This window comes from Episyrphus balteatus, chromosome 1 (assembly GCF_945859705.1).
Source record: "Episyrphus balteatus chromosome 1, idEpiBalt1.1, whole genome shotgun sequence".
Classification (NCBI taxonomy): domain Eukaryota; kingdom Metazoa; phylum Arthropoda; class Insecta; order Diptera; family Syrphidae; genus Episyrphus; species Episyrphus balteatus.
The window spans coordinates 26,965,691-27,082,325 of record NC_079134.1 but is presented as its reverse complement, the minus strand read 5'-3'; the positions used below and the strand labels follow the sequence as shown (position 1 = coordinate 27,082,325).

General features: G+C 30.1%; 1 protein-coding gene across 2 annotated transcripts; it reads left to right on the top strand.

Moving 5' to 3' along the window:
- Positions 1–22,350: 22,350 nt before the first annotated feature.
- On the top strand, positions 22,351–114,310 carry LOC129907595 (gamma-aminobutyric acid type B receptor subunit 2). 2 transcript variants are annotated; one of them, XM_055983874.1, is made up of 12 exons: positions 22,351–23,044; positions 74,893–76,279; positions 83,397–83,540; positions 84,022–84,297; positions 89,148–89,402; positions 89,481–89,720; positions 95,286–95,587; positions 95,789–95,927; positions 105,928–106,203; positions 111,865–112,183; positions 112,276–112,508; positions 113,020–114,310. In XM_055983874.1, the coding sequence occupies exons 2-12, from the start codon at positions 75,470–75,472 to the stop codon at positions 113,929–113,931; spliced, it is 3,906 nt and encodes a 1,301-aa protein (XP_055839849.1). In that variant the 5' UTR covers positions 22,351–23,044; positions 74,893–75,469; the 3' UTR covers positions 113,932–114,310. The 2 variants fall into 2 exon arrangements, with proteins under 2 accessions (XP_055839849.1, XP_055839848.1); XM_055983873.1 differs by having other exon boundaries at positions 112,276–112,517.
- The last annotated feature ends 2,325 nt before the right edge of the window (positions 114,311–116,635 follow it).

Genomic DNA, 116,635 nt, shown 5'->3' with positions numbered 1-116,635 from the left:
CACTAAAAGGTCCAATAACAAAACTTATGGTCTGCTGACCTTGCTCTGCTTAATTGAGGGACATGTTTTAATGTAGAGATTCAAAATTAAAGAATTTTTAAAAGCAGAATAATGGATTTGCAGAATTTTGGAAAACAGAATTTTGGATTTACAGAATTTTGGAATACAGAATAAAAGAAAAGCAGAATAATGGAATACAGAATTATGTTCATACAGAATTTTTTCTTCAGATACAGAATTTTGGTCATACAGAATTTTGGAATACAGAATAACGACCCGTTCCCACGTGTGACTCAGTAAGGTATTTTATTGGATCTAAATGGCTCCTCAACTCGTGATCGTTTTACGTTCTATTGAAATAGCTATTTTTTTTTTACTTCAGGATGGCAACCTACATATCCTTCCATTATGGTGATTTTAGCAAACTGAAGATACCTGTTTTAAATTACTCTTCTTTGATGGTAAAACAAATAGTGCCATTAAATATGTACAAATTGATTCTCTGAATTTTTCCAATCCTTAAATCGTTTATATTTGTATGTTAATATTTCTAAAAAAAAAAAAATAGTAGAACAATAATATTTTCTTATTCTAATATAAATTTATTTAAATAAACGTTTTCGAGAACTTTTCCCATCTTCAGATTTAAAGCATATGAAAAATATTATTTTAAGTTTAAATTAACACAAAATTAAATCTATATACAAATTTTTGAAATTTTAAATTTTTAAAATTAAAAGTTTTTTTTTTGAAAAATATGAAAAAAATTATGAATGTTGGTTTAAACTAGTTTTAATACAAAATAAGATAGGTGAAAAAATGTGTGTTAGAATTTTGTCTCAATTATCTAATTTCTTCGTATGCATTTAAAAACTTTGAGTTATTTATTCACCTACTAATCTTGTGATTTGAAATATAATTTATAGTATTGACATCAATCTAAAAGTCTTGAAAATATTACACATTTCTAAAATGGTAAAAATAATGGTGTGTTTTTATAAACCTTCTTTATTTTACTTTAGAAACAGCTTCACAAAAGGGATACAAAACTTGAAAAGTGCATGGAGTACAGTTTTTTGTTCTTTATTAACTGCCAGTTAATCATTCCAAAGTCGCAATTAATTATATAAACTTTTATCATAATTGGTCACTGAGGTGTATGCGTAATATTTTTTTCTAAGGAAAAACTAAAACTATTGAATAAAAATCATTCTCTGACGATCTAACCTTACCATTAATTTATTAAGAAGATTATTTAGAAGATTGGAATACATTCTATCTTCATAACGGGTAGGTCTGAGAATCGGCCAACATCTATTTTTCATACCTCTAAGTTGTTAGGGTGGTGCAGCCAAATTTTTTTATATCTTCTTCGAACGATCTTTTCAAAATTGTTTGTGTAAGAGGCGAGAAGTCTGAGAATCGGCCATTCGACCAACATGAATTTTCATATGATAAAATGGTTAGAGTGGTCCAACCAAAAAAATTTTTATATTTTTTTGGAATGATTTTTATTAAATTTTGTAGGGTTATCGGGTAAGACTAAAAATCGTCCAAAATCTATTTTCATACCACTAAATGGTTAGGGTGGTCCAACCAAAATTTTTTTTTATGTATTTTTGGAACGATTTTCATGAAATTTTGTGGGTACATCGGGTAAGTTAAGAATCGGCCAACATCTATTTTCATACCACTAAATGGTTAGGGTGGTCCACTCCAATTGTTTTGTACGATTTTTTTCAAGTCCTGGCTATTGTTTTCAAGGGGTTCAAAAAAGATAGTTTTCCAACTCATATGAATAGCCTAAATTTGTAATATATTAATTTCATATTCTAAATACAGAAACTTTAAGCCTACATACATCATACAATGCGATCAATAGAACTCAAAAAACACATTCTTTTATTTATAAAGACCTATGTGTGATGTTGTGATGGCGATTCCGCCGGGTCAGCTAGTACAAATAAAAATAATCTAATAAAAAAAGCCAGAAATATAATATCATATTTCTGGCTTTTTTTTATTAGAAAATAAATATGAATATTGAAGCTATATGGACTTAATTATAGATCAAAAAAAGCAACACTTATTTTTTGTTTATTTAATTGAAATCATAATTTGTTGATGAATTTTACTAGTGCCTAACTAGATTCTGTAAGTTAAAATCTTACTGTGGATTGTTTCTGTAAATCTTCTTTAAAGTTTCCTTTTTTAGAAGTTAAAGACTTTTTTAAGAAAATTCTTTGACAACTGAAGTCCTTTGGCAAAAAAACGGATTTTACTGAGAAAATTGTCTAAAGGCTGAAAATTTTTGTTAAAGTCCAGTTTTTTTTTTTTAAGGAAATATTTAATTCGCGAAACAAATAAAATAAATAACAAATACTTTTTAGACTTTTGTTTTCCGTTTAAAGTTTACAGTTTCGTGATCCTTATATTCCTTTGTGTGTACCAATTTTAAATATTTTTTCTTTGAACATATACAATTTTTCCAAATTTTTATGTAAGTAAGTCATTCATGCTTTTATATACTTATTTGTGTTTTTTTTTACAACGAAATATCTTATGAAATTGAGAACCTGACTTCGATTTAAATGCTATATAATGTATAAGGGTGCTAACGTTTAAGAGCTCAATTATATCAAGTACAAAATTAAAACAGGAAGTAATTATTCTTCATTAAAATCAATTTTACATCAACATGTTGTTAACATCATGATAAATCAAAAGCTTTAGATCCAAATTTAAAAAAAAAATTTCATAAATTCATTTTACCATTATAATATAATAGCAACACAAATTTTTTTTCCCTCAATTGGCAAAATGCACCCTCTGTTGACAAGAAAGGTCGCTTCAATACAAAAAGTGCAAATGAATTGCCAGGAAACCGTTAAACCGTTCTTTTTCTTTAAGGACAACACACTACCAATTTGCCACTTGTAAACATTTATTTTGTTGAATCTATTCCTGGATGGCCCAATGTCTCACCTACTCTATTTGAGCTTTTTTTTTTTGGGGTACACTCATTCAAAATGATTTCATAAAATAATATCACCCTAAATACACTAATTTACACACATTTTATTGGACTTTGTCATACCAATATTTATACAAGCTTTCTAATTTGGCAAAATGGCCAACAAGAAAAAAACATCAAAGAGATGTGATATTGCGCGATCGTTATTACATTAATAAATCTTTGCGTGCCGAGACTCGGGTCTTTCCTCATTCGTTCCGTTTGCTCTGCATAAATACGTATTTGTTGTTTTTTGGCCAATTTGGCCACATTGATTTTGCTGACGAATGTTAAATGTTTTTAATATTTTGTTTTTATGCCATTCACTCTATGTGGATTGTGTTGATGTTAAAGTGCAATAAATTTATTGATGTCGCATCAAAAAAATTTGTTTCAATTTAAAAATATTATATTGGGCGCCTTATGCACTCAACAACAAGCTGGTAATTTTTTTTTTTTTTTATTCAACTTGCAGTAGGTATAGACCCGATGACGGAAGATGATTTGAATATTAGATTTAAAGCTAAAAATATTTGCAAGAAACAATCAGAAATAAACTGATGAATTAAAAAATAAAGAAACACATGCGAAGCAATTAGCTTGTGCAAAATGTGTTAGGGAGATGTCAAAAAAAAAATTGAAAATGCGTCTTGTTTATATTTATATGACAGGGGATGGGGAGGAAAAGCTTTGATAATTTTTGTTTTCTTTTAATTCCAAATTTACAAATATATATAAGGTAAACAAATAGATTTTGATAAGACCTTGTAGAAGGTTTTTTGAGGTGTCAAAAACTTATTTAAATTATAATAAAAGTAGTTTTAGACTTTTTGAAGCGTTAATGTCCAATTTTATTACTATAACACTTTATTAATTTGGTTGCACGCTAGCACAAGGAATGAATAACAATTAAAAAAAAATGGGTTGTAAAAAATCATTGTTTTTTTTATTGCATTTGCTTTGCATTAAAAATAAAAAAAAAAATTATGCAAACAACAAAAAATTAAATTAAAAAGAAATAAATATTAAAACTGAAAAAAATTAGATTAAAAAAATTGTATTGCAACTGAAACTTATTTGCATTACAAAAAAATATTTATTGCAACAAATAAAAAAATTTCTGCATTTCAAAAAATCAATGCAAAATAATGTGTGCATTAAATATTTTTCTTAATATTGCTACAATTTTGGCTAATTAACCAAACATTAGATATTTCATCTAAATTATTGAAATGTTTGGCCAAAAAGTCAAAATTGTAAGAAATGCGACGATGATTAAAAAAAAATATTCAATGTCCCTACACATTTTGCATTGATTATTTTTAATGCAGACATTTTTTAATTTGGAAACATTTTTTTTATTGCAAAATATTTTGATTTGCAATACAAATTTTTTCTTCCATGCAAATATTTTTCAGTTGCAATAACATTGTTTTTTCGATGCAAAATATTTTTAGTTCAAATATTTTTTAGTTTCAATATATTTTTTTTTAATGAAATTTTTTTCAGTTGCAATAAATATTTTTTTTAATGCAAGTTTTTTTTTTTTTGAATAAATATATAAGTTTTATCCGATATCACTTGTGCGCCTCCACAATAAATTAAAACAAAACAGCGAGACCTAAACAAATAAACAATACAACATTGTATCGATCTACAATGTTGAATCATAGCATATACCCTTCTGGTGTATTCTAATATTTATCTTGTAATAATAAACTGCGACATCCAAGCATCCACTGTTAGATGCTGTGTCATCATTTTAAGTAGTAATAAACTTCGACACCCAAGCATCCGCTAGAGCAACTGTAAGATGCTGTGTCATCATTTTTAAACAAAGAACATTGTAACGATCCCCAGTTGGATCATTCCAAATATCAAAATTATAATTTAATCTTAAGTTGGCTTTCGGGCAAGATACATCAAATCTTAAATTAACCATTGGACAAGACACATCCAATCTTAAGTTGACCATCGAACAAGATACTTCGTATCTTAAGAAAACCTTTGAGATTCAAATTAATAAATTTATTTCTTTTTTAAAAAATATTTTAAAGAAGTTTAATTTAAAATTTATACATATATTTTTTTTTTCAAATTAATTTTTTTTAATTGATATTTTTACAACTCTGCCTAGTGCAATGGTTAATACGATGGATTGTTGCAGAGTTGGTGGCTTGTGCTCAGGATTGGACTGGGGCATAGGGGCCCAGGTGGCAAAATGATAAAAGGGGCCCGCCGCCGCCGCGCCACAGCTCCGCGGAACTATAAAAAAAAGTTACCTACAATAGATACCACATACCAACAAAATTTTAATTTTTGTTTTGGCTCGGAAAAGGAGAGTATACTTTATACAAATTTTTGGTGCTTGTAAACCTATTTTTTGCATATATTTTTCCAACACATCTTTCTTTTGACGTTTCTAATTTTAAAATTTACATCTTAAAATTTAATAAATAGAGTACGGGAACAGAGCAAGACTTTAGTTGAGGGCCTTTCTTGTCTTTATTTTTCCTTCTTAGAAAATGTATGGAATTTATTTATTTTTAATTTTTAATAGCTGAAAATTCTTCACAGAGAGTTGAAAATTTTATTAAAAAGCGGAATAACTTCCTGTATAATGATTTTCAAATTTTTGAACTTGCAACTGCAAATAGGCAATAGCCCTGAGTGATAGACCCGAATTTAACGACAACTTTATTTTAACAAAAATTAAATATACATAATACATCTCACTTCCAAATTTAAAAAAACGTTATGATTTTAAAATCGACTTAGTTACAGGTGAACTGTTTCTTATCCAATTCCAAGTTAAGAAGTAAGATGTATGTTTTATTACTACATATTATTATTTTTTTTCTAAAATCGACTTTTGCTAGATTCGAGTCTATTACTAAGGGCCCGTGAGTTTTAGGCTTATAGTCAAAAGAATTAATTAAAATAATCCTGTATTAATTTTAGAAAAAAAAAGGCTTACTTGTTCTTTCTTTTTAAAAACTTTTTTTTTTATTTCCAAAAGTTCTGAATTTTAGCTCAGATTGTTTGCATTCATTCAGAAATTCAGAGTTTTTTTTTTGAAACTAAAAACATTTGCTCTCATTTTCCTTATGAATATTATTGGTGAAAAAAAAACATGTTGTAGACATCCAAAAGGATACCCTTTTATTTATTTTGAGGCACCTGTGTGCAAAAGGTCACAAAAGATGGCATGTGATGGCAAATAATTTAAGTTTGTATTTGGAATTAAAAAAACCCATTTAATTTGTACAAGGGCCCAATAATGCTAGGTACAAGCAAGACCCGAGGATAAGTACGGTACGCGAAAAACCCTTTAATTTGTATCCTGTTTCTGTTGATTCAAGTCTTTAAGATAGATATCTTAGGTGAAAATAAGGAAACTGAGCTGAGGGCCCAGGTGGCAATCGCCAAGTCAGTTATATGGCCAGTCCGACCCTGCTTGTGCTTGCTCTTATAGTAAAAAAAACAGCTAAAAATGTTATAACTTGATGAATCATCAATTAGAAGATATTCGTATCCAAAACAATGTCCACTGATTTCAACAGTTTTCTTATGCAATTTGGATACGAATATCTTCTAAACGGTTAAAGCAATCAATTTGATGTGATGTACTTTTTTGTAGAAAGTTTATACATCTTGCTAATGTGATAATAATGACTTTATCGTAAATTAGAAAATTTTAAAAAGTTGAAAACATTTTTATATTTTTTTTTAAGTTTGACCTCGAATATCTTTCAAATGGTAAGATTAATAAAAAAAAAAGTTAGTAAAACTTTTTTTTGAGGAAAAATCTGTTTCCTACAACAATATGTAGTGTCCGACCGAGGGTCGATTTTTAGCCGAAGCCGAAGCCTAAGCCGAATTATTAGGCTGAAGGAAAATCGTCGGCCGATGCCGAAGCCGAAGCCTAAGGTTAAAAAAGTCAAAAATTCTCCTTTCCAATTGGATAAAAATATTATTTTTATTTATTTATTTATGCTGACACACATGTGTTTTGAAATTTTTGAATACCTACCGAAGAAAAGATTGTAATCTTTTCCACCAAAGAAAAGAATGTAATCTTTTCTTCGGTATTCAAAAATTGAAATTTTTTCGGGCGCCTAGTACGTACGACGCTCGATACAATAAACAGATTCTTCGGCTTCGGCCAAAACTTCGGTCTAAAATGGCAGAAGCCGAAGGTTTGGCCGAATGTTGTTTTTTTTGGCCGAATCTGGCCGAAGCCGAATGCCGAAGCCGAAGCTTCGGTCGGACACTAACAATATGTCTTGCCCTTGATTATTATAATGTTTAAATCTGTTAAAAAAAATAAAACAAAAAACGAATTTTTAAAGATTTTCTTGATTTGTGGACCCCAAATATCTATTAAACGATTAGATAAACATACAAAAGTGTAGAAGGTCTTTTTTATAGAGCGTTCAATTTTATACAAGATTATGTAAAGAAATTTGATTTATAAAAGATGTTTTTTTTAGTAGAGGTTTAATGTAAAAATGGAAAATTGCGAAGCGGAGGACCTTTTCACTAATAAAAAGAGTTCATATTTGGTGATCATATTCTAGAGGTGTCTAGCAATCAATTTTTCGGAGTATAAAATCAAAAGAAGGATTTTGATTTTTTTTGACCCACCATATTGATGATGCTTTGACTAGGTACTTCAGAAGTAAGGTTGACCGAGGTTTTATCTCTAAACATGTTAAAAAGATGTATTGTATCGATTAAAAGGATCAATATATTTTTTTGAAACCCATAATATAGAGCCCTTTAGTATTACAAAATTTACAAGGAATTCAAATATTCATTTTATGGCGTATTTGTTTAAACACAAACAATAACAAATCACTTGAAAGTGAAAACAAGATAATTATCAAATTAAGGTCTTTTGAAAACAATAAACAAAAACAAGTATAAGTCATATTTTATATTCAAGTTAAAATCTTCCACCGATTTAAAAAGAGAAATAAACTTTGAGCCATCAATTTATTGTTCGCAAATCGTTGATATATTAAGTAGATTTCCGAGCGCAATCACTTCATTTAAAAATTGTGAATTGTCACTCTGCTAGTGATTGCCGTCCGCCGCCGCCGACCATCCACCGTTACTGTAGTCTCCGAGTACTATCATACCTACCAAAGTATAGCCTTTAGTTATTATCCGCTCGCATGTATCATTTGCCGGCGCAGATAGGGTGAAATGAATAAGTGGTTTCAACTATATACAATCCCATTCATATCAGAGAGTTCATTTATGCATAAAGTATCAAGCAAAGTACCTACTTAAAAATAATGTACACTCTGTCTATAGGAATATTTACAAAATCCATTTGTTCAATTTGTGTTTGGCGAAATTATGTGCGGTCGTGTAATATTAACGAATGGAGGTCAAATATTATTATAGAAACGAGGATACTAATATGATGTAATTTTATTAAATTCACGCCTTACTATGTTAATGAAGAAGAAAAGGCGTGATAAATATTAGAAATATCTTCAAAAGCAAAGAGTTTTAATTGGGCAAAATATAATTTGCATGGAATAAAAGGCAAGTTTGCCCTGCCTTATGGATTTAGAAATTTTTTTTTCGAGGTATTACAGTTTTCTCGAAAATAACAAAATTTTTACAAGCATTTTTAGTTTTTCTTTATTAAAATCAAGTAGGTGCCTAAAAATTGCGTTTTCGTACAAAAAGACCAGCCTGTTATGTGAGTTAACTAATAAAAAAGAACTTTGAACTAAAATAGCTAAGTAGGACTTGCAAACCCGTCATGCATTTAATTTTAATAAAACAAAATGTTACTCATACACCACAGTGACCCATAATAAATAATTCATTGTTAAAACAGTGTAAACACTTGTTTAAGAACGTATATTTTAGAGTTTGTCGGGTTTTAGCTTGTTTATTTAAAAAAAAAATATGTGTTGCGTGTTGAAAAAATTAGAAAATGAGAAGTTTAGCGCTGAAGTATTATTATAAGTGTTAACATTTTGTCAGTTGGGTGAACTGATATTTAACCATCATCATCCAAAAACATAGAATGAAATATTCTGCCCTTCAGTGGATGGTTGTCTGTCTTCGCTCATATCATTAATTCAACACCGATTACGAGATTTTCGGCAAAAGTATCGGATTCAGAATGTGGGAAAAGAAAGAAAAATGTTTGGTTAGAAATATCTCAAGAACCAGAAATCCAAGAAACTTTTGGTTTGCAGTAAGGAATAGAGCTTAAAGATACCTTTCTTTTGATGTCTTTGTGGGTGAATTTGAAGAAATTTTTTAAATTGTATTTTTTTTTTGACAAGGGGTACCCCTTGGGTTTTTTTTTGGAAAAAAAATTAATTTGTAAATTTTGTACCTGAATGCATAGGCCTTTGAATTATGAAATCATACACAGAGAAGAAAGACCACATAAAATTAAGCGGATTCAACCTTAAAATAAGCGGATTTCTGCATGGTTTTTTGCTAAGATGACTTTCGTCTTAAATTAATTTCTTGAATGCGCAAATAAGATGATCTCACACTAAATTTAAGCGTTATATCATCTTATTTGTATGTGGAAACACTTATTAAAAAAAAGAACTGGCAGCCACTGCCTACAACTGTTGGGTCACTAGGCGAGTGCCTTACCATCGTGCTATCTCACTGTTGGAAATAAGCATGATTGCAACTGCAACTTAAGCTAAAGTGTGACTTTTATTTAAAAATTTTTATTTTTGATCGTTTTTTTTTTTTAAGATGAACATTCAAATTAAAATAAGATGTAGTTCACATTAAATTTAACTGAGTTTAAGTGAAATCACCTTATTTAAAGCGGACATCACCTTATTTTAAGGGGGTAAAATTTAATGTGCGCATCATCTTATTTTAAGGTGTCCTTTTTTTTCCGTGTACCTACATACAAAAATTTTAATCAAAATCGTTAGAGCCGTTTTCAAAAAAATTTAACTTTTCTATTTCCGTTATATGTATGACAGGTACCGTTAGTTTTGGTTAAAAAAAAATCAACTTCTTCTTTAGGGAATTACGCAAAACTGTGTAATACCATATTTGAAAAAAAATCGCTCAAAAACATCGGCCCGTTTTCAAAAAAAAAAAAATATTTTTAAAAAGCTTACAACTATTCTTTTTAAATATTTTCTAATTCAGCTACTCAAACGCGTCTGTAGCGGTGTTTTATTGGCAACTCAGTACTAAGCTCAGTAAATTTTTGCACAGGAAATAACAACAAATGATTGCTAAGGATAAAAATAGAGGATTATTAATAATAAATTCAGGTCAAGCATTGGTTCCGTGTCAAACAAAATCTTCAAGGTTTTAATCAAAACCAACATTACGTTGATGGAGAAGATCAAATGACTCTAACAAAACTACGGTTTTAGTTTTTCTCCAATAATTTGGAGAATGGAAATATAGCGTCGCCGTTTTTGTTTTTAATTGACATACAAGTACGTGCGACCTAGTCATACATTTAATTACTTTAAAAGTATGGCCTTATTTGCAAAATTCTACAGATTTTTTTTAATTCAAAATTTGTACAACCCTTTTTGAGTTTTGGTTTTAAGGTCAAAAAATAGAGTGTGGTTTCAGACCAAAATACATGAGAGGCGTACAAAATAATTTAGATCCATTTTAAAATTGACAAAAAAAAAAATTAAAGTCAAGTTGCTGAAATAAAACATAAAAAAAATCATTTGTGCAATTCACACGTGGTTGAAACCTTAAAAATCATTTAAAAAAAATCGAAAAAATATAACTTTTTTTTATTCCATCACTTTTTTTTATATGACAACCTACAATAAATTTTATACCATATGAAAGCTTATTGTTTCAGTTCAAAATATTTATATCGACCATGTCTATACAACATCACCAAAAAGAGTTAGAATTTTTTTAACCCAATTAGTTTTCATAAAAAAAAGCAAAACAATCAATCTCTTTTCTCTTCTAACGCCATTAAATCCATTTTTTAAAAGACAACCTATAATAAATTTTCCATCATTATTATTTCACCTTTTATATGACGCTTCAATCATATTTCTACCACGCCTACAAAAAAAGTAAGAATTTTTTAAAGCCAACCATGTCGAAATTTCAAACTGAGATTACGGTACTTCCTCTACTGCTGGCTGTACATCAGCAACAAATCTTCACAGATGTTTTGAGGTATTTTTCAAGTTTTTCAATTAAAGATTTTATAACTTGTAGAACATGTACCGTTATGTGTGATAAATAAATTTGTTATGTGCTCTAGATCAAAAGATATAACGTGTTAAGAAAAGGAACATCTTTTCACTGTTATCTCAGAATTTTGAATATGAAATTAATTGAAATTTTGCACAATAATAATTTATTCAATTACCTATCTACTGTATAAATTTCATTCATCTATCTATTAAAACAAAAAAGTTATGATCAATTGATTTTTCGTGTCGCTTTTTCGTTTCATCTTGTTTCAAATCACTACGATACTAAAGAAGTTTTCACTTCAAAAGAATGTATTTTTTTTTTGACGTGATAACGTTTTATAAATCTAGGAACACTAGCTGGATGCACGAAAAAGTGAAACTCATGTTGACGTTCCAAGATATACATATGAAGCCCAAGTCCAACTTTATACAGTCCAATGTAAATAGTCCGCTGATCAATTTGTCTTTTGCACCAGAGTTCTGGGGTTCGAGTCCAAAGACAGACCAATACTTTTTTTTTTCTTATGTACAAATAAATTTAAAATAATTTTCTAAAGCACAGAACCTATTTTCTTATGAGGTTATTACGTAAAATATTCGTCCGTTAGGCGAATTTACAGACATCCAATCCAATCTTTTGTTATGTTACATATAATGTAACATGTTAATATTGTATAGATTCAGACATGTCCTGAAAAAACGTAGTTCTGCATTTAGTTCAGACGTTTGAAAAATATGTTAGTTTCTTGACCTTTGAGACTTGACCTTTTTCATCATAACTATTCTAATAAAATTCTTTTGAAAGGTGCATAAGGATTTATTTTTTCAATAAATATCCACGTGTAGAACAAAAGAATGGAAATATACAAAGGCTAAAGAAAACCTACATATTACAAAAAGAAAAGTTTTCTTCACGAGGACATAAAAATGCCTTTTGTTATTTTCTTTTTTATAAATCAACTATTGAAAATATTGAACAGTAATATTTGCCCCCCCAATCACTTTATTTACCTTCTAAATCTGAAATACATTCCTTCGTCATACCAAAAGAGGTCATTTACCTACACACACTTTCGATAAAAAAAAAAAAAAAACAAAATTTGAAGTACTATGACGTAAACAGGTCAACATGCCCATAACTTAATTTCTTTCCTCACAAGAGGTAAGTAAATAGTTGAACTAAAAATATACATCTTCGTTGTGAAAATTCAATCAGAGCCCATAATTTGAATTCCATCTAGAACATTCCCACAAATTTAAATGATAAATTCAATTTCATATTTTTAAGTGCGTCACTTATGCAATTAAATGCACTTTTTTGCAAGGAAATCAGACTTTCATGTCAACCACAATTTCAATACAAACAAAAAAGCTCATATTTGCCATCCATAGACCATTCTGTATTTCTTTTACCTGCACACACACACACACACACACTAATATATTCTCCAACCCAGCTGGCTGAGCGGTTTCACTTTGAAAATTCGGGGTAGGTCATTTGAGGTATTTTCCATTTCTAGAAAAATAGAAAAGCTTTTTTTTCGATGCAAAACTGTTTGAATGTTTATTTTGTGCTTTTTGTGTGTGTGTCTGTGTGGCATACAAGAAAAAATGTGCAATGGAGGGACACGTTTGGCGGACGACAACCTTTTTATAGGCTGCGCAAGAATGCATCCGGCCGGCATTTTTTCTCCTTCGTGCACCTGACCTACTCGCTCTTTTATATGCGTTTGCTTTTTATAGAGCGCAAAAGCTCTTTGTCTATACTCAAATAGAAAAAAAAAATCTACCAGACATGACGAAGAAAAACATCAACTGAGAGCAGCTGTACGATTTGTTTACGACCCATCCTTGTCTAACGGCGACGGAAGATACGGCAATGACACATTGACATCGTGCAAAGTGAATGCACAATTTTTGTTTACGGTCCATCCCGTTCTGGCATAAGTTTTTTGTTTCATTCGGCGCGACGAAAAATGACGTAGATTGGATGGTGTTCCGGACATGCGCTTTATTTATTTCTTATTTTCAAAATTACAGAAATGCAAGTAAAGTTCATAGAGAAAAGTTTTTTTTTCTTCTTAATGACACTGGTTTGTGTATTTGATAATTCTATGCTTTCATAGATGTCTTCAAACTGTTAAAGAGGTTTGGATATTAGCGTTTGGGGTAGAGTATAAACAATGGCCGTATTTTATTCAACAATGAAAAACGCTACTGGGAACATACTTTAGATGATAACTTAATTTATAAAGCTTAATATTAAAAATAAAAAATTAATTATAAATTTAATGTCAAAAGTATCAAAACTAGATTCGTTATTAAAATTTTAAAACCCTAATTAAAAAAAATCAATAGAATCATTAAATTTTGTTAGATAAACAAAAAAAAATAACAACATTATAAAATTATTAGTAGTTTAAGTATGTATTAGTGGAGTAACTAAAGCTAATTACACTGGTCAACAAGGTTTTTGCCACAACAACCAAAATATACTTTTTTAGTAGTTTTTGATGTGCTGATCTCGAATCTAAAGTTTATGAAATATTACCGTTAGAAAATGTCAAAAAAAAACGTCATTTTGGCTGTATTCGAGGTTATGTTTTTGTGTTTGGTAATTCATTATGAATTAATTTGTAACGGTGCTGGTTTTATTCTTAAGCGATAAATGCAATTTTCTCACAAACTGACTTCAAACACAAAAAAAAAAAATATTTTGAACACAACGGCAACACGTACAATATTAAAAAATACATTTTAAAAAATCCAAAAGCTCCTTCCTATCTAAAAAATTTAATTCCACAAAATTTAATGCATAGTTTTTGAAAAAAAATGGTCCTTAAACTCTGAATTAAAAAAAAAATGTTATTAAACAAATTTAAATGACTTTTTTCAAACTTTTTCGTAATAAAATATGATTACTTAAATTCCGAAGAAGAAGAGGTACTATATATGATAGTTTTGAAAAAAAAAAAAAAAAAATTAAAATTACTCCAATTTCATTGGATTTTTTGATAAAAACTGAATTTTTGTTAAACTTTTGCTATTTTACTTTCAACAATAAGGGCTATTGAATGAAGAAAAAATAACTTTATATTTAAATGTTGAACTTAAAAAAAAAATTAGTTAATTTTTTTTTTCAAAACTTCTATTACAAAAGTTCTTCGAAAATGAAATACTTTTGAATTTTGTCCATAAATTGTAATACACATTGACATTTTTTTTATAATTTCAAATAATAATAAATGTGGCCTAAAAAAATTGAAAAATAAATGCATTTTATGTTACGAAAAAGTTTTAAAAGATCATATTAAAATTTGTTCAATAATTTTTTTTTCAAAAATCTGAGTTTAATTACCATTTTTTCAAAAACCCTTTCCTGAATTTACTTAATTTTAATTTTACAAATATGAATAAGCTTCTAGCTTTGCATAAATGTATATTTAAATATTGTAGGTGTTGCCGTTGTGTTCAAATATTTTTTTTTGTGTTTGAAGTCAAGTTGTGAGAAAATTGCATTTATCGCCTAAATCTTTTGGCATTAATAAATCTATGAAATTTAAGCAAATTTTTTTTGTTCACAAAAATCTTCAATTAAACTTAAAAATTCAAAACGGTTACATTTTAATCTATAGACTTTAAAGTATTTTAAATTACCGACATTTGAAAAATAAGATCATCAAAATCAGAGCTCTTCGGCCGGGTTTCCTAGTATTGTCATATATCAAATATCAAAAATATTTTTATAGTTTAAATTAAGAAAAAAAAAAAAAAAATGATATATAAAAAAATCAATTTTTGAAAAACGAATTGATAATTTTTGTTTAAATTTGGATTTGATGTGTTAATTTATAATTTCTTAAGAATAGCATACCTACTTATTTATATTTTTGAAAATTTTTATTGAATAAAAACTAAATAAAAGCGGTTCTTACAATTTTCTGAAAAAAAGTCTAAAACAAAGTTTAAACAATCTAAAAACAAAAAAAATTACTGAAACATGCCATGAATAAATTTTGTTTATAATGATGTCGCTCAAATTATCCAATTCCTGAACCAGAGCAGAATTTAGGTTACTGAAAGTCTCTTCATGTCTGAAAATGCTTGGGCTCATCGTTGGCCAAGCCATAGCATATTTTCCACTTTTTACAAGAATTCAGAAATGCACCTGCAAAAAGTTTTCCTGTTAAATGGTGGGAGCAAATTCGGCACGAGTACGATAACTTAGGCGACAAGAATTGATAACTGTATTTTGTTCAATACAATCATTTTTTACTATGGGAGGGGGGTCTATCTCCCCCCGTTTAGGCGGGATTGACAATTTTCTAAAATATCACGGAAAATACAAAAAAAAAATTATTAAAAAACAACGGCAACACTTACGGTTATGAATGATACCTTTCTCAAAAACCGGAATTACTGAGAATTCAAATATGAAATTAATCAATGAAATAAACTGCCTCAATTAATTTCTTATCAAATATGACTTATAGTTTCCGAGAAAATTGAAAATAAAGAAATTACATTTTTGTTTGGTATTTTACGTGATATTTTAGAAAATTGAACCTCCCGCCTAAACGGGGAGAGATAGATCCCCCCTCCCATAGTAAAAAATGATTTTATTGAACTCCTCTAAAAAATACTGTTATCAATTCTTGTAGCCTAAGTTATCGTACTCTCCCCACAAATTCACATATTATGTACTTTTGCAGATTGTTGCTGATGAAAAAGATATACTTGTTCGATTTTTCCACAATTCTACATATATTTAAGTATTCACAATAATATATTTACAGATTTTTGAGACGCTCAACATCGTTTGGTGCCATTGTGAATCGGACCTATGTTGGTAAAGCGAGCAAATTCGAGGATATTGTTGAGCGGAAAAGCCGAGCTTTCCATCGTGAAGGACCTTAAAAAATTTATGAAGTTAAAAAAAATGTTAAAAGAAATAATTTGCTTGTTTTACTATACTAAGTTTTTACCAATTCATTGTTATCGTATTATATAGTAAAATCTAAATGAATAAAAATGTATTTTTTATGTGAAAAATATTTCGAGATTTTTTAAAAATAATTTTTCTTAAATTCATAAAAAGACAACGTGCCAGAAGAAGACATTATTTTAGGTGCCGTGTTAAGGGTAAGAAAAAACATCAATCAACTTTATATTGGCATCAAGAGACAGTTACCAGGAGAGGCTTGTTAGCTGGGATTGATATTAACCGTTGACTATGAGCGCAACCTTAATTAAGTATGTAAGTAAATAATCCTGTTCCAGAAAATATAATTTTTTAAACTTTTGTAAGTAATTTTGAAGAGTCATTGTGATAAAATTCATATAACTCGAGTTGACGTTCACATGCTCATTCGAGTAGAGGCCAGATCTTTCATTTCATTGCAAGTACCTACTTTTATCAAAGATTTAATTCCAAACTACCTTTCCCTGATTTCCTATAAGTTCGATTCAAAATTTCGTTTTCCAACACTTTTTAGGCATTTATTGAAAACACAAATTTAACGCATGAAAAGAAAAATTTCCAATTCCAGAGCATCTGGGATAAAAACAGGTGAGCATATTTCCCTGTTGATTTCACACACACTCACCTGGTTTTGACACTAAAAATAATTGCTTACTGAAAAACTAAGTCTCATCACGTGCAGAGAGAGAGACAGACACAGTGCGGAGAAAGTCAATTAAAATTCCGAGTCTCATACTATCACCCATATAGCTACTATACAATTGCTGGCTTTTGAAGTGCGAAAATTTGCGTTAATTGCAAAATATCGATCGGCATTGAGTCACTGAGTCACAATATATAATCGTTTGCTCCAACTCCTTAATGTTGTATAGGTTTTTACCATAAAGTGTACCAGAGCCCAAAAGAAACTAACAATTTCGTCGTGCTTGCTTGCCGTTACCATTTGCCATCATGTTCATGTGAACTAAAAAGGGTAATTAAAGACACCTTGCCATGATGGATAAAGTTTTTGTTGAAATCTATTACCACAAGGACTTAAGCATATTCTACAAAGGAGATGCCAAGTGAAGGTTTTGATGTTGAGTTGAATTTAGGAAGCAAAATCATTAGAGAATGAAGGCGATGTAGGAGGAGGAGGCAGTGGCGGTGGCAGCAGGCGGCGGCGTTAAATGGAATCTTAAGAAGTATTAAATGAGGATTTGGGTAGTAAAATGGGGGGAAACAATTTGTTTGTTGGAATGTGCGAAGGGGGGAAAGCAAGCTAATGAGATGATATGAGTTTGTGTATGTAGTTTTTATTAGACTCGGAATGAGCATGTGAACGTTAATCACTTTTATGAGACGATAAAAGGACGAAAAATGAACAAGAACGAAGAACGAGAACGGAAGGAACCACACAGTGATCAGTATAATCACATTAACTATAGGACTATGAATGTTTATGGGTATAATGGACGCAAATCTGTATACTTAACATGCGGTTCAAGTATCAAAGGGAATGTATTAAAACATAATAAAATAGAGGCTCAGAGGCTAAGTTAATTCAACTTGAACCATATATACATTTTCTTGTGATACGACACTGAAAGGCAACATTAGAACTATCAACTATAAGGAGATATAATATTTAGAAACATACAGGAGAGTTACTTAAATAAGGTAAAGGCTTATATATGGCGTACGAAACTTGAAAACTGTAATCAAATAAACTATAAACTAATACTTTTTCTTAGGAAGAGTAAGTCGCTGAAAACATAACTAGATCGGATTTTATTAATTAACATAATTTTTTAATTTGGAAATTTAGACTGTGTTCAGTAACAGGAAAATACAAATTATTACTTCATAATGATTAATTAAAAATCTACCAACTACTTTTTTGATCATTTCCAATACGGTGAAACCGAACTTCATAAAAATTCGTGACCCCGTTTACAAAAATAACATTTCAAAAAAAAAAAAAATAAACAAATCCGAAAACACCTTTTACGAAAAAGTCAGGAATTAATAAAACTTGCTTAAAACACAAAAGATTTGTAAAAATTCAAAAAAATATTTTAGTTTAATTTTATACAAAAAAAAATCTATTTAAAAAGTTCTGACCAGAAATGTTAAAATCTGTTTAAATTTGAATTTTAATTTTTTAATAATTGCCTATGTACGTATATTAGTTCGTTCGTTATTTAAGGGTTTTTCGAGAATCAAGTTCCTAAGTGGAAAAACTATTTCAAATAATAATAAAAAAAAATCCCCCAATTTTTGCAGATTTTAAATTTTTTTCTCATTTAAAATAGGTATATGTTGACTTATGAGGCCATTTTTCCAGATATAGCCTTATGTTTGATGAGGTACTTGTCTACATTAAACACCGCTTTCAAAAAGGTATATTTATACCATTTTTCTAGGACTAAGGGTTTAGTCAGGACATGTATGTTTTTTTTGGTTTAACCCTCTGTCGGCCCGCGGCGCGGTTGCGAATTTGGCACGACAAAAATGAAAAAATTACAATTTTTCAAAAAAGTGGGTGCAAAAAAGTCTCTTTATAATGGTGTAAATACATTTTTTTTTTATTGTGAAAACAATATTCGAATTCCTCGTAAAATTCTACATCAATTTCATATATGTTTTCTCCATAAAATATGAGACATAAAAAAGTTCTAGCGACATGAAAAAGTAGAAGCCAAATTCGCACCCATGTGCCTATCACGTCACAAAAACGAGGTGTGCCTACAGAGGGTTAAAGCATATGTTTTATTAAAATAAGCATATGAAATAGCATGAAAGAATTTATCTAACAAATGGGCTCATAAGTCAACATATCTCTATTTCAAATGAGAAAAAACTTAAACATTCTTGGGGCGCCATCTAGCGTCAAAATTAAAATCTGCAATAATTAGGGTTTTTTTTTTATTATTTTGAAATAGTTTTCTAATTAGGAACTTGATTCTTAAATACATACATAATGTATCTACATTAGTGTGATTTTTTTTTGAGGCGACCATCGATTTTTGTCAAAATTTTATTGAATATGTCCAACATAAAATTCCCTAAAAATGTGAGCCCTTAAAACGGTAGTTATGAACGAATCTTAGTTTATTATCTCGATAAATATCAATAATACAGAATCAATTTTGAGATTTTTTGTAGGAAATTGGATAAAAAAAATCATGAAAAAATGGCTTTCGTGGCCTGTCCTATCTTACTGTTACGTAATGGCACCTATAACAGATCGTTCAATTCTGAGTAATTTGCTTTTTGACTCTTTGAAATAGCATAAAATTCAGCTGAGCTGTACAAGTTTTGAAAAAATTCACTCAAATCTATATATACAGGGTGTCCCAAAAGTAATGGATCAAACGAAATATGCTGATAGGAGAACTTAAGGGCTCTCAGAATTTGGTAACTTGTTCATCCCAAATCCTTACGGTTTTCGATTTAATGCAATTCTTGTGAAATTTCGAAATATCCCTACTTTGCAACAGTGTTTTGCTTCATGCACCCATTATTGATTTTTGTTTTTTAAAATTCTTTTACAAAAACATTGCCAAATAATAAGGAACAAATAAATAATCAAAATATTTTTTATTCCATACGCCATTTCCCTGCAAATTGACTAACAGTTTCAAGTTTTATAAAAAATCAATTTCTAACTTTTATTTGAGAGCAACACTGCAAAAAAAAATTGTACGGTGTGAGATTGGTTTATTATTTTAAAAAGTTGCCCTGTTATTCTAGTTTTCAAAAATGTATAAAAGCTCCCAAAGTTGCAGTTATATCGCATAGTATTACAATTTGAATTCAACAAAACAGGGTTTTTCAGAACAAAAAACAACCAAAAATAAACACATTTTCTCGAACTGTTATTTGTTTATTTTTCTTTGAACAAAAGCCTATAGTTTTGTTTGTATTTTTGCTCTGAAAAACCTTGTTTTCTTGAATTCAAATTGTAATATTATGCGATATAACTGCAACTTTGGGAGCTTTTATACATTTTTGAAAACTAGAATAACAGGGCAACTTTTTAAAATAATAAACCAATCTCACACCGTACAATTTTTTTTGCAGTGTTGCTCTCAAATAAAAGTTAGAAATTGATTTTTTATAAAACTTGAAACTGTTAGTCAATTTGCAGGGAAATGGCGTATGGAATAAAAAATATTTTGATTATTTATTTGTTCCTTATTATTTGGCAATGTTTTTGTAAAAGAATTTTAAAAAACAAAAATCAATAATGGGTGCATGAAGCAAAACACTGTTGCAAAGTAGGGATATTTCGAAATTTCACAAGAATTGCATTAAATCGAAAACCGTAAGGATTTGGGATGAACAAGTTACCAAATTCTGAGAGCCCTTAAGTTGCCCTACCAGCATATTTCGTTTGATCCATTACTTTTGGGACACCCTGTATATTTTATATGGAAAATCTTCTTAATTTAAGGGATAAAATTTCAAGGTAATTTTTAGTTGGGTATTTCCAACAAAATTTTGAAATAAAAGTGACAAAAATCGATGTAATTTTCCATACATTTTCTAAAATATATTGGTATGCCAGCAAAAAAGGAATACAAATCGACATATAAAATTCATTCATCCGTTTTCAAATACCTAATTGATTTTTCAAAAAAAATATTTTTTTAAATTTTTTTCAAAATTTTGAAACAGTACTCTACCTCTTCGAATATCCCAAACCTGCCCGCCATATGTTACGATAGCCTTAGATAACTCTGTTTATGGTGTTTTTTTTTTGAGTGTTTTTTGATCTCCACGAGCTTACTTGATGACTTCTTTGGAGTAGGAAAAACACCAAAGTATGTAATTAGAAAGAATTCTTACTCTACTTTTCTTTCCTAATTCAGAATTCCATTCACTCTAATATTTCATTTCAAAAATGTAATGTTTAAAAATGTATTTGTTCATTACTCAGTACATTTATTTTTATGAATATTAGTCCTTAAAGTAATGTATCCTCGTCAAATAAATAACCAACCCTATCTACTCTAAAAGCTCATACCAACATCAAAAACCCTCATTGTATGGTTGGTAACACATAATTTGTTTAAATAGTTTTTTTCACTTCATTAACTCTCAAAATCATCTTTCCATGGACATCCTCTTTCTTACATCCACCCTATCAACTTTGTAGTCAACACGTATTAGAGAACAAAGAAAAATCTTCTTATTTACCATCGTCATCCAGAGTAGAGTGAGAATGATAAAAACAAAAGAGTTAAATTCCACACAAAAACGGTTAACCACAGTATTTACTTGCATGCAAATTTCTCTACAAAAAATGAATCCTTATCCTACTCTCCAAGAAATAAAATAAATAAAAAAAAAACAAAAACTAATAATGAACACCCATCAATCTCACATCACAAAACTCCTCTTCCTCTCACTCCACAATCCAACTTTCAATTAATCAATTTCCTTATTTTGAAAATATTTCAATTTACACAAATATTTCTTATAAAGAAAAACCCCCATCATCATCACAGTCAATAATGAAGTAATGAATTTTCATTTCCAAGACATACAAAGTCCTTTAAGATACAACTTATCATAGTATCATCGAGATAAAAGATAAAACCTTTAAATGAGATGATAAAGAGAAGCTCTCTACACATTGTAAATATTTTATATATAAAAAAGGACGAATATAAAATATCTTTGTCAAAATCAAGTGACAGATGTAAGAAGGATAATGGTTTTGTTTTTTGTGTCTTGAAAGTGTCCATGAAAAATAGCCAAATGTCCTTTTACTCAAAATAATAAATCATCGATTAAATAGATTTTCTAACCATAACTCAAGTTCAATGACTTAAAATACCTACCAGCTGACCCAAAGTCGAAAAACATATATAAATATACATTCTCACTTAATGTACACACATAGAAGCCAATATGAGTCCTTTGAAAAATTTTATTTTCTCTCAGAAATTTATATCGGCCGGGAAAGTGAAATTTTATCAAAACAATAACAGAGCCACGTGTTGATGCCCACCTTACCGCCCACTAAAAAGAATTTTCCAAGTGAGCAGGACTAAATCTCTCTCAAATGAGATAAATCTCTCACAGAATCCTTACACGCAGGATCAAAAATCAGCCGGACCGATTGAATCAAATTGAATGGCAGTATTTAAACGCCCGTGATCCTGTTGCAGGACCTCAGTTCAGCATCTTTCTTCGGTCGGTTCGGTTGGAAAATACAAAAGACCCAAAAAGGATACCACGGCCTATAATCTCTCAGCATCCTTGAAGAAGTTAAACATCAATTTTCTGACACCCTGAAAAAATAAACAAGTGTAGTGTGGGCGGAAGCTTAGATGAAGATTTAAGAGTGTTTTATATGTCACATTTTGTGGTAGCCGCTTAATGTTGATTCCTTGAGACCGTACTCATAGCACGTATAACACGCAGCAATCCTGCCGTGACATAGCAATTACTGATAAATTATTTAACAAATAAAAAAAAAAATTATTCTACCACGTTTCTTTTTGGTGTTTTGTGTAATTTTGCAATATATTCTTTTGTAATATTAAACAAAAAGGAAGAAAAAAAGATTAAAAAAAAAAGTAAAAATATTGTTTCCTTTTCTCCACCCAAAAATTCATAGGAGATTGCCAGAAAAAATGTTGGGTCAAAATTAGTTTTTAAATATTTATAATCAAATGTGAGTGATATGCAGTGCGTATGAGTGTTATTTTCTTTTCTGTTTTTTTGTTTTTTTCATCTGTGTTGTTTTTGTATAATGGAAATGGTGATTTGAAAATTTTCAAGGATACACACGCAAAAAAGCAGTTTGACTTTTGACTTGGTCTTTTTTTTGGATTACGGGCCATGGAAACTGGGGTACGTTCGTGAAGTTATTTTTTTATTCATTTATTCTTATTTTTTTTTTACTGAAAAAAGAAAAAAAAAAAAATTATACCAAAATAAGTTTGAAAATTTGATTTGTTTTGTCGATGTATATTCATGAGCTCATCCTCGGAGGGTTTTTTTTTTCAAGTTGTTATATATGAAATGGTAAAAGTTACAAGGGTATTTTTTGGTTGATCTCGGATTTCATTTTTCCATCAACAAATAAAAAAGTAGGTACAGATTGCTTGAGAAGTGATGTGTTTTAGATTCAATCAATTGAGTGTTGACTTTCATATTTTTTTTCTGAATTAAATTGAAAGAATTTTTCTTTTGCACATTTAGATAGTAAGTTTTTCTGTACACAAAATAATACACAATTTTATAAAGTGACAGCACTTTGTTTTTATCACCTTTAGTGGTGAAAAAGGTTATCTTCTGTACAGAAAAAGGTTAAAAATGAGGATTTTCATGAAGATTATTTAATATTAAAAACATTTTATGGTATTATGGAAATAAAAAAGATATAATAAAGACCCTGAAAGGGTTTGCCAACAACAAACTTTCACCAAAAAAAAAAAAACAAAGGTTTTTATTCAACAAAAAAATGTATTTTTGTCGTGATAATGTTGGGTTATGGAAATCTTTTAGCTTGAGACTGCTAGTAAATTTATGACAACATAGATACATAGAAACTTCTTTAATATTTGAAGACCTGAAAGTAGAGTAGAAATATGGAAGTTGGCTTGCTATGTAATAGTAACAGCTCATGTGTGCCTTTAGAATGAAGAAATATAAACCTTAACTAAAAGGTCAAAAGTATATATAGAATAAAAACTCATAACATTTACATTTTTTTAACTGTTTGAAAACTAAAAAAAAGTTACTCATACACCACAGTGTCCACATCGATATTTTTTTTAATTCCTTTTTTTTAGTTTCTTGAGAAAATAGTATTGAATGTATTTCTGACAGTTTCTATATGTATTTTCAATTTAAATGCAGTTTTGAAAATAAAAAAAAATAACAAACTATTGTTACAATCGTACAAATATAATTAAGTTTTATATCGAAAAAGAGACATTTGCTGACCTTTAAACAAATGCCGGTACAGCTTTAAGTTAAATTTGTTATATTGAGTGTGACTTTTCACATTTTTTGGTTTCGAAACATTTCATGACTATGATAACGAAAAAAGAAAATAACAAGATTTAAAATGATTAAACAAATTTTCTGAGACTTGAATAACAATTTTATTCTTAACCGTGTGTCAGCACACGGGTGTGAATTTGGCAGGACAAAAATAAAAAAATTACGATTTTTCAAAAAAGTGGTCACAAAAAAGTCTCTTTATAAGGGTGAAAATATTTTTTTTTCGGAATTGTGAATGCAGAATTCGAATTCCTCGGAATATTCTACATCAATTTCATACTTGATTCTCTATAAAATATTGTGACCGAAAAAAGTTCTAGCGACATGAAAAAGTATAAACCAAATTCGCACCCGTGTGCCTATCACGTCACAAAAAAGAGGTGTGCCTACAGAGGGTTAAATGCAAAAAAAAAAAATAAATTGCACTACTGGATCGCACAAATTTGCTCTTAGTAAAATGAACTTCGAATATTCAAGCATTTTACGTAAACATCATAAAAGATTAATTTAAAATAAAAGCAAATTAACAACCCGTTAAAATAAATGATTTACCAGTAAGCCATAAATAAAAAACGGTTGCGTTATTTCCAACATTAAATTTCTATCCCATATTTTTTTCCAAAATATTTGATTTTTGACTTATTTCTTTGGCTGTAAAATATTTATAATTAAATTGGACACTATGGTGTATGAGTAACTTTTTTTTCATTAAAAATGTTCATAAATTGTGAGTGCAACAATTGTACAACATTTTAACCTGATTTTCTTTGTAAAAAACAGTTATTCATTTTGTTAATTTGCTTACATTACCAAATGATGACAAACTGAGTGAAGAAATTTTGGGAATTTACCGATGATACGACCCAGTTCTATTATAATAGTTTAGCTGACACATATTGGAATGCAGAGAAAAGTTATTGGACTGAGACTGCGAATCTTTGGCCTCTTTTTATTTAAAGTTATATTATTATAATTTTTTGTCTACATCAAAGGGTTCTTTTACTTTATTTTAAATTTATTTAAAAAAAAAATCTATTTTCTTGGAGCGAAAATAAAACTAAAAAAAAATAGGTTTCAATTAGAGTTTAACTCTAATCTCTGACTGAAAGACGTTTTATTTGTACTGTTCTTTTAATTTTTTTATTTACCTAAATATTTTATTTAAAATCACCAGTATTAAGAGATTTCACTAACTTGGTTAAAGCAATGATAGATATTAAGAATATATGAAAGTTCTTAAAAAAGAGCCAAAATTAACTTATGTTAAAAAAAACTAAATTCTAGTCTTACTATATTTTTCTTCAACTTAAATTTTTCCCATTCATATTAAATTTTTTTTCTAATTTTAACGAGAATCGAGTTATAAAAAAAATCCGACAAAAATTCTAAAAATATTTATAGACAAACGATTTGCTTTTAACTGGACTATAAAAAAAGTAATGTCATTATATTTCTTTCAAGTTTTCCGATCCGAATTGAAATGTTTTTGTTAAATATATTTCTTTAGTTATTTTTAGGTATAAGCGGATATTAATTCGAACTTATATTCTTCACTTTTGCAGAAGTTTTATTTTCTCAAAAACTGTTCCAACGGTTAAAAAAAAAAATTGAAAAGATAGTTTTTCACAAAGATCTTTTAGTGAACTTTTTTTGGAAAATCATGTAGTTACTAGCCATAAAACTAATTTTGTTTATTTGAATTACACCCACGCAAATAATTCAATATGAACAAATAAAAAAAAAATAAAACAAATTTTATGCACAAGCACTTATATAATTTTAATATAAACTTAAAATAATATTTTGAAAAAAATTATTTATGAATTACTAGCTGACCCGGCGGACTTCGTTCCGCCATTTCTTGTATTTATTTCCAATTTTCGACTTTGTAATGAACAAAAAAAAAGGGGATTAAAACTTTAAAAGTTTGTAAGATGAGTCTAAAAATATTCACTTTTAAACTTTTAGCAAAAAGTAGCCTAAGTAAAATGCTCACTACATGCACTACAATGCTGCACCACACAAAATTTCACAATGCAAAGTTATTAACTCTTTCAAACGTTTTTTCCATAAATATTTCAATACGGCTTGTTACGGCACTTTAAAAAATCAGCGTTTTGCAAATACACCCTATTATCAATATCGCACTTTAACGGCTCTTTATAAATTTGAATAATATGTATGCTATTTAGCCTGCCCTTTCTTACGCCCATTTTTACTCGACTTTAGAAAATATTTTGATCTCTCTTTTTGGTACCTACATATAGTTAAATTTTTTCGTAAAGCATGTGCGAGTCAGCGGAAATATGCTAACCCATAATGTGCATGAGCGTGGTTCGCTCAACTGGTTCGCTCGGCAAGCTATTCCTACGCTATGAAAAGCATGGCGTTATGTGAATTTCTCAAAATTGATTGTAAGCAACATGGATGCAATGGAGAGAATCAATTTAATTGTCTCTTAATAAAAACAAAAAAAACATATACTTTATTTTCTCATGCTATAAATCAATTTTTTCGATGACAACCTATAATAAATTTTAGATCATGTGAAAGCCTATTATTTCACCTTTCACATGACGTTTTAATGATATTTCTACGATGCCTACAAAAAAAGTAAGAATTTTTTAAAGCCAACCATATCAAAAGTTCAAACTGAGATTACGGTACTTCCCACACTGGTCACCACCACTGGTGGCTGGTCATGATCAACCGATCTCCACAGGTGTTTTTAGGTATTTCTCAAGTTTTTAATTTAACATTATGTAGCTTGTAGTTGATGTACGGCTATGTGCGATATCTGCGATCAAATGAAAGGTAATATCATCAAGATGCTCAATAAAGTTAAATACAATTTTAATGTGCTCTCAATCAAAAGATGTGACGTGTTGAAAAATAGAACTTTATTTTACCGTTATTCAAGATTGTGTTTACATTTTGATACAAATATACAATTATAGTCTTGCTTATTATCTATCTACACAGTAAATTTCATTCATTTATATGTTGAAGAAAAAGAGATAAAAATAAAAAACAGTTAAAAACGGCCAAAAAAATTGGAACAAAAAAACTTGTTTTTCCCGTTATTCGGTCAAAAATCATTTTAAAAATTCAATTATTTGCACATGCATGCGCATAATTAAAACCCATATGTCCTATTAATTTAAAATTTTTCGCAGTTTTTTACAAATTCCTTGTTTTTTTCAAAAATTCATATTTAAAAGTACAGGGTCTATGAAAAAAATCCGTATGAGACGCCTATTTTTTTTTTAGTATCTTTCTAATGGTGTAATTCAAATTTCTGTACAAAATTGTGCCTATCTGTAATTAATCTTTTGTCGAAGGTATATCACATGTTTTGACTGCAAAAAACCCTGAACAACTTAATTTTGAAATTTTTTAGAATTTTTTCATTACCTTTTCCAAACTAACAATAAATGTATCTATCAATTTAAAAAAAATCAGATCTCTAAAACTTACCGTTTAGAAAATAGCCTCTTTTTTCAATGTACTGTTACTCCTATTTACCCTATAAAATCATCAGTTTTTTTTGTAATAAACTTTCTACTCTTATTCCTCTTTTATTAAAAAAAAATTAAAGAAAATCAGACAACCGGTTTGGCCGGTTAGCGAACGTACACAAAACCAAACTTTAATTTACTATATATAAGAATATCACATCAGCCACCCATACAGTAGGCCCCAGTGTGCACCAGTGTATGAAGTTAGCAAAATAGTGAACTGACCAATATCATTAACATTACCATCATTAATGGCATCACGAAGTTGAAAGTAGGTACTCCTCAGAATTGAACTTCTTTTAATCAAAAAAAATAGAATTTAATCGTTCTTTTTTTGCATACATACCTAAATACATATCCACAGCATGACACAACAAAATCTGAATAAATTCATGTTTGTGAACTATTAACATGTACGCAAATGTTGTCAAAATCAGGCCTTAAACGATAATAATTATTTTGAAAGCCTGTCTAATAAATTTATTTACAAATTAAGCTAAGTTTTTTTTTTTTTTTAAGTGAGAGTGTTTTTTTACTCGTACAAATTGACAGCTATGTAAAGATGCGAGAAAAGTTATTATTTTTTTTGTATACAAACCATCTACACATTAATACCTTTCAAACAAACAAAAAATTACCAAAATCGGACCAGCCAAACGCGAGTTTATCGGCCACACACACTAAATGAACTCATTTTTATATATAAGATAAGAAAATTGATTTTATTTAATCAAATTTTCAAAATCGCAGCATTGAATGTTTTTAAATTTTGGTTTATTGTAGTAATAAATAATTGCTAAAAAATGGAATACCAACTTTATTTTAAATAATTTTTTTTTTCAAACACGACTCAAACGTTTTTGAATTTTTTTTTCGAAAGTGCATCTTGATAACAAGAAAAATTATACTGAATTTTTATTTTTATACATAAAGTTCATCAATTTTTTTTTAAATTTTTAGCAACTTGAATTCTTTCGTGTGACCCAGTCGTGCATTTTATTTTCATACCTTGTGGTACGGTTGGTACATTTTATTTACCTTCTTGTTTCATAGAGTAATCGAACCCAGGCAAAAAATGTACCATTTAGGTCAAAATTGGATTCTCAAAAAAAAATAAGAAAAAACATTTTTTTTTTTCAAAACTATGCAGATAATTGTTTTTTTTTTTTAAATGTCACTGATAGACCCATAAGATCCTATTGATTTGACTAACTGATTTTTCCGAATATACAAAAAGTATGAGAATTATTTTTCTTTAGTTATTATATATAAAACAAAACAAAAAAAACAACAAAAACATTAAAAACTGTTCAACCAAATAAAGTGCATAAAAGAATCAACCAACCATCGACTGATTAACTTTCCAATTTCTCAATCGAATTCAATATCTTATTTTTTTTTGTCCTTCGTTACATTTTTTTGCATTATATGTATAAAAATATATAAAACAATAAGAATTGTAACACTCATTTGATTCCATTCAACAAAAATAGCAAAAAAAAAAACAACAAAATTTCTGAGAAAAGACAGAAAATATTTCAGAAGTTAGTCCCCAAACGGATTTACCTAATTCAATTTGGGCCAAAAAAAACAATTGCTTTTTTTCCTTTCATCGCTCTCAATATTGTCTCTGGTATTGTCAGCTTGATAGAATCCTCCACAATATGCATTCCATTGAGATTGTCATTTGAGTAGATTTCCAATTTAAATACAAAATAACAAAAAAACAAATATCAAATTGAAAGGAAGAAAAAAAAATAGGAGGACAAATAAATTAATTCTGTTGCATGATGCATTGAAGCGTTACTATCATTCACCCCAGTCAGGATTTCCGTCAGAAACCATATATGAAAAGCATTCATATTCCATATGGTGAGCATTTGAGAAAAATCCTTTTTCATATAAGGATTTTCATCATACACAAACACACATTACAATGGGAAATAACTGAAGTTTAGATAGCGAAAATGAAATATTGCTGCCGCAAAACAGCCCGTGTGTACGTTTGTGTGTGTTCAAACGTGTCCTTAAAATAGTGCAATAAATATAAATAGAAAATTTGTTCTTTGACATTTTTTTTTATATTTATGCGGTTTGGAATGCGAGAGTGTGGATGGATATAGACAAATATGAATGTGGTTGTTTTTTTTTTTTTTTTAAGTTTTATCTCTCATCATCATCGCACATATGAAACGGAAACGGAAACAGAAGAAGCATCACAATCACAAATGGAAATACCAGAAGGAGAGAAAAAAATATGGCTGTGGGAATAATTCAAATATAAAAAACATTGCAATTTCATATTTAGATACATTTTCCTATTTTTCATATGATATTTTTTTATAGTTTGGAATTTTCTCTTGACTATTTTATTTTATCTTTGTGGGAAAAGTCACAGAGATTCTTTTTCCCCTGAGAGAATTTTAATTAGAGGCTATTTTATAAATTTTTTCCCACAAAGAAGTTAGAAAATATTATAACTCAAAGCATTTTTAATACAAAAATTAGATTGATGTCCTTTCAAACAGATTTGATTTCCTCGGAACTACGTGTGTTCAGAATAATTCTTTAATGTTCAGATTTAAAGTCGAAAGTTTAAATTAAGAATGAGATCAAAGAGGAATTGATTTTTTTTAACTTCAAATACACCCTAAGCCCTAAGGATAAGGACTTATGTATTTTAATGCGTTTTTCGGAACTTGATTCGTAAGAAATCATGTCATGACAATTTTACGAGTAAATCAATATTACTAGCTGTTGAAAAAGAATATAATATATCTATTGGAGTCAGTAGTACGAGTATCTTCTTTAACTTAAAACAAAATTCTAGGAAAAGATAGGAATTACAAAGAAAATAAAGAGTATTACATTCTTACTTATGTGTGTAATACTGAAATTCGAGATGGTACCAAATCGTCTTCTTATATTTTTTTCCCCCTTTTTTTTTTGGTTAACTTGAATATCAAAGGAATTTGTCAACCGTTTAAGAAAAAGGATAAAATTCAATTCATCTTATTTCCCTAAAGTATAAAAATAACAACGACATAAAAATAGCACAAGTGTTGTCTTTTAATATGTTAAATCATTATGTGTTTTCTTTTCAAATATATACCTTTTTGACAAAATTGAAATAAAAAAAGGATATCATCATAAAAAAACATCATTGTGAAGATATAACACGATTGTCGCGAGATGAAACAAAATTAAAAGATGAAAGGAAAAGAAGGAAGAGAAGAGAAAGATAAAATATATTTTTTTTTTCTAATTCTATCAATAAGCCTTCACTATGCAAATGATGTAGATTTAGTACATAAAACAAGTGTTTTTCCTAGTTAAAGGCTTATGCCTATAAGAAAAACGTGACTTTGTCTTGTAATTGAAAATACTTTGAATAGAAGTAAAAAGCAGCCAAAACATTATTCCATTACAATTGGCTTTTAAATATCTTTTAAATTTTTTTCTTTATTTTATAAAAATTGCTGCTATTTTACTAGAAAATTTCATACTTTCGTTACTATCGTTAAATACAGCTTTAAACAATTTGTTGAATGATTTTAAAGTTAAGAAAATTAAACTATTTGATGCTCTAATCACAAGTGAGATTTTCAGAGGCATATTTTTAATGTAAGAAAACTTTTAATCCTACGAATAAGTCATAACTGAAACTTAACTTCTCGTGTATATTAGGTAAATGTTGCTTTTAAAAATTAAGAAAACTGCTTTTTAAATGTTTTTTGACGTGATAACGTCTTATAAATCGATAAACCATGGCAGCCACCACTAAAAAGTGACGCCATTTTCTAACCTTACACTCTCGCACTTTCGCAGTGCTGCAAAAAATTTCAATTAAAAATTAAAAATAAACTATTAGAGACACAAAAATCTTCTATAGTTTATTTGGAAGATAATAACCTAAAGCTTTATCCAAATGAAGGATTTTTAAAAATTCCGTCATTTAATAGGGTAAACAGGGGTAAAACGGAAATATGAAATTTGGGCTAAAATCTAAACGCGAAGTTGCAGAGAGTTGATTTTTTTTGCTATAGATAGATGAAACTAATTTAAGAATAACTGCATTTAAGAAAAAATTCTTAAAAATTTTGAAACTAAGCTATAACGTTTTGTTTGAACGTTGTACACGTGTTGGGGCTATGACAAAATGATGATTTTGAGTAAATAAAATTTTTTTTGGCAATTCTAAAAATGCCAAATTTGATACGGATTTTTTTCCAACACTATGCGTTTCGAAATATGAATTTTTGAAAAACACCTTGTTTTTAAGGGGTATTTTTGGGTAATTTTTGATTTTTAGCTTTTTTTCTGAGAGTTCAAAAAATCTCAAACTTATAGGACATGTAGGTTTTGGCCTTATATACATACATACATGTAAAAAAATCGTTTAGTGAGTTTTGACTGAATAACGGAAGAAACAAGTTTTAAAAAAACACGTTCTTTGACCGTTTTTAACCGATTTTCATCGTTTTTTATTTTTATCTTTTTTTCTTTAATAGATAGAGGAATAAAGTATGTGGAGTAATGATAGACCATGACTACGACTGTATGTGTGCGAAGTTTCAATCATTTTCGTAAACACAATTTTGAGATAACGGTAAAATAAATTTTTCGAATTCAACAGGTTATAACTTTTGACCAAGGGTAGATAGAAATTTTGTTAAACTTTTATGAGCATTCTGATACAATTACCTTTCATTTGGTATATCACACATTACGGTAGAATAAAAACAAAACCTGAAAAACCTCAAAACACCAGTGGAGATCTGTTGCCCCCCGAACAGCCACCAGTGTGGGAAGTACCGTAATCTCAGTCTGGAAATTCGACATGGTTGACTTTTTCTAACCTCTCTTGTAGGCATCTTTGAAATGAGATTAATACGTCATATGGAAGGTGAAATAATAAGCTTTCACATGGTATACATGCTTTTTTTTAATGAAATTTGTTCAGACAATTCTAGCTCTTTTTGTAGATGTCTCATAGACCTGATCAATATATATTAGAGACAATAATATTTCAGATGGTATAAAATTTTTTATAGGTTGTTATGGAAAAAAATGGAATTAATGAAGTGAGAAGATAAAAATTCATGTTTTCTTTGCTTTTTTTTTTTTGATGAAAATGATTGTTTTCAATAAATTATTTTTATACTTTTTGCGCATTGTAAAAATTTAAAAATGGTTTTGTTCTTAAGAAAAAATACTTGGCTTTGAAATTGCATAATTTTTTTTGTAAGCTTTTAAAAATAAAAAAGGTATTTTTTTTAGCTTTTTCTTGTAAATTATGATTGTTTGAAAAAAGTAAACGCTTCAATTGACTCATTTTAAACAAAAGCACACAACCTGTTTTCTGACGACGTTATCACGTAAAATCATCGTCCGTAAACCGGCTTTACAGACAACCTCTTTTTTTTGTATTTAATTACCAAAGAATTTTTATTTATTTATTTATTTATTTTTTTTGATAGTGTTAAATAAATGTGTTTTTTTTTTATATTCAAAATTATGAAAAAAAAAGTTATTAGTCCACATATTTAAACAAAATTTTAAAACATTTAAATAAACAAAAAATTTATGTTTCAAAAAATTTGTTTTTTTTTTATAATTCATTTGATATGTTATAACCTTTTTCTTCATTTTTAAAAGAAGTTTTCTAAAAACGTAACTATTGAAAAAATATTTTTTGAATGTCAAAAATAGGAAATTATGTGCGACAGGTGCACGTATTTTCTTAAATCAAAATCGTTTGAGCCATTTTTGAGAAAAACAAACTTTTCATTTTGGTCATAATGACTGTTAGAATTAACATTAATCTAAGGAATCCCCAAAACCCATAACTACCAAATTTTAAGCAAATCGTATTGTGGTTTTGGCTGTAGCCTGAGATAGAGACAGACCGACAGACAGAATAGCGAGACCCACTTTTTTGGCATTCTCCATCATCGTATTGTCATCTCTCATAGTCATGGATTTCAAAAAAATTTGCTAGGACAAAAAAAGTTATTTTTTTTTTCAGAACAGTCACCTACTACGTACTTCAGACCGTGCGTTTCTGATTTTTTGCTGAATTGTTTATAGTTTAGGCCCTATAAACATTAAAAATGTGAAACGCATCATTGTCAAAAATTTATCTATAAAATGTCAAAAAATACCCGAACTTTATTTTGTTGATATTAGCCCTTAAGATTAAATCCACCACCATTTTTAATCAAAGATTTACAAAAAAAAAAACATTTTATCAAAAACTCGGTGACAAAAACAGCAATCAGCAGCCCAACAATTTACAACGAATTTTTTCATCAAAAATTAGAGATTCGTTTTAAATTTTCGGTTTGTTTTTAAATGCCTTCTAAAATTTTCTAATCAAATTTTTATTTTACATATATTTATATTAGCTCAGTCATTTATTTTCATATTTTTTTTTGTTGAAATTTCACACTTTATCAGTTAATTATTCAATGAACAATTACGGTCAGTCTGATTTTTTTTTTTGCCTACTAATGAATGCCACACACGAACTCCATTATTTACCTTAATATCAAATAAAATCTGAAATATTATTTGAAAAAGTGACAAAAAAAAAATAAAACAAATTTGTTCCGTATAATCTGGTTCATCCATTTACTCTCTTGATTAAACAAAGGCAACTGAATTTGTACAAATTTCCAAAAAAAAAGGTTTACAAAATTAAAAAAAACCGACAATGCAAAGTTATCTCATAAATATTATTCCAACTTATGTAGATTTTATACAAACTCATACCTTTGCTTTTTTTTTGCATTTTTTTTTTTTGTTAAATTAATGCAAATAAATTTTATTTGCTGTCACACTTTTTTGTAAAAAAAAAAAAAAATAAAAAAAAAAAAATATTCTCATGTTCTACATTTTGCCCTTCAATTTATTTTAAAATCATTTCTAAACCTAACAAAAAAAAAAAAAACAGTTACATCCTCTTTACCCTCATCAATATTAATGCGTAAAAAACTTTTGGGGATGCCGCACAAACACAAAATTAAAAAAAAAAAAGTGAAAAAAAAAACTCTATAAGTACATTCCCCGGAGAAAATCTGATTGCATTCAACAATTCCTGCATATAATTCGTGTTGTTCATGAATTTTAATTGCTATGCATACGAAACAGGAAAAAAAAACAAAATTTTTCATTCGAGAGTGTTTGTGTGTGTTTTGTGCTTAATTGCTTGTAAGCGTTCTACCAACAGTTGAACGCCCATCGAGTTTCCAACAAAAAAAAAGGGAAAAAACTAGGAGGATCTCATAATTGCACACGCGTTTTCGCTTTTAAAATCAGGTGAACAATTTAAATTCCTCTGACGCGCGCGTTCAAACTTAAGTATGCGAATAATGCTCAGAGCTTTTGCGAAAGTAATTAACTTGTTTTATATGCTGCGAAAGTTACTCGTAGTCTTTTTGGTGAAGTATAAACTTTCTCCCAGAGCAGGTGTTGTGATGGCTTTGGCTTCGGTCCGTGTGCGGGTGATTGAACCCCAATATTAATATTCATTTTTCACAAAAAGACTGTATAAGGCTAAGGGGGTGTTGTTGTTCATTTATATTAAGTAGCCAACACGTAGCAGTCGTCGACATTTTTGTTGTTGTTGGGGTTAAGGGAGATAGTAAAAGGAATAAAAATCCCAAAACCATCATAAAATTTAACGCACGTAACAAAAATGAAAATTTTTCTTTCAGGCGTTTTAATGGCCCATCGCAGGCTTTTAAAGCTGCCAAAAAGGATTCACAATTCAAATGAAAGAAAGAAGAAGTGATTATGGGTATAAATTCTTGGAATTTTTGTGGATTTCATGGGATTAAGGGTGAAGGATTCTTTTTGAGAAAATATTGCACACACCGCATTCGTTTATATAGGGAAACTGAATGAAGTTTTAAAGGAAGTAGATATACAAATTGCTCTTTGGAAGGAGAAAGAAAAGAATGAATGCACTATAAACATTTTAAGAGCCCTAATAAAAAATGATAGCTTTTGTGTTTGAAAAATGGTTAAAGTTGTGCAGGATTTATGTTGAAGATGGTTTTTTTTTGTTCCAAAGCAGAGGAGAAGACTTTGGGTGTCGCTTTAACTGCGTTTTTGTTTTAAAAATTTAACTTGAATGCATTTTTATCGTATAATTTTTTTTTTTTTAAATGAAATAAAACTTTTTATGACCGTTGGGTTAATTTTATGTGATTCTCTTTTATTAATATCCAAACAGTTCCGGTAGGCTTATAAATCCAGTATTACATATTGCCCATCTCATAATATGGCTATTTGTGCAACGTAAGTTTTTATCAAATTCTGTAAACAAGAATTTTGTAATATTTAAAAAAATAGAAAATTCTTATGGCTGCACATAAATTAAAACATGACAAATTTTCTTGCATTAGTAAAAGGCCTTCAAAAGTTCTTACCTTAATATATAAAAGTGATATTTTTGGTATTTTAATCAAAATCCTACCATAATTTTAAGAAAAATTCAATTCGGTTATACATATTTACAATTTTTAACTGATTTGTACTATAGGTTTCTGTGTCATAAACTTTTCGTACCCGATTTCACGAAATTTTTTGTACAAAAATGTTTAGTTTTCAAAAAAAAAAACAATATTTATTTGTGGCTAAAATAATTTTTGAAAACGGATAATGAATTTTTTTAAACTTTAGTTTTTTCTTGTGCCTATATTTATCCTTTTAATTCGCATACCATTTTTTTCGAGAATTTTTATATTTTTTTTTGCGAATTAGAAAAAACTGACTTTTCGACTTTTTGACTTTTATTTTAGTTTTTTTTTTTTAATAAACTTATGTAGATTAAAAGCGGGTGAGATGGCATACCTTTTTTGTTTTTGTCATATCTTACAAAGTAAACCACATTTCATATTTCTAACAATGCAAAAATGTTCTATATTCTATTTTAAATTTATATTTTTAAATTAATATAGAAAAAAAGTTTTAAAAAAACCATCTCCCCCTATAGGGTGGGTGAAATGGCGCATGAGTTTGTTTTAGGTTTCTATTGCCAAATTCATAGCACAAATGGTTGAACGATGTGAAGGAGTCAAGCATCAATGCATGTAATATAACACAGGTCAACACGAAATTTGTGCTTGGGTTGTGACTATGAAATTATGATAGATATATTGATACTCATCTGGAAAACATTTTTCTTTTTATTTTTAATTTGCTTTTGAGGTCAGCAGAGCAATTTCCAGTATTCAAGAAAATCTGTCTTTTACAAAAATTGTCGGACGTAATTTTGGCAAAAACTCGAGAACGTCTTTACCGATTTGGCTGATTTTTGTTTTATTTTCTTCATTTTAATGCTGTTTTCATATTCATATTCAGAAAAATTAAAAAAAGAAGAAAATTAAGAAGAAAAAAGAAAAATTATATCGAAATTTTCGTTTTGTTCGAATTTTTGTCAAATGGGAGCTTGAGGCATTATTTGATACCTTCTATTTTCAATATTTATGGTAAAAGTAAATCACTCTGATGGTATTTTTAATCTACAAAAATAACTGTATCCAAACTGAAGCAAAACTAATTCATATTGAAATTCTTTATTTATTGAAACATTAAATTAATTTGTTTGCATAGTATTTTTATTATTTTTTTGCATATACAGGGTGTCTAGAAAATAATGGATCAAACGAAACTTAATATCTCTCAGAATTTGGTAGCTTTTTCAGCCCAAATCCTTACGGTTTTCGATTAAATATGCAGTTCTTGTGAAATTTCCCTACTTTGCAACAGTATTCTGCTTCCTCTGCCCATAATTGATTTTTGTTTTTTACAATTCCTTCAATAAAACGTTGCTTAATAATAAGAAACAATTAATTAATAAAAATATTTTTTATTTCATAAGCCATTTAAAAACTCAATTTCTTACTTTTATTTCAGAGCAACAAGACGAAAAAAATTTGTTTTGTTTGACTCTGGTTTATTATTTTTAAAACTTATCACGGTATTGCAGTTTTTAAAAAAGTATAAAAGTTTCCAAAGTTGAAGTTAGATCCAAAAATATTACAGTTTGAACTAAAAAACAGGGTTTTTCAGAGCAAAAAACCCTTGTATTCATCATAACTTTTTTTCATAATTTAAGTTGAATAAAGTGCTTTAGCAAAAATTTAGACCTTTCAATTATCTACATTTTATAGCTTAACAGTTTTTTTGTACAATGCACGGTTCTTGCACTATAGCTCATAAAACTCGAGTTAGACTCACAGGTTATGAAAATTGTATTTTTGCTCCCAACACTACAAAAGCAAATCTTAGGAGGGGAAAGGGTGATTATCTATTGTTTTGGTTTACCATGAACCCAAAAAGTGTAAATTAAACCCAAGCACAAAAAATATTTTTATTTTTGTCGACCTGTGTAATAGATTGCACAACTAGTCGTCTTTTTTATAAAATTTAAACTTGGCTGAATTACTTAAAAAAAATATTTTGAGGGTGATATGGCACATGCTAACACTATACTCAATTGAAAAATTCTGGTACGGAATGTGCCATTTCACCCGCAAAAACCTGCGCCATCTCACCTTTTTTCGCATAATTCCTATTCGAAGCACCCATAAAAAGCAGATAGAACTAGAGCTCAGATTTGACACGCAATTAATAACTTATACTCTCTTGTTTGTAGTGGTGTATCAACTGCATCTAAGATCCCAACGACTCACAAAATATCGGAACAAAAAAAAAGAGCTAAAAAAAATTCGAAAAAAAAACATTACATGATTTGCTTTGAAATTTGTTTTTATTTTTTGTATCAAAGACAAAGAAACGAATACTGGCTACTTCGATTTCAAATATTTAAAGAAAGCTAAAAAAAAGATATTTAAAGTGCGCCATTTCCCCCGCCGCGTTTTTGTAAATTAAAAAAAAAAAATTATAAACAAAAAATAATTTTCGTTTGTTTAAACAGGTCCAACAATTAAAAAAAATATTGTTAAACAATAAATCATTTCATTTGGGGATTAAAAAAGGTGTTTTTATAATTCTAATAATTTTTTCAGGGTAACTATGTATATTCCTTGCAAAATTCATGATACTGTACGATTTTCAAAAAAACATTTTAATTCTTTGTTACGCGAGAAATTAAATGTTTAATTCATGTTTTTCTTAATTCAATTGAGAGACTGAGATATAAAAGTGTACCAAGTTCTAATGTTTTTCGTTCGTTCGTTTTTTGGGTCCCAAGAAGTTATATATTTTCAGCAATAGTTTCCCACTTACCACATTATTCAACCATAATGTTTATTCTCTACCGTTTTCGGTTCAAATGTTTTTTCAATTTTCGTTTGAACAGTTCAAAAATACTAGTTTTTACATTAAGTCTTTGTATGGGAGCTACAAAATTATCAAAAAAGTTTAGCCGATTTTTCGATAAATTTGTATTAGCTTGATCTAAGTAGGTACTAGGTTTTAGAAATAATTCATGACGCAATTTAAAGTAGTATGGGCTTGATTTTTGTTGTGATTTTTTAATAATTCTAGTAAGTCTCCAATAATTTAATAATTACCAAAATTTGTAACATATTTCAGATTACAACTTCCAAACTCGTAATCTTCTTATATATGTGTTTCCATTTTCTCTAACTACCTACTGAAAATAATTTAATGTGATTTTCTTTTGTTTCATATGGATAATACCATTTTAACCTTTGTTTAAGACTCAATTAGTTGCCCAGAACCTACTTCAACTGCATCTATCAGCTCTATCAAATCCAAACCACGCAGCTTTCTACTTGATTAGCTCCTTTACGTACATACGCCATTTGGAAAATGTTCAACATAAAAGCCAAAAGCAAATACATACCAATCAATTCAAATGCGCGTCAAAAACGTCTAACATTTACGCAAGAAAGGATTTACCTTTCCCTCTACATTTTACCGCTCTTGAATTTTTTTCTACACAAGCGGCAAACGGCAAACCGATGCTCTTCATCAATGATGTTTTCTGGCTTTGAGAGCTCTCTGATCCAAAAGTTTGGAATACTTTGGTTCACAAAGGTAAACTTCTATAATAAACTTCGTCCTGTTAGAGACCTAATTTGTGAAGGTATCTCTTGCACACTTCCTTGTGCGCTGTTTTTGTGGCCTAAGGTTGTTAGTCGTGCTGCTTCGTGGCTCGTGACTCATTCCTCTTCCTCATTCCTATAATAGAAATGTGAAAGTGTAACATACTTTGTTGGCGGCATTATTCAAATTTTTTCTTTCGTTTTTTTTTCTTCCTTTTTTCATGATATTCAAGTTTGGAAAGTTTTTCTTGTGAAAAAAAAAACTTTTTCCTTTAATCCTCGTTTTTTGAACTTTTAGGTACTTTTTTTCTGAGTATCTATTTGTAAAGTGCATTTAATTATTTTGTTCTCTAAGATAAATTTCCCTGTCGATTTCTTCAGAGCAATTTCATGAAAAGTTGAAAAATATTCATGACAAGAACACAGCGAGTACATCAATTTTTTAGTTTGCGAAGTATATACCTGGTACTGGCATTGACATATACATTTGCCTGCAGGCACTTTGTGATTTATAAAAGTGTTTCTCCTTGTTAGAAGGAAAAAAAAGCTATACAAACATAATCCGAGACAATAAGATGAGAAACTTTTGCTTTATTGTGTATTCTGTGGACCCAGCGAACTACAAAGGATATAACTTTTTTCACAAAACACAATCAAAAAGTCACAAAGATTTCTATGTGTCATTTAGCTTCAGGTGAATTTGAATTGGTTTGGTGACGATGGCGGTGGGGTTGGCAATATCCTTGCACACAGAATCCAAAGCCAAATCCGAACCCCAGACAGATTGAATTTGACTAAAACTAAGACCCATCAAGGATCTTATACTGAGCTGACATAACATAATATTTAAAGTTTTCTTTTCTTGTGTTTTTCTTCTTCAACTCTTGTCAAGAAAAAAAAAAAATACAAAAAAAAAAAACTTAAAGCAAAAATTTGTTTATATTTTTCTTTGTTTTCATATTTTTTTTTCTTTTTGTTATTTTTATTAAGAAGAGAGACTGGATGTCATGGTCGAAAGGTAGAGAAGGATCATTTATCATTTGGTTTATATGGAATAAGAAATTGTTGCAAAAGCAATATTAATTTTAGTTTAAACTTTCCAAAAAGGGGTCCTCGGAGATTTGAAGATTCGAGAAGTTTTTCGATAGAAAAAAAGTGTATAACATACATTAAACTTGAATGAATATTAAATTTGATTTGAAAAGTTTTAAAAAAATATTTGAAATTTTAATGCAATTCACTTGGTGCTTTTGTTTTGAAGTTGTATGATTGTTTCAACTTTTTTGTTTTTTAATACCTTCTATTTGTAGTGCTTTTAGGAAGATTGGCATTCTTGTTATTACGATATTTTTTGAAGTGAAAACTTCTTTAGTATCGTAGTGATTTGAAACACGATGAAACGAAAAAGCGACTTTCCTGTCGCTGATTATAACTTTTTTGTTTTAATAGATAGATCAATGAAATTTGTACTGCAGATAGGTAATAAAATAAAATATAACTGTACAAAATTTCAATTAATTTCAGATTCAAAATTCTGAGACAACGGTGAAAAGATGTTCTTTTTCCAAACACGTTATTTCCTTTGATCTAGAGCACATACTTCTTCTTCCTTTTTTCTCGGCGCTGTTATGATCTCGATGTCGAGGGGATCATAACCTTCCCACGTTACTGCTTCACACTAGTGATCCGCCTGTGGGGTTCGCCGGGTTGACCTCAGAAATCGGCGGCAAGCCTCCCGGTTTTGTATTGTTCCGTTTCTGAGGCCAACTGAATGCTGGTGTTTTTGCATTTGCTTGTACCAGGAGTTTTTAGGCCTACCTTTCTTTTTATTTCGTGTTGGAACGTTATATGATATTGCTTTTTTGACGGGGTTCTCAGGAGATCTAGAGCACATACAAATTTTATTTAACTTTAATACGCATGCTGATAATAATAGTTCCTACAAGTTACACAATCTTAAATTGAAAAACTTGAAAAATACCTCAAAACACATGTGGAGATCTGTTGTCGATGACCAGCCACCAGTGTAGGAAGTATCGTAATCTCATTTTGAAATTTCGACATGGTTAGCTTTATAAAAATTCTTACTTTTTTCGTAGAAGTATGATTGAAAAGTCAAATAAAAGGTGAAATAATGAGGTTTCTTATTATATACAAATTATTATAAGTTGTCATAAAAAAATGGATTTAATGGTATTAGAAGAAAAATTTTTTTTTTATTTTTGCTTTTTTCATTTGTTGAATTATCATTGTTTTGAATAAATTACACGGTGTAACACTCAAAATATACGCGGGCGGAGACCTATCAGGTTTTGTAGAGCTAGTCGCACTGAATACGAATCGGTATTTGAAAATCCCCTAACACCCCCAAAATCTAGAGTTACGGGCAAAAAACGGTTTTTTGGACCTTCACCCATTGAAAAAATTCTAGCTTCGACAATTTTCTTTTTTTACAGTTTCTGATAGAAGATAAATATACCGTTTCATCAATGTTTAAAACATGTAACTCGGTTAAACCACTTATCATTTATAAGCAGTCAAAATTCAAAAATTCCATTTTTTCGTCATTTGCCCAACTTCGGCATCAATTTAAAGTATATGTTTTCAAAACAACATGCTATTTAAATAAAATGCACGACTGGGGTCGCACGTACTTGCTCTTGCAGTTCAAAGTATCGTTATCTTAAATAGCTATTGGAAATTTAAGATTTTGTTTAGTCGAGAAAAAAAAATCAAAAAATAAAGTTGCAAGTTAAAAAAATTAAAATTAAATTTTTTTTTTCAAAAACTTAAAAAAAAAAATTTTTCAAAAACTTTTTTAATTTTTGACACTTCAAAATTATGTCTGTAAATTTTGAATAAAATTAACTCATGTTTTGATGAAATATATGAACTTAAAAAATATGTTAATTTTTGAAAAACGGCAACGCCATATTTCCGTTCTCCGAATTTTTTGAGAAAAACTAAAAACGCAGTTTTGTTAGAATCAATAAGAGTATTGCGCACACCAAATTTAATCGAAATCGTTAGAGCCGTTTTCGAAAAATTTGCAATACCTCGAAAACGTTATATGGGAGATATGCGTTAAAATGGAGATATTAAAAAAATAAAAAAAACGGGTCTAGGGAATTATGAAAAAATCATCTGTACCAAGTTTCAAGCAAATCCATCCATCTGTTTAGGCCCTAGCTCGATGTACAGATGGACGTACAGACGCACAGACGCACAGACCGACGGACGGCATGACGAAAACCACTTTTTTGATCTTCTGCATAATCGTAATGTTGGTTTTGATTAAAACCTCGATTTTTTTTTTCTACACGAAACCAATACTTGCCCTATAGAGCAAGTAAAAATGTATTCTAAAACTACATCTATTTCTCAATCAATCGAGGTATTTTTTATGAAAATCACTTCAAAATTGGCTTAGAAAAAAAAAATTTTCGATTTCAACCCAGATACAGAAATTCGAACTTTTAGGTCCCGAGTCGAACTTTATGTAGGGTAAAGTCGGGTGATATGGCACCACGGGTGATATGGCACCCTTTCAATATCTCCCACTTAATGACTTCTTTTCAAAGCAAAAAGAGCAAAATAGAATTCAGTCTGACGTAAGCTTTCAGTGGATGCATTCGGATCCACAGTAACCATTGCCACTTAAATTTAAAAAATGGACAGACAAAAAAGTGAGTTCAATTTGAGCGAACATTTTTTTTGTGTAAAATTGTTGTACGTGTGGTTCCAAAAGTATTTGACGCCGAGGGTTCATTTTAACACAAAAAAAACGGTAACGGTTGTATTTTTATGTTTCCTCATTGCAATAACTAAGCAAACGTGATTATTCGTGTCATTTGAAGAAAACAGAAGTGTAGTCAAATGGGGGATATGGCACCCAAAAACCTCGGGATATATGGCACCGGTGCCATTTCCCCCGCATCTACTTTTCAAAATATTTATTTTTGAACTGACAATTGTATTTACAAAAAACTTCAGTAAACCAGGCCAAGTGGGCTAAAACCCAGCTCACAGCAGCCGTTGGAGCTGCTGAATGTCAAAAAAAGCAGGACCTAAGCATTTTGCGATTCCCCTCACACTTAACTACATTAAAAAGCCTTCTTAAATGATTAGAACATAAAAGTTTGCCAAATATCTTTCAGATTGGCTGAAAAGTGCGGAATAAGGCAGTAATTATAATGTCACTTTTGGTCTCATGATTCGAGTACGTCTTTCAACAACACATGCAACAAGTGTCACAAAAAAATATCAAGAAGACATAGGGTGCCATATCACCCTCGATTAGGTGCCATATCACCCTCCATTTTTTCAATCATGTTTTTTTTTAATGTTTTTTATTTTTGCAAAAAATAACAAGAAATTTTCTTTCAATTAAACGTATGTAACTATTTTGTATTTAAGAAATAGTTTTAAAATAAATCTGCTTTTGTTTGAAATAGAAATCTTCTTTATTTCTCAAGTAATAACGAAAAACGAAAATGGGTGCCATATCCCCCGACTTTACCCTACGAATTTAGAACTCAAACTGCTTAATAGAATCTATTTAGGTAGTTTTCATCTTAAAATAAACCTAAATACGAACTTTGTATACTTAGCTATCTTAGTATCTCCTGAGAATCCTTCACGACCCATATATAACGCCTTTTAAAACTGAAAACACTAGTTTAATCCTAAATATTCTGTTTGTGTCCAGAAATTTTAGACCTTACTATGTACTTTTAAAGCTCTTTAAGCTTGGTAGATACTAGTAATACTATATGAGATAGGTTGACACTATTAAAACACCAAACACTTTTTTAGTCCTAAATGTTCTTTTACTTTTCAAACTCTTGAGACTCCAAATACTAGTTAAGTCCTTAAAGAACAAGTTCAGACCTACCTTGGCCAATGACTTGACATTTCAAAGGGCATTCGGCGAGTGCGGATCGGTGTCCGTAATTTTTTTTTTATTTAAGCTAAGTATACAAAAAAAAAAACCATGCATTTCTCAGGGGAGAGATTTTTTGATTTTTTCCAAAAAAAAATATTTTTTATTTATTTTAATAATAAATATTAATATTTTTTTCTTCACCACTTATTTTTTTTTTTAATAAAAAGAACTGTATACTAGGCTCAAGTGAAAAAAGAACAGTGTTCGCTATGTATACGTAAAATGATACTTGACATTTTAAAGCCATTTGGCAAGTGCGGATCGGTAATTTTTTTTTAATTAGTGAAAAAAAAAACAATGTGTACGTAAAATAAAAGAAACGGGGAAAATGTGAAAAAAAAATCTAAAATTTGTGAAATAAATGCAAAGAAAAAAAGTGCAAGTGAAAGTGAATAAAAATACAAATTTATATTTTTGTACAAAAAAAAAAAATACGAAAGTAAACGTGAGTCTTTTTTTTTAATTTGAACTAATTTTTTTCAAAATTTTATTTTATTTTTAAATGTCATGTCGTTGTCGAGATTAAAAAAAAAATAAATTTTTCTGAGAAATTTTTTTTTTACGTGTATGAATTTGTTGGTAAATAAATTTAAGAAACATTAATCTTGCTTCTATTATTTATTAAACCTTCAGAGTTGTAGAGGCATACAATAAAGTGGCACAGTATTTGATTATCCTGAACAAATTCTTTTTTTTCATTGATAACGCCTGAAAACTGACCTGTCAATTTTTCTTACTGTACCTATGTCTGGAGCACCCGGCGCTGCGCAGCCGATGGATTCTACCTGAAGAGGTCATTAGGCAATAAAACTGCACTTTTTTAATGAAAAACAATTAAAAAATTATTGGTATTAACAAATTAACTTCTTAAATCATTTTCTGATTTTCAAAATAATTCTTTATTGAATATTTAATATTCATTTTATTTAACCTGAACATTGATTATGGTTTAATTAGAATTTGTAGGACCTATTTAGAATATGTAGAGCTTATTGAGGGTCTAAAAGGTTTTTATTCGATTTTTTTTTTTTTTTGGTCCTAAATAACTACCCAAAATGGGATTTTTTCCGATAACCGACTATTTGCGGTCTTAAGTAGAGGTTATTTCCTTTAGGAATCTAGTGATATTTATGACCTATTGAATCTAAACAAAGAATGTTTAGGTAATATTTAGGTTTTAAATAGTGCCAAATGTTCGACTCGAGTAGGTATAGAACAAAAATGTTGTTTCGGCACGTAGTAGGATAACTTGGGCGCCAGGATTTGATAACTGGTTTTTGTAGAGGAGCTCAACACAAACATTTTTTTCTTTGGCAGGGGGGTCTATCTCTCCCCGTTTAGGTGGGAGGGGCATTTTTCAAAAAAAAAAAAAAATAATCAAAATAAAAAAAAATTATTAAAAAACAACGGCAACACTTACAGTAATAAATTATACCATTTCTTAAAGGAAAAATTGTACATTTGATTCTAAATTTTAAATCAATATAATATAACCAATAGTTTTTGAAATAATCGATTTCAAAGTTAAAAATAGGCGAACAAAAATTTTTTTAAACTCATTTTATACTATTTTCGTCCAGACTGTGAATTTTAGTAAAAAAAAATACTCACACAGAAAACTGCCTCAACTGATTCCTTATCGTACAGTGAAAACTATATGTTTCTATGACTTCTAGTTTATGAGAAAATCTACTGCCACTATGCTAAAAAATCTCCATATTAAGAATAAAAAAAAAAAATAATTGAGTTGCAAAAGTCAGAAAAAAATCTAATCAGAGGACAAAATAGTAGTTTTCAATTTCTATTAAGTCATTAGAGTTGTAAAAGTAATGACAAAATGCGCATGTATGCGTTACTTTTGGTTCTAGTACCCAAATCAATGATTACTAGACACTTTCGTACATATCTTCTGCACAAAGCCAAAAGCACGAATCTGCATTTTTTTGACGTTTTCACTTTAATCGCGTCATTTAACTTGTTATCGGTCCCTCTATTCACTGCGTCGACCCCAATTCTCCATCTATTGCACGAGTTTCCATGAGTTTACTTTGAAGTCGTTTTTCTCAAAACTAAAATTTTGTCAGATTCGAGGTTTTGGCGAAAATAAATTTGGAAAATTATAAAAAATTTTTTTCAAAGGAAGAACAACATCTTAAAAAAATTATAGCTCCAAAAATGGACGCCATTTTCTTTCATTTTTGCGTTTTAGATAAAAAAAAAAAAAAGTATTAAAACCAAAATAATTTTTTATAAAAAAAAATTTTTCAATTTTTTTAATAAAGTAGTAATGACACTTTGTAGCAAAATATGAATTATTCACACAAAATATTTGTAATACAATTTTATAAGAAATTTAATAAAAAAATTTTAAAAATAATATAATATTTGTTTTTAAACTTTAAGTTTTTAAATGGTTTTGACATTCAACGAAGTATCTACGCCATTTAGTTATATCTCATATCCTCCCGAGTCGAACATTTGGCACTATTTAAAACCTAAATATTATCTCAACATTCTCTGTTTAGATTTAATACTCCTTAAATATCACTTAATTTGTAAAGGAAATAACCTCTACTTAAGACCGCAAATAGTCGGTTATCGGAAAAAATCCCATTTTGGGTAGTTATTTAGGAGCTATTTTAAAGCCTTAATATACTACAAGAACTCCTTAAGTCCTATTCAATCTACTTATATCCGAAAAATCTATTGGCCTTTTTCTTGTTCTCGTTGGGGTCTAAATATTATTCCTAGGTCCTACAAATTCTAAATAAACCTGCCTTGTTATTGAACAAGTGATGACTAAATCTCCATCTCTACAATTGTCGATCAAGTGTGTACACTGTACATTCCTAAAAATATTTTTAGAACCATCATTGCACTTTATTTTGTTGAAATAGGTACCTATTTACTATATGAAACAAAGAACACATTACACGAAAATATTATTTCGAACAGTTAATTTATACTATTTGACAAATAATGTCACACAAAAAGATCAAATACCTAGTGATTTTAATATGGACGACATGGTGCTTATTATAAGAATAATGTCGCCATTTTGAACAAAAGACGCAATCATCAACTCTGAGATAGACGAACTAAACGTCTAATTTTACCATACTTTCAAAAAGTAATAATTTTTTTCCTCCAGAAGCAGTTTTATTTTGTTTGCAAAAAAATCTGCTTCAACGAAATAAATTTTGCCAAAAATTTTGTCTGGTCTTGTATTTTTTTTTTTAATTTGACAGAAACAATTTGTCGGAGAGGCAAGATAGCTGCGATTCATTGATTTATACTTTTCACTTTTCACAAATAAACAACTCGGTGCCATTTTTAATCTCCTAAGATCACGAAAATGACGTTTTGTATAGTAAATAGACATAGAAAACTTTGCGGTACCACTTAAATCGTTTTGAAATAAAAGAAACTGCTGAGCTGGACCACTTTAGTATTCCGAATACAATTTTTTTTTGTTTTTTCTTAACACTTTTATGTTTCACAATATATTTTTTATTATTTTCAATTTAATTTGCACTACTTCACTTGGTTAAAACAAAATTACAAGTTTTTTATTAAGTTTACCGCGGGTGACTTTTAAAAATTTGTTTAAGATTTTGAATTTTTCTTTATTGTTCACATTTTTTTTTTCGCGTTTTCAACAAAAACTATAAACAAACACTTACACTTTTCACAATATATGCATTATATTTTTCAAAAAAAAAAAAATAACCCGCACGAGTTTTTTTATCGAAAGATTTGTTCTTATGTGTTGATAAGTTGATATGTTTCAGACAGGATTGAACAAGTTAAAGAAGTTTTTTAATTTGATATTAAAATTTGGGTTGAATATTCTACCTTAGTTAAAATAATATACAGGTCCACGGCAAAATAAATTTTAACTCACTTTATTCACCACCACACAAGTGCCAACATTTAACGAAGGTGAAAAGTTTAACCCACTTCACGCACGACCTTTCAGTGATATCAAGTCCACCAGACAATGGTCAAGTTTGTTGCCTGTCTGAACTTGTACTTTTAGGACTAAACTAGTATTTGGAGTTTTTATAGTCTCAACCTAGATCAAAAGAGTTTTAGGTGTTTTAATAGTCTAAATCTAGCTTAAATAGAGTTAAAAGTATCTACCAAGCTTAATGAGCTTTATTAGTACATAATAAGGTCTAATAAATTCTGGAATACGTAGAATGTTTAGGACTAAAAGTTTTAAAAGTCGTTAATTATCAGTTGTGAAGGTTTCTCAGGAGATACTGAGTTTAGTAAGTGTGCAAAGTTCAAACTTAGGTTTATTTGAAAATGAAAAGAACTTAAATAGATTCTTTTAAGTATTTAGAGTTCTAAATTCATACATAAAGTTCGACTCGGGCTAACAAACATCTAATAAAAATTAAAATTGTTGGATCCGTTTTATTTTTTTTTTTTCAAGAAAATTAAAAAACAAAAAAATTTTTTTACGCTGTCCTTAAAAAATTATTAACTGACAACTTAAAAAGGATCGTTTTGAAAATATTGATTTTTCAAAAAAAAAAAAAATGATGTTTTTTAAATGAGTTTTGTTGGCCATGGCCAACAATTTTAAACTTTTAAAATTTTCCAGAAATACGTATATCAAATTTTATGGATATGGGTTCAGTTAGCTCAAAAATTATATTGGTTTCTTTTTAACAGCTCTAGTTTTTGAAATATAGAATTTCATATTTAGGGGAATGTTCATATACTAATATTTAAGTTTCCCTTATTTTGAGCGTTTATTCAAATTTTCCAGAAAAATTTATATTCAACTTAATGTATTTAGGGTCAGTACCTAAGCGTTAAAGTTACATGATGGTCACCTTACTTATAATGGACATGGACATACACATATAAATATCAGGGAGATTAATTTTTGAAGAAAATAACTCAGGATACTGGAATCCCTACAAAAAGCCATTTTGCAAAAACTGAAAACTAAGGCTTCACAAAAAAATGTCTTTTTACAATAAAATATGTATTTGAAATTCCCATTGGAAACATGAATAACTATAAATAATGAAGACATCATACTGTTATGAACATTTTAAGAAAACTGAAGTACATTTTTAAAGCTGAACATTTCTTAAAGTTTTATTTTGTTTTGAAGTAAAAATAAAATTTTAAATTCCACTAAAGTTAGGAACTGTTACAAGAAAAATAAGAAAAAAATTCTAAAGGACAAGTTGAAACCCATTGGGCTTACCACCAAAAGCATTAACTACAGCAACAATAATAGCAGGTATGGAGAACAAATGATTTACTTTTAGCTTGAAGCGTTTTTCCTTTCTTGTAAATAAAATAAAACAACAACAACAGTAGCAGCTCAGTAAAAATATATATTATACTGAACTCATAAGTTTTTTAAGTTTTTCATCCTGCTGAAAAAATAGGGTAAATTAAACGTGAATTGTCAAATGTTAAAACATACAGCAAATATAGGATTAATTTTTGAGTGAGCATAAAAAGCTGAACTTTCATCAACTTTTAAATGTAAACTCCTAAAAGATTTGTTATTAAACTCTTAAATTGGCTTGCAAATCACTTTTTGTATGAAAAAATTCCTACCGATTTTTCTTATCCCTTTTCATTTTTGAAATGTCAAAATCCGACACAATAGGGTATTGCACATTTCAAAAAAAAAACTTCCACATGTTTTTTTGTTATTTTATTTGCTCTTTGTTTCTTAATGACTTCATCTGTTTGCCTGTAGGCGAAATAAAGAACAAGAAAAAAAACAAAAAAACAAAATGAAGGTATAAGGATGGTGGTGACAGCTTCTATAGGCACACAGTTTTCTACTCTTGACACAAATTGCTTCTGTGTTGTTGAAACTATATATTCTATGTGAGCTTTAAAAGCGCAAAATCTTGCTTGGCTGCATAAATTTAGGTTAACAGAAAAATATGAAGAAATAAATAAAAAAAAAAAAAACAAATATAAAATCTGATACAAAATATAACAAGGACAATGTCCCCATGTTTTATATTTTTTCTTTAAATAAAAATGAAAAGTAAAAATGAAAGAAGAAAAAAATCATAAAAGAAAAAGAAATATAGAATAAACTCTTAGCATTATTATGTTGCATAAATAAGCCTTTGCTTGAGCGGTGTCCTTAATTAAAGAATTCACTCTACAATACTATAGCCAGCTATTCTTCATTTTTACATCCTGGCTTAGGATACAGAAGGAGGATGCTGGAAAAGGATGGCATCAGTCAGCGCATCACTGACTCGTTCACCATGACATCTATTCATGGGCATAAAAGGAGATTAGCCTGTGGAATATTATGTTGTTGGGTGGGTTTTTCACTCATTTTTTAAGGTTTGCTTGCACAAAGTGCAGCTTGCACAGAGCACACAGGATATAACTATCAACTTCCGCTGTGAGTGTGGAAATAAAACATGCTGACTGGGCTGACTCTTGAGAGAGTAAACACTCAAAGTCACGTCAGGATGTTCATTGTATTGTTATGTGACATTGTGATGTGATGCGATGTGATGTGATATATCATGCAATTTTAATTTGTTTGCTTTTTCTACTATATAGGTACGTGATTAAGTTGGATGATATGAAAATAGAAGTCCATTTAAATGCAGAGCATTTTTCTTGTTTTATAGAAATGTGTTTTGTTTAAATATTGGCTTAATATTGACGAACATTTGTATTCAAATGAATGCAATTTATTTCATTTAATGTTTCCCATGGTGCATGTCCTTAAATGTATAGAACCTGTTTGTACTTTTCATAGAAAATATTTTATTTTATTTATTTTTTTATCTGTTTTTTGGTAAAAGGAAAACCAAATTTTTGATGCCAGGTACAAAGGGGTTAAGTCAAAAAAATCGATTTTTGGATTTTTATTGGACTTTAATCAGTTTTTTTTTCTCTTTCGTTTGGTCCTATCGCCATAGCTCTAGCGTAGGTATATCCTTCCGTTAGAAATGATTCGGTACAAAGGGTTTAAGTCAAAAATTTTTTAAATTGTATAGTACTACCTAAGGGCGAAGTTGACTTAACTCCTTTGTTTTTGCATTCATTTTTAATTTTTAAATACAAAAATTGATCCTAAAGCGTTAAGTCAAGAGGAAGGAAAAAAAAACGAAAAGCGATTTTTCTACAGTATTATATTATTTCAAAAAGAATTTTCACATTTGGTAATTAATCACATTAATATTTCCAACTTTATTTTATAAATTAAACCTTGTTATCAATGTAAATTTTTGGAAAAAGATCTCAGTTGTTGTTGTCCATTAGTCATCAAGAGCTGGGAGGAGATTTCTTGCGTGAGATGTAACCAAATTGTGAGAATGCCAAAAAAGTGGGTCTCGCGATTCTGTCCGTCTGCATGTACCTCGATCTACAGCTTAAACTAGTATAGCGATTTTCTTGAAACTTGTTAGTTAAAAGGGGAAATTGAAAATTTTTTAGGACCAAAACTAACGGTGCCTGCCATACAACTAGAATAGAAAAGTACATTTTTTCAAAAACGACTCTAACAATTTTGATTTAAATTTGTGTGTGTAATTTTACAGATAAGACTCAACTTTTAAAATAAAAATATATATTTTGAACTGTTACCTACTAATGGTACCTACCTCATTGGATTTATAAAAAATATTTCAAAATATTTGATTGTTTTTTTTTTAATCAATTTTTTGAAAACGGAAGAGTGAAATACATTTTTCACAATTTTTAAGTGTAGAAAAATTATTATTTCAAAATATTATTATATTGCAAAATTTAAAAAACCACTCTAAGCATTTTCATGGCATGATGGCATAGCTCGTTTTCCATTAACTTGTTTAAATTATGAGAAATATGCTTTAATATATTTAAATTATAATTTTCCCCAATTTTTTTCTATAAAAACCTTTAAGATAAGAGCTACTTTTACCATAAGAGCAAGTACGTAAAACCCAGTGGTGTATTTTATTTCTTTTGCTATGAAATTTTGAATAACCCTACTAACAATTCATTCATCAATTTTAAGGAAAATATCACTTGTTTTTACCAACCAAGTACTCGAAAAAAGTGTAACAAAAGTACTCGACGGTATTGTAAAAAAGAATTAACTACTACCAAATTTTTAGGAGTTTCCTTACCTCAAAAGCTAAAGTGTTTAGTTAAACTGTCATTTACGATAATAAAAAAAGTTTTTCTCAAAAAAATCTGATTTTTTATTATTATTATGGTATTTTATTTATGTAACCTTTCAGAACTGAACTAAGTAAAAAAGTCGGATTTTTCAAGAATAACATTTTCACTGTTTTTGTGGAAATGAAGATTACCATATTAAATGGAACACCAGTTTTTGAAATAATTAAAGGCTCAAATAAAGTGTTTTTAATATAAATACGTGAAGAATTGCAACACAAAATTTTTGAACAGGGCTAAAAACATTTGTTTGTTGATGTTTGCTTACCAAAAATGTTCCTTTGTTCATCCTTCAATCAAATTTTACACAACATTATATTTCTTATTGAAATGGGTCACTACGGCGTATGCGTTACTTTTTAATTTCAAAGTTGTTTGTAGCTGAACAATAAGTCAAACTATTTGATTTCCATTTGAGTTGTTTCACTTTTTTGTTTTAACTGACGATTGAAGAATCAGGGCTAAGTATTCTAAGGCTCTAATTGATGAATATTTCTATCTCCTAAACATTTCAACACTCGTATCTTTTTAAAGATTTAAATTTATAAAGAATATAATTTTTTTTTCTATTTCATAGAAAATGGTTAGAAAATTGGGTTTGGTTATATATTACTAGCTGACCAGGCGGACTTCGTTCCGCCATTTCTTGTATTTATTTCTCATTTTCGATTCTGTAATTAGTTAATTTTCAAAGGAAAAAGATGATCAAAACTTGAAAAGTTCATAAAATGAGTTTAAAAATGTTAACTTTTAAATTTTTAGCAAAAGTGGCCTATGCAAAATACTCATGCATGCGCATGATTAAAACCTATATTTTTTATAAATTTGAGATTTTTTGCAGATTTTTAAAAATTCCAAAAAAAATGAAAGACTACTCAAAAATGTATCTAAAAATTAGGTTGTTTTTCAAAAATTTTTATTTCAAAATACAGGGCCTATGAAAAAAATCCGTTTTAGACCCCTAATTTTTTTTTAAATATCTTTCTCATGGTGTAACTCAAATTTCTGTGCAAAATTTTGCGTACCTTTAATTAGTGTTTTGTCGAAGGTCTATGACTGCAAAAAAACCCTCACAACTTGGTTTTGAAATTTTTTTGAATTTTTTTCAATACCTTTTTTAACTATTGAATAAATTTGTCTATCATTTAAAAAAAAGTCAACTCTTTACGACTTACCGTTTAGAAAATAGCCTCTTTTTTCAATGTCGTGTTACCCCTATTTACCCTATAAAATCTTGAATTTTTTTTTGCCTTAAACCTTCTCCTCTTATGCCTCTTTGATTTAAAAAAAAATTAAGAAAATGAGTCAGTCTGTGTGGCCGGTTAGCGAACGTACACAAAACCAAACTTTAATATATATAATAGAATAACATTTTTCTCATAGATCTTATCCTATTATAATTTAACACAAATTTTTACGACTTCAAATAAAACCAACCATATTTTATTAGCAATAAAAAAAGGAAAAAGTAATAAAAACAAAGAAGAAAGAACTTATCCTAAAACCACAATCAAAACATCTTGTCAAACTTCAAATTGTTTGTCATCAAAAAGCTATCTGTTTATTAAATATGCCCATGAGGCTAATGTGACAGTAAAAATAAAATGAGAAATAAGTCTATCAGACTCTAAAGTAATTTCATTCTTTGTGTCTACTGAAAAAGTGAGTGACAAAGTTAAATAAAAAAAAAACCTTAAGTCGTTATTTCGAATGAATTTTCAAAAGGATTAGGTATGTTTTAGTGTTAATTTATTATGGAAAATAATTTATAGTAAGGAGTTATCTACTGTCCTCCTGTAAGGAATAATTATGATTCTTCTAAGCACCACAGAGATATTTGGTAAACCTACTAACAATTTCTTAATAAAACCATGTTTCAGTAAAATTATTGAAGTCTCTGTCAAAAACAAAATTGCCCACCATTATTTCTATCATTTTTTTCTTGCAGTTAATTTAGAGAGTTTGGTATTTTTTTATAAGACTCCTAAGTGTTCTTTAAGAGCTTTCAAGACAAAAAAAAAAACACAAAAAAAAAAAATAAAAATAAATAACAAACCAGAAAATATATTTCACATAACTAAGTTAGAAGAAAAATGTGCACAAATGAATTTGTTTGTGGCTCATTCAATTTCAGGATCCATCAACGAAAGTAACAAATTGTTGCTTCATTGCGGGTGAAGTATATACAACATGCGTCAAGTTGAAAAGGTTATCTACTTTATACCATCATGATAATATATATATACAAGGTTGAGAGGGCTCTTCAACTTAAACCCTCAGTTCGTAGAATAGAGTAGAGAATGGAGGCTTCTTTTGTTATATTATAAGGAAATAAAATACCGAATGAGATGCAGAACATCCTTCTGTTTTCTGACGATGGTAGAATATACTCACAGTTATTGTGCAAAAAGTTGTTTTTCTTTTTTTTTTTGGTTTTGATGTAGTGTTTTTACTTATTTTTATATATATATTTTTTTATTACAAACATACGAGATCATTTATGCATTTTATTTGGCCAAGAAGCTAAAGATAGAACTTTATATAGAATTAGTGACAGTGCTGAATGTTGTATGTGTTGTTATCCTGGATGTAACTATAGATACACCTGATGAAGTAGTTCTTCTCTTTGGATAAGTGCATAGATATTTTTTTTTCTGACAATTTTTTTTCCTTTTTTTGTTATTGGTATTTGTTAAGATCTTGAGAATCTTTTCGTGTTTCTTGGAGAATGTCTTCCAGGCATTGCATGCATGAAGACTTTTCTGATAGATTTTGGTTTATTTATTATTTCAATGAGAATCTATTTTTGTGGTTGTGCGGTTTTATTTTTTTTTTGTTCTTACATCTTATTCGAATCCTTGGAATCCTTTACAAGGTTCATGTAGTTCTTTTTCGAGGAGCTACATATAGTTTCAGTATTATGTCTGTGTTCATACTGTTTGTAGGTAGAAAAAGAAAAACAAAAAGTGTTAATGGAAAAGGCAATGACTAGGTGTATTATACGGATAGAAAAGGAAAAGTAGACAACTTGTTCGAGCTTATATCCATAAATGTAATAAATATAAGTAAAGTATAAACCTAGATTAAGACAAATGTTATTAAAAAGATGCCTTCAGTTGTGAAAAATAAATTGTCTTTCTACATAAATTGGGATTTGAATGAGATGAAGAAGATTTATATAAACTATGAAAGACAATAAGAAATTCCTTAAGGGACATAACTTTCTATTAAGTTCCTTAAAGGTATAGTCTTTTTGGAATTGATAAAATTGCTCAAACGTGATATTTACCAAATTGGTCTTCTTTTGACTTAAAGTTATTTTATTTTTAGGTACATGCATATATTTGCTTATAAAAGAGAGTTAAGTGTTTGTAGTAGAAATTGAACTCAATATAATAATCAAAGAAGAAATTTCTTAGCTATATGATTTATCTTGTAAATAAAATATCGATTTGGTTTGTAATGAAATTTATTTGTTTTCAAAGTTTGTCAGGCCAAGAATGATGTCCCGCCTTTACTTATTATTTAATTTTTTATTCATGTTTAAATTTAATACATATTTGTAATTCATCAATATAAGTCTGAAAATTTTTAAAAGAAAATGTGTCGACAAATTTCGAAATTTACGTTTTCGAGATATAATTTTTCAAAGTTTTTTGTCGTTTTTTTTTCCAGCATACTTAGTATTCGGGCTATATCTTGAGTAATAAACAACTAATATGAACAGAAAAACCGGTTCCTGAAAGCTGATCAAATAAGAAACAAACACTGGGTCACTCCAAAAGTTTAAGTGCATTGTATCAAAACACTTAATAAAAATCAAATTTTTAAAGGAAATTTTTGCAAAAAAAGAGTTTCTTACTGAAATACAAAATCTAAATCTTGTGAGTCCTCATTTTTTTAGATAAGATTTTCGAGTTTTTTGAGCTCAAATCTATACGAAAAGTATAACGGCACTTGGTGTCCAAAAATTTTTATTTTTTTTGTAAACTAGTGTAATTTAATAGATATTTTAGTTCAACTTTTTTTTTATATTAAGGCTATTTAGAAAGCAACAAAAATTAATTTCTTTTTTCAAAATTTAAATTCGTTTTTTTTTTTTCTATAAAGTATTCGCCACATTATTACCTTTTTAAAATTATTTTAGGGTTTTGAGGTTCTAAGTTCAAACTATATTTTTCTGGTCGTCGACTAAATGAAAAATGACAACCACAAAAAAAAAAAAAGAGTGTGTGTACCTACACATGTACACGCGACTGAAGTTATACTTCTCATTCAGTATATGTAAATGAATTTCATTTGATATTTTTAATTTCTATTATGAAGTAATTAATCCACACTTAGTTTTTTTTACATTTTTATCAAGTGAACAATAAATTAATTCTTTCATCCTCCTTGCGTCCATGTAGTTTTCAATTTATTCTGTGAAATTTACTCATGTTGTGCGGTTCAGAACGTACGGTATATGGTTAACGAAAGTAAATAAAGTGAGCTGAGCTGATGGTTGAGCTGAGCTGATGGTTGAGCTGAGCTGTTGGGTGAGCTAAGGTAAAGTGAGCTGAGCTGAGCTGTGATGGGTGAGAGGATACATTGATTTTTATTTGGAAAGTATAATGAAGTATGAAGATATTTTAAACTTTTATAAAACACAATAGCTTAAGATGGTTGGTTCTAGTTATTAATGGAATTATTTTAACACATGGATATTTTTATAAATAAAACAGATAATTTTTCGTGATCTTTTTTCTTGGTTTTTTTTAATAGTAAATATACAGGGTGTCCCAAAAGTAATGGATCAAACGAAATATGCTGATAGGCCAACTTTAGGGCTCTCAGAATTTAGTAACTTGTTCATCCCAAATCCTTACGGTTTTCAATTTAATGCAGTTTTTGTGAATTATCGAAAAATCTCGACTTTGCAACAGTATTTTGCTTCCTCCGGTCATAATTGATTTTTGTTTTTTACAATTCTTTCACTTAAACATTGCCTAATAATAATAAATAATTATTTAATCAAAATATTTTTTATTTCATACGCCATTTTGCTGCAAATTAATTAACAGTTCCATGTTTTATAAAAACTCAATTACTTAATTTTTTTTCAGAGCAACACACTGCAAAAAATTTGTATGGTGTGACACAGGTTAATTATTTTAAAAACTTGCCGTGTTATTGCACTTTTCAAAAATGTATAAAAGTTTCCAAACTTGATGTTAGAACAAAAGATATTACAATTTTAATGCAACAAAACAGGCCTTTTCAGAGAAAAATAACAAAGAAAAATAAACACATTTCCTCGACTGTTGTTTGTTTTTTCTTTTTGAATAAAAGCCTCGATTTTTGTTTGTTATTTTGCTCTGAAAACCCCTGTTTTTTGCATTAAAATTGTAATATCTTTCGTTCTAATTTGAACTTTGGAAATTTTTATACATTTTTGAAAAGTGCAATAACACGGCAAGTTTTTAAAATAATAAACCAGGATCACACCATACAATTTTTTTTCGGGATGTTCCTCTCAAATAAAAGTAAGAAATTGAGTTTTTATAAAACATGGAACTGTTACATAATTTGCAGCAAAATGGCGTATGAAATAAAAAATATTTTGATTAAATAATTATTTCTTTTTATTAGGCAATGTTTAAGTGAAAGAGTTGTAAAAAACAAAAATCAATTATGACCGTAGGAAGCAAAATACTGTTGCAAAGTCGAGATTTTTCGATGATTCACAAAAACTGCATTAAATTGAAAACCGTAAGGATTTTTGATGAACAAGTTACCAAATTCTGAGAGCCCTAAAGTTGGCCTATCTGCATATTTCGTTTGATCCATTACTTTTGGGACACCCTGTATATCTTTTTTTTTAGTAAAATATTTCTTTTTTTATCATAAAAAAAAAAATTCCGGTACAATCCGGTTTTTCGACTTTTTTCAAAATTCCGAGAAAATTGCGTTTGAAAGCAGTGCCGGATTAACCATGTCATGGGCCCCTAGGCAAAATAATTCTTGGGCCCTTTTCCGATGCTTTTTCAATATCATAAGCTATTTTTAAGTTAGGTTAGAAATGTGTGCAGGTAACTTACTAGAGACTAATCAGATATAATCTGGTGTCCTATCATGTCATTTTATAAATGTAAACTAAAAGTTTTGAAATAACTATAATAAATATTGCAGTGATACCTCAACAAAAAAATTTTAGCAACTTGATGGTTCACAGATAATTTTTATTAACGATAAGTTATTAGAAAATATCTTAGACTCAAAAGGTATAAGTAGGTATACCTATGCCGACTTTTCAGGAGTCGATTTTAGCCACATGATATGTCTCACGGCTAAAGTCGACTAGGACTCTAGTATGGGGATTGTCACTTTAGTTGCGTACAGCTTACGTTCACACGACTCGACTGACGCCGAAAAGCTTCACCGCACGGCGAAAATCGACTCTTTATAAGTCGGCATTACGGTTTCATTATAAAACTGGAAAGAGAAATCATACGAAAAAGTTTCAAATTTGATTTTATTATTATAGCCAAATAAAATTACTCAAAATATGGGCATGAAATCACATTTTTCAAAATTTTTTCATGGAATGTGTTTCGCTGGTTGTCCTTATCATAAAAATTAATTTGTTTGGCTGACAGGAGGTCGGGAGCAGCCGCCATCTTGGAAAAGAGATTGGTATCGTTTTTATTGAATAGCTCCATTGTTGTTCAAATAAACAAAAAATGACAAATGTAAGATTTATTAAATATAAAATTATCCTAAAAAATGATATTCAAACCAATTACGTGAGTTGATTAAATAAAATTTTATAATTTTCATACTACCCCAACAAACTTCGTCAGATATATGAAAAAATTCCATTTTGCTCCTACCTTGCGAGACAAACCCGCACCTTGACCAACTATAAAATTTTATTTAATTAACTCACGGAATTGGTTTTTATATTATTTTTTAGATAATTTTATTGTTAATAAATCTTACCTTTGTCATTTTTTGTTAAAATTAACAACAATATAGCTATTCAATATAAACGATACCAATTTCTTTTCCAAAATCTTCGTGTAGAAGCAGACGTTAGAAATCATCAAACTTCTGTAGATTCTTAAGCTACAATACAAGTTGGGAACGTTTATTGGACAATTGTATCTAATATTATTTTGAGTAACTTCTCTGCAAGCACAATCTCAGATTTTTCTGACATATCCTCTGAATGCAACATGAAGAGCTTGAATGGCACCATCTCGTTGCTAAACTCTGGTTCGATGTCGTTGGAATAATATTCGAATAGACCAGTAGGTAATAATAATGTTTTTTTTTTGAGAAGAGATTTACAGTTTAAATATTAAGGGTGAAGCACATGGGAAGAAGTAGTTTTTCTTTAATTTGTTGTATAAATATGATGAATTTTGATTTGAAATGTTGTAAAAAGAACTTTTGGTATTTAAACGTGGTATATTTTGAGCTGACTGTTTTCCCATTTTCTGGGTTGATTTTCCATTTTTTCCTAATCAAAAATACCGAAAAAATACAAATGTAATGCTGTTTTTTATTTAAGGTCCAATTCCAAGAAATTTTTGTTGTTTCGTAGTCAGGGCGAGGGGCCCCTAGCTGAAGTGGGGCCCCTAGGCAGCTGCCTAGTTTGCCTTGAGGCTAATCCGGCACTGTTTGAAAGTTGGGGTAAATTTTTTTTTTCGAAAAATCCCCGAATCTTTGAACGCTCCTGGAAGCTAAACCGCTTGAGAGCAATTTTTGGGAGTGATGCTAAATGATAGCTTGTGTCATGGGCCTACGCTTTGCACATTATCAGATTTTTAAAAAATCGCCTTCCATGTTAAACCGCCACATCATGCCTATTTTATCAGAATCGTGCCTATTTTTTTTTTTACTTTAAAGTTCTCCCGGTTTGAGAAAGCGTGGACCTACAGGGATGGGAGTTGTACCCAAATGTAGGTTAGAGTCCCCGCTACCTTTTGGCATCAAAAAATTTTTTTTCATTTTCTTCAAAATTCCGCGATATAGGCGTTGGAACGCTTTGATCCAGAGACGGGAGTGGTGCCATATGAAAGCTTATATTCTCAGCTACCCGATAGTGGTATAATCCGGTTTTTCGATTTTTTTTTAAATTCCGAGAAAATCGCCTTTGAAAGTTGAAGTAAATTTTTTTTTCGAAAAATCCCCGAATCTTTGAACGCTCCTGGAAGCTAAACCTCTTGAGAGCAATTTTTGGGAGTGATGCTAAATGATAGCTTGTGTCATGGGCCTACGCTTTGCACATTATCAGATTTTTAAAAAATGTCCTTCCATATTAAACCGCCACATTATGCCTATTTTATCAGAATCGTGCCTATTTTTTTTTTACTTTTAAGTTCTCCCGGTTTGAGAACGCGTGGACCTACAGGGATGAGAGTTGTACCCAAATGTAGGTTAGAGTCCCCTCTACCTTTTGGCATCAAAATTTTTTTTTTTCATTTTCTTCAAAATTCCGAGATATAGGCATTGGAAGTTGGGGGCTAGCTCAAATTTGAGCTGAGCTGAAATGTGAGCTTTTTGCAACCCTGGCAACTTGCCACATTTAAATTACCACATGCAACTTGCCACATGCAGCTTGCCACATGCAACTTGCCACACGCAGCTTGCCACATACAACTTGCCACATGCAACTTGCCACATGCAACTTGCCACATACAACTTGCCACACGCAACTTGCCACATACAACTTGCCACATGCAACTTGCCACATGCAACTTGCCACATACAACTTGCCACATGCATTTTGCCACATGAAACATGTAACTTGCAACGTGTTGTGTGTTTTATGTTTGCCGTACTGCGGCGTACTGCATTTTTAAATACTAAAGTACTGCCTACTCTAAAGGTGAAACGACAGCCCTGCTACCCAGGGTGATCGCGTCATAATCCCTTTGACATTCTTGTCAAAAAGTAAATTTTCATACTCACCCTCCCATAAGAAGTATAACTTCAAAAACTTAGAATGATGAACATTGAAATTTTGAGGACAAAGAGGTGGATTTGTGATTTTCTGTAGAAGGATGAATGATGTAAAAAAAAGCTTTAGCTATTTTTCCAACATTTTACTCTAGATAAGGCCATTTCTTACCTAAAAATTTTCTTGAATCGTTTGTTCTTTTTGAAAACCTCGTCAGCTTTTCAGGCTTTCTGGACAATGTTCGTGCTTGGAGGTTGATTTCGTCCGATTCTGAACAGATTTGGAACACTGATTGAGTCGACGTTGCTTTGGTAAAAAAAATGTTCTTATAAGAACAATAATGCTAGGTAGATAAAATTTCTATAAATTCTACTTTGCGTTGATTTCTCTATTTGTCTTACCTAATTTTCTAGACTAGTAGATCAAGATTTTATAGGCCTGAGTTTTTGCAGCACGCCGCACAATGGAACCAAACGACCAAAACCATCTCAAAATTGGTTTTAACAAATGTGATCATTTCAAAATGATTGTTTAACATAATAGAAATGTGCGCCATTATGATAGCATACATCGTTTTTAATATATTTTGGATAAAAGTACTTAAAATGAGTCTCGAACCTTGCAATTCAATTTTTATTGTTTTTCGTCCAATTTTATATAACAGTTTAAACTTAGTTTTCTTAGAAGTTTGTAAAGAAACCTTATAAGTGTTGTATATCAATAAAAAGGTTAGAATCTCAACTTTATAAATCCGTTATTTGTTTTTAAATGTACTTTAAATTGATTGCTTCGAAAAAATAACAATTAATGGGAAGTAATTTGGACAACTTTAATTTTCAATTGTAGATTTTTCCTTTGCCGACGACTGCCGATGTCGAGTTATGAATGAATTTAGAATCTCATTTTACTCAAAATTAAGGAATAAAAATAAAATTTTGAGCATATTTGCGCCATTTTGATTTACGGTCAAAAATGTATAAAATAAAAATTTTCCAAAAATGTTTGCAAATCTTTTTTTTTACTGTCATCTGTGTCTCAAAATTAATGATTCAAATGAAATATTCTGATAGGCTATTTAAAGGGCTCTTAAAATTTGGTAACTTGTTTATCCCACATATTTACGGTTTTCGATTAAATGCACTTCTTGTGAAATTTGGAAAAATTCCTACTTTAAAACAGTATTTTGCTTCCGCTGTTCATATTTTATTTTTGTTTTTTTACAAATATGTCCCTAAAACAATAATTGACAATTAAGAACAATTGACAAATAAAAAAAAAATTATTTCGCTACAAATTAGTTTAAACCTTCAATGAATTTTATATCATCTTTCATTCGTATGCTTTTTTTGAATTAATAATCTTTTAATTTTTGCTTTCTTATCAATAAATATTATATATAGGACAACTTCACTTATATTTAACACAAATTACAACGACTTATAATATAATTTTGTATATGAATTAAGCCATTAATTGATGAGTTTGAGCTTTTTTTCATAATTTCTGTTTTTGAAAATGTTATAATAAATGGTAGGTAGGTAGGTAGGTAGAGATGGCGGTCAAAGCAAACGAGCTTGATGACCCAATTAGCGCAGAATGCGCCGTTTTGATACCAAAACTCATGGAACCTATGATGGATTTATTAGAAGATAGAATTTAGATTGATTTTAAGAGGAAAGACAAGTGTTTAGGAACTCCTAAATCCACTTTGTTGAGTTGAAGAACGAGATCAAGTCTTTGATCTTTGATTCTGATATGTTATCTATGTCATTAAAGAATTCACTCCCCAGAGAAAGTGCTCTATATCTAGCGAGGGCCGGACATTGGCATAGAAAATGGAAGACCGTTTCTTTTTCTTGCTGGTCCAAACAGCTGCGACAGCAAGTATTGTGTGGTATACCCAACTTTGCTGCATGTTCCCCTATCGGCCAATGTCCTGTACACACCGCAACGATTCTGCTAATATCTTTTCTGGGTCTGGAGATTAAATCATTGGTTTTGGATTTATTATAAGTGGGCCATATTTTCCTAGATATGACGCAGCTATCTAAACTATGCCACCTATTATTTGCTTTTTTTAAATAGTTTGAGAAGATATTGCCCTTCATGACTCCTATTGGAATGTTAACTGCTTCTGCTAGCGACTCATGAAGGGCCGATCCTTGCCTGGCCAGTTCATCTGCCTTTTCGTTGCCCTCAAAACCACTATGTCCTGGGATCCAGACTAGAGTGATTGTGAGGCTTTCGCTCAGTATTGAGAGTTGCTCTCTGCACTGCTGAACCAGTTTGGATGATGTCATGACTGAAGAGATTGCTTTTATAGCTGCCTGACTATCTGTTAGTATAGCTACATTCTGGGTTTGATTTAAATTTATTCTTAGTACTTTGCAAGCTTCCCTAATTGCGAGTAATTCTGCTTGAAACACGCTTGCAAAATTTGGAAGTCGAAAGGATTTTGAAATATTAAGGGATTCATGATAGACACCCGCACCGACCCCACAGTCCATTTTAGAGCCATCAGTGAAAATACAAGTGTCGAAGTCTCTCGTCACAATTCCATCTTCCCAGTCTGTCCTCAACGGGAAGCTGACCTTACAATTCCTTACAGTGTTCAAGGTAGGAGTGTGATAGTCGGTAGGGGTCAGAAACATATCTGATGGTACTAAATTAGTTATGTCACTATGACCAAAAGGTTTTACCTTCCAACAGCCGGTTTCTTTTAGCCTTAATACGCTACAAGACACCTGGTATTTGACATGAAGGTCTATGGGTAAAAGGTGCAAGAGAACGTTTAGAGCCTCAGTGGGGCTCGACCGGAGGGCTCCAGTCGTCCCTACGCTTGCCGTTCTCTGGATTTTCTTAAGTTTGTTGATGTTGTATGCTTTACTTAGAGAAGGCCACCAAACAATGGCGCCGTAGGTAAGAATGGGTCTTACAACCGCTGTGTAAGTCCATAGAATCATTTTTGATTTAAGGCCCCATTTTTTCCCAAAGGTTTTACTGCAGGCATAGAAAGCAATGCTCGCTTTCTTAACCCGCTCTTCTATATTTAGCTTCCAGCTCAGTTTAGTGTCCAAAATTACACCTAAATATTTTGCGCTAGAAGAAAGTGATAAGATTTGGCCGTTAAGCTGAGGTAGAGGGAAGGCAGGGATTTTGGTTTTAGTTGTAAAAAGCATCAGTTCCGTTTTACTTTGATTAACTCCTAGGCCACAGCTTGTAGCCCAGTTGCTAACTCTTCTCAAAGCCGTGTCAGTGATCTCACTGATCACGGGTAAAAATTTTCCTGATACAAGTACAACCAGATCATCCGCATATGCCACTGCCTTCACTCCACTTCTCTCAAGCTTCACGAGGATATTGTTCATAACAAGGAGCCATAAAAGGGGGGAAAGAACGCCACCCTGAGGCGTACCCCTGTTGACGCATTTATAACAGTGTGAATTTCCTAAACTTGCTTGCATTCTTCTCTCTTTTAGCATTGAAATAATCCAACTTCTGATGTAGTCTTCTACTTCAAAAGTCACTAGGGCCTCGAGAATAGATTCGGTTAGGACATTGTTAAAAGCTCCTTCTACATCTAAGAAGGTAGCTAGGGTATATTCTTTAAAATGGATCGAGTTCTCAATTGTTCGAACGACTTCATGGAGGGCTGTTTCCGTAGATTTGCCCCTCATGTAAGCATGCTGCGAACTCTCCAAAGGACATCTTTTAAAGATCTCTCTAATATGGGTTTCAAGAATTCTCTCCAAGGTTTTGAGTAGAAAAGATGTTAAACTGATTGGCCGGAAATCCTTCGCGGATTCATGCCCTCTTTTTCCCACTTTGGGAATGAAAACCACGCTTACTTGTCTCCACGATTTGGGCACATGGTTAAGAAGAAGGCAGCCTTTAAAGATTTTTTCAAGCCACGTAACTGCTATCTCTTGCTGCTTTTGTAGCATGATAGGCAGAATACCATCAGGGCCTGGAGACTTATATGGAGAGAAGGTGCTAATAGCCCAGGCTATATTTTCTCTTGTTATCAGGGAGTTAACTTGTTCTGCCGTAACTGACAGCAAAGTGGGATTTATGTTCACTTCAGAGGTATTGTCTTCACACCCTGGAAAATGAGTAGTCATCAGTAGTTCCAGGGACTCAGCTGGAGATATAGTCCAGGATCCGTCAGGCTTTTTAAGGAATGAGGGATTGGTATGTTCCCTCGATAGAACTTTGCTAAGCCTGGCGGAGTCCTTTATATCTTCAATGGAATGGCAGTATTCCTCCCAGCTTTCTCTTTTGGATGATGCTATAGTATGCTTATAGACTCTTAAACAGTCCTTATAGGGTTGATAGAATTTGTGTTTATGGCAGATGTTGAAGATTGTTCTAGTCATTTTCCTTAAATTAGACAAGTCTTCATTCCACCAAGGAGGAAAAGTTTTGCTACTATGTCTTACCGGGCACGAAGCCTTGAAGGCAGTGATCATCGATCTTTCAAAGTTCAAAACATTTGACTCAAGATCCGCAACCGTATCTGTACTCAGATTAGGTATGCTGCGTAGCTTTGCGCTAAAAATTTGACTGAATTTCTTCCAGTCAATTCTTTTGGGATTTCTATAGGGGGTTGGGATTTTGGTTTCAAAATTAAGTTGGAAGAGGATCCAACTATGATCTGAAAAAGATTTTAAGGGCGAAACTCTCCAATTTTCAACCTGCAAATCGGAGCAATTATTTATGAGAGTAAGATCCAGTACATCCTCCCACCCTTCATAGTTACCCGAACTCGGGAAAGTGAAGGTTGGAGTAGTACCTCTATTGCAAATAATTAGGTTATTTTCAATAATATAATCAAATAATGACTCACCTCGTTCGTTGATTTCTGAACTACCCCATAGTGTATGCCGCGCATTTGCGTCACACCCAATGAGTAGGCTAGTCTTTGATGTATTGGCTTCAGATGTCAGTCTGCGTACCTCATCCGGCGGTGACTGCTGGTCATGTGCCATGTACGCCGAGGCCAAAAGTAAGCTGTCGGTATTTGAACCCTCTAATTTAATAACTGTTAAATCAGAGGTGCTAAAATTGGGACACAAAAAAAGCTTTTAAGTGTTTTTTAGCTAAAATACATGTTCTTGGCTTACCTTGGTTCGAACTGACGGGCTAATAAAAAAGGTCATATTGGCTGTCTCGGAGGCCTCTCACTTGAAGGCCATTTACCCAGGGTTCTTGGATCATGCCCACATCGAAGTTTTCCTCCCTTAGGAAAACTCTCAGGTTATCTGAGGCACATTTCGAGTGCTTCAGATTAACCTGAATGACGCGCAGCATGTTTTTAATTCGTGAAAGATCCTGCACAGTCAGTTACCGGCACCTTGCCGGAGGTCCCAGCCTTTTTGGAGACATCGTCAACCTCAACGATATCCTCAACCAGGTTAGGGTCCATTTCCTGACTCTGCAGAACCTTAATTTTGACATTCCTAATGCCAAAACGAAGCTTATAATCGGCTTTATCGAGAGCCCCACGGCTGACTTCGCAGATCCTCAGAAGATGAGACGCGCTGTTCTTTTGCGGTTCCTCAGTCTTAATGACTACCCAGTCATGCATCGGAATCAGCGGGTTTAACCTCTGAAGACTACGAATCAGTTCCGGTCCACTTGGCTTGATACTCATGAGGGGCAGCCAAATGCGAGCAAGCGGTTGTCTAGGTATTTCCTTAGCTGGGATAAGCTTGAGCTTCAAGCCATCCCATTTATTGCTGATCTCAGCAATACTTTTACTAAGGAAACCCCTAGAAAACTCATCCTCGCACTTGATTACCCTGTATCCCCTGAGCATCTCACCAGAGTCAAAACTCGGGTAGGGTCCCTCAGTTGCTGTTAGGGTATAAAGGAACACCATCTCAGAGAGCTTAGCCTCGATGGAGTTCCACACTGACGTCAGAGCTCTGTTGTCTCTGACAATCTCACTTAAAGTGCGCGATTGCGCCGCTCCCTGAGGTGGTGTTTTCTTAGTAGTGCCGCCGGTTTTAGATCTCTTCTGAGGAGGATTAGCTTCCTCACGAGACCTATTTCTCTTGACGGTCTTTTTTGGCTCAATGAGAAGATTGTTGTACTCTTCAACAATCTTCCCATATTTGATTTTGTCAGCGGCATCGTTCTCGTGGGGAGTTCCAGCTTCCTCATTTTTAGCAATCTTGCCAAGAATGAAGGAAGCCCTCTTGAAATCCGCTCTACGATGCGAACTCGCTGTTCGTTTCTTACGATGGGTAGCATCGCTTTGGCTGGCTTTGCTACCCGAAGGCTTTATTGGGTTTGGTACGGGTCGAAACACAGGGGTACTATGGCTGGTACCACCTGTATTTCCAATTTTTGAAGATTGCTCAGAAATGCTAGTGCCTCCAGCATTAACTGAACAATCGACGATTGTTTCCTGGCTCGAGGCCAAAAGTTCATCCTCCATATCGGAGGATGTAGTAGCGTCTGTTTTGTCTTTTCTGTCCATATTTGAATTTGATTTATAAAAAATTTGAGTCCCACGAGTAGGTCGGAAAGGAAAGGTCAACCCCGGCAGAGCCGATTACCGGGGCAAGGCAAAAATATATGACGGACCCTGCCAAGGCGTCCGAAAGAGCTCGTTCGCGACTGGTTTGTCCCCCAGCCTTCCATTTCTTCGGCACGGATTATGATAGCGCTCACCCCACCACTGAAAATTAGGAACCTTGTATCGATGGTAAAATTGCATTTCTGGTTGTTTAACTATTGAGGAGTTAAGGAACAACACAGCTATGCAACCTTACCTTAGCTGATCCCCATCTTGCCAAAAACGAACAAGATAAAAACTGTGGTGATCATTACCGCCCGGCACCCACTAGGAGGGTTTGATACAAGGATTTTTGCCGAGCAAAAGTTATAATAAATACATACATAATTTTTTTAGTTCTTATTCCATGTTTAAGCATATACATTGTAGTATGTTTGTGCCAAATTTCAAACAAAAATATTAAGAAACAAAAAAGTTATGGAATTTTGAGATGATTTACATCGTTTGGTCCGATAGTGCGCCGCCGAGGAGAAAAAAATGTTTTTTTTTTAGTTACTCGAGGCCACACAAATAAAAAAAATTTAGTTTAACAATAATTCCCGTTTCTTTTTATACTTTTCTTTTTCGATGTACTTTTTACTTGCGATATAGGTACTATGGGGCAAGTTTAGGATTCGTAAAAAAAATCGAACTCGAGATAACAATTTTACATGACATTACGATGATGGAGAATGCCAAAAAAGTGGGTCCGGCAATTCTGTCTGTCTGTCTGTCTGTCTGTCTGTCTGTCTGTCTGTCTGTCTGTGTGTCTGTCTCTATCTGGAGCTGCAGCCTAAACGAGTGAAGTGATTTTCTTCAAACTTGGTAGTTAGCAGTTTTTGGTGATTCCCTAGAGGAGAAATTGAAATTTTTTTTTTATGACCAAAACTAACGGTACCTGCCATATAACGGAAATAGAAAAGGTAATTTTTTTTTTCAAAAACGGCTCTAACGATTTTGATTAAAATTTTTGTGTGTAGTATTACACATAAGGGCCAACTTTTTAAATAAAAAAAATATTTTTTGTACCGTTATTAACGGTACCTGTCATAGAACGTTTTTTTTCGTTTCTGAATATCTCGTACAAAATTAACCCGATTTAAATGAAAATTTTTATACAAAAGTGTGTAAGTAAAGATAATATTAAAATTTTAGAAAATTTTCAAAAAACGCATTTTTGGTTTTTTAAAAAATATTTCAAAATTTTTTTTTGAAAAATCAATTTTTTGAAAACGGATCAATGAAAAATTTTGAAATTTAGTTTTTATGTGTAAATTAATTATTTCTTCAAAATGGCATACCAACTTTTTTTTTGAAAAATGTTAAAAAATTTTATATATAAAAAATTATTTTTTTAAAAAACGGCTCCTACAATTTTCAAAATTTTTTTTCTAAAAATACCTTTTTATACGAGAAATAAAATGGCATATTTGTTTTTTTTTTTAAGATATTTTAAAACGGTGTTTTATTAATTATAAAAACAGATTTAATTTTTTTATACTACTTATGAAATTTCTTCAAATATCAAATTTTAAATTTCTTGAATAAAAAGCTTTAACATTATAGTTACTTTAAGCATAAGAGCAAGTACGTGCGACCCCAGTCGTGCAATTTATTTTCTTTTTAACGCGAATTCTATTTCCTTTTGTCTACTTTATCGAGGCTAAGCTCAGAGAAGCTGACTTGCTTGGTTGACATCTCGAATGGAAAGAAGGTTATCATAAGGATAATCTGAAATGGAGCAAAAACGGAAATGTGCAGCTTTTGTTACGTGGCAACTTGAAAATTGGTTGGCACTATCGACTTAAACATTATTCTGGTAACAGAATGTTAGTCGCTGGAGAATTGTAACTTCTTGTTAAGAGATTTGTTGGTTTTGAAAAATTTAGGCGATTTTGAATTAGAACAAGTGGCAACAAAAATTCCTATGACTTTAGTATTGCGTTAGGAACTTTCTTAGTACATTTTTATGAATCTTATGGGTGTCTACAAACCTTCACTAGTATTTTTTTTTTTCAGAGCAAATGTACATTTTGCCTCTGTTTTGTAAATGCCTCAGACTTATGGCGTATATTCTCTCTTGTAAAATTATGGCAACTTTTAGTTTTCTTTTAAATTGTTAACTTAATAAGCTTCGTGTTTGAACTTGAAATCTTTCTTGATCAATAAGAGCTCATTCAAAATCTGTTATATTACTCCCCCTCAGTTTATCAATAAAGATTCGGGAAAATGTTTTCGTCCCGCCATTCTGTTATTTATGACACAATTTCTTGTCCAAAAGTAATAAACATCAAATGTATCGTCGCAATAAATAAAATTTTAAAGCAAAATAAAAAATTAATTTATTATGATTGAATTGAAAGAAATAAAATTTCCCATCCAAACATTTTCATTTTCCTTTCAAATTATCTTTAAATACTGACCCATGTTTCCATCAGGCAAAAAAAAAAAGAAAAACTCTTCAAAGTACTTGAGTATTATTGCCTTTATTTAAGGACAACATTGAAAAACACCAATAAAGTAACTACTTTTCTTACCTTTACACTTTTAAAAAAAATATATCCACAAACAAGTGTACAAAAAAAAAGTAATACGACAGAAGTACGAACAAAAAAAAAAAATCAGAGAAAAAAAATAGAAATAAATCGAAATCATTTTAAATTGAACAATTTTCATTTCCACTTCCATTTGAGTTTGAAATACAAACGGAAATGATGGCTTCAATCCTATTCAAACTGATTCTATTATACAGACATTTTTAACATCTCTAACAGCGAAAGGAAACCGTTGCTTTCGGTTTTTTTCTTTCTTCTTTTTTTTTTTTTTGGTTGCAAAGGACAGAATCAATACACTTGGAATGATTGCACAAAAGGATTTCTACTTTTTTTTTTATTTTTTTACTTTTATCCTTTCTTATCCTTGCTATATAGTATATATGTATATTTGCTCCGTTAATCCTTTTAAACTTACTAAATATTGAATTTTGCAATTCGAAGCATCCGTTCAAGGAAAATGCTAAAAGGTAAGATTCGTTGTAGGTGGGTAACACTCTGATGTAGACGCAACGCAACGACTTTGTGTAGGCTTTAGCGAAGAACATAAAAACTCTTATTGCTTTTGATGTTTAACTTCCCACACACACACGCCTCTAAGCTAAAAAAAAGGTTGAGTACACCAGACCGTTTTAATACTCTTATTGCATATTTTTTATAACAAAATCGATTGACTGAGTTGTATCAGCTTAATATTTCTATATTTTCTTCAATCTACCTATCTACATCATCAACCTACCTAAGAGGCATAATTTTGTTTCTTTGTTTAACAGCTTTAGTTTATAGCCTCAGCAATCACAATCCTTGTTATAAATATAATCCTTCGAACAAGATAAAAATGAATTTTTTTTTGTAGGTACCTATACCTAAACATACTGTTCAAAATATATAAAATTAAATCTCTTTGTCAGAGGTTATGAAAATCATTTGGTAGTTGTTTTGCGTTGAAAAGCATTAATATTAATCGGATTTTTATATGATTTTTGAGACTTTTGAACTGAAACATATGATTCTAGGTGTTGCCGTTGTGATTACATATGGTTTTTTTTTTTTTGTGTTTAATGTCAATTTTTGAGAAAATTGCATCTATCGCTTAAACACAATCTTTTGGCGTCAATCAATTTATGAAATTGAAGCAAAATTTTCAAAAACCAATTTTTTTTTGTAATCAACTTCAATTTTTAAAAGTCATTACTCTGGATATAATGTATGTATTTTGGCTTACTAGCAAATTCCAACTTCCACAGTAATCAGATTGTGCCGTGATCATGAACGTTAGGAGCCCAATGTCTGATATAGGTCAGTCAATGGGGAAAAATCCGAAAAAAAACTTGTGACGTCAGCTAAGTTTGAATGCAGTATTGAAGAGGGGTACAAATCTCATTTTGAAAAACGTATTAGTCTCAATATATCGAGAACGATTGGTCGGACCGAAAAATTGCAAGCACTTATTTGATTGGAAATATAATTAATACATAATTTTTCTTTAGGAGTTATACTTTGTTTTTATGCATCAACATACAAATGAAAAATGTATGCAAATTGGTTATTTGGTGGATTTTTCCTGTAAAATCCTATAATTTCAAAGGAGCTTTAAATTGCCATGTTCAAAATTAAAAGAGCCAAATTCCGATAAATTGTAAATCTAAATTTTAAGGAGCAAGTGAAATGCTCAAGGAGCCTATTTGGCGATAAAAAGCCGGTTCTGGTAACACTGGTTGGGCTTATGATATATTATGTACATTTTGTTCTTTTAATACATTTTTCAAATTTTTTCAAACCTATGTATGTAGTATGTACTTCTTTTTATGTTATTGTATTTGTTAAATTCAAAAATAATATAATAGTACCAAAAAACTCTTTAAAAATCTTACAATATAATGAATAGATTAAATGCAATTGTTTTTTTTTTTTTTGTTAACTTTTTCAGTAAAATTGATGTAAGGAAATATATTTAAAATCTTCGTATTAAAATTCCATAAGCATGGTAGAATTCAAAATGAAACTTTTACTTCACCCAATTTCCTAGAAACACTTTTTTTGTTCTGTGTTTACTTACAGAAAAGTTAAAATAATATTTATATTTTTTTCAGCTTTACTCTAGTGGAGTAACTAAACAAAATTATTAGGGAACCCGTCCGAACAGTTCTGATTTTGATGATCTTTTTTATCAAACGTCGGTAATTAAAAATACTTTAAAGTCTAAAGGTTAAAAATTGCTGATGTTGCCCTATTGTTTTTTTTAAATTAAAATTCAATTTTTTTTTTAATAAAACCATTTTGTTTGCTTAAATTTCATAAAATCAATTATACCAAAAGATTCTCTAGGTAGTTTAAGGAAATATTCCTTCCTTGAAAGTAAAAGATAAATGCAATTTTCTCACAAACTGACTTCAAACACAAAAAAATATTTTGAACACAACGGCAACACCTACAATATAAAAAAAACACATTTTAAAAAAGCCAAAAGTTCATTCCTATCTATAAAATTTAAATCCATAAAATTTAATGAATAGTTTTTGAAAAAATGGTCCTTAAACTCAAAATTCAAAAAAAAAAAAAACAAAATGTTATTAAAAATAATTTAAATGACTTTTTTTCAAACTTTTTCGTAATTGACTTTTTTTTATAATTTCAAATAATAAATAATAAATGTGGCCTAAAAAATTTGAAATATAAATTTGATGTTACGAAAAAGTTTTAAAAGATCATGTTAAATTTTTTCAATAATTTTTATTTTCAAAAATCTGAGTTTAATTACCATTTTTTCAAAAACCCTTTCCTGAATTTACTTAATTATAATTTAACAAGTATGAATAAGCTTCTAGCTTTTCATAAATGTATATTTAAATATTGTAGGTGTTGCAGTTGTGTTCAAATATTTTTTTGTGTTCAAAAATATTTATAAAATTTAAGCAAAATTTTTGGAAACAAATTTTTTAGTTCACAAAAATCTTCAATTATATTTAAAAAATCAAAACGGCAACAGCAGGAAATTTTAATCTGAAGACTTTAAAGTATTTTTAATTACCGATGTTTGAAAAAAAAAGACCATCAAAATCAGAGCTGTTCGGCCGGGTTCCCTAATATTGTCATTTTTTGAGCTTTAGTTACTCTTCAACTCAATAAATCAATCAATTGTAATTTTTCCATATAAATATTTAATTTGTCTCTTCAACAGAAATTTCAATAAAAAATTATTAAATAATAGTTCAACTGAATTATAAACTTAAGTTCCATTCATTTTAACTGAACAAAAGCCCGAGAATATGCTTTCAACTTATTATACCCCGAGGTGTTAACATGAAATAAAATTTAAAACTCAATTGTGTTTTACTTTCCCATGGCATATTTTTCACTGGCTACTGATACACTCGTAATTTAAATTAAAAAAATCATAAAAACCATTAAACATATTCATTGTTAATGGCATAAAATTATTAAAAGTAGTTTTTTTTAATTCATAATAAATATGCACTAAGTCGAAATGTTTTTAAAATAAAATCCAAAAAAAAAAGTCAACGTTTTCATTCTATGAAATAAAATAATATTTGCTCCCAATCAATAAATCACACTCGTAAATTAATTACATCACCAGAAATACTAACTAAAATATAAATTTTACCATTTGACCTTTTATGCCCGGCTTAATGGCACAATATTTTGGAATTTTCTCCTTCATCGTTTTTTTTTGGTTTGGTTTGTTTTGTTTCTCTCTCCGTCATCTCTCTTCATGTAAAATTTATTACAAAGCTAAATTGCAAAAAAAATTAAATCAAAAAAGCTCATTTTACTTGCACAGGATAACGATTCTCTGGAATAAGTACTTATACAAAATTATTATATAGCCTTTATACAATAAATTTTACGCTTGCTCTCCGTCATCGTCAGAGTCTGAAATATTACTTCAACTTCTTTTTTTTTTCTGTGTGTTCTTGCAGGTATTGGAGCAAAATAATTAAACCACCGTGAAGCATCAGCCAGAAGCATCAAAGGACTCACTCTTTTCACCCACCCACCGAACATAACCATCAACGAAACTCGGAACGAAACGTTTCGTGCAAATATAAAATAAGCAATTTGGATATCCTTGACAGCATCAAAACGAAATTATTGTAGTTTTGGTATCAAAAGAGATCTCCTCTGGGCAGAGGAAAAACACACACACAAACAAAATTAGCCAACAACAAGATGTCCTTGAACCAGCAGCAATAAAATATCCCTTTTATCCTTCTCGCAAACTTGATAGCCACCGTAATGAGACAAAAGGGAGGAGGTCTCTGGCGATGATGATAAAGATGATGACATCCGCAGCCTTCTTTACAAACCAGGTATATCCTTAAACGACACTTTGGAATAATTACAAGAAATACATCAAACTCAAACACCAACACAAAATCACAAAGACACAAACGACGATAATACAAAATATGTGAAAGGAGAACATTTTGGGGCTCTTGGTAATTCTAATGGTGTCCACATCAGGCGAAGCATTGTCCGTAACACAGTTTTACGATTATGGCAAAACATTTAGCCATATCCTTGGATCTGGTTTTGATTATCCTTCACCATGTTTCGACGATAAGTTTTGCCAACATCGATCACAGTGAAGGGTCTAACCTCAAAGCAACAAAGAACCAACCACCAGAACTGGAAATAATCAAAAATAACGGTAGCCAGGGAATAGTTGAGGTAGATGAAAATCCAAACTTTAACCAAAGCCTTGTCGATAAGTCTGCATGTAATCAAAGTGATAACAATTCTGTCCGTCCGTGTGTGAAAGTGCAGGAAACCAACACCAATACCAGTAGTAGTAGCCTCCAGCAGCAGCAGCCTTTCTTGTCCTCTTCTGTAGAGCAAACAATCAAAGGACACTCATCTACGTTATCGTCCTCGTCCTCATTTCTGTTACCAACAACAACAACAACAACAAGTAGCAGCAATCTTCTTCACCCAAAGTTCAATAGGACAAAAAAGATTAAAGCAAAGGATACTCGTCGTGAGCTGCTGTCTTTGAGGATGCACGCTGCTCACGGTCATCCGCCGCAACAGCAACACCTCATCAACCAACAGCATCAGCAACACCAACACCAAGCGTTTCCGTTCAAAGTAAACCAGGTGTTCGAAAACGAACGCAAATTTCGAAGAAGTGGAATTGCTAGCAATGGCAAAATCGTTTTGTTGGGATTGTTTGAACTATCGACGAGGCATGGTCCTCGACCGGATGGGCTTAGTGAATTGGGGGCAGCGATGATGGCTGTGCAGCATATAAATCGAAAACGACTGTTGCCGGGTTATACCTTGGAGCTGGTGACGAATGATACTCAGGTGAGTGATTTTGTTTCTTTTTTTTTCTATTTTTTTGTTGTTTTATCTTGCTGCTATTTTGTATTTCAATTTCATCATCAATACCCATTGGAGTTTATTTCTATTCAGATAAACGTTTATAGCATTTGCGGAAGCTTTAGAGCTTAATAGTAGAATATTTACGGGTCATAGGTCAAAGGGTATTCGGTATATGGCCTGCTGCTTCTGTGGTAGGATACTGCGAGTTGAGCTGATATGTATGAGTTTTTGTGTATTATTTACTTATATAGCTCTGAGCCAAACGAATTCGCACTAATAATGAAATTTTCGCGAGTAGAAAAAAAAAAGTTAAAAGGTTAAACAAATCGATGTTTGATGTTTTTGTTTTTTTCGTGTTTTTTTATTTTTGCTTTTGAGTTCAACTTATGGAGTGTTTTTGGTATTTTTTTTATTAGCATTCTGTTGGTTTAATAAATTTTTGCCTGAGGGTTTTATTTTTAGAAAAAAGTAGATATATTTTTCTGTGGGGAAATCATAAACTGAAAACAATTTGTTGATTGAAAATGCAAAAGTATTAGATTTTTTCGTAGAATTTCATGTTTTTTAATTTTTTTATTTTTTCAAAGAAAAATAGGAAAAATTGTTTTCTAGGAAATATGAGTAGGTAAATAATCTGATTGGTAGGCGTATCATATAGCTTGTAAAATGTGTTAAAAATGTTGTATAGACAATAACAATTTTCCGACAAAAAATTCTAATTGAGTTCTTTTGTCTTACGACACTGAACTGAAATTTTAAATTTCTTTATGTTGTTGAATATTTCATTTGATCATTTTTGAATGATTCAAAATTTGAACATTTTTCCAAGACAAACATTTTCAAAATCTTTATTTGACCATTTTTTTTCTAGAAATTCGTAAAAAATTTAGGTATGCAATTTTGAAGTAATTATCAACTTAAATCTTAATTTTGAAAAAAAAAATCACTAGGTATTTGCCATTTTCAAAAAATAATTTTTTTTTTTAATGAAGAAAACATTTTTTTCGAAATTTGGTTTTTGATTCCACAATAACGGACGAAAACCATGAGTCCTTGGACAATTCCAAGTCGAAAAAAAAAACAAAGTTCCTCTTGTCGTTTTTTTCACCTATACGTCAAAAAAATCAAATTTGATAAAAATCGGACATGACGTTACGAATGCCAAAAAAGTAGGTCCCGCAATTCTGTCTATATGCGGCGAGCTACAGCTTAAACCACTGCACAGTGGTCGATTTTGAGTCACTAGGTGGACTTAATTCTTTTATATGTCTTATTGGCTTGGAATATTATTTTTAAAGTGATAACGTCTTACAAATCGATGAACCCTAATCTCCCGTTCTTCCCGTGCCTGTTAGCAGTTTTTGCACCTTAGCTGCAATATTCATTATCAATGTACAGGTTAAACTATTACACTGGTTTACAAGGGTTTTGTTGCTGAAACAAAAATACACTTTTCTGAAGGTTTTCGGTGTCCTGAACTCGAATCCGAAGTTTAAAAAAATTAACCAGTTCCCGTTTTTGAAATATTACCGTTAGAAGATGCAAAAAAACGTTTTTTTGGGTACTTCGGACCTTATTCTTTTATATAAGGAAAATTGTTTGAACATATTTAGTAACGGTTTCTATAAGAACTGTTTTCCATCTTTCAATGCCTGTTTAAATCTTTCTGATGTCTTTTTTATTGCCCGAGATATCTTTAATGGGAAAAAATATTTCTTTTTCCCAAATTTTTGACCGTTTTCGAGACCTTTTGGCCGTTTTTTATTTATATCTTTTTCGTTTTGATAGATATATTAATCAAATTAACAGGAAATATAAATAAAAGCCAGAACTATATTTGTGCAAAATTTCAATCTTTTTCATAGTCACATTTTGGAGATAACGGTAAAAAGATGGTCTTTTTTTGACACGAAATATCTTTTTGCATTGAGCATTTGTAAATTTGATTTATTTTAATTTTGAAAAGAGATAATTTAACCTTTCATTTCATATATCACACATAACAGTTCATGCTCTACAAGGTAGACAATCTTGAACAATGTCCTTCCGTAATAAAAATGGTCACCTTAAAAAGAGCGAATTGGTACCTGAAAAAGACGAAAAAAATAGTTTGCGGCGGTTTTCGGCACTTAATTTTAGCATCAAATTAAAGGTAATGATTCAAACTACAAAATATAAAAAAATCACGATGGCACTCTTCGGCACTTTTTTTTAATCGTCCAAGAAGTAAAAAACAAACATCTGAAAACTATCAAAAAATGCCTTACAACATTCAGTTAATAGAAATAGAATTCGACTTTTTTTTACAAAAAACAAATTGAATTTAAAAATGCATACCACTAGCATTTTCTGACATTTTTTTGTGCAACTCAATTACTCACTTTTATCATAAACTATCACTTTGTAAACACTTGTTAACTCGCGGACGTTAAAATAGAGAGTGAGCAAATCATGAATGATTTCATTGAGATGCTTCCCATGAATAAAATAACGGCATCAAAAAATTATTGTTGTTGTTTTTTGTTGTTTAAGAATATTTACTTTCGGCCTAACGGTATTTTTTATGTTGACAACAACTTTTTTTTCGACTTTTGACCAGCTACGATGTACTGAATCGACCAGTGTGCACTGAAGCTATTTTCTTCAAACTTGGTTATAGTAAACAGTTTTGGGTGATTCTCTAGAGTCAAGAAGACAAATTACAATTTTTTTTAGGCCCGAAGCTAACGGTTCTTTTCAACTGTCATCTAACGGAAATAGAAAAATAAATAAAATAAAATTTTTTATGTGTAGCATTACATAAGAGCCAACTTTTGACTTAAAAAAATATTTTTTTTACCGTTATTAAGGCTACCTGCCATAGATTTTTTGTTTATTTCTGAACTTCTTTTAAACGACATAGCCGATTTAAATAAAAAAATTTACAAAAACGTTTAAGAATTCGTTATATTAAAGTTTTACAAGTTTTTCAAAAAAAAAAAACAAATTTTTGGATTATAAAATAAAAACATATTTAAAAATTTTATTTTAACAATCAATTTTTTAGAAACGGATTGATCGAAATTTCGTTTTTATGTGTTGACAAATACTTTCTTTAAAATGACTTACCAACTTTTTTTTTTTTTTTTTGAAAAATATTAGAAAATGTTTATGCTTATGATTTTAAATCTACCCTCAGTTTTTTCTAGCAGCTCTAGTTTTGGTAGTTCAAATGTAAAAAAATCGATTAGTGAGTTTTTATAATATACATACATAGGTATCGTATATCTCGAAAACTCGAACTGATAAAAAAATTCAGACTTTGAATTTGAGTTCAATTGTTTCTCAAACTAAACCATTATAAGCTAGGGAAATACTTAAAGAATGCAAATATAAAAAAATCGATTGCTGAGATTTAATAACGGGAATATCTCCAAAACTCGAGCTGATTTAAAAAATCTTATTTTGGATTCGAGTTTAACACACTTAAAACCTTTAGAAAAGTATTATTTTTTTCCTGAAACAAACCCACTTTTAGCGAGGGGAATGCTTACAAATTAGCAAAAATTTGAATATTGAGAGTTTGTATAATCGAAAACGTGAGCTGGAATCAATTCAAATTTTCTCAAATTTTTTTTCTAAAAACTCCTTTTTATGCAGAAATACTTGCTTTTGTGGAAAAGATCATTTAAAATGATCATTACAAAATGAAATTCCTTAAAAAATCAAGTTATACATTTTCCCTATTTTTGTTAAAGAGGTTACATAATTGATGGTTCTCTACTTAAAACAAATTTTTATCATAATTGAATATACAATCATATGAATAACAACTATAATAACCTCTGAGCTTAAATTAAATTTCTATGCTTTAAGAAAATAAAGCACCTGTCTACACTTCAGTTGGATCTATTTATGCAAATGAATTTATAAAGTTCTGTTTAACTTCCTTAAAAGAAAACAGCTAATATTGACTTTAAATAAATTATTCTTGTTCTAACATAATAAGAACAGACAGTTGTTGCTGAATTCATTTTCCTCATTTTTAAAAAGTATAATTAAAAGTGAAATAGGATCGTTTTATTTCAAACGTATTTTTTTTTTTTTTTTCTTTCATAAATTCATAAATCATAAATCTTCCCTTTTAATCTTTATTACTTTTCATCTATCTAGAAAGGCAAACTTTATATATGTATAAATAAGGGTGTAGCTTTCAATTTGGGGACCTTTAAAAAAATAAAACAGGAATGAGAATTGTAGGAAAATTTTTCGTATTTAATATTTGGGTTTGAATTGAAGTTGTTTTCTCGTTTGGCTTGTATGAATATTAGATGAAATGTAAATGAAAAGAAGTAGAATTTAAAATTTCGGTTTGGATGTTTTGAGCTAATGAAATTATCATCATCATTTAAGGCTTTTATAATTGCTTTTTTGTTAATCAAAGTCCCAGTGGTAACTTTCTTTTTAAAACCCTATTTATATGGAAATTTAAATCCCGAATATAATTTATTAATCCTTAAACAGTGTTCCAAAAAATGATAAAGGCCACTAAAATTTATAAGTTTTCCTCCTGATAAAAGCTATGGTCATTTTACATTTCTTTGCTTAACTTATTTGCAAATAAAAATAAATTGCATTAGAAAATAATTTTATATTTATTTATTTATTTGTTTATTTAAAAAAATTTGTATTAAAAAAAAATGTACTGCAACTGAAAAATATTTACAAAAAAAAAGTATTTATAAAAATATTTTGCATTAAAAAAAATAATATTGCAACTGAAAAATATTTGCATTGAAAATAAAATTTGTATTGCAAACAAAAACATTTTGTATTGAAAAATTAAAAAAATCAATGCAAAATATGAGCATTAAGTATTTTCTTTTTTAATACTCTTCGACCATACATTAGGCTCAGTAGTCAAAATTGAAATTCGACGAATATTAAAAAAAAAATATTTAGTACACACAATTTTTTTTTTCCAATGCAGAAAATTTTTTATTTGCAATAAAATTTTTTTTTTAATACAAAATATTTTTCATTTGCAATAACATTTTTGTTTAATGCAACTTGGTAATCTAAAAGATAATTAAGCTAAGTAAAGTTAAAGCAGTAGAGAAGTTTATTTTCACCATCAAAACTGAAAACTTAACTGAAATAATGTAGTTCTTTATTCTGTCTGTTAAAAGTGATTTAAAAGTCTTAGCTTACCATATTTCACACCACATCCTACTGTCTCCTAAATAGCTTTGAACACCGTGAAAGATCTAGTTTATCTGCATATGTCGGTACATATATCAATAAATCGTTCTGTAGTTGTTGAAGGTTGAAATTCCGGATCTTAAGACTTCCAGTTCAAACATCTTGTCTCAAATTTTATGCATTTTTATGATTGGAAAAATTGAAGAACTTTAAAAATTGTTTTCAACGTCTTTTCAAAACCATACTAAAAACCAAGTCTCGCAGTATATTAAATTCTATTCCACAAATAAATTTGGAACTCAAATTTTAATTTGCAGTTTGAATTTTATGACCTTTTTGAAAAAAAAAAAACAAGTCTCATAACAATCGGCGTAGGTACCTGTAATTTGTTTTCGCGGTAAAATCAAAAAAATAAAATTAAAAAAAATAATATTGAAAAATATTCGATTTTCATAAAAAGTAGCTACTATCAAATTAAATTCGTCAAAAATCCAAAAATTAACTTTTTGCTCAAAGAAAAATTTAAATAGATAGAAAATATAACAAAGTAATTTTCGACCGAGTTGTGTTAAATTCTAACCATTTTTGTAAAAGATAAAATTAAAAAATTAAAAATTGTATTTTTGCATTTTTTTTTTTTTTCAATATTTTGAGGTTATATAAAAAAATGGTTTGAGTAAAAGTTGTAGACACTTTTACGATCTACAACTTTTGCTTTTAACTTTTTTCGATAGGAGGTCTACTTTTGACAGAAATCGTAAAAAAACACGATTTGTGACACCCATCCCACTTTTTCGCCCACCCACTCCTTTCCCAAAATTTGTTTGTGGGCAATTTATTTTTCCATTTTCATACACCATTTACCCTAAATTTTCCCACCACTCTTATGCTGCTAATAATTTTTTCAACTGCCCAATTTTGCCCTCTGAAAACCGGATTGGCACTGGGCTATATAGTCCAAGAGCTAGTGGAACATTTGACTAAGGTAGCTCTTGTAAGGCTAAAAATTCGTACAGTGGTAGTTTTAAGCATGCTAAGTAAAATAATCTTGGTCTGGCAGGCCTTAGCGGTGCACGTCATATAAATACATGACCATGAAAGTGTAACTTTCAACTTTTTTTTGCCCAAAATTTGACTTTGAAATCGATTATTTCAAAAAGTAATGATTAAAATAACTTGATTTAAAAATTAATACCTATAAAGTGTAATATTCTGCCTTTTGAAAAATGTATTATTCATAACTGTAGGCGTTGCCGTCGTTTTAAATTTTTTTTTTTTATTTTGAGTTATGTACTTTTTTAGAAAATTGCCCACTTTCGTACCTTGGCGAAACGCTTTATAAATTTAGAGTTGAGGTCACTTAAACTTCAAAATTGTAGCTACTATTATTAAATAATAATAATAATTAAGAAAATATTTTCAGGCCATTATGTTGTTTTTGAAACATATTCTTTAAATTGATGTCAGAGTTGGGTAAATAACAAGAAAATAGAATTTTTAAAATAATTCAGTTCAATCGAATTCAAAGTCAAAAATTATGAAAAAAAAGCTTTAAAAAACACCATTGAATACCATTTTTATTAAGACTGTGGATTTCAATACGAAATTGATTGATAAAGTAGACTGCCTTAATTGATTCCTGATCAAACACTGAAAACCATAATGTTTCTATGCCTTATTATAGTACTACTTTTCATTTTAAATATTTTTTTTTTTTTAAACAAAACCACATTTAATAGTTCCATAAACTGGTATGTTCTTAATGCCTCTTTGCACGTAGCACTAATCTGCATCATGGCTTAATTTCTTATCTAAAAAACAATAACCACAACCAATAACATACTTTCAGCCCCTCAAACATTTAAACAATATAATTATTTTATTCTGAAAACAATTATATATTCAAAATAATTTTCAGTGTGATCCTGGAGTGGGAGTGGATCGATTCTTCCATGCCATCTATACACAACCCTCAACTCGAATGGTTATGCTACTTGGTTCCGCCTGTTCTGAGGTTACAGAAAGTCTGGCAAAAGTTGTGCCCTACTGGAATATTGTACAGGTGAGTGGATAAATTCATAATCTGGAACCATATTTTCAAAAATACCCAGGAAACCCTATGACTTCGACTTATATAAATATGCTTCACTTCCTCAAATAAAATCCATGAAATTGTTCATATCCCTTTTTTGCCTGAATTATAAGCGAAGTTCATATATCCTTTTTGTTTTCCCCACATTTCAAAAGCATTTCTATATCTCTACCACTCTGCTCTACAATTTACATCAAGGAAAAGCAAGCATCTTTTCCACATTCGTTCGCCCTTCAAACTATCTCTGTGAGATGTGCCTGTGTGTATAGTGTGCATGCATTACACGGTTCTAGGATTCTCCCCAACCCCTTTCCAACTCATCCTTTTTGAACAATTTTGAGAATTTCACTTGAATGACATTGAAGATGATGTGTTCAACATTTTATACATTTTTGTCTACAACGGCACATTAAGAGGTATATAAAATATTTGTATATTATTATGGTTGCAGGTATCTTTTGGGTCGACATCGCCAGCTCTAAGCGATCGTCAGGAATTTCCTTATTTCTATCGCACTGTTGCTCCAGATTCATCTCATAATCCGGCGAGAATTGCATTTATTCGTCGATTTGGCTGGGACACGGTGACAACATTTTCCCAGAACGAAGAAGTGCATTCGTTGGCCGTAAACGACCTGGTTACAGAGCTTGAGGCAGCGAATATATCGTGTGCGGCAACTATCACGTTTGCGGAAACGGATTTTCGAGAGCAATTGCTTCTGCTGAGGGTAAGTTAATGGGACAGAAATAGTAAAGTACCAAATGTTTAGTGGTTTTTGACTTGTAACTTTTGCTTACACACACAAACATGTTAAGTTTAAAAGTGATATGGAATCAGACAGAGTACAGAGTGGTGCTGAATGCGTCACGTATGTGTTGTGTCGTCTTCTATATAGAAGAGTGCTCTCAGTATGCTCTTCTGGGAATGAAATTTAAGCTGGAGAAAATGCTTCTGGGATGGAATATGGATAATGTGTAATGATGCGCTAGCACATTTTGTAATTCAGCTAAGTGCAAGCAAAGTGCAAGTTGTAAGGCTTAAACATTTTTTTTTACTCTTATTGCTGAGTTTGAGAGAGTAAAAGAAGATGGAATTTTAAGTTGATGGGGTTGAATGAGCTTCCACACAGGAATTTTAATAATCGTTTGGGTTTTTTTTTTTTTGTTCTTATTCAAATTTACAAGTTTTTCAAATTTCCAGAATTCATTAGTTTTATAAGAAAGAAAATTGGTTTTAAGTGTATTTTAATTTCAGAAAGTAATTGAACATAAAAAGGCAAAAAGTTAGAATTAGGTACTTTTTTTCGGTGCACGTAATACGAAGTTGCTTATTTCGAAAGTTAAAGCACGAAGAAAAAAAAAATTTTAAATCTTAAGTTTAAATAAAAATTAACATCGCTGTTACGATTGTAAAATTTACATATCTTCAATTTAAAAACGTAACTTTGGAGTGTAATTTAGGAAAATGATTTTTTGAAAAGAAAACAAAACTGAGGACATTTTGTGGTTTATGAATGGCGCTTTGAAAAACAGCGAAATATCTGCGCAAAAAAAGATAGTTTGGCAAAAATGCTAACATACCTAAGATGTGACAAAGTTCTGTGTTTTTGTACCTAAATGCATAAAGCTGTTCACTGTGAACTCATATTCGTTAACCAAAGCTGGTTTCGAGACTTTAATCCGCAGATATTTGCCTAAAAAAAAAAAATATGTTTGGATGCAAATAACTCAGCAACCAAACCTCTAAGAATCTTTTGGTTTCCAGTTATTAATAGAACTTATTTTTTTTGACGTGATAACGTCTTATAAATCGATGAACCATGGCAGCCACCACAAAAAAGTGCCGCCATTTTCTAACTTTACACTCTCGCACTTTCGCAGAGCGGCAAAAAATTTCAATTCAAAATTAGAAATAAACTATTAGAGATACAAAAATCTTCTATAGCTTATTTGAAAGATAATAAACTAAAGCTTAATCCAAATGAAGGATTTTTAAAAATACCGTCATTTAATAGGGTAAACAGGGGTAAAACGGAAAGATGAAATTTGGGCTAAAATCTAAACGCGAAATTGTAGAGAATTGATTTTTTTGCTATAGATAGATGAGGTTAATTTAAGAATAACTGCATTTAAGAAAAAATTCTAAGAAATTTTAAACTAAGCTATAACGTTTTGTTTGAACGTTGTACACGTGTTGGGGCTATGACAGAATGATGATTTTGGGTAAAGGAAATTTTTTTTGACAATTCTAAAGATGCCAGGTGAAAGATGAGGGGAAAAAATAGGCGTTTGATACGGATATTTTACCAACACTCTGCGTTTCGAAATATGAATTTTTGAAAAACACCTTGTTTTTAAGGATTATTTTTGGGTAATTTTTGATTTTTAGCTTTTTTTTGGAGGGTTCAAAAAATCTCAAACTTATAGGACATGTAAGTTTTGGCCTTATGCATAAATATTGGAATCGTTTAGTGAGTTTTGACTGAATAACGGAAGAAACAAGTTTTTAAAAAACACGTTTTTGACCGTTTTTAACCGATTTTCATCGTTTTTTATTTTTATCTTTTTTTCTTTAATAGATACAGGAATAAAGTATGTGGAGTAATTATAGACCATGACTACGACTATATGTGTGCGAAGTTTCAATCATGTTCGTAAACACAATTTTGAGATAACGGTAAAATAAAATTTTAGAATTCAAAAGGTTATAACTTTTGAACAAGAGCAGATAGAAATTTTATTAAACTTTTATGAGCATTCTGATACAATTACCTTTAATTTGGTATATCACACATAACGGTAGACTAACTACAAGCTACACAATGTTAAATCAAGAAACTTGAAGTACCGTAATCTCAGTCTGGAAATTCGACATGGTTGACTTTAAAAAATTCTAACTTCTCTTGTAGGCATCTTTGAAATGAGATTGATATGTCAAATGAAAGGTGAAATAATAAGGTTCCACATGGTATATATTTTTTATAGGTTGTCAAACAAAAAAATTGATTCCATAGCCTGAGAACATAAAAATAAATGTTTTTTTTCCTTTTTTTTTAATGAAATTTGATCGAGTTCAAAAAATTCTAGCTCTTTTTGTAGATGTCTCATAGACATGATCGATATATATATTTTGATCTGAAGCAATGAGCTTTCAGGTGGTATAAAATTTACTATAGGTTTTATCAAAAAAATGAATTTTTGTTTGATGGAAGTAATTTTTTCACTTTTTTCATAAGAAATGATTGTTTTTAATAAATTATTTTAATACTTTTCGAGCTTGTAAAAATTTCAAAATTATTTTATTCTTTAAAAGAAATATTTGGCTTTTTTAGGGTATAATTTTTTTTTCAAGCTTTTCAAATAAAAAAAATTAATATAATGAGAAAAGAAAAAATAGGTAATTTTTTTTAGATTTTTCTTGTAAATTATGATTGTTTGAAATAAATAAACGCTTCAATTGACTCATTTTTAAAGCACACAACCTGTTTTATTACGACGTTATCACGTAAAATCATCGTCCGTAAACCGGCTTTACAGACAACCTCTTTTTGTTCTTTTAATAAGTAAGATGTGACCATTTTATAACGATCAAAATTTTGGACTCTTTTTGGTACTTTTTAAGTTTTTGTCTATAACTTGAAAAGAAGGCCGAGTTTGAAAATGTTTATTAAGTAATTTTTTGTAGATAATTAAATTTCCTATAAATAAAATTTTCTAAAATTTAAATACTATAAAAAACTTGAGAATAACTATTCTAAAGTAAAACGATATTTTTGATGCTTTTCCCAAATGGTTCATTTTTATCTTTTTAGCATTTAAAAAATTTCCAAAATAACAAAAAGAGTGGAAAATTTTGATCGTTGTAAAATGCTCATATCTTTATAACTTATCCATATCTTTTTTTCTTCGAAAGATTCGAATGATTTTGATTTTTTCTTTCAGTAAGAATTTTTTTTGTAAAAAATTTTCTTTAAAAATCGATTTTTTAAAAATGTTTTGATACATTGCCAAAAAAGTTACTCTAGTGTTTCTTGCTTATTTATTCAGCTTTCAGGTGACAAACAACGACAAACAACTTTGAAAAATAATATCTCAAAAACCTTTCCATCGTAATTTTTTTTGAAGTCATATCCGAGTCCCTGAGGTCAAAGTACGTAAGAAAAAAAATGTAGTGGGATTGAGTGTCCATTTTGGTTGTGAATCAGTGTTATGAATAACAACATTATTGAAATCTGGTTAAAGACCACTTTGTTAAACTAAAAGGCTATCCTTTCTAGTTGTACGTTTATGGTACTAACATAACTGAAAAAGATTGACATAATAATGAACTCATTAAAAAATTCAAATTTTCCATTAGTACGATGAACCGATCCAACTTAAGACCATTTTAAATTTCAATCTAACTAAATATAATAACATTGTTTAAGTTAGCTTACAAGAGATTAAGAAGATTATTTTCATTACGACTCTTCTTTTAGTTAAAGGCAGCGTAAGAATTTTCCATTTAGAATCACCTGAAGTGAAAAACTTTTATGTCATTGTAATAAAAACGGATTAATTAAGGGTTGATGGAGTTTTCATAAAAAAGATGAAAACCACTGTAAATACTGTTTTGCCATGGATAAGTTAAAAATACCAAAATTAAACAATTTTAATTGAATTTTTAATTACAATGGAAACGGAACTTGTTTTTTGGAATAAGTATACAAATAGAACCACCTTTGGAATACGGTTTTATCCAGAATTAGTCATTTTTCAATAGCATCAAAAGAGTTTTGATACAATCGAATAAAATCTAACGGTCGGAAGATAGGTACCTTACTCTGAAAAGTCTACAACCAACATTTTATTAAATTAAATCTGGACTGATCACTTCTTATATAAATGGTCACAAAATGCTTCATAATTGCCAAAAAAAAAATATAATTTTTTTTTATTAAAAAAATGTTACACATACACCACAGTGACCGGTCGAGTTCAAACATTCAATACTGATATAAAATTTGTTTCGGCTGCTTAAAAGAATTAAATTCATTGGACTTTGAATATGGAACGAATTGTTTGTATTCAATAAAGTATGGAGAAAACATGAAAGAAACCAACAACAATAATGTACTTGGAAAAAAATTTGTACACAAGGAATACTTTAACCAGAATGAAAGTATCCCAATTCTTATCTTTAAACATGAATTCTCGCCCAATTTTCCAAATAAAAATCATTCCATTCATTTCCATTATAATCATATATTCATTATAAACTTTCACCATAAATCTTCAAAGACTTACCACTTTACAGCCATAAACCACAAGAGCAAGTATATAAGTTAGTTTTTCAACTTATCTTTTAAAGAGATAAAACGTTGTTCCTTTCAACATAAATGGTGTGATGTAAAGTTATCCTTTCATCATCCTCAAAAAGCAAAACAAAACAAACCAAACAACCAAAAAAAAAAAGAAAAGAAAACGAAAAACTACAAAACAAATCTACATAACAAATCTAACTTTCTCTCATATTCACACACAATTTCTTTTCTCTCTTTATTTTTGTTTATTTTTTTCTTGTTTATTATCCCTAAAGGAACTAGATACAAGAATTATCATTGGAAGTTTTTCCCAAGAACTGGCTCCTCGAATTTTTTGCGAAGCACACAAACTACGTATGTTCGGCGCTGACTATGTTTGGATTTTGCATGAAGAGAGCATGGGTCCACCGTGGTGGGATCGAGTCCCACAAGCCTGCACCGTTCCAGAGTTACGAGCAGCTGTCGAGAATTTAATAATTGTGTCCAGCCACAATAGCATTGTTGGCAACAACAGCAGTCTCAGTGGATTGGTGAGTGTTGAAAGGGAAACTGACTAACTTTGAACTGCACGTGTGATAGACATAATTAAAATAGCTACCCACCCGCAGAACAACGCCATGTTCAACAATGAACTTATGACACAATTTGATATAAGCAATGTTGTGTCGAAGTATGCACCGCAGACTTATGATGCAGTTTGGGCAATTGCATTGGCGTTGCGTGGAGCTGAAGAGCATTGGAAAAAGGATGCAATTCAATCAAAGTTGGACCGATTCGATTATACAAGAAGTGATATGGCTTGGGAGTTCTTGCAGCAGATGGGAAGACTCGATTTTCTGGGTGTTTCGGTGAGTTTTTCAAACTTTAAATTTGTTCAACTGTTTTTTATGAATAGCATCGTTATGTCATTATTTTTCTTCCTTTAAGAGAAGACAAAGATGTTTTTTTTTTTCTCAGATATATTTTTTTTTTACAAAGAATTGAAGGCAATTAACCATCCCTTAAGAATATCTGCAAATCAATAACAGATGTCGGTTGTGACATTTCACATATTGCTTTGACCTTTGAAATATCAGCATCAGGACTAATTCCAATTCTATTGTTAATGAATACCAAGAAATTTCAATTCTTCAACATTATGTATATCTCAAACTTTTTAGGATTAATTTTTTTTTATTTGCTTCTATAGAATCTTCTCTGAAATGTCATTGAATTTTTCTTTTGACTTAGGATCAGCATATATGTATGTACATATATGGAAATATTATCTATAAAAATAAAATAATCCTTCAACATCTGAAAATTTACAATATAAATATACCTACAGATGTTTTTTGTAAACTTTTTCTGTATTTTTTTTTTTCTTTTTTTTTTCAGTTCACTAGAAATATAAAAATCTTAATAGAATTAATTAATAGCAAATGGGTGAAATACAAATTTCCTTACACCATGAGTTTTGGAAAATAAATTATTACACAAAAAATAAATTTAGAAAAATATCTTTGATTTTAATACCTCACATGCTAATTTGATAGCATTATTAATATACCTACTTTAAAGGATGAGAAAGCGATTCTAAACAAACTTGTTTTTATCGATTCTTCAGCTATAAAATTTTTTACTAACTGCTGCGATTTCTTGTATAGAAAAAATATGTAACGCATACACCATAGTGACCATAGTGAATATTTGTGTTTAATTATTTAATTTATGGGTATTCTGTTTTGTTTTGTATACTTCTTAAGAGGGCAAACACAAACTTAAATTTTTGAATTTCAACGGATTGTATCTTGAAGAAAAATGATCGTAAAGCAAATCGTACAAGAAACACATTAAAAAAAAAGTTTTATATTTTTTTTTTTTGAAAAGATGTTGAATTTTTTTTTAATTTTTCATCACACCAATGCAAAATTGAAAAAAATTAGTTTATCAAAGCAAAAATCTTTCTCATTTATGTTTTTCGAAAATACAATTGAGTGGAATAAATAAACACGGCTTACTTCCTTGATTGAATTGAAACTATGTTGATTATTTTTTTTTTGGGAATATTGTTCTATAAAAAGCGCATTAATGGTTTATTCATTATTTTTGATTGGATTTTTGAATTTTCAAAAAGCCTTTTTATGTCAGTTTTTTTTATTACTTATCCTTGCAGAAATGTATTCAAGACCAACTCAAACATTCGGTTCAGTTATTTGGATGCCAAGGTATTGATACTTAAAAGCAAGAGAATTCTTTTTCATTCAAAGACCGTTATCTCAACGAAAAGGTCTTTAAAAAAAATTGGACCTGAATAATTGGTTTAGTCGAAAAAATTCTTTCAAGTCCGAAGACATCAATTAACCAAACAAATTTCGAAAAAATTGTTTCGGTTTTTTTTTAATTTATCGAACGATCACTCGAAAAAAATCAAACAAAATTGGCAGTTGGCGGAGTTCTAATTTTTATTCCAAATAAAGCTTTTTTAACAATATTTATAAAATTGGGGTTTGCGCTCTTTTTCTAAATTTTTGAGAAATCAAGGGGCACGGTAGTGCCCAGCCAAGTTCTCTAGCAACTTTGGCACTACACCCTTATTTACAGGAAACAATTCAGGCCATTTTCGACCCCCCTCTAGCTTCCACACCAAATATGCCAGAAATTTCAAACTAGCTACATTTGTTGATCTGGCCGAACCCAAATTCCTCACAAAATTTCAGCTTCTTACGATGAGTAGTTTCTGAGATATAGGACTTCAAAAATCGCGAAAACCGTAACTGACTCATTGACTCACTGACTCACTGACAGATCATCAAAATTATGGAGAACTTCCCGCTATCGTAGAAACTTGAAATTTTACATGGTGATAGGACTTGTGGTGTATACAAAGGAAAAAATCGAAAATTTGAGATTTTCAATTCAGGGGGGCGTGGTAACCGCCCATTTTCGCCGAATTTTCATCAATTATTATAGAGCACTTCTGACTATCGTAGAATCTTGAAATTTAGTAGAATGGTAGAGCTGGTAGTTTATATTAAGGAAAAAATTTAAAACCTGAGAATTCCAGCCAGGGGGCGTGGCAACCGCGCATTTCCGCTGAATTTTCATCAAATATTATAGAGCACTTCTGATTATCGTAGAATCTTGAAATTTAGTATAGGTCGTTTCAAATCAAAAGTCCTGACTCAGAGTTTATTTTCTCCCTTCCAATAAAAATGAGAACAAATAAACAAAAAACTCAATTTTATTGGCTCATTGCAACAAATCAACTCAAAAATAACAACAAATCATGCTTGTTTGAATGAAAGAAATGCTAGAGAAAAAAATAAGCAAACGAAAAATCTGAACTTGTTTATTAATGATTTCTATGGTGACGACTCCAAAATAATTGAAAAATAAAAATAAGATATTTACTGCCCAATTTTACAAATGAAAAGATGTAAATAGAATTTTAAGTTATGAATTGCTATCATATAAACTGGACATTTCTGGTCCATCTTCACCTAGTCCTATAACAATATTTTCTGCAAAGTTATCCCAACTGCCTTCAAATGATAAATTATTAAATAATTGTATGTTTTTTTGTACAATTGTCCACGGATATGGAGTGATGCAAGCCCGGGAGACTTGCCTCCGCTTTCTGAGGCTAACCCAGTGAATCTCACAGACGGATGAATTAATTAAAATAGGGATAACAAGAACTGTTCTTCATTATTTTATGGTAATTTTAGAAAAAGTTCAGCTGCCTCATAAATGCTTTTTTTTATTTTTGCTCAATTTTCCATGGGACTTTTGATTTGAAACGACCTATAGAATGATAGAGCTGGTAGTTTATACAAAGGAAAAAATTTAAAATCTGAGAATTTCAGCTAGGGGCGTGGTAACCGCCCATTTTCGCTTAATTTACATTAAATATTTTAGAGCACTTCTGATTATCGTAGAATCTTGAAACTTGTAGAACTGGTAGTTTATACAAAGAAAAAATTTTAAATTTGGGAATTTTCGCCAGGGGGCATGGTAACCGCCCATTTTCGCTTAATTTACATCAAATATTTTAGAGCACTTCTGATTATCGTAGAATCTTGAAACTTGGTAAAATGGTAGATCTGGTAGTTATTACAAAAGAAAAAAATTTAAAATTTGAGAATTTTAGACAAGGGGCGTGGTAACCACCCATTTTATCTGAATTTTCATCAATTATAGAGATTTTAATTTCTACAGCAAAACCTTGCAAAAAGAAGTGAAATCACAAAAAAAAACATTACTGTTAAAAAAAGAGCCAAGTTCTCCTATGTTGAAATTATGCTAGCACAAAAAGTACTGAAATGTAAAAGTGTACAAAGTTCTAAAGCTTGGCTTTAAATTTGTATAAATAAAATTTTGGTTGTTTACTTGGCAATTTTTCAAATAGCTTTAAAAATCGGTAATTTAAAGTTAAATTGCCAAGGGAACAACCAAAATTTTATTTATACAAATTTAAAGCCAAGCTTTAGAACTTTGTACACTTTTACATTTCAGTACTTTTTGTGCTAGCATAATTTCAACATAGGAGAACTTGGCTCTTTTTTTAACAGTAATGTTTTTTTTGTGATATATTTTTATTAAAATAAATTCAAGTAGTTATACTAACGTATCCATAAATTTAAAAATTTAAATCAATGTCTTCTTTCGGTTAAGACCTGATTGACAAAACAAGAAATCAATTCTTCCTTATTTTGTAACCTTTCTTTAGCACTGGTTTACAGCCAAAATGGACACTCAATCCCACTATTTTTTTCTTACGTGACAATGGCTCAAAGAGACCAAAATCAGTAGATTTTGAAGAACCATATATTATCCAATTTTAGCCGTATTCAATTTTTGTGACCATTATGTTGAAAGATAAAGTATTTTCTTTTCTTCGTTACATGTTCAATATCTATAAATTCTTCAAGGATTAAAATAGACTATTTAGTAAAAACACCAAAAATGTCATGTTTTTCTCTTTTTCGAATTGTTTTTCATTAGTTTTTTACAATATTTTAATTTTAAATTTTTTTAAAGGATACATATCGATAGTAAATTTAATTATCTACAAAAAATTACTTAATAAAATGTTTCATATTCGGCTTCCTTTTCAAGTTATAGACGAAAACACAAAAAATAACAAAAAAAAGTCGAAAATATTGATCGTTACAAAAATTATCATATCTTTATAATAGATAGATTTTGAAGAAAATTATCTTGTTATCTTTGCTGTAAACCAGTGTAATCTTACAGACGCATCGATACAATTTACACTGACCGATGCATGAAAAAATAAATAATTATATATTGTACAATGAAATATGGCTTTTTGATATTGCATTGTTTTATAAATCAACGGTGACGAACTCGATATCGAAAAACCTAAGACTATTAAATTTTTTTCAAAAATGTTAAGCGCCAGTCAAATTTTCGATCTCCGATTCGGAAACAGCACACAAAAATCCTATAAAAAAGTAGGGTTTGGTTAAATCCCGCACCAATGGTAAGGGTTTTGATAAACCGAATTCGATCTACATTTTTACCAAGGCAACTGGGGATTTTAAGCAGGTAACTCTTGATTTTACCATGAAAACCCGTGATTTTCTGACAGGAATGCAATAATTTGCATTAAACCTGAAAGAAAAAAAAAGAACATCCGTGAAAAATAAAGAAATATCCATCAATATACGTACCAAGATTGGTCAGAAATTGGACCATTTTATTATTAAGAATTTATGTTTTAAGAATATAAATAATTGTAATTTCTTTGAATTTAAACTTACATGCTTACTCTAATTTGTATCCTGGAATTCGGTTGGTGAAATCTCAGACTTTGACAACAGAGCAAATCACAACTTTTACTATCTACATATTTGTGAAACAGCCTTAAACTTTTAAATCAATAGTTTCAGAGAAAATCATTCCTACCCACAGTAAAAATTAACGATTTAATATAATTCATTTAAGCCACACTAATTCATTAGACTGAACAAGGGCGATATTGTATTTCGTATTCTGTTTTGCGTTTTGTAACATATTTAATATAAAACACTGACACTGATTTCCTATTCCGCGAACTATATACTTAGAGCCTTGGTCTACAATTTTAATCCTTTAAACCTAACCCATTCTGTATGAAAAATAAAAATCATACAACTTCTATTTTCCGAAAAATGCACTTATTTAGACTTGATTAGAAGCAATTTACTTATTTGAGTTAAAACTAACCACATGTTCTATTTGTTCAAACATCAGCTCAATTAATGGAAATTTTTTTTTTTTTTCAATTCAATAAAAACTATAAAATTGTTTCAATAACCCTCAAGCTCTTTAAACAAAAATTTTATTTTTTTTTTTTCAGTTTCTAATACATCAAAAAAAAAATTTTTTTTCCTAACTCATTTTTTTTGTTGCTTGTCTATTTTTAGGGTCCAGTGTCATTCAGTGGCCCCGATCGAATCGGTACAACAGCCTTTTATCAAATACAACGAGGCTTCCTCGAACAAGTGGCTTTGTTCTATCCAGCAGAGGATTTTTTAGATTTCAATTGCCCCAAGTGCTATGCCATCAAATGGCACACCGGACAGGTGCCAATAGCCAAGCGAGTGTTCAAAGTTCGAGTGGCAACGGTTGCTCCATTGGCCTTCTATACAATTGCCACCCTTTCGTCGGTGGGAATAGCTCTAGCTTTAGCTTTTTTAGCCTTTAACCTACACTTTCGAAAATTAAAGTAAGTCTATATGAATATAAAGCTTTTTTTATATATGAAAAGGTGTGTGTATATGTGTGCTTATGTGGGTTTGAGTGTAATTGAAATTGGCTGTTGTCGCTTGGAGGAGTACTCTTGTGTCCCTTTGGGGCCTTTTGCCGCACACAAAAAATCCTTCTTTTCTATCCGCAAACTCTTTATTGGTTGGTTGCACACTTTCAGGGCAATCAAACTTTCAAGTCCGAAGCTGAGCAACATTACCGCTGTTGGATGTATCCTTGTGTACACAGCCGTTATACTCTTGGGATTGGATTACTCTACGCTGCCATCGGCCGAGGACTCATTCTCAACAGTTTGTACGGTAAGTTAACATCAATTTTTTCTTTATTTTTTTTAACTTAAAATAAAAATTGATGCAATCCACTAGATTTTTTTTTTAATTTTTTTTTCTACATCCTTGATGTTCTCTTATTTTTTTGGTTGGTTAGTGGTTTTCGTGTTGGTACAAATTTTCAATAAAGTACCCATTGTAGCCACTTTGCCTAGTATCGTTGTGGTTTATTCATTGAAATATTTTCTCAACTAATTAATTAATTGATTTTAATTGAAGAGAATGAAAGAGGGCATAAGTACATGAATCCTTGAATCAGTTCAATATAATATTTCACCAGATTCACAGAGTGAGAATGCACTTTAAATTCGATAACCTTTCGAATGAAAGGAAACCATATCGGATTGAACTGTATTAATTGATTTATTAATTGGGATTTATTAAAATCATTCAGAAATATAATTAATCTTCTGGAAAATATGGGATTTAAGTTGTTGAATTTAATTGCAAAATGTTTGTGTTGTCAAAAGGAGCCAAAAGTATGTATTAAAATTCATATTCAGAACTTAATTATCGGTCACTTTGTAATAATTCACGTATAAGCGTAAAGTGTTTAAAATTGTATTCAAAAAGCTGAAGAAAAATAATTATAAATTCAAGAGCCAGATATAATATTCCAAAACTGCTGGATTCAGACCCTAAAGAAGAAAGAAGTACAGAATTGTTAAGTAAATTAAATAAACTGTTTTTAAAAATTCCAAAAAAACATACCAACTTAAGGTCTAAAGCCTGGTACGCTGCTCGCGCAAAATTTTAGCTTCCATACAAATTATCGAAAAATTTTATCTCAGCTAAAATGGATCCCATACAAATTATCGATAACTTGTATGGGAATTTTATCTCGGCTAAAATTTAGCTCGAGCACCGTACCAGGCTTAAAAGAGAAAACCTAATAAAGAACAAAAAGACAAAAAAAGCCATAAATAACATTTTAGTTTAAGAGTGAAAGAAAGTGCAAAGTAAAAAGTTTAATGTGTACCATTAAAACAAAATTTTGTACTCTTATCATGCTAATGCATTTTTTTTAAATTACACGGTGTAACACTCAAAATATACGCGGGCGGAGACCTATCAGGTTTTGTAGAGCTAAACGCACTGAATACGAAACGGGGTTGGGTTCAAAATTCTGCCGGGGTCAAAATTCTTTTGTCAAAATTCTGCTTTCAAAATTCTGCTTAACAAAATTCTGCTTTCAAAATTCTGCTTTTCAAAATTCTGTTTTTCAAAATTCTGTTTTTCAAAATTCTGCTTTTCATAATTCTGCTTTTCAAAATTCTGCAAAAAATTAAAAAAGGGTTTGGAAAATGTTAAAAAGCGCGCGCTTTTAAACATTTTTCAAACCCTTTTTTAATTTTTTGCAGAATTCTGTAAAATCATCTTTTTGAAAAATTATCTGCTTATTTGATTACTTACACACATAATTTGTCATTTTTTAAATGCGAATTAATTTTTGTTTTATAAATGAATAAATTTGAAAATATTAAGAAAAGGTTTTTAATATTAAACATTTCCGAAAATAACTAAAAATTAATTAATTTATCAAATAAAGGTGAATATTCAAAAATTTGAATAAGAAAAGGAATATAAAACATCGGTTCCAATTAGTATACATATTTTATTTGAAAGAAAGTCAGTATATGCATTTCAAAAAATATTTGCGGCACTTAAATAAAAAAATTTAGGAAAGTACCAATGTTGAATTACATTGATGAGGTGTATTTTTCTTTAGCCAGCGCATATGCTATAAAAAAAAAACAGAATTAGCAGAATTTTTTTTGTTCAAATATAATGCTGGTAGAATTTTGAAAAGCAGAATTTTAAAAAGCAGAATTTTGAAAAACAGAATTTTCGCTGAAAAAGCAGAATTTTGAAAAGCAGAATTTTGAAGCCAGAATTTTGACCCGATCCCTACGAAACGGTATTTGAAAATCCCCTAACACCCCCAAAATCTGGAGTTACGGGCAAAAAACGGGTTACGGGTTTTTTGGACCTTCACCCATTGAAAAAATTCTAGCTTCGACAATTTCTTACCCATATTCGATTTTTTTACAGTTTCTGATATAAGATAAATATACCTTTTCAACAATGTATAAAACATGTAACTCGGTTAAACCACTTAGAATTTATAAGATGTCAAAGTTCAAAAATTCCATTTTTTTCGTCATTTGCCCAACTTCGGCATCAATTTAAAGTATATGTTTTCAAAACAACATGCTATTTAAAAAATATATTCTAAAACTATATCTATTTCCCAATTGATCGAGGTATTTTTTATGAAAATCACTTCAAAATTGGCTTAGAAAAAATTTTTCGATTTCAACCCAGATACAGAAATTCGAACTTTTAGGTATAGAACAAAAATGTTGTTTCGGCACGTAGTAGGATAAGTTGGGCGCCAGGATTTGATGAAAGGTTTTTGTAGAGGAGCTCAATACAAACATTTTTTTCTTTGGGAGGGGGGTCTATCTCCCCCCGTTTAGGTGGGAGGGGCATTTTTCTAAAAAAAATTATCAAAATAAAAAAAAATTATTAAAAAACAACGGCAACACTTACAGTAATAAATGATACCATTTCCAAAAGGCAAAATTGTGCATTTGATTCTAATTTTTAAATCAATATAATACTACCAATTATTTTTTGAAATAATCGATTTCAAAGTTAAAAATAGGGGAAAAAAAACTTTTAAACTCATTTTATACTATTTTTGTCCTAAGCCAATTTTTTTTCTAAGCCAATTTTGAAGTGATTTTCATAAAAAATACCTCGATCAATTGGGAAATAGATATAGTTTTAGAATATATTTTTTAAATAGCATGTTGTTTTGAAAACATATACTTTAAATTGATGCCGAAGTTGGGCAAATGACAAAAAAAATTGAATTTTTGAACTTTGACATCTTATAAATTCTAAGTGGTTTAACCGAGTTACATGTTTTATACATTGTTAAAAAGGTATATTTATCTTCTATCAGAAACTGTAAAAAAATCGAAAATGGGTAAAAAATTGTCGAAGCTAGAATTTTTTCAATTGGTGAAGGTCCAAAAAACCGTTTTTTGCCCGTAACTCCAGATTTTGGGGGTGTTAGGGGATTTTCAAATACCGTTTCATATTCAGTGCGACTAGCTCTACAAAACCTGATAGGTCTCTGCCCGCGTATATTTTAAAACCTCATTTTTGTAACACCGTGTTATCAATAGATCGAAAATTAGGTCAAACTTCGAAAAATTGTATTTAACATTTTCATTTTATCTCATCATGGTGGGATGTATCCAAACCAGGGTTGTAAAAAATATTTTTTTTATTGCATTTGTTTTCTATTAGAAATAAAAAAATATTGCTTACAAATAAAAAATGTTTGGTTTAAAAAAACATTTATTGCAATTGAAAAAAATTTGCATTAAAAAAAAAATATATTTATTATATATTTTATTGTTATTATTATTATTACATATTTTATTTTTATTTATTTAAAAAAAAAAAAATAAAATTTGCATTTAAAAAAATGTTATTGCATCTGGAAAATGTTTTGCATTAAAAACAAATTTGTTACAAATAAAAAATTTAATGCATTGAAAACAATTTCAATGCAAAATGTGTGCATTAAATACTTTGTTTTTAATATTGGTCGAATTTCTTACAATTTTGGCTTTTCGGCCATACATTAAATTTTTCAACTTTAATATTGAACTTAACTTATAGTCAGCCAAAATTTTAAGAAATTCGACGAATATTAAAACAAAAAAATATATACAGGGTGTCCGGTAGAAAATGGATAGGCCGGAAATGACTGATAGGTGCACTTTTGACTGTTCTGAAACCAAATAGAAAAAGTTTCTATCGCAACCAGTTTAGAAAATATTAGCTTTTTTTCGTTCAGTGTACTTTAAATTTCTTCATCTTACGTTTTCTTTAACCACAACCACGAATGAATGAATTTTATAAATTTCTTATTTTTAAGAAATGCCCATGCTTAAACTGAGCAAACAAATATTTTTTTCTACTTTGCATTAAAAAAAAAGTTAAATTATTTTTTTTTAATAGCCATTGTTCAACGGTTATAACACTTTTTTAATAGTTATGTGTAAGAAGAATGATTGTAAAATATGACTGATTAAAAAAACTGATGGAGTCCATGCATTTGTGGCAGCAATGTGAAAAACTTAAGATTTTACAGTCAAAATAATTTATTAAATTAATAGGCTTTTTTTGGACTTTGGTACCAATAACTTCCTAGTAACTCTAGATTTGATAAAAACTTTTACCATTCTGCAATCCCCTTTGGACGCGCACATTTTTAAAAAAGTTGGCCACCTACGTTCCTATGGATTTTTTTATACCATAGGTGTTTGAAAATGTTCATAAAATATTTTTTTTTACATTTTGCATCGAAAAACAAATTTCAAAATTTTTTTAAAGAAAAGATGCAACAGTTTTAAAAAACAGTGAGCCAATTATTGTATAAAATTATAAAAATAAGAAATTTATAAAATTCATTCATTCGTGGTTGTGGTTAAAGAAAACGTAAGATGATGAAATTTAAAGTACACTGAACGAAAAAAAGCTAATATTTTCTAAACTGGTTGCGATAGAAACTTTTTCTATTTGGTTTCAGAACAGTCAAAAGTCCACCTATCAGCCATTTCCGGATTATCCATTTTCTACCGGACACCCTGTATATGTATATTAAGTTTTTTGTATTGCTGGATTATTTTTAAACTTATTATTTTACCTTTTGTTTTAAAGTAGTAAAAAAAAAGAGAAAATTTAATAAAAAAAAAAATATTGAATGCTCACATTTTGCATTGACTTTATTTTTTAATGCAAAAAATTTTTTATTGGCAGTAAATATTTTTCAGTTGCAATAACATTTTTCTAATGGAATTTTTTTCAATTTGCAACAAATATTTTTGTAATGGAAATATTTTTCAGTTGCAATAAAATTTTGTTTAATGCAAATTTTTTTCAATTGCAATAAATGTTTTTTTTTTAACGTAATTCTTTGCAATAAATATTTAATTTTATAACCGCGATCCAGACACATAAAAGTATTTATAATATTCTGTATTCTTAAAGTCTTATTGCGGTATCCAATACATTCTTGATAATATTGAGGATAATATAATTAAAGTTAGATAATTTTTTACAGACATAGATTTTCTCTATCCCTCCGTAATATAAGTTGAAAGTTTAAAAGTTCATTCTCATATGGAAAATTAAACGAACCTCTATTAATGCTTCAATGTAGGTACATAACTCTATTCATTTTCCTTTCAAAAAACTTTGTTATATAATTAATTAGTTTAAGTTTTGACACAAGAAGTATATATTCAGAATCAGATAGTATAGTATAGTCTACCTTTCATTTCACACAATTTTAAATTAACGACGCAACACTTTGCTACATTTCAGGTTAAATATGAGTTGGCATTATTCAACTTGCAAGTTTAAAACAAAAAGAAACCTTCAAGCAATAAGAAGAGAAATTTTATAATGACATGGCGCTAATGAGGAATCATATGAAATACACGCATCGTTGCATTTTGTTACATAATTGCAAACAAATTGAAAAAATACACTTGGAGGTAGAACAAATTTACTTTAAGCAATTCGCATTAGTATGGTTTATGATATTTTTCTTAATGAAATTTTTTTTTTAATTTCAAAATCCCCTATTAGATGGCACAAAATTGATTATGGGAATTTGCTTTAAATTTTGTAAAAAGCGTCATTTATTTGGGGGATTCGTTTGAACAGTACTAATATTAGACGTAAAATAGATAACATTTTAAAGTCCTTAGAAAAAAAAGTGGTTAACTGTAAAGTGCGTTTACTGACGAAAAACGGAATACTTTTTTAAATCCAATTATAATGTACAAGAAAGATCTAAAATAATTACCTTTGTTTTATTTTCTCATTATATCAATTATTTTATTTGAAAAGCTTACAAAAATATTATACCATTAAAAAGCTTAATATTTCTTCTAAAAGGTATTTAAACAATTAATTACGAACAATAATTTTTTTAAGAAAAAAGTGAAAAAATCAAATTTTTTTTCGTCCATAACCTAAAAATGCAATTTTTTTATCTGACAACCAATAGTATCATCAATCACGTCTGTGCGACATCTACAAAAAGAGGTAAAATTTTTTTAACCCAATAAATTTGTATTCTTCCACTACCTTAAAGTCAATTTTTTTATATGACAACCTATAATAAATTGTATATCAACTGAAAGCTTAGTATTTCAGCTTTAACATGATGCTTCAATCATATCTGTACAGTGCCTACAAAAAAAGTAAGAATTTTTAGAGTCAACCATGTGGAAATTTAAAACTGAGATTACGATAGGTACTTCCTACACTGGTGGCTGGATATCGACAGCAAATCTTTAGAGGTGTTTTGTGGTTTTTTGAAGTTTTTCAGTTTAACACTTTTTAACACTTAGGAAATTCCGCAAAATAAAAAACCGCCCAAAAATACCCCTAAAAAAGGAGGTGTTTTTCAAAAATTAATACTTCAAAACGCAGCCCTATACATTTTTTTTCATTAACTTTCCATTGGTACAAATAAAATGTCTGTAAAAAATTTGATTAACCACTTTGTCGAAGGTCTATCTCATGTTTTTGTTTTGAAACCCTTTATAACTTGATTTTGAAATTTTTTTTAGAATTTTTCAATACCTTTTTCAGCTCAACAGTAAATTTATCTATCGATTAAAAAAAAACTTTCTACGACGCACAGTGTGGCCAATGGTATCAAAAGCTGGCAAAAATAGCTATTTTCAAATTGTACCGAACTGTCAAATACAAATTTACTTTAATAAAGGGATTAATAAGCTACACAAAACCGGTTTTTATTCCACGGTTTAAGTCTAACGCGGTGAGTAACTACACTTTAAAATGTCGCCATTGACGAAATTATTCGTTATTTACCTTTTTCTAGCTCCCGTCTGTGTTTCAAGTTTTAAGTGCTATTTCGTTAAATCAAAAGATAAAAATTTGAAATAAATATTGAATTACAAGCAAAAGGGAAGTTTTCGATTCTCATTCCTCTTTTGAATTATGAGTGTCTAGTTTGTTTGAAAAAATTATTCGAATTCGGTGTCTTTAAAATCATTCGTTTTTTGTGTGCGTCATACAAACTCGTTAAGAAAAAGTTCACAAAGGTGTGAAGTGGCGCTTTGTTTTTGGTGTCCCTTTATTTTTGAGAGTGTCGTCTTTCGTGTCAATTAAAAAAGTGGTGCCCATGTTTGCCCCTTTTTGAGTAAACACTATGTGAAGTTATCTAAAAATAACGATTTTTTTGTATATATTTCTCAGATTCCGGAAGTACTGACAATACAGTTCAACAGAATTTTACTTTTCTGAAGGTGTTAGAAATTCTGAACTCGTATCCATTGTCAGAATTATTCTATTAGCCAAAACTGAAAGTGTGTACGGTTAGCATTGTTGCCAAAAATTTTAAGGAAATAGTGTTGATCTACACAATGGAGACGCAGGCGCAGCTTGAGATATCTCATACCTGAAAAAAGATCGGAAAATTTGAAGCGGTTCTCTGAAGAAGATGACCGCGTCAAACTATGCTTAAAGAAATTACCACACTTTTTTACCATAACCTCATAAACATTCAAAATAACGTGTTTTTTGCATTATATAACGGTAATATTCCAAAAAACGGAAACTAATAGAATATTTCTTTCGTGGATTCGAGTTCAGCATCCCTAAATCTTTCAGAAAAGTATGTTTTGGTTCTTCGGACAAAAAAAGTTGAATTTTGTTGACCAGTGTATTTTTTCATTAAGAAGATTTTGTTATGACTAAACCGTTGAGTCAGGTCTAAAATCTATTTTTAAGAATAATCTTATTTAAAAAAAAAAACAGTAAAATCTAAATATTGAACAAATAAATAACAATTTTCTTTCTCAAACAACTTCAAAGTTAAAGGTAACAGATACTTATGTTCTTATAATGTACGTTTTTGATAATTTTTCATAGAATCACAAAAGTTGTCTCAGTTTTGTGCTTTAATATAGTATTTTTACCCATAACAAACTTAGAAACGAAGAAAAATAATTTTTGCCAACTTTTCCTACCATCGGCCACACTGTGCGACGTCGCGTTTAGTAAATAGCCACTTTTTTTGCAATGTGGTCTTACCCCTATTTAGCCTATAATGATTGAATTTTCAAAAACTCTTTTAATGTTATAACCTGAAAACATCAAGTGTATCAGGAGAAAATGGCGTCACTTTTTCGTGGATGAAATGTAACTCTTTAAGCAACCGTCTTTGGCGTTGGTTGATAACTTTAACAAGCTTTTACGTGTGGTGCCTTAAAGTGGCATGGAACAAGGTAATAAATGTTCCTAGAAAGTGTTGTTATCGCCAAAGGTTATGAGAAAAATCCTTGCTCTTAACTGAAGCTGAAATGGTTTCCCCAACACTGACTGCCGAAGTTATGTTTTTTTACCGACTTTTTTGTTTGTTACCTCATAACTTTGGACTGAGTAAACCAATTTTGATAATTCTCGTATTGAAAAGCTGGTGGCTGCAATGTGGTCCCATTTCAATTTCGTTCAGTTCTGGCCACACAGGAACAATTAGAAAAATTATAAAACCCAGTTTTGATCCATGGAAGTTGGTTTTGTTTTTTGATAAAAATGATTTATCAAAAATTTCATAAAGTGCTTTTAAATTGAAAGTTTTTAGCCTTCTTGTGTTCATTGGATTTCTTTCGAAATGCTTCGATCCAAGATTTTTTTTTCAGAAGAGTGAATTTAAGATATTGTTGTCGCTTACGATTTGGTTTCCAAGAGTTGTTTCACTTATTACCTCATGTTGGTGGTAACGGGTAGTAATATATGAATTAATTATATGTTATTCCAGCTAGCTAAATTGTGACCAATTTATAAAAGAGACAGTCTTAAAGTTCATTACTATATTATTTTCTAAAATTAAGTGTTTATCTTCCGAAATGACTATGGTAACCTTGTTTTTTTGCTTTTCCCTTTTTTAACTCTCCATATCCTCTATTACAAAACTAAAAGTTTGAAAAGTTTTATCCAAAACTGCTACTAAGTCCATTGTTCCTGTTCCCCTGATAATAACCCTCTCACTTTTGGGAAAAATACTATTTCCATTAAATCAACTCATTGTCATCAAAAAAAGAAAAACTTTTATGTATTCGTATTTATCTTTGAAATTCCATGAAAAACTTATCGTCCTGACAGAGGTTGTCGTCAGACAATGTCAATCCAATTTTCATATCCGCCTCAGCTTATATGGATAAGTATCAATCCAATTTCGCTACAAGTTCACGTGTGCAAAATAGCAGAAACTCCATGATACAATATTCAATCAAAGGAAATTTCATTGGTATATTTGCTTTGGGTTATTATAGTCTATCATTATTATTTTTGTTTGCATATTTGTTATCTCTTCGGAACGTTTGAACTTTTAACTTATTTTTGCATACATAAACGAAGCTATCAGGATTTCTTAAGTAAGATTAATTGTTTTTCAACGACGAGGCGACGCACGGTGGCGGCGGCGGTAGCGGAAATGTGTAACAATTTATAGATAAATTTATCAATATTGACGGAAAAGAGAGGCTCGCAGGATTCAGGAAATTGGAAATAAATTCGCTGTCATTTTGCTCCTTTTTTTTGTGAATTGAAGGAATTCATGAGAATACTTCTATCAAATTTACTTACAATTCTCTACAAAAACCCAACCAACCAAACCATTCAAAAGGACTTCGACCTTTTAATGTTTGTCCTTTGTGTCGCAGACAAAATTAAATTGCCATTTTTAAATAAACCCCTTAACACACGTTTTTTTTTGTTGATTTCCTTTTGTTATCCTTTTTTTCTTCTTGATCCTTTTCTGTCATAATTTACATATTCAGTTGCTGCCAGCATTCAGGAGATGAGTATGTGACTTGTATTTTAATAAATTTCGCTTTTTTTATAGGCTCGGGTGTACCTGCTGTCGGCGGGATTCTCACTGGCATTCGGTTCAATGTTTGCAAAGACCTACCGTGTCCACAGGATATTCACCCGCACAAGTAGTGTGTTTAAAGACAAAATGCTGCAGGACACTCAATTGATATCGTTGGTTGGAGCATTGCTGCTGCTTGATGGATTGGTCGTGACACTGTGGGTCTTCACCGATCCCATGGAGAGACATTTGAATAATTTAACATTGGAAATCAGTAGCAGCGACAGGAGTGTTGTATATTTACCGCAGGTAAGTGTGCTCTGCCACATAACATCCATCACCATCAGAGATGGATTTTCTAGAATTCACCAGTTTGACGGTGTGCGAGATGTGCGGTAGCAGTTAAAGTGATTTGGGTATATATTGGAGTCAGGAAGTTGAACTTTTTTGGTGGGGTTTTCGTTTTAATGCGATTGCAATTGACGTCTCAAATGATAAGGTTTTGCAAGTTTGATTGAGTGATGGTGTTTTATTCACTCAACGTTTTCAAGATTGATTGATGGCACAGATGTGTTATTTTTTTTTATATATTTATTGGACATTAAGGAGAAGCAAATTGCAGTTTATTGGATATGACATTGAAGAATATTGTTATTATTAGGAATCATTAGCATGATGGAAATGTCAGCAGAATGAACATTTGTATTTGCAAGGATAATTTTCAAAGAAGGATAATTTGTCCTTTTTTAGAATATGTTTAGGAACGAACGAATGCATTTAATAATTTTCTACTTTTGAGTTTATAAGAAGACTCTAATGTGAATGTCGAATAAATTCTGGTGATAATAATAAAAAAGCAATCACTTTTCAGTTCACAGAAAACTTTTATTGTGTTCTGTTATAAATTTGAAAATTGGAAATAAATTGCCAATTAAAAGATATCACCACACCCACATCCTTGTTCCAATGAATTTAGAAAAAAGTTTCGTTTCCTTTAAGAGTATAAGTGAAATTTTGGACTTTCGTCATAATAATGGACCGATTTTCATGAAATATCACCCCTAAAGTAGATGACACATTTTTCTATGGAGCTTGGGCCCAGTGTGTACACTATCGAAATTGGTATCAAATGAAAGGTGATGATAAGCACATTACGTGGGTAAAATATTGTTTGAAAAAATACCTGAATTCTCGGTTTTGAAATCCGAAACTTCAAACTCGAATATCTCCAAAACCACACTAACGATTTTGAAAATATTTTACCCACGTAATGTGCTTATCATCACCTTTCATTTGGTACCAATTTCGTTAGTGTACACACTGGGCCCAAAAATGTGCCATCTCCTTTGATAAAAACAAAGCGATTGCCATTTATTTTATATTATGGTCTACAAACATTTAGTTGAGCTTATTATTTTATCACTCACCATTTAGAAATTAAAAGACTTCAAAGATTAAACGCAAGATTATGCAATATGTTGTCATATCAAAAATCTCGTTATCTTGTCTTTGATGCTCTACAAAGTACAAACTGATGCTGATAGTTATAAATTAAACCAATAAATAATAACTGAAAACTGTTTTTAAACTAATTTTATAAGGAGAGGTGGACTTTTATCACTTAAACGGCACATACATATATGAAAATTCTTTATTAAAGAAGAATTTTGAGTTTTTAATTCTTATAAAATTAAAATATTATTTTATGAATTAAAAAAAAAAAACTTTGGTAAAAAACTTTAGTATTTTAACTCACTTTTACCATAAAAATATCTACGTTTGTACCGGTTTTAAATAGATGACAATGATATTCCAAGCAAGAGGCACTACCGCTGCCTGCGTACTGTATTAACCACGCATCTGCAAAATAAATTTTGTTTAGTTCTTAAAAGGAATTTTAGTTTTTCTGGAGAACAAAATTACATCTTCACGAAATAGAAATCAATAAAGCCATTTTTTTAATTAACATTTTTATATATAAAAATTGGGAAACCTACACTATCTCCAAAAAATAAAATCTCAATCGGATAAAATCTCCAGAAAATTTTTGACCCCATGGACAAAATCTCCATGGGGAAAGGAATCCAATGGACAAAATCTCCAATAAATAATTTTTTCTCCCATTTTCTAATTTGTAAACAACCGTGACTTGAACCTTCCTTGTTTGACCTACCATTCGTGTGCCTTAACAATGATTCTAATATACTGGAAGGATACAGCGTAATCATAATATTTTGAGGCAAGTTATCACAGCATACAATTAAATATGAGTAAAAATAGGTCTTTCCAAAATGAAGATGCTCAAGTTTTGTATCAAGCAATCAAATCGCGCGATTGCTTGATACACAACTTGCGCATCTGAAATTTTGGGATTTTCGCTCGGAGATTTTTTTTTTTGAGATTTTTTCCTGGAGATTTTGTCTATACCCAGGTTTATCTTGGGGATTTTGGCTTTGGGGATTTTCTCTTTTGGATTATGGGTTTTGGTCATTCATCACCAACCCATAAAAATTCTGTATTAAATTAAAAATATTTCTGCATGGTTTTTAAGCGGACAAATCTTCTTAATTTTTCGAATGTACAAACTTAAAACAAATCCACTTAATTTAAGCAGAAAATTATCCTATTTTAAAGTGGTGTAGAGTAACTAAAGCAAATTATTAGGGAACCCGGCCGAACAGCTCTGATTTAAACGATTTTTTTTTTCAAACGTAGGTAATTAAAAATACTTTAAGGTCTATAGATTAAAAATTGCCGGTGTTGCCGTATTGTTTTTTTTTTAATTAAAATTAATTTTTTTTAACAAAACCATTTTTTTTTTTTGCTTAAATTTCATAAAACAAATGATAGCAAAAGATTCTCTAGGTAATTTAAGGAAAAAAAATATAAGGGAGTAAGGAACAATCTTCCACCGTTTAAGCGATAAATGCAATTTTTTAACATTCTGACCTCCAACACAAAAAAAAATATTTTGAAAACAACGGCAACACCTACAATATTTTAAAATACATTTTTAAAAAGCCAGAAGCTCATTCTTATCTCTTAAATTTAAATCCACTAAATTTAATCAAGACTTTTTGAAAAAATGGTCCTCAAACTCAGAATTAAAAAAAAAAATGTTATTAGAAAAATTTAAAATGACCTTTTTCCAAACTTTTTCTAATAAAATATGAATTTATTTAAAAAAAATTTTTGGCCATAAATATTATCAGTTGAATTTCGAAGCAAAAAAGGTAAAATATATCACACTTCTGAAAAAAAAAAATTTAAAATTACTTCTATTTCAATGGTTTTATTTTTAATAAAACTGAATTTTTGCATTGAAATAATTAATTTTCTCAAAGACTTTCTTAAAAATAGGAACTTTAAATTTTTTCTATTTAACTTTAAACAGTAAGGGTTATTAAATGTATAAAAAATAATTTTGTGTTTAGATGTTGAACTTAAAAAAAAAAAATAAGTTACAGTAAGTTTAAGTTTTTTTTCAAAACTTTTATTAAAAAAAGTTCTTCGAAAATGAAATACTTTTTAATATTTTTCATAAACCGTAATACAAATTGACATTTCCTTTTATAATTTGAAATCATAATAAATGCGGCCAAAAAAATTTGAAAATAAATGCATTTTATATTACGACCAAGTTTAAAAAACGATATGTTAAAATTTGTTCAATCATTTTTTCTTTCAAAAATCTGTGTTCAATTACCATTCTTTTAAAAGCCGTTCATTCAATTAACTTAATTTTAATTTTTTCATATATGACTAAGCTTCTAGCTTTTAAAAAATGTATATTTGAATATTGTAGGCGTTGCCATTGTGTTAAAATATTTTTTTTTTGTGTTTGAAGTCAATTAATAAGAAAATTGCATCTATCGCTTGAACTATGGAAGATTGTCCCTCACTCCCATATATTTTTTTTCCTTGAGTTTCCTAGACAATCTTTTGGCATTAATTAATTTATGAAATTTAAGAAAAATTTTTGAAAAAAATTTGTTTTTGTTCACAAAAATCTTCAATTAAATTTAAAAAATCAAAACGGCAACACCGGCAATTTTTAATCTATAGACTTTAAAGTATTTTTAATTACCGACGTTTGAAAAAAAAGATCATCAAAATCTAAGCTGTTCGGCCGGGTTCCCTAATATTGCCAATTTTTGAGCTTTAGTTACTCCATTATTTATATGGAAACATTTTTATGAAACGAAAAAATTAGCAGCCACTTTTACAGTTTTATTTTTAGGCGGTTTTTAAGAAGAAAATTAAAATGAAATGATTTTTATCTGAAATTTAACAAAATTTAAGCAATTCCACTTATTTGAAACAGAAATTGTACTACTTTAAGAGGGTGGAATTAAAGTTGGGAATCATCTCATTTTAATGTGCACATTTTCTCCGTGTTTAAATGCTGCCTATATAAAAAATAATCTTCTTCCTTTTTCCCGGCTCTGTTATGATCTCGATGTCGAGGGGATCATAACTATCCCACGTAACTGCTTCACACTAGTGATCCGCCTGTGGGGTTCGCCGGGTTGACCTCAGAAATCGGCGGCAAGCCTCCCGGTTTTGTATTGTTCCATTTCTAAGGCCAACTGAATGCTGGTGGTTTTGCATTTGCTTGTACCAGGAGTTTTTAGGCCTACCTTTCTTTCTATTTCGTGTTGGAACGTTGTATGATATTGCTTTTTTGACGGGGTTCTCAGGATCTCTCCTTTGAACATGGCAATACCAACTGAGTCGGTCGTGTTCAATTCAATATAAAAAATAATAAAATTAATAAATCAGTTACTAGCCTAATAGTTCTCCTTAAATACTTTTAAGGTGAACTGTTTCAGTAGGTTTAAAACTTTATGACATCGTTTCATCTATCAAAAGGTTCATAATATGTTTACTCTAATAAATCCTGGTGACTGACTAAATAACCTCGAAGATATATGAAATTCTTCAGGATCTTATAAACTCTGAGAAAAATTCGTAGTTTTTGTTTTGAACAAAACGATATAAACTTTTCTATAAACTGTCCATAAGAAACTTCTCAGCATCTCGATTGCCAAAAAGGTTAAAAAAGAAAATCCAAACAAATAAATTCTAAGAAAATATTACTCTAGAATCTACACATTACAATCCAAACATTTGACACAAAAAAATCAATTCAAGTGATGTAAGTCTTTATAGTTTTCCTTTTTGACCAAATATTTAATCAAAATTCAATTTATTCTTAGAAATTACATAAAATTAACAGTTTTGTAACCCCCATTTTCCAAATAAAAATCTCTCTTCTATCCAAAACCAAACTCATCTAAAGTACAACCAATACCAATTTAGAGAGAGTTTCCATGAAAACGTTTTGACTTGAAAAATTTTGTACTCTCATTCAATCTCAAAGTCATTGACATTTTCAAAAATAACCTGAACAAAAAAAAGTGATTCCCTCCTAAACAAAACAACAAAAATCGAACTCAATTCAATTGAAATGTGCTTTGTCTGATGGGTGAACCTCTATAAAATCTAAATAAAATAAAATCTCTCCCCCCAACCAACCCGATGACATTATGATGAAACCTCAAAGTCCACACAATACAAAAGCCATCATCATGCTTTGCCTGGCTCTCACAAGAGCTTCAATCTAAAAACTAAAACTAGCCGACGAGGACAACGACGACAAGGACGAAGGACAACGACAAGGGGAATTTAAAAGACAAGGGTGAGGTGGATGTGAACTATACAGAGAAAGCTTAAAATGTAATTACGTTCTGTTCGTTTCGGTAGATTGATTTCTGTACCCACAATACCGCACTGCTCTACGGGTACCACGCAGACAGCACAACTCCTGACAAAACCCGCATCTACATCGATAGGCAATCAGTTACTGTATATAGTTTGTGTTGATCCTGTTTAGGTCTACCGCCATTTCAAAGGACACACATTTTGTACATTTTGTCCATCATTTTTTGTATATTGTATATTCAACAGGTTGAAGTTTGTCGTTCCCAGCACACCCAAAGCTGGTTGGGTGCTTTGTATGCGTACAAGGGATTGCTATTAGTTGTTGGCGTGTACATGGCCTGGGAGACGAGACATGTGAAAATACCCGCCCTCAATGATTCCCAATACATTGGGGTATCTGTGTATAGTGTTGTAATAACGAGTGGCATTGTTGTTGTCCTAGCCAATCTCATCTCGGAGCGTGTCACTTTGGCCTTCATCACAATCACAGCTCTCATCTTGACGTCAACAACGGCTACATTATGTCTGCTCTTTATACCAAAACTTCATGATATTTGGGCAAGAAGTAAGTTCGAGGATGGGGAATGAAATATTGATGACTGTTTTGTGATTTTTTTTATCTTGTGGTTTTATCCTCTCTCTTTTATCTTCTTCCAGATGATATTATTGACCCGGTTATTCATAGCATGGGTTTGAAAATGGAATACAATACAAGGAGATTTGTTGTCGATGACCGAAGGGAATTACAATATCGAGTCGAAGTTCAAAATCGGGTTTATAAAAAGGAGATTATCGCCTTGGATGCGGAGATAAGAAAGTTGGAGAAAATGCTGGAGACGAGTACATCGACGGCAACGTCATCGAGTACGTCAATTATGGGACAGCATAAGGTGAGCTTGGTACGTGAACATAAATCATTTTAAAAAAAGGGACAAATTCCTTTTGGGTTTGGGCTTTGGGGGTCAAAATCCCGAAAACCAAAATCCCGAAAACCCAAAATCTTGAAAATCCAGAGTCCCGAAAATCCAAAATCCCAAAAATCCAAAATTCCAAAAACCCAAAATCTCGAATGGGATCCCGAAAAATTATATAAATGAAAAATTTCAAAAATTTTTAGTTTTATATGTATAATTTTTCGGAGTTTGGGTTTCGGAAAATAATGGCCTCTGTGGATTTTGGGTTTTCGGGATTCTGGGTTTTCGGGATTCTGGATTTTCGGAATTCTGGATTTTTTGGATTCTGGATTTTCGGAACTCTGGGTTTTCTGGATTAAAAAATTTCGAGATTGTGTCCGTCTCCCATTCCTTTTAATTAAATTTCAAAAAAAAAAGGATGTCCCTTTATCCTTTTTTTCCAAGACTTTCAATCCAAGTTTTTTTTTTTTTAATTTTGTTCTTTTAGCCCGAAGTGACAGTAATTCCTCCCACCAAGCGTAAATCTCGAACTCCCAGCATAAGCGGAGTTATACCGAATCTCCTACTATCCGTTCTGCCACCTGTAATTCCACGAGCCAGTTGGCCATCAGCCGAATATATGCAAATGACGATGCGTCGTTCGGTAACCTTCGCCTCCCAGCCCCAACTCGAAGATCGCACAATCAATGAATCCTGCCTGCCAGCGGCAGACCTACTCAACCTTCGACTTGCCCATCAACAAGCCACAGAGGCAAAGACTGGTTTCATGAATCGAATACGTGGAATTTTCTCGCGTACCACATCAAGCAATAAAGGTTCGACCATAAGCTTGGGCGATCAAAAAGGTCTAAAGGCAGCGTTGAGGAGTCACATGGGAATGTTCTCCCGTCTGATACCATCATCAGAAACGGCTTCTTGCAATGCTCTTTACAGCACTCCGAGCACTTTGAAGCCTATTCAGAAGCTGTCGATGGCAAAAAGTGGGACCGATATCGATGTAACTCCTATTGAAATCCACTTTCTTCACGACAAAGTGACTATCGAAAGACCTTCCAGTTCTGTGGGGGAAATTGGAAAGTATATAAAAGTTCCTGAGACCAAAGTCAACTTTCAGTTGCCAGCAAATAGACGACCATCGATAGCGGTCGTCCAGCCAACTCTTCGGGAACGAGTTCGAGGATCACCACGATTCCCCCATCGAGTTTTGCCCACCTGTAGTTTGAGTGCTTTAGAAGAGGGTGATGATAGAGGAAGTTCGCCAAATAAAACACGTGCCAATCTGAATCAAGCCTCGACAGCAGGCAATTGGAAATCAATGGAAGTAGCTCCTAAATCTACCATATCACTAGACGATCCAGCATCGGATCAAATATTTGTCCTTCCTGATACCTTGTCCTAACAAGGTGCTACTGATGCACCCTCTTCCTCGTAGTTAGAAACTTCTGAATCCACCTAAAAAAAACAAAATAAAGTACCCTGATCTCGTTTATTTCCTAGCATAGAGCAATACTACAATCAATGAGACCACACACCAAAAAGCAGTAAGCAATAACTTTTAGTTTTAACTATAAGTCCTTAAAATATTTTAAAAAAAAAGACTCTTTACATATAATATATTTTCAAAAAAATAAAAAAATATAAACATTATTTTATAAGAGTGTATGAGTGTATGTAGATTGAATCTTTTCATATCGTAGACTAAAGCAATACTTTAAAGAAAAAAAAAATATTATTATTATTATAGAGAAACAAATAAGAAAATAAAAAATTGATAACTATAAATGTGATGTAACTTTTTTTGTAATAGTCTATTTTCTAAAAAAAAGAACAACAAATAATTAAAAAATAAATCTTATGTTAAAATTGTAAATAATAATATTAAACGAGAGAAATATAAATTCTAGACTTTCCCTATGTACCAAATTTTATTAGAAAAGAAAAAACAAAAACTAAAGCTAAAATAAAAACTAATCTTTTTATGTAGAAGATCAAAAAAAAAAAATTAAGCATCTAAGCAATATTTTTTGAAATTTCAGTTAAAACGAAAATTAAATGTAATGTAGTTAAATGGAGATAAATTTAAACAAAAAAAAAAATAAATAAATAAATAAAATATTTAAAGAAAAAAAAATATTTAAAAACTCTAACAAATTGTATGATATTGTGTAGTTGCTACTGTGAGTGGTAATAAGTAAATAAAAAAAAAAACATTCTTTTGAAAAATAAATCTGAAAAAAAAAAATTCAAAATGGTTTGTAATTTTTTTATGTTTGGAAGTTTGGAAGATCACGTTCTTTATTCTAGCACAAAGCTTAAAGGTAAGTCTTAATAAAGATTTTTATGTAATTTCATAGAAATAACTTAGGGAGATAATATTTGAATGCATAAAATTTCATAAACAGAGTTAAACTATATGGAGCAAAGTCCTGCCCAAGGTGAGCAAACGAAGTTGTGGACTTGCTTTGAACGAAGTGTAACGTTTTTTACTTACATTATGGCTAAACTTTTTTCTTTGAAGAAAGCTTAATTTTTAAAGAAAAATGATGTTTTTCCTTTAAATAAGAGGTAGAGTTTTTGGTCGTTAGGAAAAAAAATACAAGAAAAGTCCAGCACTACAGCATTCTCCAAAAATATGGAAACGTTTTGAAAATAAGAAAAGATTGTACCATGTTGGACAGTTACTAGGATGCGAAGATATTATCAAGTCAAAGTTCCCGTTAAAAAAAAGTTCGGTGAGACTAATATAATACGAAAAGTTAGAAAACTAAGGGTGTTGAAAAATTATAAATTAAAAAAATAATGCTTTTGGAATTAAAAAAAATAGGTATATAAATATTTATTGGAAATGAAAAAAATTTGCATATATTTTGCATTAAAAAAAAAGAAAGAAAAAATGTTTGCATTGACAAAAAATTCAATAAAAAATTTAATTTTTTTTTTAATGCAGAAAATTCTGATTTGCATGAATCTAATTTTTTTAATGTAAAATATTTTTATTTGCATTTAAAAAAAACTGAAATAAAGTCACTATCCGCTGTTAGAGTTTTTCCATTTAAAATACTCAAATTTCTACAAATTTGCACCCGAAAAAAAAGTAATAACTTAAAAGGTGGCTGATGTTCAGAAAACGTTTTTTTTTTTTAAATTTAATTCTCGTGTTTGCAAAACTCAATCAAAGCTTCTGTTTTTGGATTTAACATTTCGTCGAGTGGATGAATTATATTTAAAATAAAGCGAATCTGCTGATATATACTGTGCAGGAAGATTAAGATTAGGGTGAGAGGTAGGAATAAACAATACCATTTTTCAAAATTCAGTTTTGTAATTTTTGCAAGAAACCCTCGTTTCTTCTACATTTTTTGTACTTTTACATTTGCAATGTCAATTAATGATAAAATTCGTTTTTGAGAATATTTAAGCTTTTTACAGCATTCATAAAAGAATAATTTTCATTTATACTTTATTCATTTAATAACAAATTTCAAAATTTCAAAAACGACTTCTTTGATTTCTTGGATTTTTTTTTTCATAAAATTTAAAAAAAAAAAATTGTTTTGAAGTAATTATTAGTTTAAATATTTATGGGTTGGGTTCGGTATCACAATTTTCATAATCCTGTTTTTTAAACTCCTGCAATTAAAATCCCATTTTTTTAATACCGTTTTTTAAAATCCTTTCTTTTAAAATCCCTTATTTTACCATCCTGTTTACTAAATTCCCGTTTTTATAACCCCGGTGTGTTATTTTAAAAATCGTCGGGATTTTATGATAGTTCGAAACGGGATTTGCGTTCCAGAGACGGGATTTTGATTAAACAGGATTATTATAAGCGGGGTTTAAAAAAAAAAAAACAGTACTTTAGAAACGGGATTTCAAACAGCAACCGATTTGATGCCAAGGACTTTTTTGTAGAACATTTAAGCCCTTAGAAATAATCCATCTTACTAATTTAATAATAATGACTTTTCAGTGAAGTAGAAAATTTTGAAAAGTAAAAAAAGTTTTTATATTTTTGTTTTACTTTGACCTCGAATATCTTTCAAATGGTTAGATTAATAAAAAAAGTTAATAAGACCTTTTTTGTGGAGCAATTTGTTTCCTAA

Excerpts from the sequence above, each read along its gene's own strand:
- LOC129907595 (XM_055983873.1), top strand. The coding sequence starts at position 75,470 with ATGGCAAAACATTTAGCCATATCCTTGGATCTGGTTTTGATTATCCTT. Across the intron at positions 89,721-95,285 it reads TCGATTTTCTGGGTGTTTCG|GGTCCAGTGTCATTCAGTGG; the intron begins GTGAGTTTTTCA and ends GTCTATTTTTAG. Across the intron at positions 112,518-113,019 it reads GACAGCATAAGGTGAGCTTG|CCCGAAGTGACAGTAATTCC; the intron begins GTACGTGAACAT and ends TTGTTCTTTTAG.